Source organism: Protopterus annectens, chromosome 11.part0, assembly GCF_019279795.1.
Source record: "Protopterus annectens isolate FY-2018-M chromosome 11.part0, PAN1.0, whole genome shotgun sequence".
NCBI lineage: Eukaryota > Metazoa > Chordata > Ceratodontiformes > Protopteridae > Protopterus > Protopterus annectens.
The window spans coordinates 866,120,482-866,264,660 of NC_056745.1; positions in this window are offsets into that span (position 1 = coordinate 866,120,482).

Here is a 144,179-nt window from a genome sequence, read left to right on the forward strand (position 1 = left end):
TTAGTAGTCCGCACACATGCTGTTTTGAGGCACTACCATTCTTCTTCAACTCCACCTATTTGCTCCTCTTCTTGGGGTGCTAGAGCCCTGAGTAATTCCTTGAACTATTGCACTTTCTGTCCAGTCCACTTCCAGGTCTCAGACCTAGTCTCTGTTGACCTTGGAGCCTGGTTTATGCTGTGGGCTGACTGTTTCACTGGGGATAACTTTGCAATCACTGATTCTGCCCCAGTGCCCTTTCCTTCCTATGAGGAAGTCTACCTGAGTTGCATGATGGTCACTCTTGTATGTGATCTTGTGACTGTCTCTCTTTCTGAACCATGTGTTGGCTACCATCAAGCCATTTCTCAGACAGAAGTCTAGAATGGCATGTCCTTCTTGCTTCTTTATTCCTTTTGCCCCACCCATGTGGACCCAGGCATTCCTCATATCCTGTCATGTCTGTACCAATATGCGCATTCAAGTCACCCATTGTCAATATGAATTCATGCTGCCCTGCTTTATCTATCTGCTGTATGAATGCACTCTTTTCCTCACTATCACAACCCTGCTGTGGGGCGTAGGCTATCTTTTGTTGCTGAAGCTCATAATTTTTCCCATTTGGGACTTCTTTGCTCTCCCATCACATGTGAAGCTGATCTGCCTATTTTTGCCAACACCTCCTACAACTTAAAAAAAAAATCACATCCACTACTGGACCACAAGCAAAATATTTCCTAATTAACTCACAAATGCATTCCCAGAAAACAATGTGCTTCTTCCTACTTCTTATTTATTTAAATCCATTTTTTTCCTGATTGATGGATAGCTTCTCTTGTTTCTTCCCCCAAATAATTTATGTCTTTCCTTTTTTGCCTTTCTGCTTTAGAAGACAATCCCCTCTGTCCCTTCCACTCTCCACCCTATCACTAATTCTCTAAATGCCTTAATTTACAAGGACTCAGTTACTTTACCCTTTATTGTAGCATTGTCCACTTTCACCACCCCAAGCTGACCACATATTCAGATATTTACCAAGTGTTTCTTCCAGTCCCAGTTTTGCAGAATGCTAATTCACATAACCCACATGTTCTCCTCTCTTTTCTCCTAAGAGTCTATGTAATTTCCCATCATTACCATTTTCTGTTCCATTAAATACCTCTACAAGATCTCTTATTATTTCTGCTTCCACATAAACCAGCTAAGATCCTTACTTTAATGACCCTCAAGTCTTTTTTTCCAAATAAATGGCTGTAATACATTGTTTAAAATCTATGGAAATTATTTTTCTCTTTCATTACTTTACAAATATGTCACGCATCTATCTCCTGCAATATCATATTTTTTGGATTTATAATCATGTGGTATCCCATATATGTCACATGTGATTATATCAAAAGTTCTGACACCTTTACTCTCACTTTTAATGTGATAACATTCCCAGACTTGCTGTTCAATAACCTACCTACCTTATCCTTTACCTGTTCCCAGTCTCACAGATGGATTTCTTCTAACATATTATATACTTTAATTATCTCCTGCAACTGACCATGGTATGCCTTACTCTTTCACAAATTCCTCTTCTCATTTCAGCCCTACAAACTTGATTGAGTGAAAGTGTAAGCCAATTCGACTCCAATGGTCTTAAATATTTAAAATATTATTACTAGATATTTGTTTGCTTTATCCAATAATAGTGTGCACTTGGAGGAAAAAACAATACATACCTCATTCAAAACCATCCTCACCCTCTGAATAAGAGACTCTGTTCCTACTACAAATCAATTTGAAGAAAGAGGACATCCTTGCCTTCTGCCTTTCTGCAGCATGCCCTTTCCAGACCTTCCATCATTAAGAAAAATCTTAATCCAATAAATAATGCCAATACCCTTTGCTGCCATTTTTGTACTCCAACTTGTCTTAACCCTGTGAGTAAAATGTCCATTATATACACTCAAAATGTTTTTCTATATCATTTTCATCACCCCCAGGTCCTATTGCTGCAATCAATCTTACTTATCAAAATGAATCAAAGTCTTTTAATCATCAACATACGTCCTAGATTTCACTAAGTCTACCTGTTCATCTCCAATTATATCTGGTTGGAAATGATGCAATTGTTTGGCCAGTTTCCTATCAGCATTCATGATTCACATTATACAATGAAATTTGCTTATCTCTTGTTAGTACTACACTGCTGTAACCCCTACACAATCCTTTTGCCTTTTGTTCAGCCATTCTAACTTCAGAAATACAGTTAAAACCTTTTTTCCATGTTTGCATATCACATAAAACTGTAAATACATTTTATTTGACTCCAAATCATTTTAATGAGATTGAATAGCATTTATCTATCAATATTTGCAAATAATTCTTCAGGTATTTCAATGAATATTTTTCAAAGCTACTTGGAGTTTGAATAACTTATGTCAATTTAGCAGTTGAACTCATATTAAGTATCATATGAAGCATTAAAAAAACATGTTTTTTTTCCGCAGTATATTGGTAAACCTTCTAATTAAGGATTTTCACCCATGGTCCTGGGGGTTCTATTCCCACATTCCAGATAAAACTGGTTAGATCTGTTTCTGTTAAAATGCATTACTTTTATAATTTATTGTACCAAGTCTTGTAAAATTATGCTAATTTCTTCAAGCAGTAACCATTTAACCCTTAATATCAATCATGCAATAACATTCAGTGGAAAAAATAGGGAGCCTTCTGGGGAGATTTTACTTATTTTACCAACAGATAGCCTAATTATATTAATGTTCCTACCAAATGTAGTGACAGACCTAATAGCATTATCATCCTTATGTTTTCTGTCATGATATTTCAGCAGTTCAGACCTATTTTGACCTGCTACCCATCTTTTAGCTGACCTGATATTATGAGGTTGGTACCCCTAACCAAAAACCTTTCCATAAGGTCATCCTCAAAATATTGATAGGCATTTGAAGAGGAACAAATTCTTAGGTAGCAGGTCAAAATAGGTCTGAACTGCTGAAATATCATGACAGAAAACATAAAGATGATAATCCTATTAGGTTTGTCACTACATTTGGCAGGAACATTAATATCATTAGGGATGTAATTAATAAAAATTGGAATATTTTGTTGGCTAATGAGGAATTGTCAAGTTTACTTTTGATAAAATGCCAATTTTCATATAGAAGAGGGTGAATGTTAGGCTCTCATTTCAACCACTGCAAATGGGGTAATAGGAACCATAATATGGAACAAGAAGGCACTTTAACTGGTGATAAAGTTTGTGAGTCATATCCATGTGGGCATTGCTCTTTATGTAAACATATGTTAAAAACTAGGCAGTTTTCCAGTAAGAATACCAGAAAGGTTTGTGATATCAGATTTTTTGCAGATTGTGGGTCAGATTGGCTGGTATATTTAGTGATATGCTCATGTGCTGCTTTCTATGTTGGGCAGACCTCGAGATCTTTGCGTGTTCGTATATCAGAACACCTTAGTGACATTTGTACCAAACATATTTCAAATGACTTGTATAAACATACACTGAAACACAATAATGCCAAGTTCCATTTCATGGTTATTGACAAAGTTTAGGGAAACAGGAAAAACAAATTAGGATGGCATGCAATACTAAATGAAAAGGAGAGGGGTTGGATGATCAAACTTGGGGGGTTGTTTTCTCCAGGGCTTAATGACCATATGTAATTTATTTGTATGATCACAGTTCTGACAAATGAAGGTGTTTTTGCTTTAAATGTTGATGCCTGATTATGTAATGATGACTAATCATGGTATAAGTATTGGTAAATTATGCTTTTGTATTTATCACTGAAGAAGGCAAGGTTGCCGAAACTGGTCTGAATTTTATGGTGTTGCCACATTAAAAAGAAGTTTGAATACACTTATATGGTGCTGGCTTTGTTTTTTTGAGGTATACTATTTGCTTATAGGTAATAGAACAGGATGAAAATGATACACATATTTTGGATAAATATAGTTCATATTTTGCCCTCAACTCTTAACAATGGTAAAAGATTGAAATCAGGGCAGAACAGGCATATGGGACTTGGCAGAAATGGAAAACAATGCAACAACAGGAAAAACAAAGAGAAGAGTTACATCAAGTAATAATGGATAAGGAAGCAGAAAAATAAGGCCTACATCATTTATGATGATGGAAATGAGTTAAGTAGCATTTAAGAGCTCATCTAATGGCAGAGGAAGGAAGGAGTAGATGAATACAATTTAAAAAAAGCACAGGGAAAGGAAGGCAGATTAAAAGAGCTCTGCACTATACTATCAAGAATAGGCACTGATAGACTCCTTCTTCAGAAGAGGATAATACATTTTGAAGGGAGGACTGGAACAGCCAACTTTAGCAAAAGCAGAGATATAATGTGTAAACAGAAGAATTTTTTTGGATATATGGGGAAAGGAGTATAAATTACATTGCAAGGGCATATAAGGACTAACGCAGAGAACAATTTGTACATTATATAAAAGCAAAGGCCAAATATTAAGCTCATGGAAGATAGTACGATGGTAGTAAGGGAAGTGCTTAAAACATAATTTGAAGAAATATATAAAAAGTTGAATGAGAGGGCAGATAAGAGAATGTTTGCAGAATGCACAAACTGCTAAGCTAGTAAATGAAGAAAGTTAACATAAACTGAACATACATTTCAGATTATGAAAAGTGCAGATAGCTATACAAATAATCAGTTGAACAGTATACTGCTGATTGCATCTTGATGGCAGAATATATAGACCAGGCATTACCCTGGGGTGCTGTAGACTATTGAAAATTTTCATAAAGCATCGGGGTTAAAAACAAACTGTAATAAACAATTCTGATTAGAATAAAAGAAGGTAAAGGAGGAGGTGACATGAAAGATATAAAGGAAACAATATTCCACATGCCTTCTATTAGAAGTAGGATATACATACGAAGGACCATTTCTAAGAAATATAGAGAATGTATACAAAAATTTCATTGACAAAGAAGGGCAGCAACAGAACATATGATACAGCAGGTAACATAAAGGATATTTAGACCATGATCCTTTGTTCATCAACTAGTACAGAAAATACAAAACGTAATTGAGAAGCATGTGGGTGAAGCACACAGACATAGAATCCCTTGCCATGAGCTGTTAACACTGGCAATAAAGGGGGCATGGGGGGCTGATACATATCCCACCTCAGACTGTGGCACTTGACTTGGCACAGTGGATCAGGCTTCTTAAAGAAGGCATGGAGGCCAAAACGTGGGAAAGAAAAGGGAGGTACTCCTATACAGAGAACCTATATGATGAACTTTAAGATGGAAATGCGAGATAGGATTAAAGCAGTTAGGAGACATGGCATGACAATGATCTATATTTCAGAGGCTTTGGGACCAGCTAGAGATTACAAGTGAAGTACATGAACAAATACAAACAGAATGGAAAGAAGTAGGGATACACTAGCTGGGAGCAACTAATTATGCTGGACAGTCTAATTAAGAACTATACAGAATTAGAGGTAAAAAGGACTAATATATGTAAAACTACAAAACTGATTTCTTGTCAGAGATGAACATTTTGAGATGTTCAATACACTGGTAAACAACTATTTTAAATGCACTTATCCTATACTGGAATAATCTAACTGGAAGACTCAATGCAAACATGGGGCAACATGAAGAAAGTTTACTATCTGAATTATACATTTTGACTTAACTGTTCTCTACACTTTTTAAAAACCTCTGTTAGAAAAGGGGTCATTGTCTATATTTTTTGTTCACTGTCATTGTCTTGGTTCATAAGCATTTCTAGAATCCTAATAAAACTTAACAATTAATTTAATACAAATGCATATCACCCAATATATTTAACTCATTATTTTATAGATATATATCATTGTGTTATATGATTTTATTAGCAGTGCCAGTAAAAATATTGTTATAGCCATGTTAACATTGTTAGTACATAAGTAAAATTCCAGTGACATCCTTAACTGCTTTCCTAAAGTTTTCAATTTAAGATTATGCATTTCCCTGTGCTCAGAATTATTTGTAAACTTTATTATGATAGCAATGTATTCAGCTGGGTCTGCTGGAATTGCAAGTATGCTAGTACAGTGTGACACACTTGCTCAGTGACACTTACTCTAAATGGCAAGTGTACTAATTATAGCTGGTCTGATCCTACTAAACTAACTAACCTTATCAAACTACCAGGGCCCTATCTCAATCCCTAAATCTCCCACCCATTCCCTAACCCCAACCTGAGTCCTTGCTCCCTAATTCTAACTATGAACACCCAACCCCCTAAACTAAAAATCCCCAGTTACTGTCTAACCCTAAAACTCCCCTCCTGCTCCCATGACCTAAATTCAGTGATTGTTCCCTAACCTTAAAACTCAAGTCCCCTTTCCCAAACCTAAACTCCCTGATCACCCCTAGACCTAAAAATCTATTCTCCTTCCCTAAGCCTAAACTCTCCAATCGTACGCTAAATTTAAAATTCCACACACCTTCCTTATCCCCAAACTCTTTCCCATGCCTTAAACTTTAATAACCTTTCCAGATGATGCCTGAAAACCAAGGCTACACTGCCATTCATGTGCACATCATCCCTATGGCTGCTACATTTACTTTGCCTGAACTGCAATAATGTGCTTGTACAAGGTATAGCAGCTCCATTCTTTCCACACAGCTGCTGCACGTTGCTGGAATTCAGTACTTCAGTTTGAGCATGAACAAGCGGCATATGCAGACTACAAGATCCTGGAATCCCTGTCAGAGAGACAATGGTCTTTGACTGGGATATGGGTATGTGCAGTAGAACCACGTTATCTGCTTCAGCTTCCAAGGTATCATACATTCTATATACCTTTTCATCAGCTTTGAGTATAATCATGCATTCAGTTGTCAAATCAAAAGTAACATTTACTGTAACTGTATGATTTTTTTAAGTGTTATAAATATCTCTGCCAAGTTGGTTTGACAGCAGTGTCTTTACTATCTAGATCAAATGGTAGCAGGGCTGATCACTGTACTGACATTCTTAGAATACTTCTTTAACAAGTAGTATAGTTTTAAAATGTACTTAAGTAAATTTCTCTTTAATAACTTCTATAGTTTTAAAACAACATTTATTAAACTCTCAGTGAGACAAGTAAGCAGCTTTTTGAATGGTCTGCAATAAGTCTTAGTGATATGGTGACATAATCTGTTCTACAGTAAACTCTGCACTAAATAGCAGAATTTAACTATTACTTTCTATATTCCAATATCTGGGCTTCCAATTTGTATGCATACTTTCTTGATAATGTAATATTCCTACTGAATAGCTGCATTTTTATTTATTGTAAGAAAGTAAATAGCAACAGCTATCAAAAGATTAATTTTTATGAAAGCACTGTTGCTCAATTTGCTTACATAATTCTCGTCATTATATTTATCACCATGAAACGATGCAGAGTGCTGCCACTGTGTAAACAACTCAGACTTACAAATTACTATTCAAAGTAGAAACCCACACTGCATGATCACTTGCTTAGTCTGGAGGTGGCAGGTCATACATATTATAAAAAATACATTGAGTGTTTCTGATCAAGTTAAATAGAGAACTGTAAAAATAATAAGTTCATAGGTTAATAGGATTTGCTGTATCCGCACACTGGCCAAAAAGAAACAGAACTGCAAACTTCTTCAAACTCCCTAGAATTTCATTTCCCTGACCCATGGGTCAAGCCTGTGTTTACATTGTGGGAGTTTCAGATTTTCTGACATCTGCATGTAAATAATGCCATAGTTTGTCTTATCAAGTTATTTTTGCAGTAGTAAAATTATAGTTGAAATGTCTAGTATTCCTGAAGTTTGATAACATAGCAAGACATAATAATACCCACAATGAGGTGTCATTAACAGCCTCTAAAGTATACTGTGAAAACATAGTCTGGCCAGATGCTCAGAATATTGGTGTATCTTCATAGCTGGAAATTGTGTTATGAATTTCTTTGCATTAGTTTATACAGATGTATCTCATGCCTGAAATATACACAAAGCACGGCATTACATTCTATTCCGATGGAGTACCTCGGTGTTCCTCTCCTTTGTTCAATTAGTTGTATGTATACCTATGCCAAACCATTGTACATATTTATCAGTCTAATGTTCCTAGTAATTACCAGCAGTCACCAGACTACAGCAGCATGTTTTGTTTACATAACTTTCTTTATGTCCACCAAAGTTGAGTGACAACAGAGACTGGACACTTTAGTCAAACTGAGATTTATGTCTTTGAAAAAGGCATTCAGGAGCTAAGAATAGTATCTCTTAGAGAGAAGGATTGCTCACCAGCTTCTATAGGACCATGTGTGTGAAGCATTGAGGGAAGAAATCAATACTTTGATTGACCAGAATCCCACAACATAGCAATTTTGGTAGGGAGATATTGTAAGATGGCAGACAGCATAACAGCAGAAAGGTCAGCCACTGCATGGAGTCACCTAGCACTTCAGGCCTAACACATATGGAAAGACTTGATAGTGTCTCTGTGTTCAGATTAATGTACTGGTATCATACATGTAGGAGGGAGCACAGATGTCAGAATTTCCCAATTGACATGCATCTCAGAGGCTGCTTCTTGAAGTTGGTAACCACAGAACATGTATAGGCAGCAACCGTGTACATACAGAGAGTATAGGTAGTCCACAAATACCAATGCAGGTGTTTCCCATAGGTACATCAAGTGTTCAGGCACATAACGATGGCAGTGTAGGTATGAGTGTGTTATTTACCTGCAATTTCATGCACACTATTTACAGGTACACCACAGGTCTTACTTTGTTCTGTCTTAGATTGCATATTTGTAGAAAAGACCAGTGCTTGGATGACACCTATACAGGCTGGGGCAGAACAATAAGCAGAAATAAACAGCTGATCATGGTCTGATGATGATGTTGTGACACAGATTTAGTTGCGGTCATGTAACATAGTGACACTGCCTTGTGACTGCATAAATTTAAATTGAAAACTTTAGGAAAGCAGTTAAGGATGTCACTGGAATTTTACTTATGTACTAACAATGTTAAGATGGCTATAACAATATTTTTACTGGCACTGCTAATAAAATCATATAACACAATGATATGTATTTATAAAATAATGAGTTAAATATATTGGGTGGGAGCCAGGCAGTCTCATGGCATAATGACACTAAATGTCTCTCTCTGAGGCTTTCCATCACTCATTGTGCAGGGTGAAGTTGGGATCTTATTCACAACTGAAGTAAAGGCTATACACAATGATTACTCACCATCCCTTATGGGGACTCTCCTCTGACTGAGAGCACCAAAACTAGTCACCCTGTGGTCACAACAGCAAAGCATGCACTACATCCAGGAAGTGTACACACACACAGTAGGGTGACCTAACATGGGCTCTTAGTGCCCTCACTTCACAGAAAAACCCTATGTGTAGCTTTAGGGCTCAACTAGCAGATATGCAGAGCTATTATTGAGTCTGCAGCTAACTACTCTGAGACAGAAATGATTGCAGTGTCATGTGATTTCTCTGAAGATGTTTCCAATTGAATATCTTTAAATCCAAAGAAGTCACTATATTCTTCCCTTACCAGACCCATGACTGAAGAGAGTGCATCCTTTGATATATATAAATCCAACCATACTACTCAACTGAAAAGGTTCAAAGATACCTAGCCAAGAAAATTAAAGGACTTAATTCTTTAGCTATCCTGATAGATTAATACAGCTCTCCTTATACTCAATAATCTACAGGCCGCACTGAGGTAACTTGCGTCTTACCTTTTGAGAAAAACTGATGGTTCTTCAAACACCTTCAATAGGGATATAAATCTATACCTACAAATAAACAAGACTTGCTGTAGAATTATGTTCCTAACGCCATGTATTCCAAACCTATGATAAAATTTACCTCTACAGGTCAAACAAAATACTACTCTGACTACCTTTAAGGCTAGTTTTGATGATTGGATGGATAAAATCAAATTTACACCAGGGATATCATGTACAACCTTACTCAGTTTTAGAGTTAAGCACTAACATATGCCTAAAAATGGAGGCACAGACTTTTAAGTCTGTCTGTTTAAAGGTGTATATGGCTAGATATCTTATGGTCCTTGTGATTGCTTGCCTAGTATTGTTCATGTTTTTAAGTTTTAGCATGTCTCATACGTCAGGGAAACCATGGAGTCCAAAGAAGGCAGCATGTTTTGTCTGATGAAGAATATAAAAATACAGGGTCTATATTAGATCACCGAATGCTTAAAAAAGCGAACGGTGATTAATCGACCCTATGTAAGTGAAAGCTTACAATCTCGAACTGTCAGAACAGCGAGAGAAAAAAAAATTGCTGTTCCAACAAAAAAAAAAATAAAAAAACACTTTAAACATTACATTAAATGGGGGGCTTTGCCCCCACCCCCAACTTAAATATACCAACTCCGAGATCGCACTACAGTGCCGAAAATGGCAAAGTAACGAAGTGGCCAAGTGAATTCTTTCCCAGGGAAAGAATTTGCTTAAAAGCCGCTTCGATATTTTCTGTTTCAGTCTTTTAAGTTCGACTAAGACACATTTGAAAGAATGCGTCTTTGGTCTTCTAATAGGAACCTAAAAATACATATCACTGCCATGTCCATCTCTATGTGGAGCAATTGTCACAATCACAACCTCATCCAGTGGGATTGTCTGAAGACAGAGCATGCTTGTACACAGAGTGGTCAGGGTGGGAAGCCACTACAGGGTATGTAAGGTAGACATTCTAAATCTGTGAATCTAGGAGTAAAACACTCCACTACCCCATGTGGTGGCTGGGCATAATAGTCGTTCTCCAGAGGCAGAGAACCTAAGCATCTGATTCCATGCAGGTCAAATTCCAACAGGAGTACAGCACTCATGTTACAATGATCCTCTAGTACTGCCTCTTCAATAAGCACAACGACTCCAGAGAATGGTTATTTAATAGCACTACCTACAAGCAATGATCCATAATGGTACTTTTTCACCATTTCTAGATATCATTGCCTGTGATATAGAATACCTGTTTCTGTAATACCCCCATTTCTGCCTCTAGTGTCTTGGCCACTCAGCTTCAGATTTCAGCCCTGTATTATTGCATTCCTTGACATCTATGCAAACAATGATGATCCCTCCTGTGAGATGTACATGGAGATGTGCTGTGATGGTGGGAACTGTAGTGTGGAAGCTGCTCTTTGTCCTTCAGGCTCCCTGCTGTTTCTGGATGTTGTCACTGTGGTAGATCTTAGAAATGCTTTGTTGTCAGCCTTAGACATCACAGGATGGATGGCCAGCCTGCATGTTTCCACATAATCAAATAATGTAACATGCAAAATAATGTGATAGGGGTGTAAAGCAGTGCGTCATATGTATCTAGGCATCAGAATTGTGCATTCAGCAGGATGAACGCATGTGTTGGTATGTTCTGTATTTGTTTTGCTACAGTTCTGCAGTTCCATCTGGGTTCATTCCAATCACAATTTTACTGGGCTCCACTGAGTATCCTGATCACCTAAACTGCAGCAGGAGCATCTTATTGGATGAGACATATACCGTGTCTTTGATTGAATATTAAATTAGCTCAATATGTGCATTTGACAAGAAGGTGGCTGGATGGAATTTCACTATGTAGTATGAGGAAGTGCAGATGATTTGCATTGCAAATGTGTGAATAGTAAGCATTGCCAGAGAGCTGTGAAGGCACATTGGTAATATATAAATCCTTATTGCACACTAAATGACAATTAATTGAATTATAGCCCTTCTTGTTAATTAGTGTTCTTTCTTGTTTCTCGGCCTTGGAGAGGGTATCATCCACTATTTCTGTGAAGTGGGCAGTAGCCTCCTGACCTTATCCTGCCTAACATCTTCAGATCCACTTCAACCACATTAGCTTGTGGATCTTCCCAATGTCTTTTTTTTTACTCCTTGAAGCTGACCAATGCCTACTTCTCATACATCAGTTTTACCGGGCATCCAGGCCTCCTACCTCCCCTGGACTTACTATAACTCATGTTTGGGACCAAGAAGTAGATTCCGACACTTGTGGAAGAATCAGATTGCTGCTAATGAATGTTTTTGTTTTATGTCCCAATTAAGCTAGCTCCACTATGTGCTCCTGTTGACATCCAGGGAATGGATATGCAATGAGGTTGTGATGGCATTTCATTCCATCTTCACAGCAACTCAGTCAATACACCCCCCCCCCCAGTTTTCCCTTTAGGACAATGTCCCCATATGCATTCTCAGGCATTTTCAGGGATTGAACACAAGGCATAAATGAATGGATGCTTTCTCCTTGAGGATGGGCATGTCTATCTTTCATTACCAGGAGCTTCTTTGTTCAATCCTGTAATCGAACTTCAGTCACCTAGGCCATATCTGCCATTAAGTCTGTGGGACTTTCCAAGATGTTAATACATTTATGTGGTTCAGTTATCACTGAAAATTGCATCCATGTAATATCCACCTATGAATTAATAAAGACAATTGAGAAACATCCACATTGTATGATCATTTTATTGCTACCAATAAAAGTGATAACATGATAGCCATTAACCTCATCTGATATTTTGATATTTTTGTCAATTCACCTAAAAATGTATATATTCTTTGAAAATGACATCAGAATTTCCATAATTTCTAAAAAAAAAAAGATGTCCATAATCTCTGACTGATTGTTTCAATAATGTTAATAAATCAACAGCTTTATCATTACCAAAACAGTGGATGTCAGCAGTGTTTTTTAAACCAATGGGCTGAAAGGCACTGAACTTAAACTGTCACATTAATTCATGCCTCTCTAGTTTAGCATTCATATCAACTCTTCCTCTATTACCCTTAGAAGAGGATGTAAAATAAAATGTAAGATAAAAGCTAAGTCATTTTTTTAAGAGGCCTCTTCCTTTTCTCAAGTTTCCTTAACTATATCCTATAGCCCATTTGATTACCAGCTGTATAGTAGCTCAAAAGGACTACATCCTTTGGATATGTAAGGATCTTCCTCACAGAAAACATTAAATAGGGTAGTAGCTTGTCATAGTTTTTCCTGTTAGCCTCTACCACCTGATACTTTACACAACCAAATTCAATAAACCATACATGGTACATTTCTACCATGTGCGCATAGCGGCGATTAAGTAAGCGCCATGTAGAGGTGCATACTACCTCACAAATAAGGTAAACACTGTGACATGCTAATTACAGTGTAAGCAGCTGCATTTCATGCTAATCAACCAATCTAACATGGTGGAGCTATTCAACAAGCTATAAATCAACTGTGTAGACTCAGTGCTAGTTTTCCTGAGAATTCCCAAACCTCTTGGAATATAGCCACAGAAAGCAGTCTACACGGAATGAATGTTAGGGGCTGCTGCTGCTTTAATTAATTTGTGCAACAGGCTTAACCCTTTGCTGCTGCTGCTGCCAATAGACCAAGGCCTAGAAGGAAAAGAGTTTTCAGGCCCTGTTTAACTTTTTGCAACGTACATGATGTGGAAATTGTAGATCACTACAGGGTGGATAGGGACACACTACAGGAACTCTGCAACCTCTGCCGTCCTCAACTCAGAGCCAGAGCCAACCAAGGGGAACTCATCCCAGTGGAGACAAAGGTATGTTTAACACTTAGAATCTTAGCTCGTGGGTATCTTTCAGAGACCAACAGGGAACATGCTGGGGGTGTCACAAGCATCAGCATCCAAGATTCTCCATCAGTTCCTGAATGTTATGTTCCAACATGCCAATGACCACATATATTTTCCCCGTACTTCTGAGGAGAGGGCCAGAAATATGCATGAGTTCCATCATGTAGCACACTACTCTGAAGTACTGGGTGCCATTGATTGCACACATATAGGAATTAAGGCACCACCCAGGGAATAGGGTAGGCTCTACATAAACAGAAAAGGCTACCACTCTATTAACTGCCATGTTGTTTGTAATGCCAAGGGAATCATCTTAAATGTGTGTGCTGGCAACCCTGGCACTTACCATAACTCACATATCTGGCACACCTCCCAATTTTGCCAGATGTTCGCTGGGAGGGTATCCCACAGGGTCATTTACTGGGGGGATGCAGGTCATGCACTGGAACCATGGCTAATGACACCCATCAGAAATGTATATACACCCATTGAAGAAATCCATAACAAGGCGCACGCCCATACCAGAAATGTCATAAAGCATGTGATTAGGTTGTTGCAGTCATGGTTCCAGTACCTAGATACATCTGGGGTAGCTCTGCAGTACAATCCATGGACATGTACTGAAATATGCAAAGTATGTGCCATGCTGCACAACATCATCCTGAGAAAACAGTTTCAGCAGGATCAGCAAGGGGAAGGAGTACATATCCCACCAGCAATGCCAAGGTCACCACAGCTACAGGGAAGAGGCATCAGAGGGGAACTACCAGCTGCTGTGGGTGCAGACTGATGTAGGTGTGCTCAATATGCCTTTACATTGGCTAACAGACAATGCATAGCACACTCACTCACCACCTAAGGGCCTAAAACTTTCCTCCGACATGCATACATATACTAACATTGATGCCAGGCAACTATCACAACCTTTACCTCCCCATGTACTGGCTGTGCATTGCTTGCATCAGACAGAGTCAGCCCTGAATTAAAACTGCTGCAACTGCTGTATTTGCAAGGTAAGTGTTGAACCTGGACTGTATTGTGCAATAATATGAATGACTGGCATATACTTGCATGTTGTTACTTGGTAGTGTAAGCAAGTAAAAGGTACAAATGTACAGAAATGACCTTAACATGTGCCAGCAGAGACTTCTTTGACTTATATGTGTCCATTATTAAGTAGCAGGCTTCAAGCGTCAAAGATTCACACAGTCATACTTCTCAAAAGTAGTGGTGGTCACTGCATGCCCTCAATTTACCTCCATATATTTGTACTGGAAAATCATTAAAGAGAGAAGTTAGAAAGTAATGATACACTTGCAGTTTCAGACTTCACAACTCTCACAAGATTATTCACAATAAAGGTGGAAAAATGTTGATGCTATGAACTTTCTAAGACCAATATAAGCCAAAGGTACAATTCTCAGTTCAATATCACAAATGCAGATATACTAAGCACTAAGTCATCTATGCACCCTGAGCATCAGATACAAAGCTTATGTAACCCTGAATCCAAAAGGTACAAAACAGGGATATGTAAAAGTTATTATCACTTGAACATGTGTTGGTGGGGAGCAGGAAGCCTAGGCTGACAAAAAAGGTTGTTGAGTGTGTGTGAGTAAGAAAGAAAAGCAGGCAGATATTTGGATAAAGCAACAATTGGCCAGTGAGACAAAATGAGTTTTAAGCTGCACGGCTGAACCATGTAACTGTTGTGTGTGTCTGTATGAGTCATCCAGGTGAAATTGGAGTGTGAATGTCTGCACGAACACAGCCAAGCTCTGTGCTAGCTCTATGTCTTGGTATGTGAGACAGGTGTGAGCCATGCATAGTAGATGTGGCAGTTCATTGTTGTTGTCCCCAACCATGAGAACTAGCTCGGAAAGGGGTTGCACTGGTACCTGCACATCCATGGTCAGATGCACTGGTGCTACCTGAACATGACTGACGTCTGCTGAATGAGCTCCCCTACGAGGGCACCCAGGACCATGGAGAGCTGAACCACTGATGGAGTAGTGGAAGTAATGCCACTATGGGAGCATGACTGGATATAGCCACTTTGGCTAACATCAGATGATGAGGCTGACCTATGCCTACAAGGATGCTGTCCCCCTCTTAGCAGATGTTCTATCACAGACACTGCTCATTCCAGTGTGTCATTCATCTGATCCATTGAACTGGCAACAGGGTAGAGGCAGTCACTCATGTCAGCCTGTGCCACACCTGCAACCCTAAGCATTTCTCTGTAACACCTATGGGAATGTACCTGTCCCTCTATGACAGTCCTAAACATATGCTGAATGACACAGAAAGAGACACCTGGATCAGGTTGAGGATGAACAGTAAGCATCCTCTGAGCACTCCTATGAACTGGCCTGTATAGCACCTTGCAATCCAAATGTAAACCCTGCAAGTACGGCAAGTGCACGGCTCAAAAAAGCATAATACTAGTCAAAAAGAATAGAGCCAGCACAACATAGTTTAGAGGTAAGAATTTATTCCATAATATGGCAAAATAACAGACCAGTTTTGGCAGTTGTAACAATGCCTTCCTCAGTGTAAAGAAAATTTCACAAACAACCATATTTATTACATAATGAGAAGAGCAAATCTAACTGACCAAATAGGTGGCAATCCACTGAGCACAGAAGATATCCCTCAAAAAATCTAGATCCATCAGAGCCACAAGGGCGGGAGACTTAAAACTCGGCTAACGGCTAATATTAGGAGAGAGGGATGGATTCATCATTCACCACCCAAAGACTGTGGAACAAAACAACAACCATGGTAGGCCGAGCACAGAGCACTTCGCTGGCCTTGAGAAAGAAAAATGGATGAGATGGATGATAATCGGAGATATACACCAGGATTACCTCAGTGTTGATTGGCTGGTCATAATTGCTAACTGAGCCCTGGTGGAAACAAACCACCTAGCCTAATTATCCATCTCTTTTCTTTCTGATTCAGTATAGTATGCCAGCCATTCTTATTTCCTTTGTCACCATGTATAATATCAATAACAATTCATCTAAAGGTTGCAGTTGGATGTGTTAATACATGTTTGTAAAGAGCATTACTAATTATTTTGTGTTTGATGTCACTCAAATGTTCGCCAATGTGATATTTAACTGGTCTGGACGTCTGACCAACGTAAAAAGCCAAACACGAGCAGGTTGCTAAATAAATCACCTATTCACTGGAACAATGTGCAAAAAAATCTAATGTCAAAAACCCTGCCAGTGTTCTGGCTACTAAATTGTTTGGTTTTATCTATTCTAGCACAATGAAGACAATGTCTGCATGGGAAACAGCCAAAAAGAAATCCACCTGTTAAGCTGCTCTGGTGTAATATTGTGGGGTTGGCTGTCCCATGTTTATAATGGCTGAAATGGGGGCCTAATGTTTTGCCACTTCTATATCCAAAGAGATATCTTTCTTGGAGCATGTTGGCCAGTCTGTCATCCAACATAAGAATATTCCAATTCCACTGAACTACTTGAGAAAGTATATGGGTATTCCGTCCATACATCCACCTAATTGGTGGTGAGTCCTTGGTGGTCTTATCCTTATATGCCATGAGTTCCCTCCTATCTAATGATGAGCCCTCCCAACAGACTATGGTAACTATACCTGGCTTGTACCCCTGGGTTTTGAATCTATGTACCATGTCCAGCCTAAAGTGCTCGTATTTATTGGGATCAGAACAAATATGCTTAATTCTAAGAAATTGTGACTTTGGGATATTGCGTATAATATGGGGTGGATGATGACTAGATGCTTGTAACAATTAATTATATTCAGGATACTTACTTGGGTATCCAAGGTATGATCTATATTCATTGTTACCAGAACATCTAGAAATGTAATTTGATTCATATCATGATTACACATAAACTGAATACCCCATTTATTACTGTTAATATAATCCATAAACTCCTGTAGATAGGCAACGTCAGCTTTCCAAACTAACCAACAGTCTTCAAGATAATGACGCCAAATGTCCATTTCAGTCAGATATAGATTATGGAGTGGATCATAGATAGGTTGTTCCTCTATGTATGCCATGAATAAATTGGCATAGATAGGGGCAAAAGATGCTCCCATAGCCATCCCCCATGTCTGCCAGAAACAATTGTCTTTATAATAAAATACATTTTTGGTTAGTACATGTTCTATTAGCCCAATAAGAAAAGTATTAAATCCCGGTGGGTACAGTTCCGAAATAGTCAACCAATGTTCAATGGCAAGAAGCCTAGCCCAGTAAGGTATATTAGTGTACAGGGCTGTAACATCTAATATACATAAAGACCACCCTGGTTCAATCTGACTGTCAGCTATGATTTGGAGAAATTCAGGCATATCCTGGATACGGTCTCTGACATATTTAAGTAGTGGGCGAATGGTATTGTGTTAAATACACTGATAGTGGTTCTGTAAGGGAGCCCCAACATGATACAATGGGTCTTCCAGGGGGATCAGAAAGGGATTTGTGAATTTTGGGTAATAGATAAAGATGCTGTCTCTGAGGATCAGATACCATTAGATGTTTAGAAGTGGTTTCAGATATAATCCCTTCTTCCACTGCCAGGTTTATGAATGCATCAATCTGTTGTTTAAATGTACTCATAGGATCTAGGGGCATGGGCATATAATATCGTCTATTATTCAATTATCTAAGAGCTTCGATATCATATTTCTTCCAATCCATTACAACAGTAGCACCCCCTTTATTGGCTGGCAGAATGACAATATTCTTGTTGGACTTCAGTTTCTGTAAAACTAGTTGTTGATTCTTTGAGAGATTATATGGTTTGGGTTCCATGTCCCGATAATGTAAATGTAGATCTTTGAGTACTTGATTCATAAATGATTGAACTACTGGCTGCATTGGGGGCATAAAACTGGATTTTTGGAAATGAAAAGGTTTATCTACTGAAACATTATCATGTTGTTCAAAGAATAACTTTAAATTTAAAGTACGACAAAATGCATTAACATCAGCAGCAAACACATCTTCAGCCACAAAAAATGCAGGGACAAAATTGAGACCTTTATTCAACAAATCCACTTGAGTAGTTGTAAGAGAATATGAAAAGATATTCAGAACATTCTTACATTCACTTATTTGTTGCTCATTATTTGTAGTAATGTCTCTACATTTGGAATGTCTACAATGTTTGTGCCCTGCCCTGTGTTTGCTGACCCTAAAGGGATGTCTGTGTTGCTGCGTTTGGGTGTAGGTGAGGTCATGGAATGTGATTCTTCAGAGTCAGTCATTCAAGAAGACTCTTCCCCTGATGTCCCCCCAAAGGGTGTAGCTGCTTTTCTCAATATGGACCTAGGTCACTTCCTTTTGTTTGGTTTTGTCCCAACATTAGTAAATTTTACATTTTTCTGTGGTCCAAAGGGTCTACCCCGATCATAATCTGTCTAAATTAGATGATTCATCAAGATGGCAGCCCTCGGCAATCTATATAATGTTCATGCTGTGTTCAGGATATGAAAAATAAACCATTCATTAATCCAATGGTCCTGACCAAACTTGTGAACTGTCCTGACCTGATATCAGTATTTGTAATCCAGAGATCAACACTAAAACCCCCTTGCCATATTCCGGAACCCAAACAACAGTTGGCCTCATATTACAATCTATGTATAGATCATGGTCTGATTGCAGTCACAAAATTATGTGAAGACACAAAACTATTTGAGGGACAAGCAAGTTATCAAACTTGCCTTCAACAATTAAGTCAAGAGTCATTGATATTAGAGAAACAATTGAGGGAAAGTAGATACATAAGTTCAATAGGGACAGGCAGATTATAATCGAGGTAGACCCTTTGGGCCACAGAAAAATGTAAAATTTACTAACACTGGGACCAAGTAGCCCAGTACTGGTGAAATTGTTACACTTTTATTGGGGTTATATTACACAGTTTAAGGAGATTAGTGAAACTATTAAAGGGACACCTATTACTTCATATAGGAGAGGGAGAAATCTGAAAGATTTTCTAGTAAGAACTATATGTACTTTTCCTATGGTAAAAATAAATAAAAGTTTGATGAAATATGGAACAAGTAGTTGTGGTAGGTGTAAAGCTTGTAAATACATTATACAAAGTTTTAGTAAAATTAATGGGATGAAATTTCAAGCTAAAGGTTGTTTTAGCTGCAATACAGAAGGCATAATTTATGCCTTGAGTTGTCCTTGTCAGAAGTTGTATGTAGGACAAAGTAAAAGGGCATTCAAAGTCAGATTGTTGGAACACCTGAGAGACATACAAAATATAAAAAAAGAAAGCTCTGTAGCGATGCACTTTAATCAAATACATGGAGGAAGTAGTGAGGACTTATAAGGGTCCATTTTAGAAAAAATAAATGTTGACACCAATGGAGATGAATTTTTGAAAAATGAATTATTGTTGAAATACTCTATTTATATTTTAATATATGATACTATGTTCCCTAAAGGGTTAAATGCAGAAATGAATTGGAGATGTTTAATGAACTGAATAATTGTTTTATTGATTAATTGATGCAGGTATATAAGAAGGTGGATTGTTTTGAAATGTTATACTCCTTGAAAGCTGATTTAGCCTAGACGTCAGAGAAATAAAAGAATTGTGTGGATTTTTTGCCTGGTGCTCTTTTCATCTGTTTTGGTGCTTTGTTTTACTTGGGGTATACTGAAGCTGCAGTAACCCTGCTTCCCTGATCGATTGTCTCACGCTCCACCTGTCCAATATCTGAGGGATCACTGGAATGGGTAGGCATAGGCCTACTGGCTGTATCTGATGGAATTTCACGGGATGGCTGTATGTCTTCAGTGTCAGATTCAAACTCTGCAACTCCTGACTGTGCATCTGTTTGGCCACCATCATCATCAGAGTCTGCTGATACTCTGACATCAGGTGGTAGAAGTCCCACACCTCCACTGTCAAGATCACCTGTAATAATAAGCAACAGACACAGGAACAATTAATACCTACACTACACTATAATCCAATATATGCTAACAAAATAACAATGTTGTCACTATTAGACAGTAGAGCAATACACACAACAGTCCTGACATCAAGATCACACACTAAAACATTTCTTTGAAATGCTCATCAGTACTGACATAAAAATGTTTGGCTTACCATGTGCAGATGATGGTATGCACTCTATGCCAGATGGTCCTGGAAGAAGTTAAACAAAAGATAAGGACAACATCATCACAATTAATAGTAACACAAAGGGTAATACTTTTATTCCCTTTATATGTCCATTAACTATCTTTTCAACCAGAACTCGGATGACAAGTCCAAACTAAACTCCTGTGCAATTGATCAGAATGTGTTGTTAACTGCAACAATCTTTAATCCCCCCCAAAAAAATTCTTGTGAAACAGAAGTAACCTACTGATTTAAATTATTTTACTATACAACAGTATTTAGCAATTGAGATATAAAAGCCTACTTAGAAGCTTCTCCTGAGACATGCTTGCTTTCCCTGAAATAGTAGCACCAATGTCAAGGACATGTTATTCTGCTCTTTCCTGGGAGCTGTCTGGATCCCTGACAGTGGACAGGAACTCTTCATTTGCTCTTAGTGGTGGCTCTGTAGCAGCCCACCCATACCCATCCGATCACGGGCCACAGCAGCTGCTCTCCTCCATGCAGATGAGATCATGTTAGTGGCACTATGGCGCATCTGGTCATATGTCCTTCTGTGGCTGCCCATTGCATTAATGTCTGCAACTATCTGCTGTCAAATTTGCATTCTGACTGACATATCTCCATGTCCCCTTTCAAACAGGAAGACACCATGTCACCCAAAAGCTTCAACAATTACCTAATTCTCAGGGTCAGTTAAGGATGGTTTTCAGGAATTGAGATGCCTGGGTTCCATAGTTATAGGTATCCTAAAAGATAACAGAAGGACAGTACACTTAAGTATCACATAACTACAAAGTAACTATTCCAAAATAAAATAGAAAAAGTAGCATTTCAGTATTACCCACTAGAGAAACATAAAGCAGTCTAGAGATTTGAAATATGAACAACAGGCTAGATACCAAAAAGGAGAGTAACAATAGCAATATATGCTTGTTTGTGACATAACAGAAATGCAGCTTTGCTCCCCCCCAAAAAAGAACAGACAAATGACACGTTTTGCTAGCAAACCATCTTTGAAATGCTAAAGATGCTATCAAATGAACTATATCTGAAATATGTCTACAGATTTACCACAGAACTTTGCATGTTAAGGCATTGCCAGCCATGTACACATGTGAAATGCCCTGACAAACATGCCCATGCCATCAGTACACTTCTAACTAATGCATATAGATAAAAGTGTAAAAACCTTTGCTAATGAATATATATATATATATATATATATATATATATATATATATATATATATATATATCTCTCTCTCTCTCTCTCACTCTCTATACATATATAGAATTATTAACCAGATTTTTCTTAATTACATTTCAGCATATGTAGTATACAACTGACAAAATGCAAGCATACCTTCTTAAGTTCAATAATCCTCTGTGCAGATATATCCCAAAGTAACAGCCTATCTTGGTGTTCTCCACATAAACAAGTCTCTGCACCTTCAGTTTCTCTAGCTACATGTTTTTTTATGGTGCAGATTTAGGGCTGTCAGAATGGTGAAGATAAAAATGAGGGGTGAACTCATTAGAATTTCTGAATTCCAAATACTTGGCTCTATGTATCAAATGTAAACATAGTGCAGGCACTCTCAGTGTTTGTTTTTAATGGATTGCAACTGTGAATGATTACTGATAAGGAGAAGGAAAACACAACAGCAATACAGACTGCCCTACATCCAGTGGGTGTGTCAGGTTAGACTTACAAAGTGTTAGATGCAATTTTGTCAAGGTTGGAAATGTAAGTAAGCAGCACACAATTCACAGGTTCTGTTCATTAACATCAAACCTTCCCTCCCTTTGTTGGCAACTCATATTATATTATTGTCATTTAATAGCCTCAGCCATTTTAAGGCCAATGAAATAGAATGGCTTACAGACTGCATGTCTCTGATAATTGGTCAGATAAGAGAAGAATGAGCAACAATCCCAGACAGGTATGACAAACCTGCTTATGTGAAGCAATACTTATAACTGGTTGTGTGATCACTTAGAGCACCACATCCAAAAATTGTAAATATTCAAATAACACTTGCATGGTTTCATATTACTGTAGATGATATTGCAGATGGTTGTATGCAGAATGATTTCAGTTCCTTGCTGCAAATGTTTTTATGTTGTAAAGAGGGATAAGGCACCCTTAGTCTCTTCTGAAGGTTCATTGGAGTGAGAGCTCAAATCCAGACCTATGTAGAAATGCCTCGTGTACCAACATTTTGTAGTGTGGATGTCATAGATCACTTTTCCTAATTTCAACTACTTTCTCTTTCTTTTACTTTTTTTTAGACAGAGCAATGTTTATGCAATGTGTCACTTACTACAAACATGGGAAACGGAGAAAATGAATGTCAGGTTTGGCTGTGCTTATTCATTTGTGTGAAGTGTGATGGTGCACAAACTGGACTAGTGGCATACCCAGGAAGCAGACAGATCGCTTGCAGAACACCTGCATACAGGGTGTCTGTAAAAGGGCAAAGGTCAAAAACAATACTTTGTTGCAATTTCTGTGTTCCATCATGCAATTGTGCTTAGTGGCATTGTCTAGCAGTTAGCAAGGCTCCACAGTGACTGCAGCCATGCAACACCTGCAGACAAGACTCAGACAGACAATAATTGAAACTTTATGCATTCAATTAATTCTGTTGGGCACCTCTGAAGTTGTTGCATGGCAGTTAACCCCAGAGACCATAAGAATGATTAGGAAATTAAGAAAATGTCATCTAACTAGTCCTTTGGCAGAAAGTGTAAGTGTAGAGTTGGAGTACAGTTGGTTCTGGGTTCAAGTACAGGGTGTGCAACCTATTTCTACTGTTGTGACAGTGCAGTTTATAGTAATGAACTGAAAAAATATGCAAGTGTTATTTCAACATTCTTACAGCAACAGGTCTAAGTGTAGGATTTCCAGACATTTGGTCCTTGCTTCTAATACAGGATATTCCATATAGTTTTACTGTTTTTCCACTTCCCATTATATTCACTCTCACTTATAACACTTTAGATAGTGGAGCTGATATGAACTGTATGTATAAGGGATGGGACACCATTATTGTGTTTTCAGATATATGACTGAGAGTATACTGTCTACTATATTTCTGTAAGTATAATTCTGCTATCTGGACTTGCATGGCCATCATGATTACATAAGACACATACACAACTGGATCTATAGCCAATAACCTTGTCAGGTCACACACACACATGTAGCAGCTGAAACTGTCACCTGTATTTATATATGATTCCAGACTACGTCTGACAAGTACTTCTGTTGCAAAAATGGAAAATCAACACTGTGTAAGAAAATGTTTTGTATTTATGCCTAGGTTTGAATCCTGCAGTGTAAAAATCAACTTTCTTCAGTGTATAAAAGCAAAAACAAATGTGTCAGGACATTTATGTCCCCAGTGCATGTGTGCAAACTTAACTCACCTAACAGTTAACTTCTAATTTCTGATACATATTTCCAGGCTACATCAGTAGACATCCTTCAGACTAAGGCCAAGTGTGAGATTAACATTCCAGTTTCAATTATTTAATTCCTCCCTGCTTGGCACTGCTGCACTCTGCTTAGCATCTCATAAACATGGTTGGCATTGTTTTTCAGGTTTATGCACTACCAGTAAAAGTGACAACTGGAATTGTTGGGAAAGTATCAGTTTCCATTGCTCTAGTTCAGCTGGTAGACATGACTGGCATTATAGAGTAATATGCCAATTTTAGGACACAGAGGTGGGATGTCCATGAGTCCAGTATGTTTATTGAACTCCTGGTAAAGGGCCACGATCAAAGGCTTCTGCAGGTGGACTATTCTGGCTCCCAATACAAGTTTGAGGCATGAAGTAGTGTGGCCCAGACTGTATCCAGTGTCACTGGTATCTTGTGCACTGGAGAGCAGTGTAGACATAAGATGAAAAAGGGATACTCTCAACCATCGGCTGCATGAGTTTGAGACTACAGACATACTACATCTAAGTATGACAATAACAGAGTTCTTGTAAGCTTTAGAAAGCTAAACATAGGCAAGACTGGTATGCATAATGCTCTTCTGTTCTTTTCTGTTCTTTCCCCAGCTCCACCAAATGTGAGTTCAATCAGGCTCATGTTGTTCGACTGGAGAGACTGAGGGAAGCAAATGGTATCTATGCAGCAGAAGAGAAGTGTTATTGTAGCTTTAAGAATTAAAGATAGCTTTTTATCTTTTATATAGTTATATCAAACTGAGTATGCATATCCCAACTGTAAAAGCAAGTATGCATTAGTCTGTAGCACAAACTAATTGTAGGAGATCAGTATTAGACTGTAGCCAGAGGTTGTGGGTTCGAGTACACAATTCACAACTATAAAATATTGTTATTTCTTCAATAATATTTACATTAAATTAAGCATTCTATACCAGTGGCACAAATGCCCTGCTGTAAACTGTAATCTGTATTATTGGAACAAGCATATGTACGATATATACGTATTTTAACCATTACTTTCAGCAATCTCTAGGACAGTGTGTATCTGTTATTACATATACTTAAATGTAATACTTCAGATAAAAAGAGTTGTATGATTGTATTAATGCACTGTATGTCACATATGATGGTACTAATTTTATCTCTTTTTGTCTCTCATCGCAACCCTTCTCTCTGTTTTTTATTTTCTATTAAGTGTTGTCGAAATATCTCCATGTGTACCATGTTACTAAATGCTAAACAACACAGTGAGGTAGGCCAGCCCCAGTGGATCAGCCTGCCCCCCCTCCACTGGCTGCAGAATCGATGCCCAGCACATCTGGGAGCCAACCTGGCAGCACTGCCTCTGCTTCCCCCGTCTAGTTGTGTCATCAGGTAGTACTGTCCTAGAATCTAGTGTAGTGGTACCATCTGGGATCAAGTAGCAGAGGTGGTGATTTCCTCACCCACAGGGAGATGCAAGGTTTTGTGTGCAGGGTCATGCACTGCACTATTTGTTTATTCCCATGCTGGAAGTAGAGGCTGCTCTCCCTCATGGTACATAGGAGGAGAAGATGTCAAGCACTCCAGCAGCCAGCAGAATAAGAAGACAGTGATGACAGTCCATTGGGTGAGGACTCAATTCTCACTGTCTCCAAGCTTGATGAGCATGAGCCTAGGTTGCCCCCTCCCTCACCCCAGTCATGATGTCTCCAACCTTTTGTGTCCCTCACTGTGCCTGTCTCTTATCGTGTTTGTCTTGTTTGTTTGCATTTCCTTCCTCACCTCCCCAACTTACTTGACCCAGACATACCTGCATCCCTTACCCTGCAGTCCTGTCTTACTGAATTAGAAAAAAAATGCGCACTTGTCCCACACAAAAAAATGTACCATACATAGCTCTCTATTTCACCCATGTGTCTTCTTGACATATTTAATTTGGTCCAAATGGCTATACAACATGATTACATTGTTGTCACCCCGCTGTCTGGAAGTGACAGTCCAAGTTAAGCTAATATTCTGCACATATCATCAGTTTTTACTGTTGAAGAAATTGATAGCTATGGTTCCTTCCTACCTCCCTCCTGCACATTCCAGTATTGCTTTCCATTTGTTCTTCCTCCTGCTTGTACCCCATTTCAATACTTTCTTATCTACCCCATTTTAATGCCTATAATCTGGCCAAAAAAATAGAATCACACACAGCATCCATAAGTAGCAGAAAAAGCAATGGATCCTTTCAGTTTTTGGCCTCCTTGTTTGCGTGGAGTTTTGCATTGTGCAGCAATGCCATGTGACAGTGAGTGATGGTAAAATGCTGTAGTATCTCCTCACAATCTTGCTTAACCTTGCTGCGCTATGCCAACATACAGCAACATATATACTATAAAGAATTAATGCCATTGCATTATCACTGTTTATTTAAAAGTATTAGATAAACCTGTATTCAAAACCAGTATCATCTGGGCTCAAAAAGAAATATGTCAATGGTTTTGCACCTGCTGCCACAGTGTCAGCTATGCAACAGGTGTTTTTCATAGACTCAGTACTAATGCTCAGACTTAGCAATGCAGCTCATGTTTGCACACTGCTTAACTATGCACAAACATGGAAAGTATTGGAAATATCGATCTTGCGTGCACAAACACTTTGCCAACCATCATGCAGAACTGCTACTCGCTGCATTATGGTAAAGTAAATATTATTATGTATTACTGCTGTTTACTGTCCATTTCTTGTTTATGACATGTAATTAATTAAAAATTAACAAACTGAAGGCCCTTTCTAACAGTATGTCACATATACACAATGCAGAAATGTGTTGGCTCCCTCCAAGCACTGCAACCCTGGTGTCTCAGTACTTTTTCTCACATATATCACCTACACAACAGAAATTAATATCAAATGTTGTGTGATTTTGAATGCACATCAACCTGTTAACATGCAGAACTAGAACTATTGACCCATAAGCCTAAAAAGCCTTATCTGCAAGGCTAGGGAAGGAATCAGCATGGACCTTATCCACAGGGACATAGGTGACCTTCAACACACTTGGCTGAACCCATTTTGGTTAAGTCGAGTGTAGATCTTGATTATTAAACCTAGTGGACTAATATGTTACTGACCCCAAAGATGTGGATGAAGGATAACAGAACATACCACATATTTTGAGTTATCCAAGGTCTTTGACACTCTCCCCCATTCAGGTATCATAGAGAAAATCTCACATCTGGGGATTAACCCATGCATTACTAGATGGATAGCCAACTGGCTTACTGAAAGAACACACACTGTCAAAGTTGGGGACTGCACTTCCACCACTAGACCACTTACCAGTGGAATACCACAAGGATTGATGCTGGGCCCTCAACTTTTTGGAAACAATTTCTTTGAAGTCCAGGAACAAGTAGATGACCTGTGACTTACCACGTTTGCAGATGTCTGTCAACTGGACACAGTCATATAAAGTCCCCCAACTATGCTAACATATTACAGAAGGGGCTGACACAGATGAATGATTGGTGCCAAACTCATGGACTGAACATTAAAGCAAAAAATGCCTCACTGTCCCCTTTCGCAATAAAGTACCCCTGCTAATTATGATATACTTAGCACCCCACTAAGCTCAAACACAGGGTTGTGAGATTTGGGAACATAAGCTGGCAGCAATATAGACTTCAATCACTATGTGTTCACAGTGCCTTCAATACCTATATCTATATGCCTTCTATGATGCATTCTATATTGTGCACCTCATAAATAAGTGAACTGAAGAAGTTCTTGTTAGAAACAGGACAAAAAGTACTTATTAATAAATGGTTGTCAGTACTCTCATCTTCTTAATAAATGGTTGTCAGTACTCGCATCTTCTAGTCATTTGTTTAGTCTTTTCACCTCATAAATAATGCCATCACAACCAAGACCAGGGAGGTCATAGCTCTGCTGTACTTTACCCTTATCAGACCACTAATTGTGTACAGTGCTTCCTTCTGTCTGTACCTCAGCAAACTCCTACAGTGACTGGAGAAAACACAGTGATTTGTGACCAGGAGAATGGAGGGCCTTTAAAACATGACATACATGGAAGGACGGAAAGACCTGCCATGGTACTCATTATCATGCAGGCTACTGAGAGGTGACCTATGCCTGGCCTTCAGAGCAGTCTAAGACCCTAGTCTACTGGAAATGCTGGACATCTGCAAATCAAATGGGACAAGAATAACTTGCTCCAGGTATTGCAACTGAGCTGGTGACATAAACAGAACATGCTGGGGAGGCAGATATATCTCACAGCAATTGTCACTCCTCTGTAATAGACTAAAAATTGCATGTGAAGCAGTGCTCCTCAATGACGCTATTCCAGTGCAACCTTGACAACTGGGTGGGTGATTGTAAATTCACCCCTGGGGTGGCACCTATGTCCCTCATGGACAAGGCCAGTCAGTGTTGATCACAAAATCTCTCTGCTAACAATGACCATTAACTATGCTCAGTAAGGGTGCTTGTGTTTTTATAAGGCTAGTCTTGTAAACACCATAGGACCATTATAATAGCAACCTCCTATGAACCTATGAAGCTATGAACCTATGCAGACCTCCCAACATCTTCTCTCCAACATGTCCTCCTAATGTCATCCACTATAAGTTGACCTTCAGTCTTGTAAAAGTCAGACTTGTGACATGGTGCTTGGGCAAAGTACTAAGTTCTGTAGTTTGTGTACTTAGGTAGGGGTTCTGTTCTCACTGCAGTCAAGTATGTGTGTGTGTGTGTGTGTGTGTGTGTGTGTGTGTGTGTGTGTGTGTGTGTGTGTGTGTGTGTGTGTGTGTGTGTGTGTGTGTGTGTCTAGCCAGAAGTGTGCATCCTAAGGTTACCATTCCAATCCCATGGATTGACAGTATTTTGACACTTGTACATGCCTACACATCCATTTCATACAGACCTCCCAGCATCTTCTCTCCAACATGCCCTGCTGATGTAATTCACTATAAGTTGATCTGCAGTCTTTTAAAAGTCAGACTTGTGCTGTGGTACTTTGTAAAGTACTGAGTTCTGTAGTCTGTGTGCTTAGCCAGGGGTTCTATTTTCACTACAGTCATCTGGGGTATGTATGTGTATGTGCACTTGCTTGAGATTGCAGAGAGCCTTATACACCAGCATGTGAGATGCTGTTATTGTCATATTCTCCTCACCAGATACAGCTGATGTCATCAGCTAAAAAGTGTTGTCTGTCTGATACACTCCAAGTCAGACTTGAGTTGTGGAGTTTGCCTTAAATGCACAGTTCTGTAGTCTGTGTACTTAAAACTTAGGTAGGAGTTCTATTTTCACTGTAGTCAAATTTAGTGTGTGTGTGTGTGTGTGTGTGTGTGTGTGTGTGTGTGTGTGTGTGTGTGTGTGTGTGTGTGTGTGTGTGTGTGTGTGTGTGTGTGTGTGTGTGTGTGTGTGTGTGTGTGCAGTGCATTTGCTTGACATAGCAGAGAGTAATTTATACTAGCATGTGGGACATTGCTATTGCCATATTCACCTCACCACACACCGCTGATGTCATCAGCTATAGCTGATTTGTGGATGTGCACTATTCCCACTAGGGCAGGGTCAGAGACTGGTGTGGAGGCCACACAGAAGTCACTTCATCCTATAGCATACAGATAACACTAACATGGGTTTCAGTCTATCCACTTACATAATGACATGGTTTGTATGCACTGTGTTTCCTTGGTGAGTAACCAGTGTGGTCTTTCCAGCTGCTGCATGTGTCTGGTGAGGTACGTGCAAAACAGAGTATTATCCTATATATATTAGTGTTCTAATGAGGTTCGAGTACAGTGCTGTAATAAAATCCTGAGGTTTGAATACAATGGCATGACTTATGATGTGCACAAAATAGGCTTTCAAAACCAGTGTGGACACTTGGTGGTTGAAGTTCAGTCCAGAGTGCTATGAATTTGTGTTCCAAGTGCTTGCATCTCAGGGTTTCAACATAGCACAACTGTTGTCAATGTTGTAATTAGCAGGGAATTCCAGTTTACAGAAGGCCACAATAAAGAGACCTTTTTGTATTTATTTGTAGACCATGTGGCTTTGTCACCAGTGATTTGTCTGTGTTAGTCCCTCCTGTAGTATATCATCATAGGTGGACTCAGTGATTGCACCAAGTATGCAAGAATCAGCAAATGTGGTAAGCCACACCAATGTGACACCTCTACTGGTAAAGGTATAGTCACCATGTTTCTCGAAATGTGTTCTGTCAGTGAACCAATTGGTTATGCACCTAGTGACATGAAGTTTAATACTCAGATGGCAAAGTTTCTCAGTGATCCCTACATAGGGGATTGTGTTCAAACCCTAGGGCAGTTGAGGATATTCAGTATGCACTGTCTTACCTTCATCAAGGCCTATCACACATATTCAATGGGCTGTGACAACATCACAGATTGCCTGTCACATGATTCATCACATACACCTTCCTGACATGGTTGAATACACACTTTAACAAAACTCCCATATAAACTATGTTGCTGTAGAATGGTGTTTGAGTTAAGGGGGCCAGCACCTGATGCATGCATGTATAAACACATCCTATCCTAATCTATTTTTTTTTCAGTAATATTGCTAACTCTGTACATCTTTCCATCCAATGGGTCCACAGAATCTTCTTCCCCATAACATTTCAACCTGATCCCTTTTTTCCCTTTTTACATATCTAACATCTATAAAACAAACAACATTAATTTCCATATTACAGCACCATGGATACACTAATAATTTTTAACATTATTTACTATACTATTCAAATTAATAGAAACTAGTTTTAAATTAACCATTCTCTTAGTCTCTTTCTTTTAGATTTTGATTTAAATTTCCTTTTCTTATCTCTAATACTTTCTGGTTGAATTTCTGAATTTCACTGTATTCATCTCCTGCCTACTTTCACCACCTTTTGTCACTTTGTACTCCTTTTTTCCATTTGTTTTAACACAGCCCCATCTGCTCTATACTATATTTTCCATGTTCTCGCACTTTGCTCAAGTTCTTTCCCTTTGTCCTGTTTTATCTAGCTTTTCATATTTGATTTCAATTACATTTTCATCATTGTTTTCATTTATTTCAATCTGATTTTCCTGAATTGCTTCTTTGATATGGTTTCCCCTTAAAATTAATCAAAAATCTCTTTGTTTATTGCATTTATAATATGTTAAAATACACTTCTTAGACACGTGCCCTTTTTCCCTTCATTGCACTCATCTTTGACCAATTAAGTGTCTCACTGATAAAAGAAATCATGTTCTTGGTGGTCTCCAACATTACTTAATACCTCTGATACAATCCACTCTCATAACATGTGGTATATGCTTAATTTTCCTGTTTTTAAACTATTAATTAATAGTGGATCTCCAGCTTTCCAGCCATATTCCCCTATTGTCTTTAATTTTTTTCATAAAAAAGGGAACACCTCTGCATGTACGGCAACTGCAAGGTCCCAAGTAAGAGCAATTCAAAAAAGTTCAGACCAGCAGACTGTGGCAAGCAAATACATTTAATATAGTGCTAAAAAGCACATCAAAAAAAGAATAACAAACAGACCAGTTTCAGCTTTAATAAAAGCAGCCTTCTTCAGTGCAAACATTTGACAATTAGACCATCCCCTTTCACTTGTCTAGTCAGCAAATGAGGCTTAATTGATACACTTAATATTTAAAGGTGCTCATTCAATTCAGGAGAGAATAGACTCCCCCCCAACTTGATAATTAATTTTTTCTCCATATTGTTAAGAGTCTGATGTCATCCAATCTTTTTAGATCAATTACCCCTGATACAGTCAATAACAGTAAAATGAAAGGACGCATTATTGTGTGAAACAGTATGTTTATAAAGAGCATTAGTAATTCTCTGATGTCTAATATCACTAAAGTGCTCCCCAATCCTAAATTTGACCTGACGTGAAGTCTGGCCAATATAAAACATGGAACAACTACACACAGCCAGGTAAATGATCCAATCAGTTTGACAGTTAGCAAAGAAATAAATACTGTACACTTGACTAGTATTTTTACTGCTAAATTCTTTGGTCTTGCAAATTCTAGAACAGTATATGCAGTGACCACAGGGAAAACAACCAACCAAATAGTCCCCGACTAGAGTGGATTGAACCTGTGGAACCTGCTGGCTACGTCCATATTTATAATGACTCAAGATGAACATTATGAAAGGATTACTGACTAAGAGTTATTGCATATTGCACAGATGTGTGAATCAATCAAGCAATTTGAGGGTCTACCCACTTATAAATTGAATTTCAAGAAACTCAGTAATGATTTACTGAGTTTAGAAGAACAACTTAAAGAGAGGAAGAAAAATACATTTTTTAGAGAACTTGCTGATTATGACGGGGGGGGGGGGGGGACATTTTCCAAAGATCAGGGTAAACATGTAAGATTTCAACAATCTCAGAAATATACTTCCTGAAAAAAAATGACCACGCTCTATTTTAAAGAAAGTGCCCACTGCAAATTATGAAACTTCTGGAGATGATTCATCTTCAGCCCTTGAGTCTGATGTACAATGCACCACAGGATCCCCAACATCCAAAAGAACTAACATTGTCCCTTTAGATATAAACAAAAAATGGGGGTGGGCAGGAAGCATAAACAAGTTGGACAATATGGAAGGGCTATTGAAAATGTTTGCTCAGAAGTAACTAACTCTAATGTGTTAAATATTTCATCTTGCTCCTTGCCATCTGTTCATATTGATGCTACTTCTTTTATAGGAAGGGTAGGAACCTGGGGTCCATCTTGAGTCATTATAAACATGGACATAGCCAGCAGGTTCCACAGGTTCAATCCACTCTAGTCGGGGACTATTTGGTTGGTTGTTTTCCCTGTGGTCACTACATATACTGTTCTAGAATTTGCAAGACCAAAGAATTTAGCAGTAAAAATACTAGTCAAGTGTACAGTATTTATTTCTTTGCTAACTGTCAAACTGATTGGATCATTTACCTGGCTGCGTGTAGTTGTTCCATGTTTTATATTGGCCAGACTTCACGTCAGGTCAAATTTAGGATTGGGGAGCACTTTAGTGATATTAGACATCAGAGAATTACTAATGCTCTTTATAAACATACTGTTTCACACAATAATGCATCCTTTCATTTTACTGTTATTGATTGTATCAGTGGTAAGAGATCTAATAAAATTGGTTGGCTTCAGACTCAACAATATGGAGAAAAAATGTATTATCAAGTTGGGGGGGGTCTATTCTCTCCTGGATTGAATGAACACCTTTAAATATTAAGTGTATCAATTAAGCCTCATTTGCTGACTATATAAGTGAAAGGGGATGGTCTATTTGTCAAATGTTTGCACTGAAGAAGGCTGCTTTTATTTAAGCTGAAACCGGTCTGTTTGTTATTCACTTTTTGATGTGCTTTTTAGCACTCTCTTAAATGTATTTGCTTGCCACAGTCTGCTGGTCTGAACTTTTTTGAATTTAATTTTTTCATATCATACACAGTCTCACACACAGTTTTAAAATATCTATCTCATTAATTTCTCCAAGTCTTTTGGGTTTCTAATACCATGATGGGAACGGACCTCATTCTAAGTCAAAGTATGATTAAAGTTCATGAAATTAGTATTATTTCATTCATGTTCGCCAGAAGTCGTCTTCGCTGCACCTGCAATGTGCCCAGTTATGACTCATTCTCTAATTCTTACAGATTTACATACATCGGTAACATATCTAAGTATGACTGTAAATTCTTTTTTATAAGACCCATTGCTCCTACTACTATTGGAACTGTATGTGTATCCTCCTTCTACATTGGCCTTGTTTCTGCCTGCAAATCCTGGTAGTTTATGACTTTGTGTCTCTCTGTGTGTAAGACACTGTAGTCACTGGGTGAAGCAATTTCAATAATCAATGCTACTTTTGCCTTCTATTCATGGACTGCTATATCTGGTTTTCTCTCATCTATTTTTGAACTGCTGGCAATGAGTGATCCCATGTGATATAAACTTCATCATTTTCTATAATGCTTTTCAACTCATGTTTCGAGTGTTTTCCAGCTACTTCAGTATTATAAAGTTTGCACTATCCCCAATGCAACAGTCTTGCTACATTATTATGCCTTTCAGTATACAGTCCTACTGCCATTAGCATATCACAATCAGCAACAAGATGTGTGACTGTTTCCAATTCTGTTTTACAAAACCAACATTTGTTTCTTTCTCCCACATGTTCAATGGACTTTGTAAACCGATGTGTATATAGTTCACTATTTTGGACTCCCAATATTAACCTTGTGTCTTTTGGTTTACATTTACCTCTCCTTAACCATTCTTATGTTTGATCCTGATCAGCATGAGATTGTTCCAAGAGTTTTCTATACTTGCAACTATATTTATGCATGTTCTATATCTCTTGCTTTCTCATCTGATCCTTCACTGTGTTCTTTATTTTGTTTTTTGGCAGATTCAGTTGCTGCCTAATTTTTATCTACTTCTGGTTCAATTTCCATTCCCCCTTGACGTCGATATTGATTCTGCTAGGCTAAGTAGGCAAGTCATCTTAGACTTATTCTCCTCATGTTTTAAAATATTCACTACATTTGGTCTTGTGAAGTCAACAGATATGTATGCAGTCTTATGATTGCAGATCTATACATGTAATCAGATGTTCTTCGTTCCACATTGCTGCAGTCCTAACTATTGGGTAGTCCGCTGTCCAGTCGGCCCGAATACCAAAGTATAAGGCTGACGTCGGTCAGGGCGCATTAGACTGACGTCAGTACGTCAGGGTACTAATGCGCATGACCGACGCCATATCCTCAGTCTTTTTTGCCGCATGGTCCGATGCAGAAGCAGTTTTGCGAGTGCAGGTTGGCGTTCTGAAATTTTCTGAAGTCGGAGTTTCAGACCGAATCAAAGTTGGCTAAGTACCCCGTTGGGGAACATTTTGGTTTTTTCTTGCCTCAGTATTTAACCGGATGTCAGAAAAAGTGAATAACTGTATTTCTTGTGGGAAACAGATACCTCATAGGGATTACCATACCTTGTGTATACCTTGTTTAGGGCCTGAGCACGACGTTGTTGGATGCCGCTCTTGTGCTAGATTTAACAAACGCACTATTAAGAGAAGGTTAGACTGTGCCAGGTTAGTGTTTGAGAAGCGTTGCAATTATAAGATGCCGTCGGATACTCCGACGCCCGCTTCGTCCAAAAAGCGCAAGGACAAAACAGCAAAGCCTAGGGTTGATGAACCGGCAGTCCCGGACGTCGGTTCTTTAGAAGGCTCAGTGGAGCCAGAGGTTTTGCCAGGAGTTTCTTTGGAGTCTCAGGCAGAGACTTTACTGTTACAGGATGTGCCTTCTCAGGAGGTAGGCCAGGCTGAAGGGGCTTCTCAGGTAACTGTTCTTCCCTCTCTTCCCAAGGTAGTTAGAGCCTCTCCTTCTGTTTCCAAAACTTCTTTGAGAGGTAGGCCAAGTTTAGCTTCAGTGGGGCTTCTCCTAGCACTTCAGGTTCTGTGCCTAAGAAACATATGCTTAAAATGGCAGAAGATTTGATTACTATGATTAGAGGTTCTATGCCCCCTCCTGATAAGAGGCCTAGGGTGGAACCTGAGTTTGAGAGTTTTGAACAGTGTTCAGAGGCTTCTGAGTCTTCTGCGGAAGATTTGCAAGAGTATCCTCCTTATTCTGATTCTGATGTGGATGATTCCACTCCTACAGCTTCTCCTCCTGAGGATTTCTCATTTTCAGAGACTCTGCATTCCATGAGGGAACACTTTAAATGGGAAGGCCAGGATTACTCTGATTCCAGGAAAAGGCTTAGGGAATTCTTGTTTTACCCCAGCATAGGCCCTTAGCTATACCTCCTGTGTTGAATGTGGTGGAAGATGTTTTTGCAGAGGCTTCCTGAATCCTGATTCTTTGCCTCCTGCTCCTGTTAAACCTGATAGGTACTATAGGGTGCCTGAAGCTCATAAGTATCTTTTAGGAGTCCTAGGGCAGACCCGAAACTGTTTCTCAGGGACCTAAAGGTGTTAAGGCCTCTGTTGTTAAAAACCCTGTTCCCACTGATAAAGAGGCAAGGGCTTTGGATAGATGGGGAAAGAAAGTGTATACTTCTTCCACTTTAGCCATGAGGGCGTTGAATTGTCAGTTTCACATGCTAAAATATCAAAATTATCTCCTTTCACAATTGAAATCTAAGGTGGATGCTTTGGCGGAAGGTATTGAGTGTAAAGAGTTGCTGGATTTAGTTCATGTGTCTGAACAAGTGGGTAAGCATTCTTTGCAATGTGGTTTTGATGCTGTACAGGCCTCCTCGAGGGTGGCTGCCACTAGTTCTGTTCTTCGCAGGCATGCCTGGTTGAGGGATCAGAATTTAGCTGAGCATGTTAAGACAAGGATTTTGGATGCTCCTTTACAGTCTGATGTGTTGTTTGGTTCACCTGTGGAAGCAGTTTTAAAGAAAATGGAGGACAAAGCTAAGTCTATGCAAACTGTTAAAGATTTTTTGCAGGTGCAGCCACCGAAGTTTAGTAGAAATTGGCCTACTAAGGGATGGACATATCCTGCTTATGATTCCCAGTCTAGGGGTAGATCTAGACGTGGTAGGGGCAGAGCTCAAGGTTCTTTTAGGCCTAGAACAGGGAGTTCACCTGCTCAGCCTTCTGGTGAGGGCAGGGGTCAGTCCTTTCGTAAACAGACCCAATGACCTGCCTTTTCAGCTGCCAGTAGATTCTCGTCTGGCAGCTCCTTTAGGAGGAAGACTGTCTCTTTTCAAAGAAAATTGGAATTTAATTACTCAAGACAGATGGGTGTTGGATATCATTCACCACGGTTACAGGTTTTATTTCCATACATTGCCCCCTTTCAAAGGCATGCCAGACGTTCCTCCTCCACAACGGACAGAGGCTCACAAGCAAATTTCTCTCTTACTCCAAATAGGGGCCATTCAGCCAGTCCCTGTATCAGAAAGGGGCCTAGGATTTTATTCTCGCCTGTTCCTAGTACCAAAGAAGGGGAACACGTGGAGACCAATTTTGGATTTATCTATCCTCAACACTTATCTGGACATTCCAAAGTTCAAGATGTTGACGTTACAACAGCTTTTACCTCTGCTGGGCAAAGATCACTGGATGGTAACTTTAGATCTCAAGGAAGCTTACCTTCATGTGCCTATAAGACTAAGTTGCAGGAAGTATCTGCGTTTTCGAGCTGGAAATTCTCATTATCAGTTCTCTGCATTGCCCTTTGGCTTATCTACTGCGCCCAGAGTATTCACAAAGGTTCTGGCTCCAGTGATAGCTTACTTCAGGCTACAAGGAATTCAAATCTATCCTTACTTGGACGATTGCCTGATTCTGGCTCAAGAAAAGGAAAACCTTCTACAGCATCTGGAATATGTTATAGCAGTGCTAAGATGCCTAGGGTATTCTGTGAACGAAATAAAGTCCAGTCTAGTACCCTCTCAAGACATGTGCTTTCTGGGTGTGAGACTGAATACAGCAGCCCAGATGGCCCTTTTAACCCCGGACAAACAACAGAGTCTATCCTTTTACTTCCATCAACTATCTCATCAGTCCGTGCTGACTGCAAGGACAGTCCTTCAAGCATTAGGGTTCATGGCATCTTGTATTCTGGTGCTTCCCAATGCCAAACTGCATATGAGGAAGCTGCAATGGTATCTCAAAATGTATGGACACAGCACTGCCAGGATTTGGACACTGTCATTCAAATAATACCTTGCCTTCAAAAGAATTTTTGTGGTGGGCTCAGCAATGTCACCTAAACAAGGGACTCTCTGTGACCCGGCCAGGCCGAGTCAGATTTTAACGACAGATGCCTCGGACATTGCTTGGGGAGCTCATCTAAATGGAAAGTGGATACAAGACAAGTGGCCTGCCAGACTACAGCATCTACATATCAACATGAAGGAGATGTTAGCAGTCCAGTTTGCATTAATGGCTTTCAAGGAGTTACTTCTTCCAGGGCAGGTGTTGATTCTAACAGACAACACAACTGTCATGTGGTACATCAACAAACAAGGGGGAACACATTCTTATCCTCTATGCAGGCAAGCAAAATTAATTTTCCTGTTTTTAAACTATTAATTAATAGTGGATCTCCAGCTTTCCAGCCATATTCCCCTAGTGTCTTTATTTTTTTTCATAAAAAAGGGAACACCTCTGCATGTACGGCAACTGCAAGGTCCCAAGTAAGAGCAATTCAAAAAAGTTCAGACCAGCAGACTGTGGCAAGCAAATACATTTAATATAGCGCTAAAAAGCACATAAAAAAAAGAATAACAAACAGACCGGTTTCAGCTTTAATAAAAGCAGCCTTCTTCAGTGCAAACATTTGACAATTAGACCATCCCCTTTCACTTGTATAGTCAGCAAATGAGGCTTAATTGATACACTTAATATTTAAAGGTGCTCATTCAATTCAGGAGAGAATAGACCCCCCCAACTTGATAATTCATTTTTACTCCATATTGTTAAGAGTCTGATGTCAACCAAAATTTTTAGATCGATTACCCCTGATACAGTCAATAATAGTAAAACGAAAGGACGCATTATTGTGTGAAACAGTATGTTTATAAAGAGCATTAGTAATTCTCTGATGTCTAATATCACTAAAGTGCTCCCCAATCCTAAATTTGACCTGACGTGAAGTCTGGCCAATATAAAACATGGAACAACTACACGCAGCCAGGTAAATAATCCAATCAGTTTGACAGTTAGCAAATAAATAAATACTGTACACTTGACTAGTATTTTTACTGCTAAATTCTTTGGTCTTGCAAATTCTAGAACAGTATATGCAGTGACCACAGGGAAAACAACCAACCAAATAGTCCCCGACTAGAGTGGATTGAACCTGTCGAACCTGCTGGCTACGTCCATATTTATAATGACTCAAGATGAACATTATGAAAGGGTTACTGACTAAGAGTTATTGCATATTGCACAGATGTGTGAATCAATCAAGCAATTTGAGGGTCAACCCACTTATAAATTGAATTTCAAGAAACTCATTAATGATTTACTGAGTTTAGAAGAACAACTTAAAGAGAGGAAAAAAAAATACATTTTTTAGAGAACTTGCTGATTATGACAGGGGGGGGGGGGCATTTTCCAAAGATCAGGGTAAACATGTAAGATTTCAACAATCTCAGAAATATACTTCCTGAAAAAAAATGACCACGCTCTATTTTAAAGAAAGTGCCCACTGCAAATTATGAAACTTCTGGAGATGATTCATCTTCAGCCCTTGAGTCTGATGTACAATGCACCACAGGATCCCCAACATCCAAAAGGACTAACATTGTCCCTTTAGATATAAACAAAAATGGGGGTGGGCAGGAAGCATAAACAAGTTGGGCAATATGGAAGGGCTATTGAAAATGTTTGCTCAGAAGTAACTAACTCTAATGTGTTAAATATTTCATCTTGCTCCTTGTCATCTGTTCATATTGATGCTACTTCTCTTATAGGAAGGGTAGGAACCTGGGGTCCATCTTGAGTCATTATAAACATAAACATAGCCAGCAGGTTCCACAGGTTCAATCCACTCTAGTCGGGGACTATTTGGTTGGTTGTTTTCCCTGTGGTCACCACATATACTGTTCTAGAATTTGCAAGACCAAAGAATTTAGCAGTAAAAATACTAGTCAAGTGTACAGTATTTATTTCTTTGCTAACTGTCAAACTGATTGGATCATTTACCTGGCTGCGTGTAGTTGTTCCATGTTTTATATTGGCCAGACTTCACGTCAGGTCAAATTTAGGATTGGGGAGCACTTTAGTGATATTAGACATCAGAGAATTACTAATACTCTTTATAAACATACTGTTTCACACAATAATGCATCCTTTCATTTTACTGTTATTGATTGTATCAGGGGTAATAGATCTAATAAAATTGGTTGGCATCAGACTCAACAATATGGAGAAAAAATGTATTATCAAGTTGGGGGGGGGGGTCTATTCTCTCCTGGATTGAATGAACACCTTTAAATATTAAGTGTATCAATTAAGCCTCATTTGCTGACTATATAAGTGAAAGGGGATGGTCTATTTGTCAAATGTTTGCACTGAAGAAGGCTGCTTTTATTTAAGCTGAAACCGGTCTGTTTGTTATTCACTTTTTGATGTGCTTTTAGCACTCTATTAAATGTATTTGCTTGCCACAGTCTGCTGGTCTGAACTTTTTTGAATTTAATTTTTTCATATCATACACAGTCTCACACACAGTTTTAAAATATTTATCTCATTAATTTCTCCAAGTCTTTTGGGTTTCTAATACCATGATGGGAACGGACCTCATTCTAAGTCAAAGTATGATTAAAGTTCATGAAATTAATATTGTTTCATTCATGTTCGCCAGAAGTCGTCTTCGCTGCACCTGCAATGTGCCCAGTTATGACTCCTTCTCTAATTCTTACAGAGTTACATACATCGGTAACATATCTAAGTATGACTGTAAATTCTTTTTTATAAGACCCATTGCTCCTACTACTATTGGAACTGTATGTGTATCCTCCTTCTACATTGGCCTTGTTTCTGCCTGCAAATCCTGATAGTTTATGACTTTGTGTCTCTCTGTGTATAAGACACTGTAGTCACTGGGTGAAGCAATTTCAATAATCAATGCTACTTTTGCCTTCTATTCATGGACTGCTATATTTGGTTTTCTCTCATCTATTTTTGAACTGCTGGCAATGAGTGATCCCATGTGGTATAAACTTCATCATTTTCTATAATGCTTTTCAACTCATGTTTTGAGTGTTTTCCAGCTACTTCAGTATTATAAAGTTTGCACTAGCCCCAATGCAACAGTCTTGCTACATTATTATGCCTTTCAGTATACAGTCCTTCTGCCATTAGCATATCACAATTAGCAACAAGATGTGTGACTGTTTCCAATTCTGTTTTACAAAACCAACATTTGTTTCTTTCTCCCACATGTTCAATGGACTTTGTAAACCGATGTGTATATAGTTCACTATTTTGGACTCCCAATATTAACCTTGTGTCTTTTGGTGTACATTTACCTCTCCTTAACCATTCTTATGTTTGATCCTGATCAACATGAGATTGTTCCAAGAGTTTTCTATACTTGCAACTATATTTATGCATGTTCTATATCTCTTGATTTCTCATCTGATCCTTCACTGTGTTCTTTATTTTGTTTTTTGGCAGATTCAGTTGCTGCCTAATTTTTATCTACTTCTGGTTCAATTTCCATTCCCCCTTGACGTCGATATTGATTCTGCTAGGCTAAGTAGGCAAGTCATCTTAGACTTATTCTCCTCATGTTTTAAAACATTCACTACATTTGGTCTTGTGAAGTCAACAGATATGTATGCAGTCATATGATTGCAGATCTATACATGTAATCAGTTTCGAGGAGGTCTGTTCCTCCTTCAGACTGGAGAATACATAGTCTTGGTATAGACTGATTTTTATAAATCATCTGATGATGATGAAGCATCCTTCTTGTTTTCCTGTACAGTTGATCCACCACCTTTTGGGCCCAGTCAATCACTCCAAAACTGTAAGTCAGGACAGGATGAGCAAATTGGTTAATAGCTTGGACTTGTTTCTAGATGTCAGTGCTGTTTCCAGTATAAATTTTAATCTTCTAAACTGTTCCTTACTAAGTTTTATTTGCATTTGTTCATGTTTTATTGTTGATCCTTCATCAATTACCAAAAATGTATACACTTCTTTTTTTCAAGTTCTCTTATATTACATTCATGGCTTAGGCTGATGTTTTCTTGATGCTGCAGATTTCCTACTTTAAAGATTGCTCTTTCACATTTATCTATACCAAATGACTTTCTTATATCATCTAAAAAAGTTTTGACCACTTGCATCTGTGCTTTCAGTTCCTCATCTGATGAACTATACAGTTTTTAAATCATCTACAAAAAGAAGATGAGAAATCTTTATACTTTGTTGTTTTCTGGAAGCCAAATTGTAGCCATGACCTAATCTGTTAAGTAGACAGCTTGATGGATTAAGGGCAAGACAAAACCATCACTCTGAAATATCCCCCTTTGAATGTTTACCCTTGAAATAATAATGTTTCCTTTATCATGGCTTAATTGCAAACTGGTTTGCAACTGTTTCATGGTTGCTCTAATGTAATCGGTCAGTGTAGGGTATATCTTTTATATAGATATTGACCTTGGGCTGGACCACTGACTTGGCTACTGCAGCTATTCCCTTGGCACTAATAGAAATACTCTGGAGTAACTGCTCTGCTTTAGTCATCTTTGCTTTCAGATCCAATAAATTTTAAACAGCAGCGTATGGTGCATTTTGAGGTGACAATCTCGTAAAGCCAGCAATGTGGAATTAATGATTATGCAGCTTCAGCTGTTACTGTATGCACCAAATATAGCAAAGAGATACTGCTGGTGCTTTACAGTTCTTATAAGATTGTGTTTGCTACAAGAATATCTCAACAGAACATGTGTTTTTTGAGAATTATAGCAACAGGTAAATAATATGAAATAAATTACTGTGACAGTTCCTTGTAGACAACTGCTCCTCTGACCAATTTATCATAAATTGAGTGAGTGGTTATGTTTACACTCCCAATGCAAATTAATTGTCAGCTTTCTGTCTCTGGTGCCTATATCTTAGTGAGCAGCTATTTCATGCCAAAGTATAACAGTCAACAGTTCTTTCCTTAAAGGTCTCCCTCTAGTAAGTAGCACTTTTCAGTCTTGTTTTAGCCACCAATACCAATAAGGTAAAAAAAGGTAACATTTCTTTCTTTTTAAGACTTGGACTAGTGAATGAATGCAGCAAAGTAAAGTACATAACAATCATATCACACTTTTCCTGTCACACAGTAAAGAACAGGTTGTGGCTCCATGATGAGAACCAAACAAGAAACAGTCTTTTCTCATCAGCTTTTAACCTGGCAATCATCCAAAGTTTATGGGAAGTAAAACTGATCCAAGGAATTCATTGAGAAGCATGTACACGTCATGCTATGCTTACATGTTGGGTCCATATTATCACAGCAAAGATTTCAATATTTGAACACCATTTGGGTGACACCAAATGTTCGAATATTGAAAACTTCGCAAGTGTGAATAGAGATTGCCGTAGGGAATTATTCTCTTTACTTCAATGTAGTGTGATCTCAGAGTTGGAATGTTTAAGTAGCGGGGATGTGGGGGATGCCCCCCCCCCCTGCATGCAACCATTAATGACAGGTTTCCTGTTTTTGTTTTTTATTTTTAGGATTCAAAATTTTCAAACTTCGAACATATGGTGTTGACCATATGGTATTCGGAGTTTGAAAGTTTCGATCCAATAATATAGACCCTTACATGTTTTGTTTGTGTTAATGTGATGAGCAGAATTACTCGTCGAATATGCAAGCTGCTAAGAAACCCTGCACATTTAGTAGCACCTGTTCATAGCAAGAGCAGCTGCTAGCAGCCATGGTGAGGTGCAGAGAGGCTTGAACACACAATATAAACACAGGTAGAAAGTAAACTCAACCTCCGCAAGCAAGCATGTGCAGATAGCACAGTATAAGGCAAGGGGAACCTGAAGTACATAATTAAGAGGCAGGGGGAGCTTAATGAGTAATGTGTATTTATATAAAAATAGATTAATGTACAACTAACATTAATTAAAAATGATTGATAACTGTAGAAGTAATCATGTCCACTTAGAGACTTATCTACATAATAAAAAGGAAATGCTGAACAAAGGATGTGAGAGGGGCACAGCTATAGTGTAATAAAGGGAGTAAATGTGGTACATATAACATGATATTAAACTGGAGAGGTGAGATTAATTTGGGAAGGCAAGTAGATACAGTAGGGGTATGGCATTTTGTGCAGTTAGTACACATCAGCTAGCGTTTATATTACCTCATCAAAATCTTACTGCATCGAAACAATAAATGTCAAACACAATTGATCGATGCAGTAAAATATTGAACAAGGATAAAAACAAAAACAAAAAAAAAAAACTAAAGGGCATAGGCAGGGAGGCAAGCCTCCCTGCACCCCCCACACCCCGCGCTACTTAAATATACCAACTCCGAGACTGCACTACATTGAGGTAAATGGAAAACTCCCCCTACGGAGATTTCCATTTACCGGGCTGATATTCTTTGCTTTCGATATTGTCGTGCCGACAATATCAGATTCGATATTGTTAGCTTGTGACAATATAATATAGACCCCATCAGCTATATATCCAGAAAGTTATGCTGCTGCCCCAAGCACCTACCTATCATTTAAATAAGTTTACTCACCTCTCAAACTGTTGACTGTGCTCTTAGGAAACAGACTTTTTATTGTCACTTTTAATTATAAAAAGACTATTTTGTAGGTAAAATTGTCTTAGTAAAGCATATGTTGCATAGAAATGTACATTGCACAGTAGTTGAGTCAGCTACAAAAATTATGCAGTGTTTCCACTATACATTTCCTGAGACTTGCTCAGAAATATTTGTACTTACAGGAGTACATTGAGCTTGACTAGCTGCATCCATAATGCAGATGTATTGGCCTACTCTGCCATTGTGATGTATACTGTGCAAGTAATTAGTGGAAGTAATTTACATACATATGACTGATGTTAGATGCATGTTATAGAACTGTAATCCTTTCACTGCTTATGTGCATGATGGAAACAATAATGAAGCTGCACTGGCAGTGCACACACCTTTAATAATAGGGACATAATTAGAAGTATCGCAGACAGCTGTGAAATCATTGCAATAAAAGTATTCATTCCATGAAAAAAGCATTTGTGGCAGCAACCTGCATGTTGTGAATGGTAGAAAGTGCGACTGTTCATACATGCTGAATATGTATGTCCTGCAATCCAGAAGGACGTGATGCACATACTGAACTGCCACTTTGACCAGCATATTATCACAGTATTGTTATGGCAGTCATATTTACAAGTTGTCTAACTATAAAATATATGAGATCTACATACTTGAAAAATGAGTGGTGTGCTCATGTGACATATGCTAACATACACATAAACCAAGGCAAATCTCAAGTGTACTCAGTCCGTTAACAACTAGATTGAGTGAGTAGGAATGTCAGTAGATCACAATGCATAGAATATGTGATACAAATAACATTAATGGATAGGTTGTCCATACATGACTTACACTAAACAAAATTACATGCCAGCAGTATTGTAAAATGAATATCAGGTGCATGGCAACTGTATCAACCATCATGTTATAATTAAGTGAGTATGATGTATTTGTGTGAGTGTAATCAATCATGTAATGTGTATTCTTCTACCTGCAACTGCCTTACCATACACATTGAGAAACTAGTCTATCAAAATACACATAAGAATGCAGTATAGCAACATTTTGTACATCACAGTTAGCCCTGACGTGAGCCTGATTCATCAAATTAAAAATACCTGTATGACAGTACAGAAACATAAATTACAAATATGTGAAACTTTAATGTGCATTAGTAAGTGAACTATTGACATTTTCATTTCAAATACATCAACTGTACACTGGCCTGTGACAAATGTTATCCTCCACATATAGGACAATAACTCTATTATGTGGACACTAAGGTGTACAAAACAGTTGTGTGACCAGTACTACTATATGGTACAGAAACCTAGGCAGAAAAGGCAGAGCAGATGAGGAATCTAGAGGTGATGAAAACAAAGTGCCTGAGATAGTAGGATGCACACTGTGGGACAGACAAAGAAATGAGGACATAAGAGCAGAAGGAAAAGTAGTACCAATTGCAAAAAAAAAATCAACAACAACAGATTATGGTGGTTTGGGCACATTTGCAGAAAAGCCAAAGACATCTGGTGAAGAAGATTTGAGACAGACAGGAAGAAGGCAAAAGGAAACGAGGATGTCCAGTAAAGAGTTAGATGAATTGTGTGAGAGAGAAGACCTGCGACAGTCAGGCATGGTGTTATCCTGACACCCAGATCCCATGTAGAAAATAGGAAATGGGCTTGATGAAGATGATGATGATGATGATGATGATGATGGTGATGACATGGACATTGTAAGATAGTGCACATTTGAAACATTGCAGAGAAGATGCTTTGGTTACAACTGGAAGAAACTGATGGGGGAGTCCTCCCCAGTTTAAATGTTTCTCCCGAGTGGAAGTATCCACAGGTGGTTGGGTGAAACCCATCCTACCTAGGACTAGAGCCACACAAAAGCATACTAATTCCATACTGTTGGATTCAAAACATCTCTCTTTCTAGTTACATGATTTAGTATACACAGTATCTACAACAAACTCCACAGGAGAAGCCTGTTTGCAAGAGTGAGATAGTGTGCACTTGAAAGGATGGTCTCATCAGTATGTTGCAGTGAAGATGTTTTGGTTAAAAGTGTGAAAGATTGATGGCTCGACCTTTTCCCAGTTTAAACATTTCTTCTGATGTGTCCATATCAGATGCATGGGTGAAGCCCATACCACATAGCACTACAGACACAAACTGAAACTAGCACCACACAGTTGGATTCTAACTACCTACCTGTCTAGTTACACAATCTGAAGTACACAGCATCAACTGCAAATGCTCAAGAGAAGTCTGACTTTAAGTGTGGGGTACTACACATTTGTAAGGTGACCACATCTGTGTGTTACAGAGAAGATAGTGTGTGTCACAGGTTAGGGTGGAAAGGAATGTGTCCTGACAAGCAGAAAAAAACAGCACTGTGTCGATTACAAGTAATGACATATAGCTCAAATAAGTTAAATACCCTTTCATTCATGGATATTTTGGTAGTATGAATGAGATGTAGCTGTTTCGCATTATGGTGTAGTGACCATGATGGATAACAATCACAGTTGTGAAACAGTAGATTGGCAACCAATCATTCCTGACTGTTCACCTCAGGATGTTTGTATGCAAACCTTAATCATTTGGTGTGTCATGCTCAATTTTCCCTCATGGTTGGTCAATGTGCAATTTAAATAAAAGACATACAGGCCACGCATATGAAAGTACAGTATTTAATACCACTCAGCAAGTTTATCTACAAAGGTCCCACACCATTGTAAATCATTTGCAACTGTAATGTGTTGGAGTGGAAACAATTTACAGTATTTAGAATTAGACAGCATCACAGTGAAATCATCATATTTTGAGAAAAACAGCCCATCACAACATGTACAAGTAATGCAAACCACTGATATTACTTTAGTAATCATACCTCTCAACCTCTTTGTGCAAGAAATCTGGGCAAAGCTTGACATAATGGGGGAGACAAAGGGCCAGAAATAGGGACAGATTTTAAATATTGTTATAAACTTAGAAATTTATTAGGATAACAGGGTTTATATTAACATGCATTTTCTGAATGATATGAAGTCTGAAATTCAAATGTATATCATTAATTAGTGACACCAGTCCTCAGATCATCCAAATGATTTGCCAGAAAACTACACATTTTATGAGGAAAACACAAAAATATGAGGCAAAAATCTGGAACTTCTGTGAAAATCTGGACAGTTGAGAGGTGTGCTTTAGTTTAGCCAAAACCTTTTCCAGAAGCCCACCACTTACAAACTTATTTGCGACTGATGGTCAAGTATTAGTGTATGCATAAATATTAGTTGAGGTTTTAAATTTACTACAGGAATTAACAGTGGTTTGTGGTTGTCCATGCCAACCTTTTCTCAAATACAGAGTACAGAGATATAATCAGTTCAGATTCTGATACATTTCTGAAAAGATGTGTGCTATGTTAATTATTTTCTATGTCATAATTTACATATTTGAGATGATAATGGCAGTGAAGTAATTACTGCATTGATAATACAAGTGCATATTTAGACTGTTTTCATACTTGGTGACTGGCCATATAATTAAAGCATGTAATACTGCTTTTGGTGCATTGATAGATGTTTGTATGTGGTGCTCATAACACACTGCACATGTGGTACTATTTGAGTTGTTTGTATGACATCACTAAGTAGTACATTCACTACACAAAAACACACATTTATGTGTCATACATAAAAAATTCAGGAAATGATGGCAATTCTAATTAATTTATTGTATCACATTCAGTGTGCATAGCAGCAGTACTTTTAAAATGTGCCTAGCACACTCAGAATGTCACCCCATAAATCCTAGATTTGACCAAATGTCTTGCTTTTACTGATGGGAAGATATGACCAGTTTCGGGATGATTATGAACCACATAAGGGACCAAGAATGTTGCTGCTAGTGGAATTACAAATGTTTGCATGAATTTGTAGGGAAACATTTAATAAGACATTATAATGTTTAATATTTTTAGACCTGATGCTGCATTCAAACCCCTGTAGTATGCAATTGTCTATAGATGTGATTAATATCTGATTACATCACAAAGGAAGTCAAATGTCATTTGCCATAACATACACATTTGAAGAGGCTGTGGAAGCATTATGAGGCAAGGAACTTTGTGTGCAGCATACTTCATAACAATAGTTACAACAGAAACAACTCATATGATCTATGTTTATCTCTGCAGCTTGTATAACGTGATAACAACTGTCTCCTCAACTGCTATCAGTCTGTCATTCCATAGTGCAGCAAGGCTAAGCAAAGTAGAGTGAGGGGCATCAGACAAATGCAACCAAAGGCAAAAAACTCACTACTTTTTGCTGTAAGACATGAAGTGCCATTTACCATAAGTTATAGCTGCTGCTGGGTGCAAGGCTTCACTGAAATGCTGAGGACAAAGATTAAATGTTGGTAGGAGAGAGAGATTGGAGAAAGGGGTGAGATATAGAAAGATGTTTGTTTTTGAGCCATTTCTAGGCATCTTTGTGGTGTGTTAATCTTAGGTTTGTCACCATGAGTCAGTCATGCTCTCTACAATAATGTGTTTCCAATAGGGCACAAGCAGGGATAGGCAGTAGAACTATGATTAAGACATAAGCAAGATAATGGTGGGCTAATAACATATGTAACCAACACCTGCACATATAATATTAACATGAAAATGCATTGCATGATGTTTGATATAATCTTGGATTCGAACACTTGATACTTTTCAATATTATTCTATAGACCTGAGCGTTAACTGAGCAGTCTGCACATGAACTGTATCCTTCACATACTAAAAAGACACATTCGAAGCAATAGTGGCAGAACATATGAGCAAGGGACAATGTAGGAGAATGCAAGCATCAGGCTTCATCACAGTTATGACAACTGTAACATCCCATATTGAGTACATTACATCTAGCAACCTAATAAATATTGTTCTCAGTCTGCATTTTTTATAGCACAGCAGTGCTAAGCACATTTACATGATGATAACTGTAATATTGCAGTGAAAATTAAAATCTTTAGTTTTTGCCACAAGACATAAAACATCATTAACTGTCATTCATTAGTGCTCAATGCGGCTCTATATTTTACTGTCGAATGGCATTACAGCGAATGCCGTTTTGATGACACATAATGAGCGAAATATCAAAACAGTGAAAACGCAGGTCAGCGATTTTTTTCCTAGGGAAAAAAATTGCTTGGCCGTCGCCATGACATTGCCCTTTACCCCACTGTAGTGCGATCTCGGAGTTGGTAAATTTAGTTAAGGGGGGTATGGGTGACACAGCCCACCACATTGGGGGGTGTGGGGGTGAAGCCCCCCACTTTGAAATGTTTTAACTGGTGTGTTGTGTCTTTTTGGTCTACTGATTTTTTTCCCTAGGAAAAAAATTGATGATCTGAGGTTTCCCTGTTTTGGTATTTCGCCCTTTATGTGTTGTCAAAATGGCATTCGCTGTAATGCCATTTTGACAATATAATATAGACCCCTCAATGCTGGGTGTTGCTCAAATGCTAAGGACAAAAAGTGAAGGAGTTTTGTGCATGATTCTATTTTTGACCAGATTAAACTTGTGTAAATGGGGTTGATAAGACAGTGGTGAAAAAGGGGCGGGGCAGAGGATAGGACAAATGGGGATGAATAAAGTAATATGAAGGAAGTTGGTTGTAGAGCACCATAGCTATCCACTTCTTCACATGACAAATGTGCACTTGTAACAATAATTTGATGACTTTGGATAGTCACCACATTGGGGCTAGGTGACAACAACTGAATAATGTTGTATGGCCCATTTGATTAAAATCCAGTGTGTCAAGTAGAAACACATGAAATGTGGAGGGCTAGGTATTTGGCATATTTTTTTATTTTTGTTATTTATTTATTTATGTGGTTATTTATTTATTTTTGGGACAAGTGCCCATTTTTTTTATTTTTTGTAAAGAGAGGACTGTTGGGGAACATGGTTGGGAATAAGAGGTATTGGTAAGTAGGGTAGGCTGGGCAGCATGTGCAGATATACAGGACATACAAGACAGACAGAGATAGTGATGGATACAAAAGGATGGAGGACACCATGACTGGGGTAGGTAAGAGACCTTGGAGGAACATCCACATCCATCCTGAGCACAATCAAAATTCAGTCCTCACATTCAGAACTATCATTGCTGTCTCCTGTCCCAGATCCCTGGGTCAGTGCTGGATGGAGCATCAACTTTGCAATTTGGTGCATGACTTTCCCTACTCTGATGATTAGGGCACTAAAGCCTCTCTCCATAATGTACTCAATCAACCCCTCCAGCTTCTGGTGGGTAGGTACCACTGCACCAGCACCTGGGACAGAGTTGTCTGATGAAGCTGGAGCAGGTAGTGTGAGAGAGATGTAGAGTCAATACTGACAGGCTGGGACCCAGATATGCTGGGTGTGTGTACTGCTTGTGGTGGTGTCACTGCATCCATCTGTGGAAGTACGAAATTCCGATTCCGAGTGGTCAGGCTAGTTTCCTGCACTGATGGTCATTTATGTTGCAGAAGCAATATTTCCACACAGAAAAAAAAGTTAGCTATAGGGTTGGGGAGAGAAAATGTATATAATAGGTTCTACCTGACTTCGTCGACAGCGCAGAAGACCGACATCGGAATCCGGAGCTCCAGAAGATCGAAATCGAAGAAGACCGGTGGCAGAACATCGACAATGCAGAAGACCGACACGACGGATGACAACACCAACGCCGAGGATGCCGACATGGGGAAAGGCTGTGTGAGTATGCGGTAGTGACGGACGTTAGGGTGCGAGGCAGGTAAGTGTGGAGATTGACGGTCTGTGGGGATAGGGGTGGGTTAAGTGAGTTAGGGTTAGGGTTTATAGGGTGGGTTAAGTGAGTTAGGGTTAGGAGCGATAGGGGTGGGTTAAGTGAGTTAGGGTTAGGAGTGACGGACCTTAGGGTTAAGGTTTAGTGTGGGCTTGTAAGGATTTTGGTGTGCTTGTGTTGTGTGTGTGGTTTGTGGAATGGGGATGTGTTTTGTTTTTAATTGTTATTGTGGTGTGTGCAGTGTATGGGGTTTCGTGTTTGTGTACCGTCGGTTATTTCGTTGTCGGTTATGTGTGGTTTCGTGTTTATGGACTGTCGAATATGTGGTGTCGGTGATGTGGTTGTCGGTGTTGTGTGGTTTCGACTATGTCAGGTAGAACCATATAATAACATCAATTACATGTCATTTGAGGATATGAAAAAATAAACAACTTGACACATACATAGGGTAAACTTTGTCACATCCAGAAATGATGTGAAGTAAAAAATGTGTTATAAAATACATCAGTCTCAGTATAATTATACACATTAGACAAGTTGTTAGAAGACTATGGCATACCTGACATTTGCACTCCAAGTAAAGACATCAGCTTACAAAAGTGGAATGTTTAATGCTACTTAACATTAGAGAAAATAAATTTTACATACTATTCTGTACTAAAAGCTGGGCGGTCATGGTGGTGCAATGGTTAGCATTGTCGCCTCACAGCAAGAGATTCTCCGGTTCGATCCTTGGCTGGGGTGCCTTCTGAGTGGAGTCTGCATGTCCTACTTGTGGTCGCGTGGGTTTCCTCTGGGTGCTCCGGTTTCCTCCCACATCCCAAAAGACATGCTGTAGGTGGATTAGACACTCTAAATTGGTCCTAGGCGTGAGTGCATGCATGTGTGTGCCTTCCGTGGAAGGTTGGGCGCCAGGATGGCAACTCAACACTGTAAAACTCTACTGCCAATCATGAGCAGACAGATGATCCGCTGTGGCAACCCCTAACCGGGAAAAGCTGAAAGAAGAAGAAGAAAATTCTGTACTAAAAGCTAATTGTTGCTGCTTGGAAATGAAACCCTCCATCCACCCACCCAGACAGACATTCACGCACACAGCTATGTTGATTTACTCATTGCCTAATTCAATGATTAAGAGCTATTGGAACGGGAATGTATGCTTGAGACATAGGTAAGGTATGCCTACACCCATGTGTGTGTCTCAAGCTCATATGTGCTGATGCCCTGAAATTTAGTAATTATTCAGATGTATTATGGTCTTGCTTGCATTTATACCTGAGCATTACTTACCACATGCCTTTTTGAGATGTGTCAGTTATTCCTTTTGCACCTCCCCGATTCTAGCTATGTCTTCAGCAGCTGTACAGAACACAAAACTGAAAAGTAGGAAGCCTAATGAATAACTGCATTGTTGGACCAGTCCATGATATTGCATTGGTTGGTGATAACACAACTCAGATGTTTTCACACTTCAAAATTCTGCCTTCCTTTGGCTCATGAGGTCCTGTTTGCTCCTTCTCATTTCACTATAATTTTAACAAAATAGCCACCAATGTGCAGAATGCCAGTTGCACTGGTGACAGCTTTGGCCAAGCTATTCCAAGTCAAAGCCTTGTACTGAGACACAGTACAGTCATTCTGCTGAAGCGTAAAGCTATAGCACTTTAAAATGAGTGCCCCAAAGATCAAAAACTCTTGACACCACCTTTGGACTCTAATGGAACATCACCTTGACCTTCAACTGCCATGTTTTCTGAAGTATATCTAGAAATATTGCAGTGAATTGGCACCATATTCAGATATCACATGTACCAGCCTATGCACAACAACAGACATCCTTGCCAACTGCATTTGGGTAATTGAAAGCACATAAATGGCATTCGCTGTAATGCCATTTTGACAATATAATATATTGGATATGATTCATTCCAAAAACACTGCAGGTGTGAAATATGGCAGTGAGACTTGGTCATGTGTGATGCTCATTGTACTTACACATGGTCTACAGAAAAATCCTTAAATGTTTTTTGATGATAATATGTGAATAAAATTTCAAAGGATATATTGTCACCTTTAAACATGCTCTCTGTTATGGTGGATGGTAATCATACATACTGTCTTGTGACACACCAGTATTACATAAAATGTATGATGTTGGTAATAATGGTTGGTAATAATGTTTGTAAAAGATAAAATTATATAAATTAGGGCATTATGGGGTGGTGAGACATAAAATAAAATTTAAAAAAACGTTGACGGATAGCACCTAGGAATTAAGCCCATGGCAAAAAGAAGGCTAAACTGCTAAACATTGTTTAATATTTGATAAAGCCATGGGGGAACCAAAATGCTGAGATTGTAAGTTGAAGTGAAACAATTTCATGAGTGGGGATATGATTTTGCAAGCCTCTATGTGTTTGACTTTCACTTCTTATGTGACTAGAGTTATAGATCATTATTTATTTCTGTAAATCAGTTTCATATGTATTGATTTGAATGAGCTAAGTAAAACATTTTGGGGTAGGTGCCGTACATACTTTACATGACATACTGTCTTACATGTCTAAGCATGATATTTGTCTTGAGTCATATTTTTTCCAAAACTATTGTGAAGCTTATATATATGCAAATGTAGTTTAAATTAGCTCTGCTCATGTTTATGCTTAACATACTTGCTACAGATTATAGTGGACTTATTTAGCAATCATTACACCTAGTTGTGTTGCATTTTTTATTGTCATAATTGTCTTTTGTACTTGATGTTAAATTCTTATTAAAATGTCTGTGGCAATGCTTATTTGGACCTGTTTAGTTACATTATCTGTAAAATAGATTTGAATTTGCATTATCTCTGTTGTTCCATCAAATTTACTACATTAACACCTTGACCCCAGAAAAGCCTAACTACCACATGTATTTGCTTCACTCCAGGACTGTCCACAGTGCTGATGGAATTGCACTGGTGTTAGTCTCACTTGTTCTACTTATGGAAGCGCAAAAGTAATTTTTTTAATTTTTGCCTTTATACATAATCTGTCACTCAGTGCTAATGACCACTGATAGTTAAAGATTTACAATGACAAGCTTTGTACAAAAGCAAGAAAAGAAAAAGAAAACAAAAATTAAATATATAAAAATGAAAACAGGACATATGGTATTAACCAGACACATTTAGTAATTTAACTGTGTTTGCCACATGATAACATGAATTTCTGTTACACATCATCATGCCTTCAAGTTATCATACTTCTTAAGAAAGAGGACACACAGGAGATTATATATGCTCATTTTGTAGACATCATACACAAGTAGCAATTTCACTTCATTTTAAAGTAAATATATTACTGTCATGATTACTACTTAGGAGATGTTGCACATATTCTGGTTCATAGGTTCATAGATTCATAGGTTCATAGGTGTGTACTAGGCTAATGGCCCTGGAGCCTTTACAAGCCTAGCTCATAGAAGTGGCCTGGCATCATGCCGCCTGATGTTAGTTCCCAGTGCCTCTATCAAGTAGAGCCACTGGAGTGATCCCCGGGGTAAATTTCTATTTCCCATCCACTCATCAAGATTTTTCTTGAAGAAGCCCAGTGAGGTGCTCTGCTTGACATGTATGGGAAGTCTATTCTGGATTAATTACCAGTATTTCCAGATTCATTATGTTACTAGTTTTATTTCCTCACACTTTATTATAGGCTTTCTTTGTTTAAACACCCATAAAATGTGTTATCACTAATAAAAAATAGTTCAGGTCCCAACCAAAAAAGCAAATGTCTAAGTGTGAAAAGCACATTCAAAATATCAGAAGCTGGAATCAAATCCTAAGTTACTCATCTGAAAGTGCATTAACACATTCAGCCACAGAGGATTTTTGACAATCAGTACTAAGCATTGCTTAATTAAATATATGTAAGTATACTTAAAACTAAGCATGATCATTGTTATGCTTAACAAAATTCACAGGGAGTAAAGTTATTTATAATTCCTTACACATAGTTGTGTTGCAAACTTCATGGTACAACTTGACAGCTTTACTTTGTGTTCAGTTCCTAATAAAAAGTTTGTGACAACTGCTATTCTGACTTCCACAGTAAAACTATCTGTAATCTGGATTTGCATCTTGGATTACCCATGAAGGTACTCACAACGTGATGCATTAACACTTCTCACAGACAAAAGTTACATAAGAAGTGCATCTTCTTCACTAAATACTGCACATAGTGATGATAAAAGTATGCTGGCACCAGTCTCATTTGCACTACTGATGGCAGCCCAAATTCAATTTTTGAGATTTTTGCATTGGTAAGTGAACTGTAGTTCACTGTTAGTGACTGCACATACTTACTGATGCACAATGTCAAGCTTTGCTCAATGGCAGAAGCCAGAAGTATGCAAAAGAAAAAATGATTTTCCAACTCTGTGATCTTCTACTATGAAAATGAGAACAGTAATAATCTGTACTTTTATACAAATATCACCCTATTGGCATTTGAACTTTGAAACCTTGATACTACTATGAAACATTGAGAAGGTTAACAGTATATGCCTCATTATGAAAATTATTTATGATACAGAGAAAGTAGAACATGTACACAAAAGATGTGATGCTGTAACAATTTACATTGATGGAGTAATTCGCCCATTTTCTCAAAGCTGTCCTACGTCATTTCACAGTAAATATGTGGATAAATGTAACATTTGAGGCAGTTAACCTGAGAAATCATGTCACAGTAAAAACAAATATATCCAATACAAGACAGTGTTCTTCCCTTTCCGTTGTGAACAGTAGTGTGTTTTGATAGATTTGTAACCTGATTGCAATATGATTTGCATTTATTTAGGAATTCATTGTTTCAATGTTTCAGTTTATATTTGTAAAGAGATTGCATTATGGTTTGCATTTATTTATAAATGTATTTGAATGTTTTACTTTTATGTACATCATATAATTTACTCGTGGTTTTTATTCAGAGGCCCATTTACCTCTTAAGTATATATTCCTAAATGTGGTATAAAGTTTATCTCTTAAGTAAATCAATGTAATCTCACACTTCTTTTGTAAGTGTCTTCTCCCTGACACACCCTCTTTTAGAGTATATCAAAGTGACAGGAGTGTTAAACACTTTAATGTTCATGCACTACTGCTAATGAATCACATTTGCAAGCCCATAGCAAGTCCCAGTTCTCAATAGTCACTTCAGTAGACCATAGGTATGACATCATGTAGGTCCTTATGCCAGGTTTATCTGCCGATCACTTTGAGCAGATTGAGTGAATCACAAATAATAATGAGTTGAAATACAATTTCCATTTTCACCATGTACATATGGGATAGTCTGCACTATATAAAAATGATTTTAAAATACAGATGAACAAGAAGGTGTACTGTCATACTGAAAAAGGTGTTTATTGTGCAGTATGTAGCTCATGTGAATGCTTCTATATCAGAAAGACTGAGAGGAAAAATAGAAAATAGAATTTATGAACATTTATGGGATATCAAACTTGAGAAATCCACAAATGCCTTAAGTAAACACTGCACAGAAAAATAAAAACACTCTTTCAAATTTTTATTGTGGACACTGTTGACTTGAATAAAAGAGGTGGCCCATGGGGGCTGCTTTTGGAAAAGAAAGAATTAATTTTGCAGGTCCGCCTAAATGCAGGGTAATGGCCAGGATTAAATGATTCACTCTCCATTGCTTACCTGTTAAAACTAAAAGCAACGGAAAGGTAATATATATATATATATATATATATATATATATATTTATATATATATATATATATATATATATATATATATATATATATATATATATATATATATATATATATATATTTGATATATAATTTCATTTTTATATAAACATCATTTTATAGATTTTATATATTATGTTTGTATTTATATTTATTTTCAGCATTTTTGTACCTGTCAATGACATTTAAAGGCTGGTTTTAAAGAGTGTCTTTTTAAGAATGTTTTTATGATTGCATTTTATGAATATTTATGAGTTCAGGGAGGTCCTTTTTAGTCACTGTGATGGGATTGGTTTATTACTTAATTAATGCTCTTGCAGAATGTACATAATAGTGTCTTTGTGGATTTGCTCTTATCTGATGAAGTTAAGAAGGTTCTTGATGGAAGCACTTATTTATTTTTTATTTTGGTTTAATAAAAAGTGTTTTTACCGCTCCTAAAGTGTTTTGCGGTCATTTACTACAAGGATTGACTTGGACTGCTGAAGTGTGTGGTTCCAGGAGAGCCGACTTTGTTTTTTCATGTAAACCTTATTTACCAGATGCTGAGAATGAAGCTTCCAACCTCTATACTTCCATTGGTGATTACCAGCTCTTGGAATGCAAACTCCCAAATGAATGGTGACTCACTGCAGAACCCTCCAGGCTTCTCTTGACTCCCCATCTCCTTGAGTTCTACATTTTGTCTGTGGCTGTGCCTTAATTTAAGTATCTGCCTCCTTTTATACCTAATTAACTTTGCTGGTAGGTAATTCCCTAAAAGGGACATATCCTCCAAAAACCTTGCTATACCCTAACAATGGACCTAAAAGCTCCTGTCAGTACCACCCACTATGGTCTCCTGATGGCACCATCACACCCTGTTGCAATACTAGCATTTCACCATGTGAGCATTGCTTGTCTGTGTGTGCTTGTGTTTTTTTTTAAATTTCTAAACATGAAGATGGATTGACTAGAGACTCTAATAGTCTATTTCTAGCCACACACAAGTACAAGTCAACCTATGCATCTAGCTTTTGATGTATACACACAGACACACACACACATGCGCAAGCATATGTGTACATATATATATATATATATATATATATATATATATATATATATATATATATATATATATACACACACATATATATATATATAGAGAGAGAGAGAGATACATATATATATATATATATAGATATATATATATATATATATATATATCCACACATACATTTTGTACATTATTACACACAGACACACACACACACACACACACACACACACACACACACACACACATACACATATATATATATATATATATATATATATATATATATATACATATACATGTATGTAGATTTAGATATATATAGATATAGAAAATGTGAATTACCATACATTAAAAGCATTTAAGAAAAATAAATGCACTTTGAATAAAGCACCAGACTGTACTGTTCACCACAGGGTTTATTAAAACACACAACAGGCACAGGTTAGCACTTCCATATTTCTTCACTCCAGGACTTCAGACAAACTTTGCATATTGCACAATAAGTTTTAAATAGCATTAAATCACATGATCACTCATTTCAGTTACTTATTTACAACCCCCTCTTTAATTTAAGGTGAAGTAAAATTTACCTACTTTAATGCATCCTTCCATTCAATAATATATGTTTTGACGGATTTACCTCATTTAACATTGGCTGAACATTAGCTGACAGTTATATTTGCCAAAACACTTCCTTTATACCTTTATACCCTTTTCAACTTCCACATCTACCTGTGAGTCTTTCTATTATCTTTTCTAAAACAAATAAACAATATTGTATAAGTATTGCATTTTGTTGAATGTCTGTATAGGGAATTATATTATTTGTGTTTGTGGAAAAACAGTGATTTTGGACCTTCATAAATACTTTCTCTGTCTTCCCAGACAAAATGCATTAACAACATCACATTTTGCCACATAACCAACATTATCTGTCTGGCATGTATATCTTCCTTCACTATCATATGCATGCCATCTTTTAGGCTCTTTTTCCATATAACGTTAGTACTTTCAAGTCCTACAAGCAAAGGTTCCCTTAGCCTTATTGATAAAACTTGATGATCTGACCTCTGTAAACTCTCTACCCTTCTCTACCATTTCTTTTAAAGGCTTTCCCTTTATTGAATAAAATTTGGCACCTCAGTAACAGATTTGGAGAAGACAGGTTTTCCTTTTTATATATTCCAGTTAGAGGTTATAGAACTTTTTTTTTTATTCTCCACTGTCCGCAATAATCTCAACTCCCGCCCATGTAACCTTTTATCATCACTCTTATCATCCATTATTATACTATTTTTGTCTAATAATACAGGTTAAATTTACAGTTCATTTCTTTTCTAACTTCTTCCAATACTTCATTCACTGTCCAAACAGGATACCCCCTCTTTAAAAACATACACTATAATTCCTTTAACTTACTGTTGAGCTCTACTTCATCTGTAGATAATCTACCTACTCCAGTGGCCTGTCTTTTAGCAATATTAGCTTTCATAATGACTAGGTGTCTCTTCTGTAAGTATTATAAACTATTACTATAACAAGTCCCTTTTATATAATCTAGTACCCAAATTTCCTTCCAAATCCCTGTAAACATCTACCTCAAAAAAGTGCATCACAGTATTTAATGCAGTCGCCTTAAATCTCAAATAGATTGGACTATTTTAATACATTCTTTACATTACTTCAGTTGTTCATCTCCATTCTGTAGCATAAGTACATCATCAATAAAGCACAAATAAAACATTACATATTGACTTCAACTCAAGTGGTAAACATAGAGAGACTCTTAGATTGCTATGAAAAAGTTGTCAAAGGCTGGGGCCATCACAGAACCCATAGCATGTCACCTGTTTAAAACACATTTCTTTCAACAAATATAATTACTTCCCAAAATCAATAATAGTAGGTCATTAGTCATTTTTATATTAGCCACTTCCAACTATTCATAATTCAAGAGAAAAATTTACATCCAGAAACACTTTTTTCTGAGATATTAGACTATTTAGTATTACAAGTCATCATATATCAGTTCAGATCATAATAAATGCTATGTAACTTATTTATAAAATCTGCAGAATCCTTTATAAAGAAGTCTATCTTGATTAGAAGTGGATGTAACTTTTCCTCAACTACTATAACCAAGGGCTTAAATTTGATTATTGAAATAAAGAGTTACACTATTCACTTTAACTTTTGCACACCAATCATTATGTAGAAACAGTCTGGAAGTAATGCAAAATTTATAAATATTCTCATTTAGAACATCTTTCTTAAATAACTGTTTTAAAATCACATCGAAATGATTATAAACATTTGTTACTTCAAATCTCTCAGACTCAATAGCACTATCATCCTCAAGCAACATTTTTAACATACATTTACATATTTCTGAGTCCATTGCTACTTATAGTTTCACCCTTATCAACTTTCATTAAAAGTCTGTTTCTATTGTTTATTTGGGAACTCAACAAAGTGACTGATCATGTGACTTTATTGTAATTAAAATTTATTGTGCATATGTAATGAAAGTCCTATACCGTAATTGTTGACCGTCTTAATCCAGGTGTTGTTTTACACATACTCACGCACACACACACACACACACACACACACACACACACACACACACACACACACACACACACATACATTCCCTGCACCACAGAGGGTAGAAACAGCCAACTTAACCATAGTATAAAATCAGTTAAATAGGTTTCTGACTTCCTCAACAATGAAGTCATGAGACTCTGGATTATCAGACATCTTTTCAACACCTGTACATTAAACGTGTGGTGCCAGAGGCACTTCTAACTGGCAGTGTCAGTATCTATTTGATAATAGTTGTTTCTATCTTATTTATATTAGTAAAAACTTTAAAAGTAAAAACAGAAAAGTTTTGAAAAGTCATGAGCTGAAACACTGGTATGTCCATAAGGGGTCATTTTCCAATATCCCATGGGCCTCTTAAACTACAGGGTGTTCGATGTTTTGCTCGGTGAACAGTCTAGCTAAGCTGGATCTTTCTTGGAGTATATGTTTGTGTGTGTGTGTGTGTGTGTGTGTGTGTGTGTGTGTGTGTGTGTGTGTGTGTGTGTGTGTGTGTGTGTGTGTGTGTGTGTGTGTGTGTATGTGAAACAGACTGCAGTGCAAAAGTAATATACAAAATGAAGAACACCTAAAACACTCATATAAGCATCAAGCAGCATGACTTTCACTCAGTGAATACCACATTGGCATGCATTACCTAAAGTGCAGTACTCATACAATAGGGCCTACATCAAAACTATGAGATAAGGCAGTAGATTTAAGTGGTTGTAGCATTACAGCTGAAGTATTACACCTTTAATGAAGGTTCAGGTGACAGTATGGAATTTAATGATGATAGAAAGTACTCCAGTTTTAGAATTCATGTAGTTTTGGGTTTTATAGCTATCTATGGATAAAGCTTCACTGTCAAGAGGATTCAAATATTAAACAGATACTTAAAACTTGTAACCCCAACAAGACTGGAGAGTTCTGCTACATGTGTCACGTGAGATAAGATTTGATAAAATAACCTGAAGGAGACTAATGTCAGAATGAAGTGTAATAATTAAGAGTGTAGATCTGCTTTTTCTAATTATACTAGTGAAATGATGCATTATATCATTTTATTTTATTTTATTTTGTTCATTTAGTAGCAGACATATTCTAAACCAGGAAAGAATCTTCCTTATCACACTACATACCTAAAACCATTTTCTATGAGCTGAGTGGTTTTCATAGGTTCATAGGTAGGTACTAGGCTATTGGCCCTAGGGCCTATATAAGCCTAGCCAAAAAGGTACCCTGGCTGTCGCCACACAAGAAAATTATTTTCCTGTGCCACTGTCAAGCAGAGCCACAGAAATGATCCCCGGGGTGAATTTCCTATTTCCCATCCACTCATCTAGATTTTTCTTGAAGAGTGCTAATGAGGAGCTTTGTTTGATATAGATAGGTAGTTTGTTCCAGAGTATGGGAAGTCTCTGGGACAGGAATCTATCCCTCTGGCATGTTCTGTTTATTGTGGTGACAAGGTTTAGGTCCCTAGAGCATGTAGCTTGGAGGGATTGGGATTTCTTTACGTGGAGCATGTCCAACAGCTCTGGGTTTGACATAGCTTTGTATGTTAGGCAGAGATCACCTCTGAGTAGGTGATATGCGATGGAGTAAAGCTGGAGTTTTTTGAGACAGTCTGCGTAGGGCATCTGTTTGAGGCCGGTAATCCTCTTTGTGAGGTATTTCTGTGGTCTTTCCAGTTGTTGTAGATGTCTTGTGAGGTGCATACCAAAAGGGGTGTTGTACTCTATAATGGGTCTAAAGAGTGATGAGTAGAGGGGAACAATGACCTCTTTTTTTCTGGATGAGAAACCTTTTGTGATGAGGTGTGCCACATGGAAGGATTTTCTGACTACTGTGGTGATGTGATTATCAAAGGAGAGACTACTGTCCACCAGTGTCCCAAGTTCTCTTATCACACTTTCGGTATTAAGTATACTACCGCCTATGTTGTAGTTCATGGGTACAGAGTTTTTACCAAAGGGGATGACAATGCACTTTTTGGCATTGAGCTTGAGGCCATGGCTTTGACACCAGGCATCTGTCTCAGTGAGGCCCTTTTGTAGGATGTCCACATTGTTAGGAGTTTCGATTATGGCTCCTAGTTTGCAGTCATCTGCGAATGTCATTAGCCAAAGGACTTCTGTGTTAGCCTGCACTTCAGAGAAGTAGATACCAAACAGGAGAGGACCCAGGACTGAACCCTGTGGTACTCCACTTGTCACTGGTCTGAAGTCGGATTTGGAGTCTGCTACATTCACAGTGGGTACTGTCAGTGAGCCAGTTGGCAAACCATCTTGTGACATAGGGATTTATACCTAGTTTAGTGAGTTTATCTATAATTCCAGAGTGGGGGATGGTGTTGAAAGCCTTGGCAAGATCTAGATAGGCTGTGTGAACCACCTTACCCTCGTCTATGGATTCGGTGACTGCTTCAAAGAAGTCTATTAGGTTTAGGAGACATGATCTGCCTTTTACAAACCCAAACTGGGTGGGTTCCAGAGTTTGGAAATTACCAATGTCTTTGTTTATAAGTTCCATGATGATATGTACCATGGGCTTTCAGACCAGGCTCATCAGGCTAATGGGGCGGTAGTTGCTGGGGTCCATGGTGGCTCCCCCTTTGTGGAGTGGGACAACCATTGCTGTATGCCATTCAGTGGGCACAAAGCCTGAGGTGAGGCTATGATTGAACATGGTACCTAGGTGGGATGCCAGTTCATTCTGCAGTTCATGTAGAATGCAGCCTGGGATGTTGTCTGGTCCCATGGATGCTGTATTCTTGGCTTTGGAGAGTGTGGTTTTTACCTGTGCAGCAGTGATTACAGGAACTTTGCATTCTTCCTGTATAGAGATGGGCCCTTTAGGGGGTGAGGGGGGGGGTAAAGTTATCACTGAACCTATCTGCCAGGATGTTGGCAATATCAGTTGGGTCTGTATATATAGTGCCATTGTGCTGTAACTCAGAGCAGATCTGAGTGTTGCCAATGAGATTCTTGACATAGCTATAGAATGCTTTGTGGTTGTCTTTAGATTCAGTGGTGATTTTGTTTTCATAACTAGCTTTGGAGGATTTTATGAGGGATCACAGCTTCTTACTGAGCCTGACCAGGGAGCACCTCCACTCATGGGATTTTACTCTCTTTTGCAACAGTTTCTTCCTTCTGTTCTACAGTTTGTTTATGGCAGGGGACCACAAGATTGGCTTCCTTTTTTTGGAGGATAGCATCTTGGTTCTGTTTGGGATAGCACAATCCATGCACTCATGTAAGTGCTTATAAAGTGCAATTGTGTATGATTCAGCAGTCGTAACTGTATTGTCCATCTGCATGGGTGTCATGAAGTTCACCACTTCTGTCTTAAGAAGCATGAAGTTGGCTTTGGAGAAATTTTTTACTGTGGTTTCCTTAATGGGGGGTGGGAGCAGGATGTGGATATCAAGGGTGATTAGCTTATGGTCAGATTGGACCAATGAGGCATTGACTTCAGGTGTGGAACTCATGTTGGCAATGGTTTATAAGCTGTGGAGGGCAAAACAGGGTATATAGACATTGTAGATGAGTTTTCTCTAGATAAAGGGAGAATGCAGGAAAAGGGGTCTATCCATAATGCAAATTATTTGCCACATTGAGCACTGTTTCAGTGGATGTGTACTTTGTACTTGATCTAGTTGAAATTAATCAGTAGTTGTTTTCAGGAGTTCCATTCCTGAATCAATAAGATGCAATGGCTGAGTGTAGGGACAGCATAAGCATTAGACTAATATACACAGGACAAACAAAGGCTATAACCAAACAGATGCAGTCATGGTTTTCAGGTGGGAATGTCACGAGTACACGTAGCACCACCCTTTTAGCATACATGTGTTAAGGATGCCTGATACCCAGTCTCTTGTGATATGACTGTTGTGGTAGCTGAAAAAAACAGTCAATTGATTTATCACTATGCCTAAGTCTACACATTTATTTATTTGGAATAAAGGGAGAAAAACTGAATCTTCTTATCTACTTATAGTTAGGAACACATAAATGACTGAAAACATTGCTAGAGTCCATTAAATACAAGTTTATATTAGTGATGATAGTAAGAAGTGCGGTCACATCCTTACCGGAAGCCATATTACTGTTAGAAATTAGACTGCTAGGCTTATGCACAGTTTATCTTGTGTGAGCAATGCAAATTCAAGCTGATTAGCTAGAGGTTGGTGGCAGTGAAAACAGGTGAAACATATTCTGTGCACCTTAGTGTTATAGCTATGTACCTTCCTGGATCTGACTGAAATGGGTCCCCTGGTTACCATGCAAAAAATAACAAAGAAACAAATAAATACCCATTTCAGTATCAGACTTCATATCCTTCAGTAGAAAAAAAAAACATGAAAGCAGTAATGCAAAACATGTTATTCTGTCTAAGTTTGTAAGACCATAATGTTTAAAATCTCTCCCCACTGTTCGGCCTTTGTCACACTTTTATTTATGGCTTGGTTCAGCTTTTTTGGTCTAAGAGTTTGGGAGGGATGTACACAATACAGAAACCTGTACAATTTGCAAAACAATATTACACAGATGTTCTAAGCACTACATAAGCAATGCACCATGAGCATCAGACAAAACAGTTATGTATCCCTGAATCCAAAAGATAAAAAACAAGGATATGACACAATTATCATTTGCTCAGGGTGTTGTTTGCAGGGGGAGTGGCTAGGCTGACACAAAAGGTAGTGAGTGTGTTTGAGTAAGTAAGAGAAACAGGCAGACATTTGGATAAAGTATAAAATGGCCACTGAGACAGAATGATCTGTAAGCCTCACGACTGAATCATGTAACTATCGTGTGTGGGTCTGTATGGGCATTTGAGGTGAAATTGGCATGTGAGTGTCTGCAAGAACTCAGCCAAGCTCTGTGCTAGCTCTTCATCCCTGGTATATCAGACACGAGTGAGATGTGCATGGTAGAGGTGACAGTTCATTGTCATTGTCTCCGATCATGAAAACTGGCTCTGCCAGGTGTTGCACTGGCATATCCATTCCCTGCTGCTATTTATACATGATTGATGTCTGCTAGATGAGATCTTCTCACAAGTATGGCCAGGACCATGACCCCATGGCCAGCCACAGCTGGGTGTGGACACATCTCGACCAGTGATGGAGCAGTGGAAGTAGTGCCACTATGGCGCATGATCAGGCACGGCCATGTCAGCTAACATCAGATTACCTATGTCCACATGGATGTCATCCCCCTCCCAGCAGACATTCTAACACAGACACCACTATTCCAGCTTGTCATTTATCCAATCCACTGAATTGGCAACATGGTGGAGACAGTCAGGCATGTCAGCCTGTGCCACATCTACAACCCAAAGCATTTCCTCAGAAGCTCTATTGGAATGTGCCTGTACTTCCATGATGGCCCTAAACACATGTTGACTGTCATGGAAAGACACACCAGGGTCAAATGGAGGATTTATAGCAGGCCTCATCCAAGCACCACTAACAGACCTCCTGCATGGCACTTTTGCCCACACCTTGGTTATGGTCAGAGTCAACAGACACTGAAGCCACAGTAAGCACACTACCCTGATCAAGTGTTTTACCCTCCACCTGTTCAATATCTGAGGGCTCACTGGAATGGGTTTGCATAGGCCTACTAGATGTGTGTGATGAAATTTCAGAGAATGGCTGAATGTCAACCTCAGTGTTAGATTCTACCTCTGCACCCCCCAACTGTGCCTCGGTTTGGCCACCATCATCTTCAGAGTATGCTGATACTCTGACATCAGGTGGTAAGAGTCCTACACATCCATTGTCAGAATCACCTGTGATAATAAGGATGCCATCATTGCAAATAATAGTAATACAGAGTGAAAAAATGTTGGCCTTTATATGTCTATTAACAATACATTTAACGGAAACTTGGATGACACGTCCACCCCAATCCCATGTGTAATGAACCAGAATGTATTGATAACTGTATCAGTCTATAAATACTCCCCCAAAAAAGTTTAATTAAACCAACTTAACTATTGATTTCAGTATTTTACTATACAAAAATCTTTAAAAAATGACATAGGTAAGCCTACCTGGAAACTCCTCCTGGGACATACTTGTCCTCCCCGAAACAGCAGCACCAACATCAATCACATGCTGTTGTGCACTTTCCAGTGAGCTCTCTGGATTCATGACAGTTGACAGGAACATTTGCTTTGGTGTCAGTGGTTGTTCTGTAGCAGATCCCCTGCCCCACAAGTAGCCAGTTGTCCATGGGCCACTGCAGCTGCTCTCCTCCAGGCCAATAAAATCATGTCAGTGGCTTTATGACACCACTGATCATATGTCTTGCTGTGCCTTCCAACAACATTGATATTGTTCACTATCTGGTTCCAAATTTGCATTTTTCCATATATATCCCCATGTCCTCTCTCAAGCAGAAAAGAACCATGTTGGCAAAAGGCTTATATAATCATGTTCTTCTCTGAGTCACTGAAGGGGGGTTTGCAGGGATTGGGATACTAGGGTGCCATAGTCCTAGGTAACATAAAACATAAAAGAAGAATATTACACTTAAGTCTCACATACATAAAAGTCCTGCTTAGATATAATACATATTATTAGTTTTTCAATATTACTCACTGGAGAAAGAAAAAATGTCAGTTAATCAAATATGAAAAAGGGTTATGTGGTTTTAACATATCACAGTCACACACAAACCAAGGTTTGATCCAAAATGAGGACCAGCAAAGTAAACCTCTGTAAAAACATTTTTTGACTGTGGCAACACAGAAATGGAACTCCCCCACCCCCAAAACAACAGGCAAATGACATTTTTACCAAACAAGGAATACATCAGATAGTTGTTATAAGTGCTTTCAAATGAACTGTTCCAAAAATGTGTACACATTTGACACAGAACAGTCATTTTTATGCAATTGTCAGTCACATCTACCTGTGCCCAGCACTCCCCTAGAGGTGTCTATGGGCCATCCTAGAAGGCTAACATCCCTGTGTCATTGAAAATATACAACATTAACATTTTACTGAACTAGAACCACTGCTTGGAATTCTGTTCAAGTGTGGTGCTGGAACACACTCACTGCTTTTGGATTTTCTTACTGATTTTACTGAAATAACATAGAACAGTGTAAAGAGAAACAGTTGTAACAGTAACACTTGTGATGAAAGTTAATAAGGCTGAGTATATGAGACAGTAAAATGCCCTGCCAAAAATTCCTGTGCCATTAGACAAATTCTAAAAAGTGCATACAGATAAACGTTGCATTTGCTAATGTATATAGATATATATATATATATATATATATATATATATATATATATATATATATATATATATATATATAAATATTATTTCTAGAAACTCTGTGTGGAAGCATATGTGAATGGGCATGCCTTCACTGAAGGTTGTGCATCAGGGCTGGTAACTCGGCACGTAAAAATCCACTACCAAACATTAGCGGACCGGAGTTCCGCTGTGGCGACCCCTAACCGGGATAAGCCGAAAGACACAACAATTATTTATAGAAACATGTGAGCAAATCCAGTATATAAATGAAAAATTTGATCATACCTTATCAAAATAAGTAGTCTTCTGTGCAGCTAAATCCAAAGTATTAGCAATCTTTTTCTGCGTTATCCACATATACAACTCTCCTCAGTTTAAGGTTACCTACCTGCATGGTTACCTTTTCATTCTGAAGATTCAGACCTGTGAGCATGATGAAAATGCAAATGAGATGTGAACGCATTAGAATTGTAAAATAAAACTCTCCAGATGGCTAAAGTACTCCAAAGTAGAGTAAATATCAAAACCAGAAAAAAGAGAAGTCCAACGTCCATCACTTTATTGGAGAAACAACAGAGATAAAAAGGCAAAGTTTTCAACTATATAACTCTTTTTCAGTGCATATTATAAACACTGCAACTTCTCTCCTTTTATGTAAAAGAGTCAGACAATCTGAAATAAAAATACAGTCATGTGATACAACATAAAATCTTTGAATAATAAAAACATATAAAATTACATATAAAAGTTTATAAAAGATCATGCCTGCTTTTAAGTACTGGCTTAATACTATTATTACAATTAAGTCCTGGTAGTTTATCGGCTCTAAAGTAATTAATCCATTTGTATTCCGCCTTCTCAGCTTTTATTATATCACCCCTACAAATATCTTGTGAAATAATCTGTAATATTCTAAACTTAAATCTATGTTCATTCCCACTACTTTGAATGTGTTTTGCTAATGCATTGGTGCCAATATTTCTTTGAATATCAGAAAGATGTTCACCAGTTCTTAACCTTTAATTTCATATTGGTCTTGTCTATATAGAAGCACTCACAATGAGTACAGTTAGTGAAATAACCACATTTTCCATGTGTCTTCATATGATAAGGTTAACTTTCTTGATATAGTTATAGCATATAATGACGTTAGTTTTGATAATAAAATTCGTAGAAAAATATGCAGGTTGTTAGATATGTTCACTTAGATAGTATGTACCCTATATATATATATATATATATATATATATATATATATATATATATATATATATATACAGAGAGAGAGAGGGGGGGTTAAAAAGCTAGTTTTTGAGGACTAAAGATGAAAGTTTTTTTATCTTAAATGGAAGGTATGGCAAAAGTTTTTATAAGCAGGGGATACAAACATGCACTTATTGAGAATACTAAACAGCTAGTGAAGAATGAAAGGAGTAATTCAGTTAAACCTTATTTACACAAACAAAATACTGAAACTAGGCCTAATAGTAATAGTAATTATGCTATTGGTGATATAATGAAATACAATAGATACACAAATATGGTTATGCAAATTATTGGGAATAATTGGAATATTTTGAATTCTGGTCAGAAAATTAGTGAAATTGTAGGGGCTAGACCAAAGTTTATTATTAAGAAAGAAAATCTTATGCAATATTTATGCTATGAAGATACAATGATTAGTCAGAGTAATAGTGCAATTAATAAGAAAAATGGCACTGTCCCTTGCTATAGTTGTATCTATTAGAAATAAATTAATACTAATTTGTACTTTAGGCATTCTATTAGTCAAAACATGTTTACTTTTAAAGCATCAGGTACTTGTCACATGGAAAATTTGATTTATTTCACTAACTGTACTCATGTGAGTGCTTCTATATAGGAAAGACCAGTATGAAATTAAAGGAAAGAATTGGTGCACATCTTTCTGATATTTGAAGAAATATTGGCACAAATACATTAGCATAACACATTAAAAATAATGGAATGGAGATAGATTTAAGTTTAGAATATTATAGATTATTTCTTAAGATATCTGTGGGGGCGATATAATAACAAGAACTAAGATAGTGGAATACAAATGAATTAACTAGAGCCAATAAACTATCAGGACTTAATTGTAGTAATAGTATTAAGCCAGTACTTAAAACCAAGCGTGATCTTTTATAAACTTTTATATGAAATTTTATATGGTTTTATATGTTTTTGTGATACGTAGCATTTTTAAATGCATTGTGTGGGCTGTTATTTAACACACTATCTCTCTCTCTCACTCTCTCTTTCTCTATCTGTATATTTATATACACTTTTTGATGTAAATGTTTACATCATTCTTGCATCATGTGACTGTATTTTTATTTCTGATTGGCTGTTTTTTTTTTACAGAAAGGGAGATGATTTGCAGTGTTTCTAATATGCTTTGAAAAAGAGTTATATATTCAAAAGCTTTGTCTGTTTGCTTCTGTTGTTTCTCTAATAAAGTGTTGGACATTGGACATCGTACTTCTGTTTTTTTTTTTTTTCTGTTTTTGATACACAGTGGTGCAGTGGTTAACATTGTCGCCTCACAGCAAGAGGTTCTCCGGTTCGATTCTCGGCTGGGGTGCCTTCTGTGTGGAGTTTGCATATTCTCCCTGTGTTCGCGTGGGTTTCCTCCGGGTACTCCGGTTTCCTCCCACATTCCAAAGACATGCATCTGGAGCATTTCTCCCCGGGCCTCCGCTGAAAACAGGCTCTGTGGAACCTAGTCGGACTTTCCCGGTCAACAAATGTTAAATAAATAAAAAAAAATAAATAGAACTGCTGAATCCCCAATTCGTGGTTTCTGTTGCAGGTGTTTGTTGTTAATGGATTGCAACTGTGAATGATAACTGGTAGGGAGAAGGAAAACACAAAGCAGACATTCAAGCAACCTCCACACCCCATCACCAACCACGAAACACATACTTCACATAATCAGTGTGCCACACAATCACAGTCCTTAAGGCAAAATAACATACCCAACACACTAGTAATAGGTGACTCTATAGTCAGGCACACTGATGTCCCACTAACTAGGCTGGACAAGGAGAAGGTTACAGTTAGCTGCCTGTCAGGCTCCAGGATCTGCCACATAACACAAGCACTCAAGTCACTCCAGAACAAGTACAAATATGACTCTGTCATTGTCCATGTTGGTGTGAATGACCTCAGATGTACCTCCCTGGACTACATGAAAAGAGACATAGAAGAGCTCTCTGATCATGTAGCCCAGGCCGGTATGACCCTGACCCTGAGTAGCATCCTGCCCTCACCAAGAATGATGCCACAGTATAAAGAAAAAATGATCAATTTCAACACCTGGTTAAGTTTCTGGTGTCATTCAAAGGGGATCCAGTATCTGTCCACCTGGGATGACATGCTCAACAAGCCACATTGCTTCACAAGAGATTCCTTGCACCTGTCACCCTTAGGCTTTCGAATACTGGCCAAGGCTCTTGCTGCCCCCATAGTGCCTTTTTTAGGCAAGGCTCAAAAGACAAACCCATCACCATAAATAGCACAAGTAACCAAAAACTGAGGGTAATGGTACTCAATGCCAGAAGTCTAAAGCTCAAAATGCACGCACTCGAAGCACTCCTCAGTATGGAGAACATCGACATCTGTGCAGTAACAGAAACCTGGTTTAAGGCTCCTGACAGCACCCCAGCACTACCAGGCTATAACTCATACCATACTTTTCAGCCACAGAACCAGGACCGAAACACAAATGGCAGGGGTGTATCTATATTCATCAAGGATACCCACACCTCCAGGTTAGTGGTGCAGCACAATGCATCAGAGATCATCCATGTGCAACTAACAATGAGCAAAACTGCAATCTAAATTGCAGCTTGCTACAGATCACCCACCATGACCCATGACCCCCATTCCGCATTTCTGGAGACACTGGGAAATATGAAAGTCCTACCAAACACCCTAATACTGGGTGATTTCAATTACCCAAACATAAACTGGGAGAACTACTCAAGTACTAACTCCCTTGCTCAACGCTTCCTAGAATTTATAAACTCAAATACCTTGGATCAACTGGTCAACACCCCCACCAAAGGGAACAACATATTGAACCTGGTCATCACCAAAATGGGCAACTGGTGTTTCACACCAGAGGTCAACCCCTCACTGACCATATATAAGACCATAGACTAATCACTCTGGATATCCACATTCTGCCCCCACCCCCAATCAAGGAAACCACCATAAAAAACTTTTCAAAAGCAAACTTCACGTTACTTAAGACCGAGGTGGAAAGGTTTACAGCCCCCATGCTAAAGGACAAGGCTGTCCAAGCTGCTGAAACCTTTACAAAGGCACTCTATGAGCATCTGTAGGAATGCATGGATTGTGCTATCCCAAGTAAAACCAAGACTCACTCCTCCAAGAAAAGGAAACCAGTCTGGTGGACCCCTGCCATAAACAAGCTATACAACAGAATGAGGAAACTAGTACAGAAAAGAGTAAAATCCCAAGAAGGAAAGACATCCCTGATCAGTATCAACAAGAAACTATGATCCCTCATTAAATCATCCAAGGCTAGTTTCGAAAAAAAAAATTGCCAATGACTCTAAAGCTAACCACAAAGCGTTCTTTAGCTATGTGAAGAACCTAAGTGGAAATTCTCAGATCTGCTCTGAGTTAGTGCAGAATGGCACAAAATACCTGAAATGACTGATATTGCCAACATTCTGGTAGACAGGTTTAGTGCAAACTTCACCTCCCTCTCATCCCCAAAAGGGCCCATAACCATATCAGAAGAATGTAGGGCCCCATCAATCACTGACACACAGGTTAAAACAGCCCTATCCAAAGCAAAAAACACAGCTTCAATGGGACCGGACGGTGTCCCAGGCTGTGTCTTACAAGAGCTCCAAAATTGACTAACCCCTCACCTAAACACACTGTTCAAACTCAGCCTCTCTACAGGCTACATACCCACAGAGTGGTGCACAGCAACAGTTATCTCACTCCACAAAGGTGGAGCCACAACAGACCCCGGGAAGTATCACCCTATAAGCCTGACTAGCCTGGTCTGCAAGACTATGGAGCGCATCATCATGGAACTCATTAACAGAGACATTGGGAACCTCCAAACCTTGGACCCTACCCAGTTTGGCTTTGTTAAGGGCAGATCATGCCTCCTAAACCTGGTGGACTTCTTTGAGACAGTTACCAAAGCATTAGATGAGGGAAAGGAGTTCCACACAACCTACCTAGACCTCACAAAGGCTTTTGACACCATTCCCCATTCTAGTATTATAGACAAGCTCACTAGCTTGAACATAAACCCCTACATCATGAGATGGGTTGCCACCTGGCTCATAGATAGAGCCCACATGGTGAGAGTTGCAGGCTCTATGTCAGACTCTAAATCGGTTACAAGTGGCATCCCCCAGGGTTCAGTTCTAGGACCCCTCCTGTTCGGTATATACTTCTCTGAGGTACAGGCAAGCATAGGAGGACTATGGGTGACCAAGTTCACAGACGACTGCAAACTAAGGGCCATAATTGATTCTTCATCTAATACAGACACCCTCCAGAAGGGTCTCACTGAGACGAATACCTGGTGTCAAAATCATGGCCTCAAGCTAAATGCCAAAAAGTGCATAGTCATCCCCTTTGGAAAAAATAAAGTACCCGTGAACTACCACATAGGTGGTAGTCCCCTAAATACAGAAAATGTAATAAGGAATCTGGGGACCCAAGTAGATAGTAATCTCTTCTTTGATAATCATATTGCCAAGGTGGTTAGAAAATCCTTCTATGTGGCCCACCTAATCACAAAAGGGTTCGCGTCTAGAACAAAAGAGGTTATTGTGCCTCTCTACTCATCACTCATTAGACCAATCATAGAATACAATGCCGCATTTGGGGTGTACCTTACAAGACACTTGCAACAGCTGGAAAGACCACAGAAGTACCTCACCAAGTGGATTACTGGCCTCAAACAGATGCCCTATGCAGCATGACTCAAGAAACCCCAGCTGTACTAGGTTGCATACTGCTTACTCAGAGGTGATCTCTGCCTGACATACAAGGCCATGTCCAACCCAGAATTGATGGACATGCTCCACCTAAAAAAAAAAAAACAAATCCCGGAGAGCCACGCACTCTAGAGATATAAACCTCACCACAATGATAAATAGGACATGCTGGAGGGATAGATTCCTGTCTCAGAGACTCCCCATGCTTTGGAACAGGATTACAATATACATCAGGCAGAGCCCCTCACTAACACTCTTCAAGAGAAACCTTGACGGGTGGATGGGAAACAGAAAATTTACCCCGGGGATCACTGCAGTGGCTCTGCTGGACAGTGGCACAGGGAACTAATGGCTCTGCTGGACAGAGGCACAGGGAACTAATCTAAGGGGGTGGCAAAAGCCAACACATTCTGGCTAGGCTTATAAATGCCCTTGGGCAGATAGCCTAGTACTTACATATGAACCTATGAACAACAGCAATTTAGGCTCCCTTACCTGCAGTGGGTGCATCAGCTAGGTTACACTTACAAAGTGCAGATGTAATTGTATCAAAGTTTTATATGTACATAAGCTACGCATGTTTTTCAGTTTCTATTCAGAAATATTCAAACTCCCTTGCCTTTGTTGACAATTATATATTATTGCCATTTCATACATTTTAATGGCAAAGATACCAAATGCCTTACAGATGGCATGAATCAGATTACTGCTCAGATAAGAGAAGAAGGAACACCAAACAAAGATAAGACAGAGCTACATTGTGACAAACAATTGTCATAAATGGTTGTGTGGACACTCATTGCACTACATCTGAAATTTACACATGTACAAACAACTCAGAAGTGTGCAAGTGCCATATGTCTTGTTAATACTGTGGATGATTTGAGACTTGCTTGTGTGCACAATGATTTTCATTTTTGCTGCAAAGCTGTTTCTGTGGCAAAGAGGGATAAGACATCCATGCTGTGTTTTGTTGGTTCATTGTTGTGAGAGTTCAAATCCAGACTTGTGTAAAAACATTTCATGTGTACTAATATTTATTTTGTGGTGTTTATTATATATATATATATATATATATATATATATATATATATATATATATATATATATATATATATATATATATATATATATATATATATATATATATATATATATATATATATATATATATATATATATACATATTTTTTTCTTTTTTTTTTAATACCACTATTTGATGGCATGTGGCTTATCTCAAATGTGGGAAATTGCTAAGTACAATAAATGTCATGTACTTCTGTGATAAAGACTACATAAATTACACCTGTGAATCACGTATGTGTGTAAAACATCTGCTAGGCACTATGATCCACACAGTATATACTATCTGTAGATCATGGATCAAGTCCCACATTTGTCTTTTAAGGATGAAACATAAACACTGCTCACAAGGATATTATAAGGTGAGCTTTGCTTGTTATGTTTGCACAATGTTTACCTTCAAGCAAACCTGGACTTATGGCTCACACAAGAAGCAGACAAAACACCTGCAGACAGGATGCAGACATTCTAATTTTCTAAAAGGATACATTGTTGTATCTTTTGCTTTCCATTACACAAACTTGCCAAGTGGCGCTGAGGAGAATTTGATAACCTTCCTCAACTCCTGCAAGTCTAGAACAGCTGCAGACAGGAAGCAGACAGCAGAAAATTTCAAAATGGACACATTTTATACTCCATTTTTGCTGCTGGATAAACAGGCTAAGCAGTGATGCGTGGCATTTAACACACATACTTAATGAATATGAAAATATATAGCTGCTTCTTAACTGTTTCTGTGGTATCAGGTATAAGTGCAGGGCTGCAATTCAGGTGAGTCTGGGTTCTAATCTAACACACTCTTAATTTGGTTAATGCTTGTCCATTTAATTTTCAAAAACAAACAAACAAAAAAATCAAACACAATTATAAATTCCAATAAGTATGTATAGTAGAGGAGCTCATATGAATTATATGTGTGACAGAGTATACTGAATATGATTCTTCTGTAATTATAATTGTCTTCTCTGACATTGGATAGCCTTCAGACCTCAATGATACTCATAACTACAGGAATGTATAAACCAGGACCTTGCCAGGTCACATACATACCTGGTTAACCTCTCAGTCTGTCATGTGTATACACACACACACACACATATATATATATATATATATATATATATATATATATATATATATATATATGAGCATGTTCAATAAGCACTTCTTCTGTGGCAAGGATGGGAAATCACCTATGTAGAAGAAAATGTTTTCTTTCTAGTGCATAGATTTGAATTGTACATTGTACAAATTAAGTGTATCAATGTGTAAAGCCACAAAATATGAGAGATTATATAATTTATACCACTAATACATGTCTACAAAATGAAATCAAGTAACAGGTACAGCAACAGCCTTCAAACCTAAAACTAATGCCAATTGTCATGTTACCTTTCTTAGTTCATAAACTGCTTTCCTTTTTGTTTGGGACTGTTGCTCAGCACTTAACGTCATGCAAACTTGGTTGGCATGCCTGTTTGGGTTTGTGCATTAATAGTAAACATGATAACATGCATTGATGGTAAATCATTCTTAACTATTGCTGTTTTCCTTGGTCTGACATACCTGGTAGTAGAAGGGAGGGTGCCCAAATTAGAGCACAGAGTTGGGGTTTTGAGGAGTCCATAATCTACACTGGACTCCTTGTAAAGTGCCACAGCCAAAGGCTTTTGCAGGGGGATTATACCACCTCCCAGTACAAGTCTGAGGTATGGAGTAGTCTGGCCAAGGCTATCTTCTATGTGACTGGTATTCCACCCACTGGGGGACAGTGCAGGCATCACTATAATAATCTCAAAAGGTGCAAACAGGATACAAGACTGTTATGCTTAATGTTCTTCTTGTGTTCTCTTTTTATTCCACAGCCAACCAAGACATCATGGAAAATAGGCAGGCCTATGCTGAGATGTGTTGCGACTGAGGTAAGCAAGGGTTACATATGTAGCACAGCATAACTATTATTTTGGCTAAGGTGTTGCTCTTTAATACAGTAGTAGCAAATTAAGCATGCATATCTTAACTGTAAAAGCAAGAATGCATGTGTCAGTCTACAGCATAAGCCAACTGTAGGAGTCAAGTCTAATACTGTAATCAGATGTTGTGGGTTCAAATACCACAAGTAACAAATGTATAGTAAAATCCTTTATAATATTACATAATTTAATTTCAACAGATGTGGCATAAATGCCCTGCTGTTAACTTAATCTGTATAATTTAACCAAGCATGTTTGCAATATATGCACATTGTAAGAATTACTTTGAGAAATCATTACCTATAGTCTGTAGTTGTTAAGAAGTATACTTAAATGTAAAAGAGTTGCCACATAAAAAATGTACTAATTATCTCTGTTTTCACTTACCCCAGCCCTTACCTCTCTTTTTTATTTTTCTATGTGTCGTCAAAATGTTTCCATGTCATCCATCACTGACATATCACAAAATGCTTTACAGCACAGGAAGGCAGGGCAACCGCTGTGCCTCAGCCTGCATCCACTCCACTCATACCTCTCAACTGTACAGATTTTTGTAGAATGTCCAGATTTTTCACTCATATTTTTGGTCTGTTCCTCATAAAAGTTGTGGTTTTCTGGAAAATCACTGAGGACTGTTGCCACAAAATAACGATATACATTTGAGTTTCAGACTTCATATTCTTCAAAAATGTGGGCTAATGAAAATCCTATTAGTCTATCAACTTTCTAAATTTATAAGAGCAATATTTAAACTCTGTCCCTATTTTTGGGCCTTTGTCCCCCTGTTATTTTAGGCTCCTTCCAAATTTCTTATATTAAGATGTTGAGAGGTAGGACTCCACTGTCTCCTGCACCAACATCCAGCACATGTGGAACCCAACCTAGCAGTACTACCTCCACTTCCCCTGCACTACATGGGCCCTCCACATCAAGTAGAACTATCTCAGCAGCTGGTGCTGTGATATCCACTAGGAGTACTGCTGGAGGTGGGGGATTTTATCACCTGCCATGAATTGTCAGTCTTGGAGTGCAGGGTCGTGCAGAGCACCATTGGTGCATGCTGATGCTAGATGGAGAGGATACTTTGTTTTATGGTCTTTAGGAGAAGACATCAAGCACTCCAACAGCCAGAGGAGTAAGGTGACAGTGACAACAGTCTGGCAGGTAAGGACAAAATTCCTATTGACCCCATGTTTGATGGGAATTGGAATCTGCTGTCCCCTCCCAAACCCCAATCATGGTATCCCCCAACCTGTCATGTCCCTCTCAATCCTTGTATCTTGTTTGCATCTGCTTCCTCACCTACCCTACTTAAAGACCCAAAAATACCTATGTCCCTTACCCAACATTCCTCTCTTACTGAAGTTAATAAATGGGCACCTGTCCCACAAAAAATAAATATCATCCCATACATAGCTCTCCACATCACACACATGCTATCTTGACACACTTGATTTGGTCCAACTGTCTATATAACATGATTTCTTTGTTGTGACCCCTCTTGTTTGAGGTAACAGTCCAAATTCAGCTAATATTCTGTACATAATTTCATTTTATACCATTGAAGAAGTAGATAGCTATGGTTCTTTCCCCTTCCCTCCTGCACATTCCTATATTGCTTTCTCTTTGTTCTTCCCCTGCTTGTCCCCCCTTATATTTTGCCACTTTCCTATCTATCCCATCTTAACACCTTTAATCTGGTCAAAAAATAGAATCACACACCACACACATTAGTAAAACAAATCCAGTGAAGCCCTTCATTTTTTGTCTTCTGTGTTTGTGTGGAGTTTGGCATCAAGCAACAATGTTGAGTGATGGTGTATGACTTTTCAATGGTATGGATACCTCTGTGCAATTCTGCTTAAACATGCTGCACTAATGTAACACATACTGAATTTAGAATAGAGAATTATTTCATTGCATTCTAAATACTTATTTAAAACTATTAGATACACCTGAATTTGATCACTGTATCATCTGGGCTCCAAACAAAATGTGTTAGTGTATTTACACCTGCTGCCACAGAGGCAGCTAGGTAGCAGGTGTGTTTCTTGCACTCAGTACTATACATACTGCTGACTGCCATGGCTCTACACTTAATGTGATTGCACAGAGTTAAGCAAAGCAGGTGAACTCTCACAATTTATTAGTGAATCAGAGGCTTGTGTTTGCTTGTTGCTTAACTATGTGCAAATGGGTAAAGCAGTATAAATGGGTTCTCACATGCACAAACACTTTGCCATTGATCAAGCAAGCCAGCTGCTCAGAGGTGCACTATGGAAAGTGCTTGTTAGCATGTATTACTTATATTTACCAACCATTTAGTCTTCATCCCATAAACGTACATAGAAAACCACAAAGGGAAGGCACTTTTTACAGAAAAAAACACATATTTGCACTGTAGCCATCTGTTAACTGCACCCATGCACTTGAAACTTGGTCTCTTAGTACTTGTTCCCAAATATATAAACTACACTGCAAAAATAAATAAAAGATACTTACTTATATACCATGCACATCTTTATAGTGACAATACACACTCAGATTTTCCAGTACTTGCAGTAATGTGGACAGCTGTTTGCGTATAGTTTGCAAAGCTGCCTTTTTAAGGTATACCTACACATCAGAAAGAAAACAGCAATTATTACACTTTGCACTCTTATCAATCTGATAACATGCAGAGCTTTAATATCTTTACAGTTGTAGATGTCTAGCCATCCATTTCATTCAGGCCTCCCAAAATCTTTTCTCAAACATCCAGTGGTGGTGTCATCCACTATAAATTGTCCTGCAGAATTGAAAAAGTCAGACTTCTGCCATGATGCTTGTATTAAGTACTGAGTATTCTAATCAGTGTACTTAGGTAGGGGTTCTAATCTCAATGCAGTCCACGGGTATGTGTGTGTGTGTGTGTGTGGTTGTCTTGTCAGAAGAGCATAACTGTGTATCCTGCAGTCATCAATACAATCCCATGGATTGCCAATTTTTTGACAGTTGTACATGCCTACACATCCATTTCATAAAGGCCTCCCAACATCTTTTCTCATACATCCAATGCTGATGTCATCCACTATGAATTGTCATGCAGCAATGTAAAAGACAGACTTGTTCTGTGTCACTTGTGTTAAGTACTGTTCTGTCTAAATAGGTGGGAAGAGGTTCTGTTCTCACTTTGGTCAATTGTGTGTGTGTGTGTGTTCACTTAGTTGACATTCCAAAGAGGGTTTTACACCAGCATGTCAGATACTGCTACTACCATCTTCTTCTCACTGTTGATGTCACCAGCTATAAAGTGTTGTCAGACACTATAAAAGCCAGACTTGTGCTGTGGCACTTGGGTTAAATACTGAGTTCACTAGTCATTGTACTTAATTCGGTAGGGGTTCTGTTCTCAATGCAGTCAAGTGGTGAGTGTGTGTGTATGTGTTTATTCAGTTGGTTGACATTCGAGAAACTATTTTACTCCAGTATATGGGACACTGTTATTATCATCTTCTTCTCACCAGACACTGCTGATGTCATAAGCTGCAAGTGTTTTCTGCCAGTTTAAAAGCCATACCTGTTCTTTGTTGCTTGTGTTAAGTACTGTACTTTATAGATAGGTAGGCAGGAGTTATATTCTCCCTGCAGTCAACTGTGTGTGTGCAGTAAACACTTGCTATGGTGACAATTTCAGAATGATGTGTGAGTCCACAGCTATGTCAGACCCTACTCTAAACATGTCATAGTAGCATACAATGATGATGTCATCCTGTATAACATGCATTCTGACAGTATTCAAGACAAACCTTTGCTGTGGTAGTAACATTAACTACTGTATTTGCAAACTGCTTTACCTACACGTATAGGGGTTCTAATTTGTCAGCAGGTGACTTGTGTGTTTGCACATGCACCTATCACTTTTGAGACAATTTTACACAGGAATATGATGCCTCGTCCATGTTCTACACTCCTCCCAACATGCTCTCCTCAGCATACAATCTTGCAGTCATACTCCTTAAAGTGCAACATGATAGTGTTACAGTCAGACATATGTTGTGCTGCTCCTGTGAAATTGCATGGCATTTATATTCTATAGTTTAATGTTCAAATCAGGCCCTGTCTGCTGCTGTGTATTGTGTGGTGATGGTACATTATGATCATTGTATGACCTTAGGAATTGTTCTTCATTGTACTACCAGTTGAAAAAACTTTCATGTAGCCCCATGCATCCACCACCACCTTTTTTCACTGGCCACATGACATCCTTCCTGCAGAGGAATGGAGGATGTTGTCATGCAAAATATGCATGCAAACATCATGAAGCAGAGTCCTTCCATGAGCCTCTGCAATCCATCTCAAAACCACTGCATGTGTGACTGCTAATTCTGTCATGGTGTGGTGCACATGTCCCATATGGATAGTGGCAGGATGTAATGCAATCAAACAAGTATACACATATGCACAATAGGCTTACTATCTTCAATGATAAAGATATAGAGATTTTTTTGCAGGGTATATTAATGGCTAGGATTTCATGTGATGTTGACCATTAGACTAATAATGTCCCATGACCCTATGAATGGTTGACATGTCAGTGTTGCTGTCACTGACATGTGTTATATTGTGGTGTGAATGTACAGTATGGCTACAAAAGGGTCTTACAATATGTGATGTGAGCTAATGTATTTATGGACACTGATACCACTGCAGTACGTGCTTCTTCTATAACAAATGTAGTAATATGCATATTGAGAATTGTTGGCATGGTATGATACATTGTTATGTATATTGTTGGTGTATTAGGATATGTGTTTTTGTAGTGGAACAGATCAACCTTCTACACAGTTCTCATTCCGCAATCATGGTGACACTTGCAGTATGGCACAGGTGTGTATGTATCTACACACCATCATTAAATGTCCGGTGACTGGCATCAATATCAATTCATATTGATTACATAGTCACATAAGTGTTGTGTCATACACAAGGGTGTTATGCTGTGATATACACAACCGATGTATTACATGTTTTGATGCAATTGCAACCTTGTGGATGTACGGTCATGTTGCTATGCCCAAAGATTACTGATGTGCTCAGTAGCACCAGTGTGTGACTGTTTGCATTTGTATCTGGAAATGTTCTACATGTTCCAAATATAACTGATCTCTAATGTGTCCCGATATGACAGCAGACCGTTCAAACACAGCTTGCCCATGAAACACATATAGGCATATGTTATGCAAGTAATGTATGTGTAAGTGCAGTGGTACGACTGTGTGCATAGCAGCAGTGTGTGAAATGTGATGAAAATCCAAGGCTGCATGGAGGTCTTGTCACAAGTCATTTATTCCAATACATATGAAATGTTAAGTGGAATGCACAACTAAGCATAGATCTGTGTGTGGATGTCAGCAGACATACCCACCCAGAAGACACAGACAATCTGCTAGTTGACAGTTTGTCTCACATGTCACCACCCTGTTGCCACTGGAAGTATACTTGCAAGCATTACTCAGTTTTTATTCTCAACAGAGCTGCATGTCTGTGTGCTTTCTATGGCTAATAAAATAGAAGCAATGTGCCCAACAACATCATGGGTTGCCTATACTATGCCTGACTTAAAACCTGACCTTCCAGACACAATTGGATCAGTATGTCTACATAGCCTCTAGATAACCTGTGTTCCCACAGAAGGATGTACAGCAATGTGAATCCTTCTGACTCAGTTGGACCATCACTTGATGCATGGTCTTATAAACCCATCCTGACTTTCCTCATCTGTGAGTTAGCCCAAGGAGTCATCATCAACCTTCTCTAAAACGACACAGGTAACTGTGTACTAAACTCACATTTGATTTGTTCAGGCTACATCATGTCTGTTACATCTGTTCACTATCTTCAAGAAGGTTACCAATGGCATGCATAATGAAAACACTATCAACCTTTGTAACTTGACTTGGCCAAGGCATTTGACACAAATCAACAGTCAGGTATTATAGAGAAACTGTCACAAGTGACCATAAACATCTATCTCACCAAGTGGGGAGACAACTGGTTTACATATGTGAAAGAGAAATAAGTTGCAGTGTGTGACATTACCTCTATCTAGAGTCCAGTGACCAGGTCCATACCTCAGGACTCTGTGCTAGGCCCTTTCCTGTCCATTATTTAAGTTTCAGACATCAAAACTGACTTGCATATCCTTTTTCCAACCAGCTTTGTGGAGGGGTGCAAATTAAGGACACATATTGAATTCAACTATGGTACTGGTATAGTGCATATAGCATCAACACACACAAATGATTGATGTCATAGCCATGTGGATATGGTAAATGAAGGAAGCTCATGGGGGGATTAGTTCCATTAAGAACACAAATACACAATATAATTCCAATATGGACAATGCACACCTATGAGTAGACCAAGTGGTATGCACACCTGTCAACTAGCCAGGATTGCTTGTTATTTCTAATACAGATGCAACAGCGTCTCTCTGAACACCTCCGGCAGACGTTACATTTTGAGAGAGGTATGTTTGATCCCCCTCAGAGATTGCTGATGAATTATAATAGCTGTACAAGTGTGTTCTTGCAGAACCATCTATGATCACTCACAATCACATATGTTATATAGAATACATGGGATTACTGGTGATATTATTTTGATATTTTCCATGATTGTGCATGCTTCTGTCTACTGTTGTCAACGTGCCTGTTACTATGTGTCCCACTTGGTTGAGACATTTGCTAACATTACATTCATATTCAGGAAACTCATTTTGCATAGTTTCACAATATGCACATAATCCCTATTGTATATACCATCCTTGATATATGTTGTGTCCATTGTTCATGTCAGGATGCTTATATCACAAAATATCTGCTCCACTGACATGTCAACTTATGTGACAGTCACATAATATACAATAACTGCGCAATTTGTATTGTATCATGTCGATATGTGATTAATCTTCATGTTACTACTGTCTTCACTGACATGCCTTCATGTGCTGTACATTACAATGTTTCATCTGTCCTTTTCCCCTGTGTTCATTCATATAATTCATCTGTGTGTCCCTTTTCAATATACATACTTCTCCTATTTATTTATAATGCAGTCTATGTACTTTTACTGATCATTCACACAACTTTTATTCAGTGTGTCTGACACAGGTTTCCACAATGCTCTGCAGTGTATACAATTTCATGTTATGTGCTGGAAATATATACATTGCTTTATTAATAACCCTGATAATCATTGTGGCATTCTGTGCAATCCCACAGACCTAGTCTGCCCATAGGTAAACAGGTTTACATAACTGCTGGTGTCCATGTTGCTATATACAGTTTCCTGGCCATAAACCACACTGCTTGATGTTTAAAAGCAATGCACAGCATGCATATGTAATGAGCACTGCTGCTCACCATGTGAACATGTAATCAGCATGTAGGCTTTATGCTAAGCCTACATGAAGATGATTGAATTCCCAGGTCATACTGGAGATTGAGCAAGTACTGAGAATGAGATGCGGGTAGCATTATATACTAATACTGGAGATTGTGCAATCACTGACAATGAGAGGGAGGTAGCATTATACACTAATGCTGGAGTTTGCACTGAGAATGAGATGCAGTGGCAATATACACTAATACTGGCGAGAGTGCAAGTGCTGAGAATGAAACGCAGGAAACATTATGTACTGATACTGTTTCCCTTTCTTTTAGTTAGTGAAACCTCTGCATTAGTGTATATGAGTAGCAGGAGTTGAGCTTGTTACATTCCTTTAAAAAATGATTTTTGTTTTCTTTAATGTGTGAAAGATATGTGCTATCATGCAGTGAGTGATTGTTTTGGTACATGTAGTCAAACCTGCAACTGGATCATCACATCTTGTGATGTGTGAGCTATCTTGATAATCAGTATTCTATCTGTTGTCTAAGAACAATATGTATTATTATTACTTGCCCTTTAACCATTGAAAATAATTGCAGAGGTCACAGTTAATCAGTAGCATAAACTGTTCCTGCCTTCCTACACTTAGACAAGGAAAACCTACTCCTGTTGTATAGAAACATAATGATATTTTTATTTGCATTATCAAGGAATAAACATAATGAAGACGTTGGCAGCTCAGTGATGCAGTGGCTTTAGTCCTGACTATGTCCCAGGTGACCTAAGAATGATTGTCAGCTTGACCACTTGACAGCTTGTTAACTGGAGAACAATGAGAATAAACAACTAATGCTGGTTGGGCAATCCCAGGGTAAAGGACTCTAACTACAGCTCTTTGCATAGGATATGGAAGCAGACAGGAGAGCATACAGTCTAGATGACCACACAGATATACAGAAGCAGGAACTCACAATAGCCCCATTATAGCATTGATTTCACCATATTTTCTGTCCATTGATAGGGTTAAGGACTTATAAAAGTCTCATAACTCCTAATGCATGACTGCTGTGATCTGTACTTCTCAGAACTACTTCTGTTCTTTTCCTTTGATGCCATGGATAAGGGGTGCAAACAGGCTAATTGTTGTAAGTTGAGATATAGATCAAGGCAGTAAAAATATTGAGGAAATGTTCCAAGGGAATGTTAGTCATCAAGCAGGCATCCAGTTGTAGCAGCCAGTTCTAAATGTAGGGTGCATTTGGAGCAGAGAAAGAGAAAGAACAATCTAGAGAAATATTTTGTGTCACAATGGATTGTGTTAAGCTGAATGATGACAGTTATATTTTGGGATTCTGAATTTTGTATGGAGTTGAGGGTAGGACCAAATCTAGTACATAATAATTATGGGATTGATTACTGGGCATTGAACCCTTGTGAGAGGCTAAACATGGAAAAAATAACAGGTTAATATGCCTGCTTTTGTGGATGCTGAAAATACTAACAGTGATACAGTTATAAAAAAGTAATAACAGGTGTATTGTAATTCATAACTGAGAAAATAAGAGCAGGAGGAAGAACATATGCAGCAGGAATTCTGAGTTGATCATTTTGATGTTAATATTATGTAAAAATACAGACTAGTGCTAATGATCATTATAATGTGAATATATGTAATTAGTAACTTTAACACACATATACACAGACGTGGGTTTGTGTGCATGTGTGCGTGTGTGTGTGTGTGTGTGTGTGTGTGTGTGTGTGTGTGTGTGTGTGTGTGTGTGTGTGTGTGTGCATGTGTTTGGCACTATCGCTTTTGATTTTACTCAGAAGAAAAAAAAAACAGAAATTTGCAAAGTCTCGAAAATACTCTAACTTCCAAATATACCAAACTGAGTTAAAAATCATAATCTGCCCAGATTAAGAATAACAGGATTCATATACAAATTTATATGGAATATATAGAAATTACTTTTTAGTCCCTTAAAAATAATAAAATATAATATTGCTTGTCTGTAAATACACTTCTATAATGTGAGATCCTTTCTACGTCAGGTTCTTTCACTTTTTCACCATGTTAAGACTAAGGCGGACATCTAATTTTTTAAGGCTACAAATAGTTACTCACAAAGAGAACTATGGCATGTCACAGAGTTGTATAGATCATTCTGGCAGCAAGACTACCTTATACCAATTATCCTGTAAGAAACACTGTCCCCTAATGCTGCACCGTGGTAAATCTGACAGAAAAATCACTCTGCAGATGTCATACTGCCTTTCACAGACCTTTTTGTTCTCTTCAAAACAGAATTCTTGTGCCTTACAGAAGTAATGTTAGTTTTTTTCTGAAAAAAAAACATAGGTTAGTATTTCTTCAGTGTGCAGTAAACAGCTATGTGCTGATAAAATCATAGAGCTTGTTGTTGTCCCCTGAAAACATGCTGATATTTCAAGTATTTGCCTCAGCACTAATGCAACTGACGCCTTCCTGAAACATTAATCAGGCCACAGACAGAACAGAAATCGATACAGCCCTGAAGCCTAGGCCAGTAATACTAAGAAGGATAGGTAGTGGAGACAGTATACTGTATTTCTAGGGATTATTTTTTTAGCCTGCACAAACAGTGCAGGTGTTAGATTTTGTAAGAATAGAAAAGGTTAGGAATTTTGTTTATTTTCACAAGAAGGTTCTGCATTTTCTATGTAACACTGTTTAGAAATACATGTAGTTCATTTCATCACACACCTGCTGTAATTTGTCATTGCTGAGTTTTAGCTATTGTAACACCTAACATTATCTTGTGTACTAAAGCAGTAGAACTTTTGTAGTTAGAAACTGCTTTCCATTTAGCAGTTTGAACAACATGCACATGTGCATTTCACGACTATTATAATTAGGTCTTTACAAACATAAGCATTTCATTTCTAAATTGTTTTTATTGTTCGTTACACATTCTGACTCTTTCCCTTGAACTGCATTTCTTTTCCCAGCACCAACAGAACATATAATTTCCATCTATCACAGAAATTCTGTAGTTTGCATATTACTTAGTAGTACAATTGTAGTACTGGCATGCACATTTATGAGGAATGTTTTACACTACCATAAAACAGGCAAATAGAGAGTGAAATCTCAAACTTTTAGTATCTATATCAGTTCTACAGCATATATGTTTTATCCCTAATTCTGCCTCAGGTGACCTGCATCTGATTTGTATCCTCATTACTATAGGAATCAGACCAGGAGGGATGGAAGAGACCTTTTGATGCCAGCCCTGTCTTACAAGAATGAGGAAATTAGCACAGTCCCCCTGCAGGAGCACCATCATAACACTCAGAAATGAAACTGCTCTTGTAGGGACAGTAATAGAAAGTGAACACATTAAGCAGTGAACAGCACTTCAACTGAATATTGCAGGTTGTAGAAGCAGGTAACTTACATTTGCTCAGGGTTGAAAGCATCCAACTATACAGTATGGCCAATGGGTTGGAGGGTTTTCAAATATTTGTCATAATCACCAGCTTTTGCCACCTATTCTCAGTGTTCTAGGATGACATATTTTAGGAGAATGAAAGTACTAATATAAGATATCTGTTGTGTGGAAAGGGGTAAAATACTTTTAAGAAAACAAAAAGAAAGGAGCTGTATGTGCCATAGTTGTAGAAAATCAGAATTCAAGAATCCTGAATCTGTTTAAATGCTTAGCACACTGTCTATATTCTGTCACTTTCCACGTGTATTTTTAATACACTGAATAATGTCTAATCACTTATGGTAGTTTTAATACTAACATACCTAGCTGCAAGAGCTTTAAGTCAATAACTGATTATGGTTAATTGGTGCTAGGATCCATCCAATAAAGCATAATACTTAATTTTAGAAAAAAACACAGAGGAAACTGTAACAGATAAATGCAACCTCTCAGTTATCATAGGATCATAGAAAGTTACTAGGCTTATGGACCCAGGGACCTTACAAGCCTAGCCAAATTCAACTCATGTTCCCAAGGGTGTCTGATTCAAGCAGACACTAAAATCAGCACCTATTTCCCCTGTCCAAGATGGACACAGGTCAAACCCCTGCAGTGAATTAATGGTTACCCATCCAATTGTCCAAATTGTGCTTAAATAGGGTCAATGAGGGACTTTGTTTAACATGAATAGGAAGCTTGTTCCAATGGTGGGACAACCTCTGTGAGACAAATCTGTCTCTCCAGCAAGTTCTGTTGATGTCACATACCAGTCTAAGGTCCTTTGAGTGAGTAACCCATGTGCCATTTGACTTGTGAATGTGCTGCATTTCCGTCAAAGCTGTGTCAGAGATTTCTCTATATGTAAGGCACAGATCGCCTCTGAGCAGTCTGTATGACACAGTGTAAAGTAACAATGATTCCAGTCTGTCTGCATAAGACAGATCTTGAAGACCCTCAATTTTCTTCATGAAGAACTTTGTGGTTTCTCCATTTGCTGCAAGTGTTTGGAAAGGAACATACCAAAGGGAGCATTGCACTCTATTATTAGTCTGATGAGGGAAGGGTACAAAGGAGTCATAGCCTCTCTTTTTCTGGTGGCAATGCCCTTACTTATGAGATGACCAATATAAAATCCACTTTCTTACCACTGTGGAGACATGATGATCAAAGTTAAGGTTGCTGTCAACCTGTGAGACCAGATCTCTCACCACTGACTGTGTACTTAGAGTACTGCTATTGATATGGTAGTTTGCAGGAACATCACCCTTGCTGAACGGGATGAAAATGCAGTGTTTTGCATCATGTTGAAGACCATGACTTTGGCCCCATTCATTAGTCTGCGTAAGACCTTCTTGCAGGACATTGACATTGCTAGGAGTTTCAGTGATTACTCCCAGTTTGCAGTCATCAGCAAACTTTTGTCAGCCACAGTCCTTTAGTTTTAGCCTGTACTTTGGAGATGTACATTCCAAACAGTAGGGGTCCCAGAATCGATCCCTGTGGAACACCACTAGTTACGGGTCTGCTGGAAGAGGTGGAGTCCCCTATTTTGACAGTGTGAGTTCTATCAGTTAGCCAGTTTGCAACCCACCTGACAATATATGGGTTGATACCCAGCTGGGTAAGTTTATCAGTAATGAAGTGTTAATCCATAACAATGCACTGTTGCAAGGATTCTGCTTAAGTTCATCTGTTAGTCTCTCTAACCTCCTAGAATACTTATTCTTACCTATCCTATAACCTGTCCTGTTGAATTCACAACCTAAAAAAAAAAAACAAAATTGCTGAAATGCATTCTTATGGGTATGCAGAAATGTATTCTTATATGTCTATTTGTATGTCTTAAAGGTATACTTATGTATCTGATTATATGTATTTGTACACTCATTCAATTCATATGTACTATAGTGTTCAATTGGAGCTTTTCTCCTCAGGTCTCTGCTGAAAATTGACCTGTGTCCAGTCGGACTTTCCTGGTTATCAAATGTAAAATAAAATAAAAAATAAATAAAAATAAATAAATGCCCGAGTGAGGGATTGTGTCAAAGGCCTTGGCTAAGTCTAGGTAGGAGATATGCAAAGATTTGCCCTCATCTAGGGCTTTGATAACTCTCTTGAAGAAGTTCACCAAACTTAACAGGCATGAACTCCCTTTGACAAACCAAACTGGGTGGGATCGAGCATTTGGAGATTTCCTATACCTTTGTTAATAAGGTCTGCAATGATTCATTCCATGGCCTGGCAGATAAGGCTGGTCAGGCTAATGGGTCTATAGTTCCCAGGGTTTATGAATGCACCCCCTTTGTGCAAATGGGTGATGGTAGCTATTTTCCATTCTACTGGGGCAAAGCCAGTGCTTAGGCTGTGATTGAAAATTGTGCTCAATGCTGATGATAACTCCTGTTTTAACCCATGTAGAACATAGCCTGGGATGTTGTCTGGTCCCATAGAGGGTGTGTTTTTGGCCTTGGAGAGGGCATTTAAGACCTGCTCCTCACAGAAACTAGGAGGGGAAAAGGTATTTAGGATGCTTTGGGATATATGTGGTGGGGACAGGGGAGAGAAGTTTTTACTGAACCTGTAAGCCAGCGGGTTTGTTATATCCACATGTTCTGTATAACTAGTACCATTAATTACGAGTTCAGTTCAGATTTGGGCCTTACCTTTGAGGTTACGTATGTAACTAAAGAACACCTTGTGGTTATCCTTAGTTAGGGAAGCTAATTTGGATTCATAGTTAGCTTTGAGGACTTTACTAGGAGTCTTATTTGCTTGTTTAAATTGAGGAGGAAGTGTTTTCAGTTTTGAGACCATTTCTTGCTGCTCTTAGACAACAATTTCTTTCTCATATTGTATAGCTTATTAATGGCAGTTGTCCACCAAGCAGGTTTGTTTTTGCTTGAATATCTTCATTTGGCTCTATCAGGTACAGCAGTATCAGTACAATTGTACAGATGCTTGTATAAAGCATTGCTGTATAACTTAACATAGATGTCTGTTCCATAAGTGGGGACAGGGGCTATGAAGCTATTTATTCCATCATGCAAGAGGCTGTAATTGGCCTTGGAGAAGCTTTTTAGTCTAGTTGTTTCTGGGGAGGGGGGTCTTTTGTTATACTTATTGCAAAACTGATTTGTGGTCAGATCTCACCAGGGATGGCAACACACTGGGGGTGGTGCAGCGGTCTCCCTTATTGGTGAGCATCAGATCTAGGATCTTTGAGCCCCTTGCGGGTTGTCAGTGTACATAAGGCAATTGCTACATTGCCTCAAGATGCCCATGTTGATCAGGCTGACTGGGAAACTGTGAGAAATTGTCCATCCATAATGTTAGGTAAGTTGTTGTGGTCAGAAAATAGGGAGAGGACAGGAAGGAACAGCTAAAGTAGAGGACAGGGCAAGTGGACAAAAAATACTAAGGGCTGGTGGTTAGGATCTATGTTGGTATCTCAGGAGCTTCATTGAATGTATCACCTGTCAGTGAGGGACAATCACAAGAACTCACCAATGGAGCACCAGCAGAGTACTAATGGAAAATTTGTAGGCAAAAGTGTATGCATCTAAAACTACCAATAGTGCCCACTGCTGCACAGCAGTGAACAATGCACATATTCAGTGCTATGTAGCAAACAAGCACAAGCTGATCTAAAAACAATTAAATAATAAAAAAGCTCAAAACTGAGCCCTGTTCTAGCAACCTTCAATTATATGAGTTCTAACCGCACATTGCTGTTACTAGGTTGCATACGAACCCTCTCCAAACAAAGATTGTCTGGTTTAGTGCTCAAGTTACACAAGTAGAACTAGATTCAGCAGGTCTGAATGTAGTCTATGCTACAGCAAACAACATGTAACAATTTCAGAACAAAAAAAAGCAGTTCAAATAAGCAGTGATATGGTTACAATGCAGTTCAAATGTGAAAGCTTACACCTTGCCTGTGATATAAATAGGACCTGCAGGAGAGATAGGTATGTATCACAGAGACTACCCCGTCTATGGAACAAGCTCCATATCCAATTCAAGTATATCTTGGACAATTAGATGGGAAACCAGAAATTCATCCCTGGTCCCTATGTCTCTGATGCAGACTGGTAACCTGTAAATGGTTCATTTCCCAAGTCCATTCTTACACTTATCAAGGGTATCAGAACTAGTCAGAGATTTGGGATGCATGGCTAGGCTTAAAAAGGCCCTTGTGGTTGTTAGCCTAGTCAACACCTATGAACCTATGAAATACACAGTGAAAAATTCTACTTAAGTTTTGCAGACATCACTAGATGACTTGGGGTTGCCTATGAAGCAAATGAGAGCAAATTGATTTAAACAAATTAACCAATAAAAAAGCACAAATCTGAGCTCTGTTCTAGCAACCTTCAATTTGATGAGTTCTGACTGCACACACCTCCCACTAGGGTGCATGAGAACCCTCTCCAGTAAAAGATGGCTTGGTTTAGTGCTCAAGTTATGCAAACAGAACTAGATTCAGTACATCTGAATCTAGTCTATGCTGCTGGTTAATAAGTGCAATAATTAAAAAAAAGCAGCTCAAATAATCAGTGATATGATAAAAATGCAGTTCAAAAGTGCAACATGCAGTGAAAAATTCTACTTACGTTTTGCAGAGATTAGCAGATGGCATGGATGTGCTTATGTAGCAAATGAGAGCAATCTGATTTAAACAAATTAAATAATTAATCAATAAAAAAGCTCAAAACTGAACTCTTTTCTAGTAGCCTTTAATCAGACAAGTTCTAACTGCACACTCCTGCCACTAGGGTGCAGGGGAACCTGTCCAACAAAAGATGGCCTGGTTTAGTGCTCAAGTTATGCAAACAGAGCTGGATTCAGCAGGTCTGAATCTAGTCTATGTTACAGCAAGCAAAGTGGACCAATTTCAGAAAAAAAAAACAGTTCAAATAAGCAGGCACAATAAGCCTTCAACCAGCAATTCCCAGCTCAGAAGGGCAGAAGCTACCCTCTCCAGCACAAGAGGATAGACCACACCCCTTCCTAATGTAAAACAACTGGTCTGAAACCCAAATGCTTAAACCAAATGTCTTAGAATAACAGTTACAATTTAATTAGTTCTTTCAGATGTTAGATGGTACTTACTAAATTAAAATGGGAGTTCAGATGGATATTACATTCTCGGTTAGCAAATGAAGCAGAAGAAGTCACTTACCAGCCCATCTCTAAAAACCTTTTCTTTCCTCAGCTCTTAAAATAAAATCTTAAATATTATACCTGTGATGACATATTTCAATATTTTATTCTTACACAGGGATCTCTGAAGTTTTGTAAACACTGATCCAGTCTAAGGTAATAAGCTAAGAATGATCTGCATACCAATAGGCTAGACACAGACTAACACAGAAGATTATGAGTGGGTCACTGATCAAAACCTGCTTATTATGTGTTCAAAACATGGATATCAAGAAACTCGCATTGAGACTGAACACACATCCTGCTATTCTAGCTGCATTCCAGGTTTATAACAAGAAGTCGGGGACACGTTACCAGTATTGACAACAGGCAGAAACAAATCTGTTTTTATTCTGCTGTTCTCATTGATAGAATTAGTGGTAGATTTGACTGCCTAGTGTGAAACCCAACCATAACAAGTTAAGCAGGAGGAGCTTAACATTTGTTAAGTTTGGGTCTCGTGGTATAGGAACAGTTAACTGATTTTTCCAGCTATCGGAGTGCAGTCACCATGCACCACACACTAGAAATGGATTAGATGCATATTCAGATCTAAGCAGTGAAAACAGTAACAACGAGTGCCATCTGTGCAGGGGTGGAATTTCATATTCTTGGAGACTCTTATGGACTTGCTTAACAATATTATCTAGAGAAAAATAAGAAATAATTCATCTGTGATAGTTTGAATGCATGAAGGCTCATTGTGATCCAAAAAATGTCAGTAATATCCTCTCTTGGGCAGCATGAACTTGGTAGAATGTTCATGGCTTTGCTATTCAGGAGTTCAGCTAACTAAACTGTACTGTAATAAAATACCATTTACATTTTTAGGCACCATATTTGTGAACACAAGCAGCAGAATATGCATGGTGCAAATATTTCTTTTGACCTAAATACATAAATTAATTTAGGCTAATCTAAGATATAAATGGTTTTAATAAATGCAAACATCATTTAGTTGGCTATGTGCACTTTTAGAAAAAAGGTTTACATAGTTTACTGTCCATGGCAGGGGTGGGCAAACTTTTTGATTCGTGGGCCACATTGAGTTCTAACATTTGACAAAGGGGCCGGAACAGGAGCAGATAGATGGCATGTTTTGAAAACATCACCTCATTGGGGGAAAAATACACATCTTGGGATATGGAGAAAACATGTGCTTTAATTTCCAATGAAAATGAAGAAAAGCATTACAATAAAATTTTATCTGCTGGTGATATCTTCATCTATTAGTTCCACACGGCGAGTCACTGTCCGCCGTGATAAACTGATTTTCTCAAATTTGTCTTTGGTCTCCGGGCACAAAATACCTGCTGTCTCTACCATACATTCTTTTAAAAACTCGCCCTCAGACAGTGGTTTGCTGGCCTTTGCTATTTTGAATGAAAGCATAAAACTGGCCTTGGTACTTGACTCTTGAATGGCAGTTTGACGGTGAAAAAAACTTTGCTGAGCCTTCAAATTAGCTGCCAACTTCTCAGCAGCAGCTTCCAGTTCTTTTGTTGAGAGCTTGCTAGCATAATTAGCATGCTTTGTGGCAAAGTGACGGCTAATATTATTCTCTTTAAAAACCGCCACAGTTTCTTGGCATATCAGGCAAACAGCAGATGATCGGTGTTCAGTGAAAAAATATTTAGTTGTCCACTCCTTATTGAACACTCGACATTCTCTGTCCACTTTCCTTTTCTTGGGTCCGCTCATCTTCATAGAGGGGCGGTGGGTAAAAGGGTAAAGTGCAAACGTGGAGTAATAGGCCTATGCTTCACCTCAACAAAGCCAATATATCTAGAGTGCGCCATCTAGTGAGGAAACATCAGAATTGCAGGGGAAATAAAACATTAACAAGGTTAATTTATTAAATTTTTTCAAGTTTGGCGGGCCGAATCAAAACGTTTAATGGGCCGCATGTGGCCCCCGGGCCGTAGTTTGCCCATGTCTGGTCCATGGCTTACATGGTTGGAACAAATGACCCACCATGATATAATTTATTCAAACTAAAGAAAACCATTGACTTAAAGTGGATCCCACCCAAAATGGAATGCTTTACTTTTCAACATAGATTTCTTTTGTCATTAATCCGTGCATATAAATGTGTATAATTAGGATTAAAAGATGTCTTATAATGTTCTTTAATTAGTATAGTGTACTGTACCAACTGCAAGAAGCAATTAATTGATGGTAGCTGGGTTTTACAAAGGAAGAGAGAACCAAAGACTAATAATAATAGTAATAATAATAATAATACCACAACATTCCTTCATGTGTCTGGAAACCATATTGATCACTGAGTTTGAAAGCTTATATGTGTCCTGTTGTGGCTAAGAAGAATGAAAAGTCAAATGTTTAATTTTTCTCATTTTCTACCTGTTTTTTGATTTAGTGCAACACCCACACACATACACACACACACACACACACACACACACACACACACACATATATATATATATATATATATATATACATATATATATATATTTATATATATAAAAATTGGTCTACGTTGTATAATCGAAAGTACTGTTCATCGAACTGTACTTCCGAGAACTGACTTCCGCGAAAGTGCATTATATCGAAAATGCACTATCGTGGAAAAAACAAATAAAAAATAAACCTAAAAACCCCCAAAAAGGACAAAAAACCCACACTAAATGCAATTATGCAGGGGCGCAAGCCTCCCTGCACCCCCCATGTGGCAGGTTGCCCCCCACACCCCCCTACTTTAATATTCTCACTCCGAGATCATACTGCAGTGGGGAAAAGGGAATACTACCTTATCCCCACTGTACCATGATCTAAGCAATATTTTGCTTAGTTGTACATCACCACTACACATTGATGCACAGCTAACATTACATGCAAACTACATGTTTTTTTCTTTTCTTTAGTGAAAGTGCATTTTCAATAAAATACACTTTCGCTAAAGTGGGTCCGTGAAAGTACGGGTCGATGAAACGTACTTTTGATTATACAATATAGAACTATATATATATATATATATATATATATATATATATATATATATATATTTTTTTTTTACATAATTACATTTAGAAAAATTCAGGAGTGTGGGGCTTATCCCCATGCTGGCGGTACAGGAGGCTCCCCACTGCATTTTCATTTGTGTGTACATCATTTTTGACCATTGGAATGCCCCTGTGTTGACTTCCCAAAGTTTTGCAAGCTTTGAGGTCAAATAATCTCACGTTAATTAAACAAGATAGAATTATTCATAGTAGACCCAACGTAAGCAAAGTTTTACAACACATATCTACAAACAGTTGTGTAATGAAAAACTGCATTGTGCAAAAGTAATTGATTAATATTAATTCAATTTCCTTCAGGCAACAATGTAACACAAACTATTATACTATAGCATTATGCAAAATATGTGTTTCATAAATCTATGAAAAAAATAAATATAGAACGGATATGATGTGAAAGGCTTACACTGGCAGGACAGTATGAATTACAGTTAACAAGACATGCATAACTTGAGCTGGCTTTGTGCGGAGCATGTTATATAGCAAAACATGATTTGACTTTAAAAATATCTTTGCAAAGAAATTAAATTCAATAAAAATAAATTCGGCAATGTATGAAAGTGGGGCATAACATCAGGGAGATTAAATGTCTGTCATAATGTCAAAGCCATTTACAAAGAAGGCAGTTGAACTTCATTGATGGTTGATACATTTGTTAAAGGCTGTATATCCAGTCAAAAGTCTGAGACATCATGGATAAGACTTCTTAAGTTCTCTTTACTGCTTTTATGTCATCAAATAGATGTGTAATCAAAAGCATCATCTTGTTTTTAAAGAATAGCTGAGAAGAAGCTACAGTGATAAAATCTGATTTAAAAAAATGAAAACTTAATGGCTCTAGATAATTCTTATTTAAAGTGACACCCAACCCCATGTGCAAAAATGGGAAAAAAGGATTGTGGATGGATGGATGGATAGATGAAGAAAACCAAAGCTATTGTGTTACCCCACTGAAGAAAGAATAGTATTTTTGTTCAGATGTAACACTCTTCATCCACATCCATCTATCCACAGCCTCCCCCCTCATTCCCTATTTTTGCACATGGGCTCAGGGTGTCACTTCAACAGTGGTAGTCATCTAGAACCAGTGCTACCTCTCCATCCACATGACAGATCAAAAACTTCTTACATGTTGTGCAAAGCATCTGTGACATATAAAAGTCAATTTCTCCCTTGGGAGATTCTATACATCTGTGGGTCCAAGACTGTATTAAAATCTCTTTCTATGTAAAAAAAAAACATATTAGCATATTTTTTACCTCCCTGATAACCTTGAGAAATGTTTAGATCAGATGGATCATTAATACTGTGGCCACAGCAATTTCCTATTGTTTTTTTTTTCTCTGTATTTGCCATCATCATTGCCTATCTTGCTACCCTTTTGGCCATGTTGGCTTTTATTTTGAACTTTCCCCAAAAGTCATGGATATGAGTAAATACATATTTTGCAAAAATATCGATACTCACTGTCCCCCACTCTTTCTATTGTTTATTAAACAGATTATCTGTCATTTTTCTCAACTTGGTCTCTTGTAAACATATGAAATGCACTTTGCTTTGTGGTATGTAATACCAAGAGTTTGCCTTTTGTGGTGATCATCTAAACCTCATACACTTAAACATATTGCACTGATAGTGAAATTTCAATTATGAAGTACTTTGGCTCGGTAATTTTTTGAACAGTTTGTATCTTGTGGTTTTCTTTTAATTAAATGTATTTGCTGTGATGTTTTTTAATCATTGACAATACATTAATGCAAAACATTTTACCAAGAGACTCTAGAACCAGGCCATTTGCTGGTGGTCTAAAATAATTTCAGAACCTCTGGCTTAGATCTACCTCTGAAGCCTATTTCTGTCTTAATTTAAGGTAAAAACTACCAAAGTGAATTGTATATATTGTATGAGCTTATGATAGTTAGTGTCTATATTAAAGATGGTGAATCCAAGCCAGTAACATTTTTTTCTACTAAATGACTGAACACATGAACAATCATTGTCAGCCATGATATCTGTAACTTTATTTATCATTTTTTAATGAAATACCAAGACAGGTTGCTCTGTTTTAAACTATCAGTAGCACTTACCTAATACTATGCCAATTGATTCTGAGGATAGTAGTAACCTTCTATATAGTGTTGCATTTCTTTCTTGTGTACTATAGTACTGAGACAAAAGAATAACAACATAAGAAAGGATATGAAGTGCACAGAGCTCATTGATTAAACTTCAGTATCTGGAAAAGACAAATAAGTTAAGGACTCCTATAGCACAGGACCCTGTCTTAACAAATGCTAAGCATCCTGTACTTCAATTGCTAAGACTGGGTATCGGACTAGACAGTAAAACCTGCTTTTACTGTCCAGAAATTGGCAGTGACAGAATAAAATGCAGATTTGTTTATACCTGCTGTCTGTGCCAGTAATGTGTCCTAAACTTTTTTCTCTCTTAGACTGTCTTTCTGACTGCACTTATTAAATGCTCTATGGCTTTGAAATCTATCAAAGTACTCAACTGATTTTTTTTCCCTCTGTAACTAGCAGTATATGGAGCGGACAAAGATCTGTTTGCTATGAAGATTTATGATTGGTTCTCTGATCATAACTGGCTTTTTATGTGTTTTCCACATGGATGCCAAATTCACCTCTTGAGCTTCACTCTTGATGTGAGTATACTGGCATTCATGTCGCGGACACATAATAAGCCAGATATGATCAGCAACCACCTCATAATCCTCTATATTAATGATTGAATGTATTTCTTATGTTAAGTTTTAATGTCCACATAATGGGTTATGTTATTTTTAAGTCATTCTTGCATGCAGCAGTCATGAGTGTCTTTCCTATTATTCAGTTCTAATCAAGTTTTCAATAGTCATTATAATGTTCATATTAAATCAGACAATAATTTCCTCTGTGGCCTGTGTTTTGCTCTCATACGTCCACTGAATGTGTACTTCATGCAGATTCAGGAATGACTCCAAATCTAGATCACACATGCAGATAATTTTTTCACATGCAAAATTATGCATTCTGAGTGTTATTGATCATATTTATCAGTTTATTGAGATCCAGAGTACCTGTTATGTTTACAGTAGTCTGGTGAAAGCAAACACGATTTCTTCTAACTTTTTATGCAACAAAATTTATAGTGTACCTTGGGTAAACGAGGGAATTAAGCAACCATTCTGTTTAGCCTGTATCTTTTCATAACTCATGTCTGTAAAGGGGTTGTAATGTATGCATTAGGCTATCACTCCAGTCTTATAGTCTATATACCAAATGACCTTACTGTGCTGATAACTGCCTATCATTGATGAGGAGTTAGTGTGGATACTGATTTCTCCGCAGTGCTTTTTTGTATTTTTTCCTCTGTGTCAGCCCAGAATATTTATATTGTCTACAATTTCTAAGCTTCAAAATCTGGACACTGGAATTTCATATTTTCAGTGTTGTTATCAAAATCTGCGGGGTGAGTAGCACCTAATAAAGCATATTTATTATTATTAGGTCTATAGCATTATGTTTTGCCTTGTCTTGCATTTTGTCTGGTTTTGGATATCACACTTAGCATAGGTAGCATTAGTGGTTTCTCCAGTTTTACCTTTTTTTATTTATTTGCTGAGTTAGAAATTCTACATACTGTTTTTCTAGTGTCCCCAGTATGGTTTGAAGCTATGCCCTCTGAGAAAACCTTATTTTTTTTCTGTTTGGCAAATATATCTCTCCACTTCTTCAGTTGAGGAAAAGGAAGTTGATAAAGTGCCTTCATTTAAACAAAGTAAACTAGAAATCTTAGCTGGACAGACTAGCCTCTTTATCTGAAATATTTTAAATTGACAGCTAATATTTTCCTTTTAAGAATAATGCTATACTGTAATCTGTTACCATTTTTGCATACACACCTCCTGTTTTCAGATTCTGACCTAAGGATCTTGATTTTGCCATATCTTCATTGACAACATTATTCAGACATCTGAATATGAATTGTCTGGGAAATGTTGTGTTCCATTGCCTGCCTGTCTGCGACAGGTAGTTCAGTAAATGTCAATACAGTGTAACATTTATGCACATGCAGTTAACTATATGTTTTACCAATATCAAGGCATCAAGGTTAATGAATTGTCAAGTCCCTCAGACAGTATTGTGATCAGACTGGGTGTAATTCTCTGTGCTCTTTCTATGGGGGATGGGAATTTAAAAGTTTATAAAATTTCTGTGATTTGAAACTTCTTGGAATATTTCCTTCTTTCTTTCAGGTAGATCTAGTATTGCAATCTTATTTTTTTTACCAGTTTTCTAAGTCATCTATTGCATTGTTCATCTCATAAATAGTAAAATAAAATTGATTGACTGAGAATCATATCTCTACATTTTTTTCTATATTTGCAGTCATGCCTTCCTGTTTTGTCAAAATCTGGTTGTAAAGATGAGAGAGCTGAGGATCATGGTTAGTTGTTGGATTTTTTTTATATGAGGTATATTAAAGCAGAGGTTTGAAACATCTTGGATAAGACTTTTAGGGTTTCCCCTTATTGAGTTTAGTCTTTAGAAACATTTGTAGTTGTGGCCCTATCTTGTTTTTCTAGAATAGCCAAGAAAAAAGTACTTTGACAAAATATGAACAAATATTCTTTAAAAAATAAAACAAAAGCAAAAGACTTGAAAAGTCCTAAGAAAACCAAAGCGAAAGAGTAAAAAAAAGTCCTAAACTACCGATTGCTCTAAAAGTACTGTTAAGTTACCTTGTTTTCTTAATTAAATGACTGAATTGCTCCAGGTGGTAGTGAGAGATTTAGAGATTTGCTTTCACCATGTGAATGTGTGCACACACATGCTCCTTCATACATGTAGGTATGTACTGCAGGTGACCACCCTCAATGCCTGGTCCATTATAAATGTGGAGCTGGCAATTTGATTTAAAGTATTTTACAAAAGAGCATTATATTCCCTGGTGGGCTAGTGGTCCAACATTGGTTTCCCTCCTCTTTGACATGGTGAATGCAGGCATGGCAGCTGTGTATATTAATTTAAATTATATATTAGATTTTTGTGATATCACAAGAGTAAGGAATCAAAAGTATTTTTTGGAGGCCCCATAAAATACTGGCACCAGGATCTAAATTCATAAAGCTGCACTACATGCCTAGGCCCAAACTACAGTGCAGCATTTGCACTGACTGCAAATTCTTCAGCTTTGTGAAAAGATACCATATCAAAATGGAAACTGGGTTCTTGTTTTAAAGAATAAGCTGCATCCGAGTATTTCTGTAACAAACTGATCACCTTAAAATGAGGCAAGATCCAGCAATATAACAACTATAAAGTTTTCTTTATGTATGGTATCAGGCCTCCTCACAGGCCTGAGCAGTGTTATTTTCTTGCATCATTAATTGCCAGGGAGCTTCACTTACAAATTCCCTAACTAAAGGTCAGGCTGTAAGGTTGGGAACCTCACACTGCAAAGGTTCATAATGCCTAGTTTCACTCTTACTTATTTTTTTTTTTGCACTGGACTTTCCTATCAAGAATTGCTTGCTATACATACTCTGCCTCCTTCCTTATCATCTCTCTATTACTTTTTTGCCATGGTTTTATTTTGTAACATGTTGGTTCATCCTTACTAACTCCCTTTTTTCTTCTCTTTCTTCTAGGTATCTTGAACTTGTTGTACTCCGTCACTCCTTTTACTTTAGCTACAGTTTTACCAACCCTGCACATAGATTGCTGGATATAAATATTTCTATATATTTGTTTTTATAAATATATATATATATATATATATATATATATATATATATATATATATATGTATCTTAACCATTATACTTGTTGCATAAATCTTAACTCTTTTTCTTCTCATATATATTATATACCTGCTTCAAATACTGTACATCAAATGTACTTATTCATGCTGCACAGTTTAATATTTTAACCACAACATATGATGTTATGCTTTATACCATAAAGAAGTATGACTGATATATATCAGGAACACAGTTTTTGTACTTTTCCTCTGTAAAGCTGATCCATCCATCCTCAACCCCTACTTTTCCTCTGTAAAGCTGATCCATCCATCCTCAACCCCTTTTCCCATTTTGCACATGGGATCGGGGTGTCACTTCAGCAGTGACAATCATCTTGAGCCAAGGTTTACACCACCGGGTGGCTAGCCCTGCCACAGTAGTTCATTCTTACCACTCACTTTCACTTATAGCCAATTTAGAGTGTCCAATCCACCTACTGCATGTCTTTGGAATGTGGGAGGAAACCGGAGCTAATACCACTGTGCAACTGCCTGCCTGGGACAGGTAGTTTAGTAAATGTCAACAGTCAATACAGAACATTTATGCACACAAACATACAGTTACTATATGCTTTACCTGTATGAAAACATCAAGGTTAATGAATTGTCAAGTATGACAGACAGTTTTGTGAACACACTGACCTATGTTTATGATCATGTAAATCATACAAGCATATATGACACCGACCCATAAGTATGAAGTTCGGATTTGAGCTTGAATGTCATCAATAATGCTACACTGCAATTAAGAATGCTACCTGCTGTGCTAATACCTAACATACTATTGCAACATAAGCATGCCTTCAAATGTTGTCAGACCAGCCTGTAAGTATAAGAAGCAAAACATATATGCAATGAAGTGTCTGATAAGCAGTCTTTCATGTCCAAGACTGCGTTAGTCCTTATGTACACATGTAACTGAAAATATGTTACAGGAAAACATACGTATACATTTTTATATGCAAATGTCTGTGAGCAACCACACATTTAAAAAGCATACAGATTTGTATATGCCTTGCAAGACTTTATGTACAGATGACTACCCTTTAGATGCACCCATGCTCAGATTTATCAATGTTATGTTACAGCCTTTTGACTAATTCAGAGGGCATACACATATTGTGCCCATAACAATCATTTCAAATGTCCCACCACATGTAGTTTGCTCTACTGAGTAGATGAGTCTACGGAGTATACACACTACTGTCCTTGTCATATATCTGAAACATACACTGTAGATATCAGAGATGGCAGTTAGCCTAAAACAATTATCTAGGTGAAATACCAGTCATTCCATTAAAAAGATACATTACATTTACTGTGTGTGTATGTGTGTGTGTGTGTGTGTGTGTGTGTGTGTGTGTGTGTATATATATATATATATATATATATATATATATATATATATATATATGGGTCTATATTATAAAATCGAAAAGACTTTACCGCGAATGCTCACATGAGCAAAAATGCCGGTAATCAAACTTGCTATTGTGGGGGGCTGCACCCCCCACACCCCAAGCTAACTATATATTCCAAGTCCGAGGTCGCACTACAGTGAAGAAAGAGCAAATATCCCACTCCTCACTGTAACACAACCCCACAATCACAGTTTCCATTCCTGGCATTTTCGCTCATGTGAGCATTCGCTCTAAAGTCTTTTCGTGCATCTGATATAGACATATATATATATATATATATATATATATATATATATATATATATATATATATATATATATATATATATATATATATATATATATATATATAATTACTAATAATGTCTTATGCCATCCAATGTATCCTTTGAATGTCAGGCTTTTGACAAATGAACAAGTCACCACAGCCACGTCACTACCTGTCAAAAGGGCAAACAATTTTCCACTATGCAGTGATTTGAACATCAAGTATTAACATCACACAAATAATGTCAAGAGCCTTTTTTGTTGCTGTTCCACTGCATTTCACACATGTACCAATGAAGTGATTGCCTACACCTATATGTGCCTGCTGCTACATAAATGTCTAAATATCTATATCTATTTTTATCTATCTATCTATCTATCTATCTATCTATCTATCTATCTATCTGCATATGACACAAACCTCTTAAAATTACTATTTTCATGTAATTCTGTGTATCTCAAGGGGTTATGCCCATAGCACCTGTGGCATTTCATTAATTCAAGCACTATTTTGAGATGTCCATAGCCAACATGTAAAACATTATTAAGGCATACATTATACAGATATAGGCACTAGAATGATTATGCTAGAATTTAATAATCACAATGTTTAGCACAGACACTACATTATACTCTTTCTATATGGCAAGAGAGATTGTATTAGTCTGCATAATGTACCACAAAGTTAAGGACAAATCCCATTATGTACATCATCCATCGCTTTTCAAACAATATGGGCATAACGTACCACTACCAGCACTGAACACACATTGGGAATGTGAAACCACAGCTTGTTGTATTGCCATTCTTTGAGAGCCAGTTACATACAATTATAACTGAGGCTTCAGTTTCACAAAACTACATATAATTGCCTTTTGTGGAGTCTACATAGGTTCATAGGTGATTACTAGAGTAATGGCGCATGGGCCTTTACAAGCCTAGCCAATAATACCCAGGATATGACAGTACTATATCTTAATTTCCCAGATATGGGATGGGGTAGTAGCCTTTGGGTGCTGGAGCCCTGAGTCATTTTACAGACTGTCTCTGTCTGTAAGGGACATCGGCAGTACCCCAGGAGTGAATTTATGGCTCCCCATCCATTTATCCAGTGCTTTTTGAAGATAGTGAGGGATAGGCTTTGTTTTATGAAGACGGGAAGTTTATTCCATAGACAAGGTCGCCTTTGGGATATGAATCTGTCTCTCCAGCAAGTTCTGTTAGAGTGTATACCCACTTCATATATCGCATATTAACTCATATAAATGTGCAACAGATATTTCTAAGGCTTAGACAAGGGAATAAAGAACAGAAGAGTTATCTGTCTATCGACCTATCTATCAATCTGTCTGTCTATCTATCTGTCTATCTATATTCAGATCTATATATGTGCCAAGTGTTTTGTTTTTCTTCATGTGTAGACTCTGTACATAAATATACACTCATCTGTATGTGTTCTTTGGATGTATATGTATATGTAACTATATCTATAAATATATGTGTTTCTATATCTACTATGTAATAACATTGACTTTTCAGAAAGTCAGACTGCATACAATTGAAACTATACTATATGATCAACTTTCTGAAAAGTCAAGGTGTTTGCAGTGAAATTGCGATACAGTGGGGGTCAGGCAGTTTGGTCCTCTCCCCACTGTAGTGCAATCTCAGAGTTGGTATGTATAATTTGCAGGGCTATGGGTGGTGCAGGAGGTCTTGTCCCCTCTAAAAAACAAGGGTTTTTGTTGTTTACTACTTTTCAACTTTTTAGAAAGCCAATCGTGTCGTCCGGAAAGTCAACGTTATGACATAGATCCATCTAAATATATCTCTAATATCTGTAAATTCCCTCATTATCTATATGTATATAGATAGATAATTAGATAGATAGATAGATAAATAGATAGATACACAGATAGATATATGTGTGTGTGTGTGTGTGTGTGTGTGTGTGTGTGTGTGTGTGTGTGTGTGTGTGTGTGTGTGTGTGTGCATCATAGCTCTCAACCTCTTAACATAAAAAATCCAGATTAATCAAAAAATAACAAGAAAAAAGCAGCAGAAATAGGGGCACATTTTAAAAATTGCTCTTATAAATGTAGAAAGTTGCTAGAATAAACAGTTTGTGTTACCATAAATAGCCTAAGAATATGAAGTTTGAAATTTAAATGCCTGTCATTATTTATTGAATTCAGTCCTCACTGATTTGCCACAAAAAAAACAGAAAATGAGGAATTTTCTGAGGAGCAGACCAAAAATATGAGATAAAATTGTGGACATTCAGTGAAAATCTGGACAGTTGAGAGGTATGGTGTCCATGTGTGTACATGTGTGTGTGTATATGAGCATCTTCTAGTTCGAGAACATACTATTCTGCAATACTTGTGAAATCACATAGATGACGGTGGAATACTTATTTATTGATGGTCTATTCATAATAAAGGGAGATGGACACTGACAATCACCTCTGTCCTCAGTTGTGCAAAAGCTAATATATTTAAGTGATGATATGCGTAGTATTAATTATCATTTTTGCAAAGCTGTAGATGCTATCAGATTATACCTCCTTTGTATTGAACACACAGTGTTCCTGGTAATGAATGGCTAACAATTTACTTGTTGAGCCACTTACAACTTCTAACATGTGGGTCTTCTCTCACTCACACTAATAAGGTAGGTGTACTGTGTGCAATATGATATTTGCAAAATCCTCACAAAGAATCAGAGGTATATTATGAAATACAGGACAAATGGAAATTATGCTTCCACCATCTCTTTTTCATTTTATATATATATATATATATCTATATTTATGAAAACATAAATTCATAAAGTGGAGCAATATCTGTATGTTTTCTACATAAGCAAATATATAGCTTTTAAATATGTGTGTATATGTGTGTATGTTTATGGAGTGATATATGGTTGCAAGTGTATAGTATTTCTGAAGTATGTAGGATACTTGCAGGATACTGAACCATTTATGGCATATGCGTATATTATTAAGTTATGCAAAGAGCAATATAGTAATTTCCTTGTACATGTATAATGCAGTTAAGTACTATGGGATGTGTAAATGAAATCCTAGCAGAAGTGCACCTGCAGACAACTCTTATTTCACTTAGGTCATATAGTGACCTAAATAATGTAGGCTTCTCATGTATAGCAACTAGTAGCTGTGGTGCTATAATTGTTTCTTATTGTATGAAGAAAGGATATGCCACTGTGATAAAACTGTTAACTAATTAAATAATCTCTTATTATTAATGTTGCAGCTATGTTGAAAAGGTGTCAAGGCATGGAATATCAAACAGTCTAGAATTCTCATGAGGCCTTGCAGACTTCAGCAATCCAGTTTCCCAGCTGCTGTGGCACTCAATGGTGTAGATTGTCATAGCAGTGGTGGACCTGTTGTCTGTCCTGTAGATTCTGATATATCTGCAAAGTTCTCAAGCAGTGATGTTCCACATATCAGTTACTGCAACATACACATGAATCAGGTTGAAAATCTTCTCTCAGTTCAGATGCACACTCAGGCCCACCTCAGCCATCTCTTTGTAGCCATCCTTGAAGAAAATCTCAGTTTAGAAAACTCAACCAAAAAGAAGCTTACTTGAGGTACTACTGAGGTATTCGCAGGTAGAGGTGGAACAAACTGGAACACTTTTTAAAACTGGGACAATAGAGGTGGCATCAGTTTATTGGTAGGCATTAGAAATGTACTGTACAGCTGGGCAGACATTCTATTAAGTAATTTTGCTGAGATCTGCCAGTTCACACCAAAACACATCCAGGTGATTCAGAAATATTTTATGCAAATGAGCCTCATTAAACATGAAGGACACAAATGTTACTTAAGTCAAGTGTTCTTATTATTTATACATATGCTATCTAGGAACACTTTTTCTTTGAGGAGGTATATTTCTTGATTCTTCTATTGTGCTTGTAGTTCTGGTGTGCAAAACCATACAGCTCATGAATATTGCAGAGTGCCATGGATAACCAAGAATCCATTGGTTTAAGGTAAATTACTGAAGTTTACTGCATTTCTTTTTGTGTTACTTTTATTGTAAGTCCTGCTACCTGTCTGTTTATCTGTCTGTTTTTATGGCTATCTCCCAATATAGCTATCTATACATAACTAACTTCAGTAGCAAAGTGACCACTATTGCAAGTTAGTGCACACACATAGTGTTAAGAAATTATAAAGGTATAATGTTTATTTGTGCTTGTTCATATTGCAGATTTTGTCAGCTTATGACTGATTCAGTAGTTAAAGCAAAACTCACAGCACATATTGAGTTTTTGCGCACATTCCTTATATTCTAAAAAAGGATAACATCCCTTATGGCTTTAGTTTCAATATAGCATTCACACATTTTCTAATGAGTTATATAGTAGTTGTACTGCCTTTATACACATGCTGTTCATATGTAAACTTTTGTACAGATTTCTGCATTTTAGTAATTGAGTAATGTTTAAGAAGCATAACCTAAGCAGTTGTGTGGGGCATTGCTGCTCCTATTCTGTTCACATCCTCAGTAGCTGATATATAGTATATTCAATGTGCTTCACTATTGATCACATTATTTCTGTCACAGGTACACCACACAGCCAAGTTAGCCAGGTATATGTCACCTTACCTTGCTGTAGAGTGTAGATGTACATGTAGCATTTTATCTACTAACTCATAATTACAGCTTTACAGTCATATCACTGACACAATTATATCTGTTACAGGTTCTATGGATTCTAGCTTCAACCCCAGACTCCTGCATTGTCGTCGGAGACTATCCTGCTGGGTATGTGTCCTCTATGTCCATGTAGTATGCTGTCAAGAGTATTTGTGCTTCCTCACTATTCACTTCTTATGTTGCAGGAATAACACACCACCCATCTAGGCACAGTGGCCAGATTTGTGAAGGATTATATTGTGGTTCATTAAAGTTCTGTATATTGTGTAAGATGCATTTACATACTTTGTCTTCTGTGCACATGTGTAATTTTTTAGGCTCTGTGCTTGCAGGTCATCCACAACCAGCTTTCTCCTAAAAAATTGTCCGCTGATCCTCATACAGGATGTGATGTGGTACAGAGAAGTAACACAGCTAAAAAGACATGGGACACTATATTTGGATTAAACTTATTCAGCCCAGATTGTGATAGTCTTGTAACACAGGATATTACCTCTGAAAGGGAGGATAGTGCACATGGCCAGTCTGTTGGTAGTGCTATGTCAGCTACTAATCATGTTGACTACCTTGGGCAAATGTCCTTATGTGAATTTGACTGTGGTGATGAGACATTTCAACAATGGACAACTAATATCCATAGGACAGCATGTACACAAGTGTTAATGATACATAGATATATATCCAGATGTGTACATCTACTATTACAGGCAAATGACTGGCTTCAACACTGTTAAGGAACTGAATTGCATGTATGTACTTGCCTGTGTAATTGACCACGTGACACGCCACATCTGTGTGTTACTTGAGAGTCAGGATCTTAGGCATGGTGAGGTCATAGCAACAATGCCTGTACATCGAGCTAGTGTAGCATCACTGTCACACTCTTTTAAGCAGCTTGTCTCACTTGTGCCTGAGCAGTGCCACAACAATAGTGCTCAGGTCATGCATGCTTGGACCATATGATCAGTATGCCACCATGTGGGAGAGGGAAACCACCTCTAGCATGCTGCACCCATGACACCCATAATCTATACTGCCTGCGCTAAAATGTGCATGTATAGCTGTTGTGGGTTGACATGCCCAAACCACAACTGGCACTTCCTGTCACATGCTTCTTGTCACTGCACAGACCCCTAGTGTGTCCCACCCTACTGCACTTAACAGTTCTACTTACCTATAATATCACATGCATACAGGATCCATATGTGCTTCCATGCCTGTTCATGTGCGCATATTACCCTGCTAATCACAGGATGTGATTGCCTAGAGGAAAACAGTTTTTGTACTTACTTTTCTCACTTGCTTAGAGAAAAACAGCTCTTGTACTCACTTTCCTCACTTATCTAGAGGAAAATATTTTTTTTTTATTCAGGCATGTCCAAGGGTCATCTCCCAGTGTTCTCTCCTGTCTATCTGATGAATCTGAGCATCTTGAGGCAATGTAGAAATTGCCTCATGTACACAGATAACCATCTCTTCCTACCACCCAACACTACATCCTGTGAGAGATGCACTTATCTAGCAAAACTGGAGGTAATGCACTCTCCAACCAAGACTGAACTTGACAGTCATGAGGAGAAGGTAAACATTTGCACCACACCACACTCATCACATAGTCTCACTAAATCTACACCACCAAAATCCACACATAGTAACACAAAAACATTCACGGAGGCTCTCAATAATAATCTGTCTAAGCAACAGATACCTCCAAAGCAGAAACGCAAGCAACCTCCATTCCCCAACGCAACCCAAATGACACATAGCTCACAGACTCAGTGTGCCACTCAACCACAGCCAATAAGGCAAAACAACGTACCCAACACTCTAGTCATAGGTGACTCTATAGTTAGGCACACTGATGTCCCACTCACCAGACTAAACAAGGAGAAGGTTACTATCTGCTGTCTGTCGGGTGCCAGGATCCGCCACATAAGCCACGCACTCAGGTCACTCCACAACAAGTACAAATATGACTCTGTCATTGTCCATGTTGGTGTGAATGATTTGTGATGTACCTCCCTGGACTACATGAAAAGAGACATGGAAGAGCTCTCTGATCTTGTAGCCCAGGCAGGTATGACCCTAGCCCTAAGTAGCATTCTGCCATTGCCCAGAATGATACCGCAGTACAAGGACAAAATTATTAACTTCAACAATTGGCTAAGCTTCTGGTGTCATTCTAAGGGGATCCAGTATCTGTCTGCTTGGGATGACATGGTCGACAGACCACGATGCTTTGCCACAGATGGCCTGCACTTGTCACCCCTGGGATTCTGGATACTGGCTAAGGCTCTTGCTGCCCCTATAGTGCCTTTTTGGGCAAGGTTCAAATGACAAATTCACCACCATAACAGGAACAGGCAAGCAAAAACTGAGGGTAATGCTACTCAATGCTAGAAGTCTAAATCTCAAAATGCACTCACTCGAGGCACTCCTTAAAATGGAGAACATCGATATATGTGCAGTGACTGAGACCTGGTTCAAGGCTCCAGAGAGCACTCCTGCACTACCAGGCTATAACTCATACCACACTTTTCGGCCATGCAACCTGGACCAAAATACCAAAGACGTAGGTGTGTCCATATTCATTAAGGATATCCACACCTCTAGGTTAGTTGCTCAGCATAATGCATCCGAGGTTATCCAAGTGCAACTAACTCTGGGCAAAACTGCAATCCAAATTGTAGCTTGCTACAGATCCCCAACCATGCCCCAGGATTCCCACTCCTCTTTTCTTAATGTACTGGAAAATATTAGGGTTCAACCAAACACCCTAATAATGGGCGACTTCAACTACCCCACCATTAACTGGGAAAACTACTCGTGTACCAACTCTTTAGCTCAACGCTTTCTGGAATTCATAAACTCCAATGCTCTGGATCAACTTATCCACACCCCCACCAGGGGCAACAATATCCTAGACCTAGTCATTACCAACATGATTGACCGGTGTTCCACACCTGAAGTCATCTCCTCATTGGTCAGATCCGACCATAAGCTAATCACCCTTGATATCCACATCCCACCCCCACCCCCTATTAAGGAAAACACAGTAAAACATTTCTCCAAATCCAACTTCATGCTTCTTAAGACAGAAGTGGTGAACTTCATGACACCCATGCAGATGGACAATACAGTTACAACTGCTGAATCCTATACAAATGCACTCTATAAGCACTTACACGAGTGCATGGATCGTGCTATCCCAAACAGAACCAAGACACTATCCTCCAAAAAAGGAAGCCAATCTGGTGGTCCCCTGCCATAAACAAACTGTACAACAGAAGGAAGAAACTGTTGCAAAAGAGAGTAAAATCCCATGAGTGGAGGAGCTTCCTGGTCAGCCTCAGTAAGAAGCTGAGATCCCTTTTAAGATCCTCCAAAGCTAGCTACAAAAACAAAATCACCAGTAATTCTAAGGACAACCACAAAGCATTCTATAGCTATGTCAAGAATTTCAATGGCAACACCCAGATCTGCTCTGAGTTACAGCACAACGGCATGAAAATTACAGAACCAACTGATATTGCCAACATCCTGGCAGATAGATTCAGTGCTAACTTTACCCCCCACCCCCTAAAGGGCCCATATCTATACAAGAAGAATGCAGAGTCCCTGTAATCACAACTACGCAGGTAAAAGCTGCACTCTCTAAAGCCAAAAACACAGCATCCATCATCCCAGGCTGCGTTTTATACAAACTTCAGAATGAACTGGCTCCCCACTTAAGCACCATGTTCAATAATAGCCTCACTTCAGGCTTTGTGCCCACTGAATGGCGCACAGCAACAGTTATCCCACTCCACAAAGGGGGAGCCACCACTGATCCCAGGAACTATTGACCTATTAGCCTGACGAGCCTGGTCTGCAAGGCCATGGAATGCATCATCATGGAACTCATAAACAAAGACATTGGTAACTTCCAAACTCTGGATCCCACTCAGTTCGGGTTTGTGAAAGGCAGATCATACCTCCTGAACCTGATCGACTTCTTTGAGGCAGTCACCAAAGCCGTAGATAAGGGTAAGGTGGTTCACACAGCCTATCTTGACCTCGCCAAGGCTTTCGACACAATCCCCCATTCTGGAATTATAGCTAAAGTCACTAAACTAGGTATAAATCCCTGCATCACAAGATGGGTTGCCAACTGGCTCACTGACAGAACCCACACTGTAAAAGTTGCAGACTCCAAATCTGACCTCAAAGCAGTGACAAGTGGTGTACCACAGGGTTCCGTCCTGGGACCTCTCCTGTTTGGTATCTACTTCTCTGAAGTTCAGGCTAACACAGAAGGCCTCTGGCTAATGAAGTTTGCAGATGACTGCAAACAAGGAGCCATAGTCAAGTCCCCAAATGATGTGGACATCCTAAAGAAGGGCCTCGCTGAGACAGATGCCTGGTGTCAGAGCCATGGCCTCAAGCTCAATGTCAAAAAGTGCAGTGTCATCCCCTTTGGTACCATAACAGGTACAAGCATGCAAAATCTGAATGTAATGCTACTCAATGCTAGAAGTCTAAACCTCAAAATGCACTCTCTCGAGGCACTCCTAAAAATGGAGAACATCGATATCTGTGCAGTAACTGAGACCTGGTTCAAGGCTCCAGAGAGCACCCCTGCAATACCAGGCTACAACTCTTACCACACTTTTCGGCCACCAAACCAGGACCGAAACACTAAAGGTGGAGGAGTGTCAATATTCACCAAGGATATTCACACCACCAGGCTAGTTGGCCAACACAATGTGTCTGAAATTCTCCAAGTGCAACTAACACTAGGTAAGACTGCAATCCAAATTGTAGCTTGCTAAAGATCCCCCACCTTACCCCAAGATTCTCACTACACCTTTCTAAACATACTGGAAAATATTAAGATAGAACCAAACACCCTAATACTGGGTGATTTTAACTACCCTGCCATTAACTGGGAAAACTACTCATGTCCCAACACCTTTGCGCAACGGTTCTTGGAATTCATAAATTCCAATGCCCTGGATCAACTAATCCATAGTCCCACCAGGGGCTCCAATATCCTAGACCTGGTCATTACCAACATGGGAAATCAATGCTCCATACCTATGGTCACCCCCTCGTTAGTCAGGTCTGACCATAAGCTAATCACCCTTAACATCCACATCCCACCCCCACCCCCAGTAAAGAAACCACCATAAAAACTTCTCCAAAGCCAACTTCATGCTACTCAAGTCAGAAGTGACAAACTTCATGACACCCATGCAGATGGGAACTGAAAGTTCAACTGCTGAATCCTACACTAAGGCACTGTACGAGCACATCCACTCATGCATGAATCGAGCCATCCCAAATAGAACCAAAATGCTCTCATCCAAAAAAAGGAAGCCAATCTGGTGGTCCCCTGCCATAAACAAACTTTACAACAAAAGGAAGAAACTTTTGCAGAAAAGAGGAAAATCCCAGGATGCAAAAAACTCCCTTACTAGCCTCAGTAAGAAACTGAGATGCCTCATAAAATCCTCCAAAGCTAGTTACGAAAATAAAATTGCCAAAGATTCCAAAGACAACCACAAAGCATTCTATAACTATGTCAAGAATCTAAATGGCAATGCTCAGATCTGCTCTGAGCTAAAACAGAATGGCATTAAATATACTGATCCGAAGGATATTGCCAATATCCTGGCAGATCGATTCAGTGCCAACTTCACCCCTCTCACCCCTAAATGGCCCATCTCAATACCGGAAGATTGCCAAATTCCAGTAATAACGGCCACACAGGTACAAAACGCACTCTCTAAAGCCAAGAATACAGCATCCATGGGACCAGATGACATCCCGGGCTGTGTACTACATGAACTACAATATGAACTGGCACCTCACCTAAGTGTCATGTTTAATCATAGCCTCACTTCAGGTTTTGTGCCCACTGAGTGGCGCAGAGCTACAGTTATCCCAATCCACAAGGGGATCCACCTTGGATCCCGGAAACTACCGTCCCATCAGTCTGACAAACCTTATCTGCAAGGCCATGGAGCGTATTATCATGGAACTTATAAACAAAGACATTGGCAACCTTCAAACACTGGACCCCACCCAGTTTGGGTTTGTGAAGGGCCGATCTTGTCTCCTGAACCTGATTGACTTCTTTGAATCAGTCTCCAGAGCCATGGACAAGGGTAAGGTGGTCCACACAGCCTATCTAGACCTTGCCAAGGCCTTTGACACCATCCCCACTCTGGAATCATAGATAAACTTACTAAGTTGGGCATTAATCCCTATGTCACCCAATGGGTTGCTAAATGGCTTACTGATAGAACCCACACTGTAAAAGTAGCCGACTCCAAATCCAGCTCCAGACAAGTGACAAGTGGAGTACCTCAGGGTTCAGTCCTGGGGCGCTCTTGTTTGGCAGCTACTTCTCTGAAGTACAGGTCAACACTAAGGGACTCTGGCTAACAAAGTTTGCAGATGACTGCAAACTGGGAGCCATTATTGAATCCTCAAATGATGTGGATACTCTACAAAAGGGCCTTACAGAAACAGATGCTTGGTGCCAGAGCCATGGGCTCAAGCTCAATGCCAAGAAATGTATTGTTATCCCTTTGGGAAAAACATGTATCCATGAATTACCATATAGGTGGCAGTACACTAAACACAGAAAGTGTGATAAGAAACTTAGGGACACAGGTGGACAGTGGTCTCACCTTCGATAACCACATCGCCACAACAGTCAGAAAATCCTTCTATGTGGCACACCTCATCATGAAGGGCTTTTCATCCAGAAAAAAGGAGGTCATTGTCCCACTGTACTCATCCCTCATTAGACCCATTATAGAATACAACGCCCCATTTGGTATGTACCTCTCAAGACATCTGCAACAACTGGAAAGGCCTCAGAAATACCTCACTAAAAGAATCACAGGCCTAAAGCAGATGCCCTACACTGACCGCCTTAAAAAACTCCAGCTATACTCTGTCGCTTATCGTCTACTCAGAGGCAATCTCTGCTTAACATACAAGGCCATGTCAAACCCAGAGCTGTTGGACATGCTACACTTAAAGAAATTCCAATCCCTCAGAGCTACATGCTCCAGGGATCTAAACCTTGTCATCACAATAAACAAAACATGCTGGAGGGATAGGTTCCTGACCCAGAGACTCCCCAGACTCTGGAATAGATTGCCCATACATGTCAAGCAGAGTGCCTCTTTGAACCTCTTCAAGAGGAACCTTGACAATTGGATGGGAGAAAGGAAATTCACCCCAGGGATTACGTCAGTCACCCTGCTAGACAGGGGTCCAGGAAAGTAAATAATGTGGGAAGAAATAGCCAGGGAATTGTTATGGCTAGGCTTGTATAGGCCCTAGGGCTGATAGCCTAGTACCAACCTATGAACCTATGAACTCTGTACCCATGAACTACCACATAGGCAGCAATCTACTCAACACCGAATGTGTGATAAGAGACCTTGGGACCCAGGTGGACAGTAGTCTCTCCTTTGATAGTCACATCGCCACAGTAGTCAGGAAGTCCTTTTACGTGGCACATTTCATCATAAAGGGGTTCTCATCTAGGAAAAAGAGGTCATTGTTCCCTTCTACTCGACACTCATTAGACCCATTATAGAGTACAATGCCTCTTTTGGAATGTACCGCACATGACATCTGCAGCAGCTGGAAAGGCCAAAGAAGTACCTCACAAAGAGGACCACTGGCCTCAAACAAATGCCCTACACTGACCATCTCAAAAAACTCCAGCTTTACTCCATAGCATATTGCCTACTCCGAGGTGATCTCTGCCTAACATATAAAGCTATGTCAAACCCAGAGCTGTTGGACATGCTACACCTAAAGAAATCCCAATCCTTCTGAGCTACACGCTCTAGGGACCTAAACCTTCTCACCCATGTAAACAGAACATGCTGGAGGGATAGATTCCTGTCCCAGAGACTTCCCATACTCTGGAACAGGCTATCCATCTATGTCAAGCAAAGTTATTCATTAGCACTCTTTAAGAAAAATGGAGTGGATGGGAAATAGGAAATACACCCCTTGGACTACTTTCATGTCTCTGCTCGACAGTGGCACAGGAAAATAACTTCCTTGGGTGGCATAAGCCAGGGAACCTTGTTGGCTAGGCTTATGTAGGCCCTTGGTCCAATAGCCTAGTACCTACCTATGAACCTATGAACCTATGTATGTTTTTCCACACAGGCAAACTTTGTCAGGTTCTTATGCATTGCTATTTACATCTATTGAAGTACCATCCTGTGTTATTCAGGTGTCCTGGTTACAGTTAGTTATACTCCTGCTTTAGAGGCAAAGGACATCTTGGCCAGGATGCTGTGTGTGTGTGTCCTTTATCACAGGTGTACCATGCATGGCACATGCTTAGCATGACCTCTGCTCATTTCAGAATTTTCTTTATCCTGGTATGCAACATGTGGTGTGATATCAATTCCGGCACACCATACTTGTGATATGATATGAACCATATACCAAAAGGCGAGCTCTTGCATATGCTACTGGGCTATATACATGCACACACACAACAGCACACACATGCAATGAACATCTTGAACTTATCTGTTACACTAGCATTCACCACAGGTGCTTTATGCATATACAAGTGAGCCCGCTGTAGTTGATGTACCAGTACAACATTTCTCCCTCTCTGACAATTGTATACTTCCCTTCAGAAATTCTCATATATATTTTAAACAGTATTAAACATTATTTCCTGCCACTTAATACAGTGAACCAGAAAAAAAAAATTCCAAGCACAGCCAAGAAAATCCTCATGAATTTTGTATAGGTAATACCAAAGATAATGGAATACATAGGCTGCAGCAAGATACAGGTTAGACACTTGTATACTGTATGTGATGCATGATGTTCCCCATTCACAAGTCATAGATAGATTAATGTGGCTGTTATGAGTAGTGTTGATATGTTGTACCAGTGAGTGCTCATCACCTCTTTGTGTACGTGTATACACCTGGCATGTCACTACTCAAAGCTCTCAGCCAGATATTGCTGTGTTGCCTGAGCCAGCATATACATCTCCAGATGTGTCACCCATGCCTGGATGTTTTGTATCTTGTTTCCCAGATCATCTTGTGAAGGCTCTGATAGCTCCACTTAGGACATCTGTGGTTCTTGAGGCAGATCATCTACACCTAGGGTAGGCAGACCGCTGGAGTTTGGCATAATTGTATTGTCCATCATGGCATAAAGTGTGGCCATTGCTGTGCCCTCTGGATGTGTCCGGACATTTAAATCTTGATATCAGTATGACAAACAATCACTCAGTAGTGCTTTATGCCACAGTATGTGCTTTGTTGAATTTACCCTCTGTAGGCATGGAAGGAGCTCTGAATGGTGCTTTGAACCAGACTTTCAGTGGATAACTGCAGTCACCTGCTGGTACAAATTAACCAATCATTAACATGGTTGTTTCTCACTACCATGTAGGGAAATGCAGCACATTAAATATACACAGAATGTTTAGCAAGTAGTACCTCCTCTGGGATCTCAGTCTCTTGAAATGCTGCAATTAGGTTACTCTTTGTGCAAATAGCTGCAACATGCATGTTTGCAGGGTGTGTTGCTATCTGGCTAATAATGAGGCTGTCTGCTGAGTGCACTACCTGATAACTGAGAGGAGGCCAAACTTTTTCTGGTAAAGTAGTACTCTGCATCATGACCATAAGGCAATATATTGGAATATGAGTGCAAATTGCTCCAAGGACACAGAGGAAGATAAATATGAAAAAGAACCATCTACCAATCCTTCGGTGTAGCTGGGAAGCAGATAAACTCATCCACATTGCTACACATAGCTGCCAGGAACTGCCTAAAATGCAACCAGCAGCTCTCTGGGACATCTCTCCAATATCAGCCATAGGCCAGTGAAATGTTCCAGAGTCAAGCACACCCAGATTCAAACACAAACTTGTTTCTACTGAGATTGGGTTACCTCACAGGCTGCACAAAGACATGTAGGGTGCAACTATACCACACGCAAGGTGCATCAGTTCTCTGTCTAATCTGTTTTTATATATTTTCTTTACTGAGGCACTTGGCTGGACTGCAGCCTTGCTATCTGCTGCATTGGTTGTCTGTGGATGTAAGGATACATTAAAAGCTCACTTTCTAACATATCCTATAAAACAATGGCGTGCTGCAGTACCTTGCCAGCATAAGTCATTATTTCTAGTATTAATGTGAAACTCACAGGTATATTTTGTAATACTACTTCCATTTGATGAAAGAAGATTGAACCATGAGTAGCCTATGCTGAATGCCTGTCTCTATGTATTGGTGTACTACTTTGTCACATATTATTGTCATCAAGCTTGAGATTGCACATTGTGTTTTGGAATCAGGTATAAGAGTGCAGAATCCTGAATTAACCTACCCCATACTCATTACCATATGTAAATGACTGTTAGTTGTTCTTGGAATCCTGTCCACCCTTAGTTTATCAAAGACTTCCTCTGTTTTGAAATCTGTCCAATATGTATGATGCAGAATAAAAATGAGAAAATAATTTAAATGTAAATTGGAAAAATATGAGATATAAAATATACAAAGTCACAAATAAAAGGGTAAGGGGACACTATTGTAATTTAAGAAAGAGACTGCAAAGAAACCTTGAAACATAATATAATGGAAAATAAGAAGTGAAGTGATGTTACTGATGATGCATTTTTCTCAGTTATGAATATAATGTGTGTGTGTGTGTGTGTGTGTGTGTGTGTGTGTGTGTGTGTGTGTGTGTGTGTGTGTGTGTGTGTGTGTGTGTGTGAGAGTGTGTGTGTGTGTCACACATACACATATATAGAAGCATCAATATTTGTCAGTGTGTAGATACATTAAACCATACTTCGGTGGCCACAAAAAATGAAAAGACAAAAAAACATTGCTCCACAAAAGAGCAACAAAAAAAAACAAACTAAATCATTGTTTTTGCAGGCACCCCCACACCTCCTGCTACTTATACATATTGAATCCAAGATTTTTCTATCTATACATTTTAGTGTTGTTTTAGGAATACAGATGAGTAAAGTGTGATACTGCGGTGGTGGTGCTGCAGTAGCATTGTCGCCTCACAGTAAGACGTTGTCCTGTTCGATTCTCAGCTAGAGCATCTTCTGTGTGGAGACATGTGTGAATGGGCGTACCTTCGTTGAAGGTTGTGTATCAGAGCTGGCAACTCGGCATGTAAAAATCTACTGCCAATCATTAGCGGACCGGAGTTCCGCTGTGGCGACCCTTAACCGGGAAAAGCCGAAAGACGCAAAAATGAGTAAAGTGTGATGCCAATGAAATTTAAAACATTCTGAAATAGTAAAGAATAAGACAATTGCTTCAGGTTGTTAAAAAGACTACCAGGCAGGAAAGGAACACATTATATGTTGTTTGTGTTCCTACGGAAATTACTTTCACTATTACTTTCACTTCATGTCAAGTTTTACCATTATTGATGTGCAGTGATTATGGGGTTATAAAGGATAAATTGTTACTAGATAATTCTGCCAAACTGAAATCCAGAACAATGCATAGAAGATTAATAACAGATCATATGGAAGCAAAACATAATTGGAGTGATGCATTCAGGGTAAAAACTCCAGAAGGAATGTGGCAAGTTTTGAAAAAGAAATTGTTTGAATGCAAAAAATCAAAAACATGTTTAACATCAGGATCTAGGCACACAATATCAGGGGGAAGTCTTTCCATATTAACAAGATACCTGATTAAGGTGAGAGACAAAAAGTATAAAAAATGGAAAAGAGGTCATATGATAACTTTGAAAATTGAAATAAACTAGCCAGACAGACAAATTAAATAGAGTGTCAGTCAAGATAGAGAAAAATATTGAGCATAATAGGTAATCATAGAATAGTAGACTCCCTCTTTAACTGGGCTCCTCTTTAACTAGCCATCAAATTTCTGCAGTGGCCCTAGCAAAAGACAGCAGAGAGGTACAACACTTCCACTTCCTCTGGGCTAAATAATGACATAAATATGAATTTTAGACTTCATATTCATTTAAAAAATACATACTAACACAAATCCTGTTATTCTAGCTGGTTTATAACCTATAAATGCCATTTTGTATGCTTTCTCTGATTAACCAGCCATTCGCTTATCCATCCTAAGTCCAGTCCCATCGAGACCTGATAAGAGGGAGTCTCTGAACGTAAGTGAATGCAACAATAACATCATATCTGTTTTTCACTAGGTTACTAAAAATATGGATAAATTCCTCAAAATTGGAGGTAGCATGTACTTATTAAACCTATATTTAAGGGAAAGGGGAGCAGGACAAACCCAGTTATACAGACCTATAAGTTTACTTTCATGTTGTAGGAAAATAATGGAGAAAGTTATTTTGGATAAATTATTATCAGAGATGAAAATGTTGGGACTTGAAAGCATATATCAGAATGCAGATGTTGAAAATATATCTATAACCACCAATAACATGATGTTCTATAAAAATATAATAATGGTTATAAATGAAAACTTTGCTGTGATGTAATTCATATAGCCTTAACTTCTGCATTTAATTGACTCATACTTTACATTTATACAAAGGTAATCAAACTGTATTAACAAATTAACATTTACAAACATTAAACTTCACATATATTGCTATATGTCATATAACCTAAACAAGATTACTGAAATGATTCAATTCCTGCTCCTTTTTTTAAACAATAAAGAGGTTTATTAAACCATCACTTACAGCATAAGCAATTTATATAAATGAAAACAAACTACACCGACACAATCCTAGTTGCAAGCATTCTACATCACAAACCATACTGACACACTCCCAGTTGCAAACATTATACATCAGTTATAATCTACCCAATAATTTTCAGTCAAACATTACATAACTCATTTAAGTCCTGCCTTCTTTTAAACCTCATTCCTCCCCTGTATGTATTGTTCCTACAATTCCCATTTTTTTTCCTGTGTAGTTTGCTTCTACCCTTTTCTAAAGATCTCAGTTTCAGTTGCTTTATCTCTGTTAATATATTCACTGCTTCTAGTATAGTTGGTTTAGATTTTGATTTCCATTTTCTAGTAATTGCTTTTTTGGCAGCCACCATAATTAGATACAGCAAGGCCTTACCATATCTAGGCAATTCTGATTCTGTTTCATAGCTCAGAAAAATCATCTCCTTCATCACGCCAATCCACCCACCCAGCATCTCTGAGTGTATCCCGCAGGGAATTCTTAAAGTCCACCAACACACCACACTCCTAGAAAATATGTTCCAAAGTACCTCTTTCTTCCCTGTCATACCTCCAACATTTGCTGTCCACCTGAGGAAAAAAATTTCCGGAGTCTCTTGGGGTATAAAAATATCTATGTAAATATTTCCAAGCAAAAATCCTAAATCTTCTACATTTTGTTGCATATTTGGGAGACATACATATATCTTCACATTGTCCCTTCCCACTCCTTTCTAACTTCAGTTTGTTAAAAAAAAATCATAAATGACTTTGTCAGAATTCAGGCCCCACTGGCCTTCAAAAAATATTGTTTTACTTAATCTTAAGTAATAAATTGCATCATCCATCCATTTGTCCATCTTTGATTTAAACTGATTTAATGTTTTTGATAATCTAATTTTATTTATAGGATCATAGGATCATATGAAGTTACTAGGCTATTGGTCCTGAGACCCTTATAAGCCTAGCCAAGAGTTTAGCCCATGCATAGACAAATCAGCACCTGATGCCCCTGTCCAGCAGGGTCACGGGTGGAATCCCAGGGATGTATTTTCTATTTCCCATCCAGTTATCCAGATTGCACTTACAAAGGGGTAAATAGGTACTCTGCTTGACATGGAGAGGGAGTTTATTCCATAGATGGGGGAGTCTCTAGGACACAAATCTGTCCTGCCAGCAAGTCCTATTGATGTCACAGACCAGGTTGAGGCCATGTGTGCAGGTTACTCGAGTGGAGCTTGACTTGCAGATATGCAGCAGTCCAATCAAGGTGGGGTCACCTCTGAGGAGTCTGTATGAAACAGAGTAGAGGCAAAGGGCTTTTAGCCTATCTGTGTATGGCAGATTTTTGAGGCCCTGGATTCTCCTGGTGGGGAACCTCTGTGGTCTCTCCAGCTGCTGCATGTGCTTTGTGAGGTACATGCTGAATGGGGCATTGTACTCAATAGTGGGCCTTATAAGGGAAGAATACAGGGATTTTTGACCTCCTTGTCCCTGGATGAGATACCTTTACTTATGAGGTTGGCTATGTAGAAAGCTTTCCGTACAATGGAAGTAACATGGTGGTCAAAAGTCAGGCTGCTATCAATCTGGGTGCCCAAATCCCTCACGACTGACTGCATGCTTAGAACATTGTTATTAATATGATAATTTGTGGGGACATCTCTCTCCCCAAAGGGGATGATGATGCATTTTTTGTATTCAACTTGAGGCCATGTTTCTGTCAAAAGTAATTTGTTTGGGTGAGACCCTCCTGGAGGATGTCCACATCACTAGGGGAACTGATGACAGCTCCCAGCTTGCATCTGCAAACTTAGTCAGCCATAGCCTGCTGGTTTTGACCTGTACCTCAGAAAAGTATATTCCAAATAACAGAGGCCCAAGACCAAACCCTGGGGTATGCCACACAATACAGGTCTACTGCTTGAGGTGGCTTCTGCTATTTTGACTAGGGGGGTTCTATCAGTGAGCCAGTTGGCTACCCATATGGTAACATACGGACTGATGCCTAGTAGAGAGAGTTTATCTATTATGTCCAAGTGGGGAATAGTGTTGAAGGCTTTGGCCAGGTCAAGGTAGGCAGCATGCACTGTCTTCCCCTCATCTATGGATTTGGTGACTGTCTCAAAAAAGTTGACCAAATTTAACAGACATGACCTCCCCTTGACAAAGCCAAACTGTGTGGGATCGAGTGTTTGGAGGTTGCCAATATTCTTGTTTATGAGGTCCATGATAATCTGTTCCATGGCCTTGCAGATCAGGCTAGTTAGGCTTATGGGTCTATAATTTCCCGGATCAGTGGATGCTCCACCTTTGTGTAAAGGGATGACAGTGGCTGTCCTCCACTCAGCTGGGACAAAACCGGTACTCGGCTTTGGTTGAATAGGGTGCCTAATGGTGCTGCAAGTTCCTACCGGGGTTCATGTAGGATGCAGCCTGGGATGTTATCAGGTCCCATGGAGGCTGTATTTTTTGCCTTTGAGAGAGCAGTGATGACCTGATCCCTAGATATAAGGGGAAGGGGGCAGGTACTGGGAATGTCCTGATTTACTGATAGGGGGACAGAGAGGTGAAATTTTCACTGAATCTGTCAGCCAGCAAGTTTGCTATAGCTACAGCATTTGTATATGTGGTGTCCTTGACCATCAATTCTGAACAGATCTGGGTGCTACCTTTGAGATTACGGACATATGTGAAGAAGGCCTTATGATTGTCTCTAGTAGATGTGGCCAATTTGTACTCAAAGTTTGCTTTGAAGGATTTCACTAGTGCTCTTATTTGCTTGTTTAGGCTAAGGAGAGATTGCTTCCAATTGGGCACCTGCTTCTTCTTGGTCCTGGTCAGCAATTTTTTTCTTCTGTTACAGAGTTTATTTATGGCAGATGTCTACCAGACAGGTTTACTCTTCCTTGCGAAAGATGATTTAGTCCTGTCAGGTATTCCTGATTCCATGCATCAATATAAATGTCCGTATAGTAATTTGGTATAGTTTTGGATACTGGTGCCATTTCCTAGAGAGGGGGAGAGGGCTGTGAAGCTGTTTATACCATCCCTCAGGAGGCTGTAATCAGCGTTGGAGAAGTTTTTTGATTGACCCTAGCTAGGGGAGGGGGGGGTCAGGGGAGATGGTGACTTCAAACATGACCGCTTTATGGTTGGGTCTTACAAGAGAGGATGATACTGCAGGAAATGCTGTAATGGCTACTCATGTTGGTTAATACCAAGTCCAAGATATTATCACCTCTTGTGGGGGTGTTGACTAGCTGTTCCAAAGCATTTGCATTTACAAAATCGAGGCATCTCTAAGTATTTGTGTTCTGGCAAGAGTAGTTCTTCCAATCTATGTTTGGGTAGGTAAAATCACCCAGGATCAGTGTAAAGGGTTGAATCTTGATAGATTTGAAGAGGTCTAGATAATCAGTTTGAGCATCTTGGATCAGATTTGGGAGCCGGTAGCTAGCTATTATTTGTATAGGGATCTTGTCAATAGTTAACTGCACCTGGAGTGTCTCCTGTGCATCATACTCCTTGACCAGCCTGGAGGTGTGTATGTCTTTATTGAATTTATTATGAAATTATTATATTGAAACTCCACCTCCTTACTGCCCACAGTTTGGGGTCTCAATGTATGATAGGATGAGTAACCAGGTAAGGCTGGGGTGCTCTCTGCAGCTTTGAACCAGGTTTCTGTGACCACACAGATGTCAGCATTTTCCAGGGTTAAGAATGCTTGCAATGAGTGCAGTTTTGTGTTTAGACTCCTAGTGTTTAGCAGCATGACCTTTAATTTGTGTTTTGTTGAAATTTTTATGTTGGTACTTTTAACCTCATCACTTTTCCTAAAAAAAGGACTATAGGGGAGGCAAGAGCCTTTGCCAGAATTCTGAAGCCCAGGTGAGACAGATCTCTGGAAAAGCATCATGGTCTGTCGATCATATCTTCCCAGGCTGTCAGGTACATGATCCCTCTTGAATGACACCAGAAACTAAGGTAATTGTTAAAGTCAACCATTTTCTGTTTGTATTCAGGCATCATTCTGGGTGATGGTAGAATGCTGCTTAAGGATAGCGACATACCTGCCCAGGACACATATTCAGTGAGTTCAATCATGTATCTCTTCATATTGTCCAGGGAGGTATGTCTCAAGTCATTCACACCAACATGGGCTATGACAGAGTCATAAAAGTACCTGTTGTTGAGAGACTTGAGACCGTGTGTGATATGACGGATTCTGGCCCCCGACAGACAGCTAACCGTGACTTTCTCCTTATTCAGCCTGGTGAGAGGCACATCCGTGTGTCTCACAATGGAGTCACCTATGACTAATATGTTGGGTATATGGTCAAGCCTCAGTGGTTGTTAGACAGAGGTGTGTGAACTATGAGTGGTATATGGTGTGGAGCGCTGTGGTGATCACGTGTGTATTTGCCTCGTAGGTTTTTGCCTTGGAGGTCTCCTTTGTTCGGGTATGTTTTCGTTTCGGACCTCCACATATGTGGGTGTGTGTTGTGTAGGTGTGGGTGGTGTTTGAGGTGTAGTGATTGTGTTGACAGCCTTCTCACTACCAGATATGCTGGCTTGTGAGGGAGAGAGCTTGGACTCTAAGTTCCTAATGTAATTGCATCTCTCGCAAATTGTGTTCCTAGGTGGTAGAAGTAGGTGGTTATTTGTGTACATAAGGCAATTGCTACACTGTCTCAGGATGCCCATATCAACCAGACTGGCAGGAGAAACTGTAGGAAATTGTCCATCCATATTTTTCAGAATCTGAGAGAAAGACCTTGGAGAGCTATGGGGTTAGCCTAAAGCCCAAGTGCTTACACTAAAACTAAGTGGCTTAGAATAACACATACAATTTAAACAGGCTATAAACAAACAATAACAAATGCAACAGAAAGGATGCAACTGAACAGTTTAGAGAACAAGCTGCAGCAAGTAGTAGAAAAAGCAAGATGAAGTAATGGAGCAGGAGGAGGAAACAGAAATACAGAAAAAGAAGCTGAATAATGTGTTTTTTTTTAGTGGAAAGAGAGAGAGGAGGAACAGAAGAAAATTCAAGGTTAAGGAACTAAGGGGTTTGACCTTCCCAAATGATCTCTGTATTGGGTAGAATGAGCTAATGAGATGGGACTGGGAGTGTCCCTTATCAAATTTACAGTAGGGATGGGCAACAACAAAAGCAACAACTATAAGAGCACAACTGTAAGGAGGTGGGTGGGTGAGACAAAAACAAAAATTCAACCACAGATCAGCAATTATATAAATGGAGACACAGAAAAGTAAATAATTCAGTCAAACAAATAAATAAAAACAGTGCAGTAAACTAATGCAGAACTTTTACACAAATAAATAAAAAACAATGCAGTACTGATAAGCAAAATAAATTGAACCAGCGCAGTGCTAATAAGAAACACTGAACAATTAAACTGCAAAAAATATACTTAAGTAGCTCTGTAATTCAGATTGTTTAAGAAGTTATTCTCCTTCAGGCAGAAATGGAGCTCAGCAAGATAAGCAGGGATTCAACTCAAATGTACTATTTTTATGCAAACAGATAAAAGACCCTTCCAAAGTCACACCCTGAGACAAAGAGATAACACAGAAGCTGTTTGACCAGTTTTAGCTCTCTGGACTGAGTACACTGCAAACTCCCAGAAGGGGTGGGCAACAGCAAAAGCCACAAACTATACAAAAATTCAACCACAGATCAACAAATATATAAATGGAGACACAGCAAAGTAAATAATTCGAACAAATAAATAAATAAAAACAGTGCAGTAAACTAGTGCAGAACTGTTACACAAATAAATAAAAACCAATGCAGTACTGACACACAAAATAAATACAACAGTGCAGTAAACTAGTGCAGAACTGTTACACAAATGAACAAAAAAAATGCAGTACTGATAAATACAACCAGTCCCGTGCTAATAAGAAATACTGGGCAATTAAAGTGTGAAAAATATACTTATGTTGCTCTGCAATTTAGATTGGGATTTTATTCCATATTCTTGGTATTGCAACACTTATGAACCTCCCCCTGATGTTAATATTATTTTTTATACTGAAATTTATTTTATCATTCATGAAATTATGATAGTTTGTAGTTACCGATAAATCACATATTGCTTAAAATAATAAATTGTTGTAGATCCTGTAAATGAGGATCACCTTTCTCCTTATATGTCTATAATGGACAGAATGTAGTTCCATCTTTTTTTTTTTATACCTGCTGGCAAGTGGTAAGATGGCTATTTTTTAGTAAATTTCCTTTGTACAAATTTTAAAGTATTTAATTGAGATTTAGCTAATCCACAAAAACAATTATTATATTCAACAATAATTTAAATATAAATGTTAAACGCCTGAATAAAACATATATCATCTCTCTCATTTCTTAGTGTTATTAATTTAAGTAAAATACCATACATTCTCAGTGCCTTGTTTCTGACTTTACTTACATGAGTATTTGAAAAAAAATAAAAGGTAATGATCATACCTAAATTCTTATATTCATCTATTTGTTGAAATTTAACTCCTTTAAAAGTAATATCCATAATGACAGTACAATTACCAATATACATCACTTGACATTTTGGATAACTGCACTGTAATTCTACAGAATCTGCCCATTTAGAAAATTAATTCATATAGGTGTTAGTGCTGTCCACATTACCAGTAGGGTCTACAACAAAACCAGTTTTGTAATCCTTATCATATTTTCCACTCCAGAATTTGCTGTTTATTGGACAAGTTGAAAAAACAAGATTAAACAACAATAGACCAATTCCTGATCCCTGTAGACCTCCTTGTCACCTGGAAGATATTTAGACTAAAAACCTCTAATAGAGACATGATCAGTCCAATTAGTCAACCAATTAAGGACCCAATTGCTTAAAAATGGATTAAATCCAAATTGTTGTAAAGCATCGATAACTGAAGTGTGAGAAAGAGTGTTAAATACCTTAGCTAGCTCTGTGATCCAAAACTTCAGTAACTGTGTCATAAAACTCAACCAAATTTGTCAAAGTAAATTTTCTTTGGGTGAAGGCATGCTGATGAATTTCCATAAATCCATTATGATTGTTAGGATAAAACAATAGTTGCCATAAATGCATTTCAAAACATTTACACAAGACTCAAAAACTAAAACAACAATTGCAGTCAACAGATATGGCAATACTTGAATAATCACGAACATAAAGTATAAAAAACATTTTCTTGCAGATGGTAAGCACTTTCACTGGATAGCTTCATCAGACCATGTTGCAATCTTTTACAAAACATTTAAAAACTTAGAAAAAACAATCAAAAAGTTTCATAAAATGACATCACATCCTGATAAAAAATGCTACATTGTAAATAGTAAGAACTTGGAAAATTATTATTATTAAGGTTATCAAACAGTAGTCAAGAATCACCAGACAACCTATGCAGAAGATTATATTGGAATGAGAAGTGCACTATTTATTTCTCTGAGAGAGTAGATGATGCATTGATCAAACTACCAAATGACATTAAAGCAAGTACTAGTTTGGTTATTTTTAAGAACAGGCTGGACACATAATTGGACTATCTGTTTTGATGTTTTGGCAGGCTGGAAGGGCATTATCGCTCATGCCTGAAATATTTGTATGTATGTATGTATAAGACAGTCTAATGAACATAGAACCATAATAAGCAATAAAGTATTAGAGATTATAAGAATTTATAAATCGGCTTTATAAGGAAATAACTGTGCAGTAAACAATGTTGTTTTGGAGGTAAGGCTGCTAATGCAGAACAGGATCAGTCTGTTTGCTGACACCATCAGTACTGAGTCTGATTTTAAGAGTAGCATATTGTTTCACTGAAATATGAAAGCAAAGTACAGTTGACAGAAGTTTGGCACTTAATGTCATAAACAAATTGAGGAATAGAGTTAAAGGACCACTAAGTGACCACTAAGTGATTCTGAATATATCATTTTGTAGAGGTGTTTCTCCCCTATCTTTTGATTCTACCATTGTAAAATTTTCCTACTGCTAGTGAAAATTGTAATTTTGACTATTTTTCTTCATCCCTCCTATATTGGTCTCTGGTACTCCCAGCCATTTTCCAACTTGTAACTGTCTCATGGTGCTGCTTAGAATGTATGGGCAATGGTTCAATAATAATGCCCCTTGTTTTTTCCTATTTTGCTGCTGAAGTACCACCCTGGTACCACCCACTCTAGTCCTTACACCCTGAAAATGCCTCTTTTAATTATGCATGCAGCAGAGCCTTCAACCCTTCCTCTTCATGCAGTAAAAATGGGCTGTGCATTTAAGGGAACTCTTTTTCTCTCATCAGTTGCTGCATGCATCTATTTTGTTATGGGATTATAAAGTACTCATGTGGAATTTTATTTTATTTTTATTTAAGGTATGTGGTTATTATAGCCATTCCCCTTGCTTATATGCTTCTATTGATCAAAGATTTATTGCCATACTCCGTAATTTCTTATTTTGCATTTAGTTTTTTAAAGTTCTGTAATGCGATAGTACAGTTGTGTAAAATCTTATCATAACAGTAGATGACCTTGCCATCACCATTGCAGTATTCATAACTTATGAGATTCCGTGCCATGAATCCTGTCATCCGGCAAGTCTACCAAAGCCTACCATTGCCTTAAAGTATGCTAAACATCACATAAACACTCCTTGTATAGAGTAGGGTATAAATGTGACATTCAGGAGTACCATCCTCAGAACTGATTGCTCCAGTAGGAACAGAAGTCCAAGAAAAACAAAGAGAATCAGTACATCCGGGAAGAAAAATGGAGGGGATAGAGGGAGGGAGCGAATACTGCAGTGGTGAAGACATGGACATCTACCATTATGGTAAGACTTTACACAACAGTACTATGTCCGTACATTCACTGCTGCAGTATTCATAACTTATGGGAGAGTGCCAAAGCTCAAGAAGAAACTTGGAAGAAGGAAGGAGTAGAGCCTACTAAGAAGCCATGAAGAATGGCATTAGCAAAAAAAAAAAAAAAAAAACAGCTCTAGCTCTGGACATACCATTCAGCTTGTAATGTTTGGCAAAAGTATGTACAGAAGTCCAGGTAGCTGCTTCAAGAATAGAATCAGTGTCTGAGCCCTTGAGAAAAGCACAAGAAGAAGCCACAGCTCTAGTAGAATGAGCCTTTGCATAAGAAGGAAGGCTCTCTCCTTGAAAAGTATAACAAAAAGAAAAAGCCTTTGAAATCCAAGTAGAAATAGTTTTCTTGAAAACAGTCAATCCTAAAGACCTAGAAAGTAAGGAAACAAACAACTGATCAGATTTTCTGATAGCTTTAGTCTTATCCAAATAAAATCTGAGCTGTCTATGCACGTCTAAGGTATGCAGCACATTGTCACTGTCAGATTGCGAAGAGGGAAAAAAATAGGCAGATTAATAGACTGATTAAGTGACAACTCATTAACCACCTTGGGCATAAAAGAAGGATTAATACACAAGGACACCCTGTCCTCATGGAATATCAAAAACTGTTGACAAGTCATAAGGGCTTGCAAATCAGACATCCATCTGGCAGATGTAAGAGCTGAAAAAGAACTGTCTTCCAAAAACAATGTTGCATGGCAGCTGAAGCAGCAGGCTCAAAAGGAGCCTGAGTCAGTTTCTCCAGAATGAAATTAAGATCCCAGGGAGGAGGAACAGGCTTCCTGGGAGATCTAATATTAAGGACGCCTTTAAGAAATTGCTTAGCCTCAAATCTAGAAGCTAACAGAGGAGTTAAAGGCAGACTAGCAGAAAGAGCTGATAAGCAGGCCTTAATAGAAGAGTAGACCAAATCAGCATTGAGCAACTCACTCACAGAAAGAGAAAATCAAAGGAACATCCACAGTAAGTGGGTCCAGGTTATGAGAAAGACACAACATAGAAAACCTCTTCCATGTAGATAAGTAGGATTTCCTAGTTGTAGGTTTTCTGGCCTCCTGCAGGACCTGCAGCATGTCCAGAGAAAAAAAGGTGTCTATGAGAAATCACAACCCTATCACCCACAGAGTCAGTTGAAGAGTGGATAGGTGGGGATGGATGATAGATCCCTTCTCTTATGTGAGAAGATCCACCCCATGAGTTAATGTATGATGATTGCCCTTGGCTAGATGCAGACGTAGAAGGAACCAGTGCTGTCACGGCTAAAAGGGACTCACCAACAAGAGTTTGGGAACATCCTGCTAAATCTTGAACAGGGCTACTGGGAATGCATAAAGAAACATCCCCTTCGAAGAAAATGAGAGGATGTCCACTTTCCACACCAGAGGACCTAGGACTCTGGCACAAAACAGAGGAAGTTGTTCAGAGGGGAGGCAAAGATATATACTTGAGGAGTACCCCACTGGTGAGCAATATCCAGAAACACATCCCTGTGAAACATCTATTCATGGGATTGAGTGAAGGACCTGCTCAGAGTGTGTGCCAATATGTTCTGTTCTGAAGGAATATAAACTGCCTGTAGAGCAACTTCATACTGGACAGCCAGATCCCATACCAGAAGTGCCAGCTGGCAAAGAAGGTAAGATCTTGTTTCCCCCTATTTGTTGATATACCACATAACTGTAGTATTGTCTGTGAATACCTTAAGAGGCTCCGGAGACAAAATATGATGAAAGGTCTGAAGAGACAGCATAAGAGCTGTTATCTCTTTGACATTGATGTGCCTCTCCTGCTGATAAAGCAGCCACACTCCCTGAATCTTCAGGGAGCCAAATATTGCACCCATCCCACATATGAAGCTTCTGTGAACAGATCTTGAGAGGGAAGAGGAGGATAAAAAGGGACCCCTGGATTCAGATGCAACTGCTGAATCAAACATAGACTTTCCTTCTTGAGACATGGGAGAAGAGGAACTGTAAAGTCTAGAGGATGAGCATGCTGAAGCCATACCAACAGCAGAAACCACTTGAACTTCCTCATGTGGAATTTGGCCAGAGGGAGCATCAGAATGATGGAAGCCATGAACCCCAGAGCTCTCAGAAACTCTCTGGCTGTAATGGAGGCCAGGAGAAGAAAAGTTTGAAAGTAAGAAATGAGAGTTAAGGCCTTTAGAGAAGGAGTCAGGGAAGACATTTTGAAGTTTATCAAGAATTCCAGGCTCTAAAGAAGAGAAATGTTAAAATGAAGAATTTGCAAACAGACCTCTGGAGAGAATGCCTGAATCAGCAGATCATCCAAGTAAGGAATATTTGGATTTCCTGAAGGCTTCAAAAAGCAGTAGAAAAATCAAAGGGCAAAGCACAGAACTGAAAATGCCAGGAAGCAACAGAGAAATGGAAAAACCTCCTGAAAAGAGGATGGATCAGAATATGGAGATAAGCATCCTTGAGATCCAGAGACACCAGAAAGGCTTGAGGGAGCAAGAGAGAGAAAAAAAGGTCTGAAGGGACAACATCCAAAAGGAAGGCACCTTCAGAAAAGTGTTTAGATGAGAGAGGTCTTCAAGCAGTCTCCAAGTACCTTCATTTCTGGACACTAAAAATATTCTTGAATAAAACTCCTTCCCCCTTTGGGACACAGGTGCCTCTTGAATAGTACCCTGAGACAAGAGATATCAAAGAACGTCTTGGAAAAAAGGAAGTTGTTCCCGAGGAGGCTGATGAATTCCCATAAAAGGAGGATGAGAAATCCACACCATGAAGTACCCCTGATGAATGATTGACAGACTCCAAGAATCCTGGGTGGTTCAAAGCCAAATAGGAAGAGAAAGGTGAAGAGAAAGAGGAATGTGGCAAGAAACAGATGGATAATCAGACAGCACCTGGTTTGTCAGGAAAGGAAAGCTTTAGAATCCCTGCATTCAGAGTGTATTTAGTAGGGGGAGCCTGTTTACCACCCTTTTTACCTTTAGCAGGAGGTCAAGATTGCCTACAAACAAAGACTGGCTTAGAAGAGTAGTTTCTCTGAAATTTAGGCACAGGAGAAACAAAGACATGTTTAAGCTCCTGTAAGGCCTTTCCCTTGTCCTGAAGAGACTTAAACAAACCAGCAGCTGCTTCCCCAAACAAAAGTTTCTTATCCAGAGCAGCATCCATCAACTTAGCCTTAATATCATCGAGTAAAGGTTGAAGCCTAAGCCAAGAATACCTCCTCAGTAATGAACCAAAAACACCAGCCCTAGAAGAGGCATCAGATACATCAGAACTACATTTGATAGAATGACAAATTACTTGAGAAGAAGTCCCTAGCAAGAAAAGAGCAGAAGATTTACTTTCAGAGTCTGGAAGATCAGAAAAAAGCTGACAAGCCTGAGAAAGAAGAGCCAACACATACCTAGATATATGGGTCTGATAATTAATAGCCCTAAAAGCTAGGGAAGCTGAAGTATAAACCTTCTTATCCGACCTATCCATGGTTCTGCTGTCTGTATCAGAAGGCAATAACTTGGATGCAGAAAGAAACTGACATGGCTTATCAGAGACAGACACCACAAAGGGGTCAACAGCAGGGCATGTGAACAAAAAAGAACAATCCTCAGGCACCCAATAAAACCTATCAGACTTCTTGGGAGCAATGGACAGAGAATGAGGCACTTTAGTGGCACTGGAAAAAACATCCAGTAAAGCAGCCAAGACAGGAGGAATAGCCACAGGTTTAGTAGATTCCATCTGCAGTAACTCATAGTACCTCTTATGGATATCAGAAACCTGGACACAATCCCACTTAAAAAAATTCCATATCCTAGAGATTGTGTACCCAAAGGAAATTTCCTCAGAAGCAGTATCTGGACTATTAGATTCCTCCTCCTCAGACCCATAGTCCAAAGGAGAAGAAATCTGGGTAGAATAAGGAAGGGATTCTTCATCAGAATCCAATTCTTCTTCAGAAGAATTCAATTCTCTGGGCCTTTTAGGCAAGGAGGAGCAGGAACTGAATCCCCTTGAGGAGGCCTTAATGACAGTAAAGCATTAAATAACCCCTGAGTAAAGGCCTGCCGCTCACTCTGTGGATCCCTAGGAGCAGAAGAAACATATTTAGTTTTCTGTTTATTTTTTAAGGAGATGTCCATCATAGAAAATTGAGAAGACCCTGACTCAGCATGGCATTCCACAACCATAGTAGGAACTTCTTCCCTAAGAAGAAACTTTGGACCCCCCCCCCCCAGGCCCCTCAGAAACAATCAACAATGGTTCCATCTGAATGTCCAAAATGGGCAGCTGTAAAACCTCATTGGACATGCTGCACCCCAGATCCTTGTTGGCCTCCAACCTGGACACAGCAGAGGAATCCAACAATACAACCAGACGAGCTGCTGGGTTTATAATAACTTTGGGAGAAACACCCAGCAGAGGCTGGACAGAGGAATTTCCAGTCTTACCTTTTTCACCTTCTTCCCTGATGGCTGACCCTCAGAGCAGGAAATTCCACCCATAGTATCTTTAGCAAGAAGCTTAAGGCAGTGGTTCTCAAGATACAATAAAAGGAAATAAAGCCTGTTATGAAGTGTTTTCGGGACAAACACTTTACAAATTAAACAAGGGATATGGTTGTGAGAAGCTCCTAGGCAAAAAAGGCATTTATCATGGTGGTCTTTATGGGAATCTATTTCCCACAATGGCATTTACCCTTCCTGGATGACATTACCCCCCAAACGGAACAAAAAATCAAGAAAAAGAACCAAAACCCCAACTGGGTACTTATCTGCAATGGTGAGGACTTCAGCAAACAGGAGTAATCACCAGAATTCCAACATACAGAAAAAACAGCAAAAAACAGATGGAGGCAAAGAGACCGATGGTTAAACACAGTGTTTGGACTGGCATTAAAGAAGTTCTGAGGATGATACACCTGAATGTCACTTTTATACCCTACGTTACGCTAGGAATGTTTAAGTGACATTCAGAGTACCTTAAAGCAATGGTACGCTTTGGTAGACTGGCCTTCATGGCAGAGAATCCCATACGTTATGAATACTGCAGCGGTGGATGTAAGGACATCAATAGTTCAATACATAACTGCAAGCCATTGCATTACAGAACATTAAAAGGAGAGTGTCAAAGATGTGGTGTGCTGACAACATTTTTTTATTACACCATCCTATAGTTTAACCTATAAAATTAACCCAAGTATCTTACTTTCCATGATTTCATAACCATTTTAGTTGTATTTTAATACTTTAGATATACAGGGCATCCTGCATTCACCTTACTACAACAAACCACCTACAAGCTGACATCATCCTTCCTTTCTCATGCCCCATGCCCGACTGCTTTAACTATGAAATTTCTTTATCTTCCCAGTGCTGTTTTGGTTCCCCTAGGAAACCAAACAGTACACTATTTTTATTCAGCTATATGTGGAACTTTCTATCATTTCATAGCTTTCTGCTGTTCCTTGCTTTGTAGACCATGCCTGATTTTGCCTAATTTTCCCTTGTCCTCTATTACATTTTGATTTTACAGTTAGTCAGTAATGTCAGACATCTTAAAAACAAAGTTCATGTGAAACATGTTATTCTAATGGCCTTATTAAAGAATTTTTCTTTTTTTAATCACTACTTCTGTATCTGTTCCTGATGTTTTGAGGCAAGAAGTTAAGATCTATATTTACCGGGAATATTAGTTTCAGTTAGTTACCATTACAGCAACCGTGAGTATTACACAACCAACAAGTATTATGCTGTTACGTCAACTAACGTTTTTAACAGAAAGAAGCTCCAAAGTAGTATTAGCTACAGTCATGCTTATTTTAGTTAACTTCTTTTTCTCCTTTAAAGTTTAAAATAAAGCACAGTTCCATATAGCAGTGTTATTTTGCATTTAAACAAAGAAACAAAATAAGAAACTATTATTGCTGGAAAAATTCAAAATCTGGTGCAAGGAATGCAAACAAGCTGGTTAGTGCTGTTTGTTTATTTTTCTATAACTCCAGAATCTTGACATAAATTGAAGACATAAACTGATGTTCTACAAGTATTACTGGCACCCCACTGACCTATACCCTTCCATTACAGAATTATCTCTAAAGGTAATGATTGCATGATCATAACATAGTTTATAAAGAAGGTAGAGGCTGCTGATGCAGAGGACTTCAGCTCTTGTTAAAAGTATGAAATGAATTGAAAATATTTAAGTTTTAAATGTGTTTGTTTCAGTGAACAGTGATTCCTGAAAGGTTGGGAAGATGTTTGCCCAAAAATAAAAATTCAAATAACATTTTATCAAGTTTTAGTGAGTAAACGTAACAGCAAACAGGTTTGTCAAAGATATACCCCCGGATTCATGAATCCTCCGTGTAAGACTTAATAAGTCTTACTTGGAGGCTGCAGTTGAATGGTATGACATCAGCGTGCCATGAATATTCATGAGGGCACTCTGACTCAACCGTAACTACTACACGGACCGAGTATGAAAGCAGGGGGCATGTCCGACTGCCGAGCAGTCTAAATGTCCACACCCCTGCAAGTGTAGTAAAAGCAAAATGTCAGCACACAAGAGCGAGTTAGCTCAAATGTACTTGCACCCAACACCACACACCCTGACACTGTAAACCCCCATCACAGTTATAAAACTAAAATATTTATTTATTTATTTTTTAAATCCACAATACAGCTGCCTGTATTTGCACGTGTGTGCGCTAGTGTGCCCATTGCTTAGCTATAGTTAGCAATTCCGACATGGAAGAGCATAAGAAAGAATATTTATGCAAATCACACCAAATTGCAATAGCATAATGGTAGAGCGTATGCACAAAGAGGAGGCATTCATGGCTCGAGTCCCACCACTCCCCTTCTTATTTATGTTTTAAATCAGTATTTGAAATAATACCAGACATATATGATTAAAATATTATTAAAAGCAGTGAAATGGCCAATGTAGCAGTGAACAAAATATATATTTTTAAAGGATCCAGATATTTAATAGTCTGCCATTAAGCAGCGCTTTACCCAGCTTAACAGAGGTGCCCATAGTTTAATAGCACTTTACCCAGCTAAGCAGAGGTGCCCATAGTTTAATAGCGCTTTACCCAGCTAAACAGAGTTGCCCATAGTTTAATAGTGCTTTACCAGTGCAATAGAGTTGCCCAAAGTTTAAAAGCATTTTACCTAGCGCAATGTGTTTGCGCAGACGTGCACGCCGCACCAACCAGGGCACCGAGGAGCAACGTAGAGCAAAGTTGCTTAAATGCAGCCACACCCCCTAGCCTGTCTGGACAGTATGAAAATAAAATGAATGACAAGGTTCGAACCCAGGACTCTGTGCATCAGAAGCAAAGTACAGAACCACTAAGCCATGACAACATAGGGGAAACATCCACTGTTAACATTCATATACTTACAAATGATAGTTTAACCATTACTAAGCAGGTCTGCAGTCAGCCAAGAATTTTACAAAATGGCCAATCACAAAAAAGTGCAGGAAATGTGGCATATTTAAGCCCCACAGGTGGGAATACACGCCATAACTGATTGTAGCTCACATCTGCAGTTAGAATGTCTGGTGTCGGAGAGGGAACACGCTTCCGAGCGCAATGTTGGGGCATCGAGGAGTCCAAATACATGGTTTGGCTCCTTGTCCACTGTCACGAGTCAAGACTCCTGCAGGGCCAGTTCCAATTGATGGAGTACAAGGCAGAGGCTTGGAACCAGTTAGCTTGTGACCGCACCAGTGCCACAGGCGTTCCTCGGACTGGTGAGTAGGTAGAATGTAGAAACCCATTAAGAAAGGTAACATATGTCTGGAATAATATCTCTGCAGGCACTGTCATATAAAATAAGTGAATGAGCCTGAAAAAAGAGTGTGATAACATATTAATAAAGGTATAATATGTCTTGAACATGTCTGCCATATACACCATTAAAACAAATAAATGAGTGAGCCTGTGGAAAAGTGTGTAATGTCATTAATAATGGTCTAAAACCCAGAGTGTGTCTGTGTCACAGAGTCTGAAATGTTGTTGTACCCTTGCATTATACAAACAGTACTGTTTGAAAAGGTACTGGCAACCCAGAGTTGTGCAGTCCCATATAAAGTGGGTGATGGAAGTGCTAGTAGCTGTGAAACATATATACAGTCCACAACAGTCAGTTACTGGCTGGCATGAATAAGTGTTAGAAGAATATGTATTAAGGTATATGTTTAGTGCTTATTAGAAGCTAAAAGGGTTAACACATTTCATTCTATTTTATGTACAGCTCAATTCTGTATGAGATTATAAAATGCTTTTTCAAACTGCAGTATGCTTTCTGAAATTGCAAGATGCTCTCTGACCTAGTATTTGCTAGCACAGCAAAATTCATGTTTATGCCTTTTGAAAATGTACTGAGAAGCAGGTGATTATCTGCTAGGTCAGGAAAATGAATGAATAGTGAATGAATAGAACAATACTGTTTTCTATAATGTGATTGAATATGAACAATCAGCTCTGTTCATGTTATGAGAACATGCACAGCTGCAGAAAAGAAGAGATACATCAAACAAAGACTGCTTGAAGAAATGAACTGTAATCTGTACTTGCTTTATGCTCGAATTAGCCACAGTACCTTGAATGGTAACATTGCATAGTGAGAAGTTGTATCAGACCGGTGGTCATCAAGGCCACGTTGTTTTTCTTAGGAAGTTTTTTTTTGTAAACTTGATATGCCAGCAGAAAATCATGGACAAACAGCTGCTGTGAAATAATATTGAAAGAACTTGTGATTTATTACGTCAGCTTAGTAGGCAATACCTTGTAAGAAATGTATAAAAATAGTTTCACTTCCTGATTCTAGTTAGACAAACTGCATTAGCACATTTTTGTCTCCTTGCTGCAAGATTAAAGTGCCTTAACCTGAACCTGCTGTGTGTTGATCATTTTGAAGTTATTTTTTCCTTTGACAGATTGGTCCATCGGACCGGAACTCTCACTTCACCTCAGGTCAGATGGGCCAGGTGGGATGAAACTGTATGGGGAAGAAACCACATCGGCTCTTCTGCTTTGAAAGACCTCCGACTGAATTGTCGTTCAAAAGAGGCCAGCCACTTTTCTGATCTGCGACTGGAGGACGAGTCGGTAACGAATCAGAGACGGTCAATCACGGAGGCTCAGGTAAGGTGAGATTTACCTTTTTTCTGTTTTAGATCAGGGACTTGATTGAAAATATCTGTCAGGAGATTTGTTTTGTACAAGTCAGGGACAGAAAGATTGCAGTCTTGTCATAGATCAGGGAAACAGAATAGGTAAGACAGTTATTCTAGATAAACTGTGAAACAGAAAATCGTGGTACCACGTGAAAATAAGAAGGGTTACGTAACATTTTTTAACAATCAGAACAATATGGGTAATACGTGCTCAAAAAGTTTCCAAAACCCACCGCTAACCGAAGATGCAAAATATATGCAATCACAGCGTGCCGACAATGTTAGATACTATACAAAATGGGTTAATAAATATGAATTTAATGGCAAATTAGAAAAATCCTCGCTTATTAAACTTGTCAAACAGCTTAAAGCTGATGCAAAAGGTCAGGTAAAAAAGCAATGACAATTGGGGGTTCCTCAGGCACACAGGTGGATTGAGGAAGCAAACCGTAGGGAGCAAAAAAGTAATAATTCAAAAGCTATGTTTCTAGATAAAGAAGACAATAATTTGGTAATGGCATCAGCCCATCCACCCCCTCCGCTTCCTGCACCGGAATATGAAGCGAGTGGACAAGCTGGTCCACCTCCGCTATACCCGTCTGTTACCGCAAAGCCAAGACCGTATGTTAGAGATCCCATCGAGACTAGGTCTCAAACACGTAACTTAAGAGGAGATATTGAGTTATATGAAATAAACAAAAATTCACGAGCTATGAGTGAAGAAGAGATATGTCCACTTATAGAAGTACCAAATCTGCAGGCAGGACAGGACCCAACTCTCCTAGTATATAGACCATGGACACCGGAAGACATTCAGAAAGCCACAGAGGGAATTCCCCATCCAAAAATTAATTTTAGAAAATTCTTAGAAGACTTACAGGGCATGAGGTTAAGCTATCATTTAAATGGAGAAGAAGTAGAAAAAGTAGTCAGACAGATCGTAGGTCCAGATTGGCACATAATCAGTGGCAACTGGAATCCCCGTGATGCAGAACACAAGCCACTCCCACATAGCAACGTAGAACTGGATAACAAAGTGAAAGGTCTAACAGACCGAATCTCTGAGAAATGGAAGCCTAGGGCAGACTGGACTTGCATTAATCAATGCATCCAACAGGAAGGTGAAACTGTTGACAGGTATTCTGCTAGATTATTAGAGTGTTTTAATAACCATTGTGGAATGCAGGTACCTGAAGATCAAACACATGATTCCCCATATGAGCAGCAATTAAAGAATGCATTTTTGAAAGGCAGTATTTTGCCTATAAGCAGCTTTATTACAAAGCACATGGTAGACCATCGTACAAGTAGATTACAGTCACTACTTGAATATGCTAGGCATGCCGAAAGGCATTTTAACAGTAAAAAGAAAAAGAAAGCCCAAGTATTTGCTGTAGAGGATGGTGCAGGCGTTTATGTAGTGCAGTCCGGAAAAAAGGGCAAGAAAAATGCCCAGGGGAAACAAACAATCTGATAAACGATCAGAAGAGTTTGAAGAGAGAAAGAAAAGGGGTGCATATTTTAAATGCGGAAGAAAGGGACATTTAGCAAGGGATTGCAAGCAAAACAAGAAGGTAGCCATGGAAGATAAGGAGGGTGAGGACTGACTATATGATAGTGAAGAATCACTAGAAGGGAATAGCCAAGAAAATACAAATGCAAATGTAATAGAGGGAGTAGAGAATGTGATAGAAGAAATAGAGGAAGTACAAGAAATCACCGATGGTGAAGAAAGTGAAATTTTGGACTTAGCATTATTGAGCCTGGAGCTCTACTTAGCAGACACAAAACTAGAAGTTACATTTTCGGTAGAGGGGAGGGAAGTTAAATTCCTGTGTGACTCAGGGGCTTCACGAACCCTGATACATCCTTCCCAACTACCAGAAAATTCAGAATCACTTGATTACATATTAGTGAAGCAGCTAATGGACAGCTGTATCGGGAGCCACTCTCCCATAACATAGCAATAACTGACCCTGTTTCAGGGATGACCCAGAAAAGCAAAATTGTTGTTTCTGCGAAATGCCCAGTGAACCTTTTGGGCAGAGATCTTATGCAGATATTTGGCATAACAGTAGTACCGACTATGCAGGGTATGGAAGCACAGCAACAAATGGATACTTTTGTGGTGCGACCGGAGGGTGAAACATTTTATTGGTACAGCCAGGACTTAGTTACAACTGGTCCAGGGGCAGTAACCAAAGAACTGATGAACGTAGCCATCAGTAAGTCCCCCTCCCTTGACACTGATAAACAGCATTTGTTGCACTGTACTCTGTATTATTGTAGCACACCAGGACCTGATAAGGAATATGAGCAAGAACTGTTTAAAACCATGCAAACAGATTAGTATTACATAATCTGTACTGGGACACAGAAGGGAACAGTGTAGTTAGCTGTTCATTGCCCCAGGAATTCTTTGCACTCTATAAATCTAATCGATTACCACATGTTAGTTTAACCAAAGACAAGAATGTGAAATAGGCAGATCTTGGAGAAAAAGTCACAAAGTGGGAGAAACAAACAGAGTTAGAATTGTCAGAACAGGGAATACAAAAACAGAAGTTAAATTGGATAATGCAGACACATCCAGTTGTACATTTGCAGTCCAGCGAGGACAGCTGATAAGCACTCTTACTAGACGAGGAAGAAAAAGCTTTATGGAGCATACCAGAAACTCTCTGGTCAACAGGAAAATCAGATGTAGGACTAATCTGTACAGCAGGACCAGTTACTATTACGCCAAAATCAGCATTCAGACCTCAAAAGAGACAGTATCCCTTAAGGAAGGATGCAGATATAGGAATCAAACCTATAATAGCAGCTTTACTTAAGGAAGGAGTACTGATAGAATCTCCCAATTCACCATGTAACACACCCTTATTTCCTGTTAGGAAAGCAAATGGAGAATGGCGTATGGTCCAAGACTTACAAGCTGTAAATGACGCAGTAATACCTAGAGCACCTACGGTGCCAGATCCACACACTCTACTGAAAGATTTGAAGCCTCAACAGAAGTATTTCTCTGTGGTAGATATTAGAAATGCATTAATTTTCATACCGATACACCCTGACAGCCAACATTGGTTTGCATTCACATTTCAGGGGAAAAGGTATACATACACGCGACTACTACAGGGGTATTGTGAAAGCCCAACAATATTTGCACAAGAGATGGTAAGCAACTTGGCAGGATTTAGCCCACCAAGAGGCAGCCAAATTTTACTTTATGTAGATGACATCCTGCTGGCAGCCCCCACCCAGCAAGAATGTAGAGAAGATACCATAGCATTACTACAATTTTTAGCCACTCAAGGACATAAAGTAAACAAAAACAAATTGCAGCTTTGGAGGAAGCAGGTTAAATACCTGGGATATGTAATATCCAAAGAAGGCAGAACATTAGATGAAGATAGAAAAATAGCAATTTTACAAGCACCCAAACCGACTACCAAGAAGGAAATTATGTCCTTCCTTGGCACAACTAATTTCTGTCAGAGTTGGATTCCAAACTATGCCTTGGAGTCTGCTCCATTGACCAACTTGATATGCAAGAAGCCTATGGCAGCACAAGATTTATTACAATGGACAGCAGAAGCAGAATCAGCTTTCTGCAAACTGAAACAACTGATAGCATCCTCATTAGTTTTAGGATTACCAAACTATCATAAATGATTTTTCCAAACTGTAGATTGTAAACAAGGTTACATGACATCAGTATTAACACAGCAGCATGGGGATAAGCAACGCCCCATAGCTTATTATTCATCACAGCTGGACCCAGTGGCGTGATCCCTGCCCCACTGTGTACAAGCAGAAGTTGCAGCTGCAATGGCAGTACAGGCTTCGGCCTCAGTAGTGTGGTTCCACCCTCTCACATTGAGAGTGCCTCATGCAGTCGCAATCTAGTGGGGTATGCAGTAGTTTCTGATACTGAGATTTTAGAAGCGACGTCTTTACCACACAACTTATCGGCACAAGCAGCAGAATTGATTGCTTTGACAAGGGCATGCACCTTGGCAAAGGGTAAATGTGTGAACATTTTTACTGACAGCCAGTACGCTTTTTCTACTGTACATGTTTTTGCACAACAGTGGAAAAATAGAGGAATGATAACATCTACTGGTAAACCGATTAATCATGCACAGTTTATTTTAGATTTGTTAGAATCTATTCAGTTACCTCAGAAAGTAGCTATTTGTAAATGCGTAGCTCATACCAAGCAACAGGATACGATTTCAAAAGGTAATGCGAGAGCTGATATAGCTGCAAAACAGGCAGCTTCAGCTTCAGGAGTATTTCTTTTGAGTGAGGAATTACAACCTTCTGAGATTTTAGATTTAGAAATGTTAAAAACAATGTAGACACTTACTACAAATGTAGAAAAACAGAAATGGATAAAACGAGGAGCAATTCTTGAGAAAGGGCTGTACATCTCAAAGGAAGGAAAACCAATTTTGCCATATAACTTGTTTAGATATGCAGCTTTGTTGAGCCATGGGCAGTGCCATGTCTCAACAGGGGGGATGGTACAGTTAGTGAACTGAGTGTTCACTGCATATGGATTTACAAACTACACAAAAAATTTTTGTGCAGCATGCCATGTTTGTAACAGGCATCATGCACAAGGGGCATTGAAGACTAAGCAAGGGAGTTTCCCAACACCACCGTACCCGTTCCATACTATCTGTATGGATTTCATAGAACTAAACAAATGTGAAAATAAGAAATATTGTCTTGTCATTATAGATATGTTTTCCAAATGGGTGGAAACTTTTCTGACCAAAAATCCAGATGAAGCTACTGTTGCAAAAGTCCTTGTTAAAGAAATTATTCCTAGATTTGGCATACTGGAAAAGATCTACAGTGACAATGGCACACACTTTGTAAATCAAACCATACAACAGTTGAGTCAATGTTTTGGAATT